General features: G+C 39.6%; 2 protein-coding genes across 2 annotated transcripts; one reads left to right on the forward strand and one right to left on the reverse strand.

Annotated features, from left to right (window-relative positions):
• The first annotated feature begins 843 nt into the window (after positions 1 to 843).
• Positions 844 to 16,018, forward strand: flad1 (flavin adenine dinucleotide synthetase 1). Its single transcript, XM_047362032.1, has 11 exons — positions 844 to 1,145; positions 3,275 to 3,365; positions 4,242 to 4,410; positions 4,820 to 5,197; positions 7,188 to 7,301; positions 7,389 to 7,656; positions 10,501 to 10,648; positions 10,929 to 11,027; positions 12,040 to 12,229; positions 15,513 to 15,586; positions 15,690 to 16,018. Exons 2-11 carry the CDS (start codon positions 3,358 to 3,360, stop codon positions 15,823 to 15,825), a joined length of 1,584 nt encoding a protein of 527 aa, XP_047217988.1. The 5' UTR covers positions 844 to 1,145; positions 3,275 to 3,357; the 3' UTR covers positions 15,826 to 16,018.
• An 11,794-nt stretch (positions 16,019 to 27,812) lies between these two features.
• si:dkey-246i14.3 (ephrin A4) lies at positions 27,813 to 89,047 on the reverse strand. The gene is made up of 5 exons (XM_047362098.1): positions 88,263 to 89,047; positions 49,878 to 50,176; positions 38,964 to 39,032; positions 31,043 to 31,069; positions 27,813 to 29,620 (listed from the first exon to the last, which is right to left on the reverse strand). The coding sequence occupies exons 1-5, from the start codon at positions 88,382 to 88,384 to the stop codon at positions 29,535 to 29,537; spliced, it is 603 nt and encodes a 200-aa protein (XP_047218054.1). The 5' UTR covers positions 88,385 to 89,047; the 3' UTR covers positions 27,813 to 29,534.
• Between the last annotated feature and the right edge of the window lie 22,597 nt (positions 89,048 to 111,644).

The following is a 111,644-nucleotide window of genomic DNA, read 5'->3' on the forward strand; positions in this document are numbered from 1 at the left end:
GACATTGTCTCAACTTGTGGGACAATAGAGTAAGGAAAAATTTATTGTGCATTCCCACACAACGGTGAAAATCTGGTCTCCTTAGTAGTAATAATGAGATAAGAAGCTGATGACCATTCAGTATGGCTGATTCACTATATTCATCTTATAGCTATCTAGCACTTGAATATTGTAAATCTGATAATTCAGGCTTCACTTGGAAGTAATCCTGTTATTTTTGGGTTGTTTCTTTGTGATTGTATGCAAAACTATTTTATCTTTAATAATACTGTGTAATTTTTAATTGCTAACAAATTCATCTCTTCTTTTACAATTTGAATCACACATCTAGCTCAAAACTGTCCAGCTATATTTTCATTTCATTTTTTAGAACAAATATGAGAAAATATTTTTTATATGTTCAATCTCTTGCTTTATTTTTATCAATTAGGTTATGGTATTAGCTACAGACAAACGTTGACAAAAATGTCATATATAAAGACAGGTGAATTTTCCCTATTTGTTCTGATATTGGTGAATGCACCAGTACATCCATCAGCAAAAAAATAAATAAATAAATAGGAAGAGGAAGTTACAAAATATCATTAAAAATAGTGAATGTTTACTAACCGATTGAATGGAGGGAGTGTGCATTTTTTGTGATTTTGTTGTTCCTCTTAAGGCACACATTATTTATTATAGAGTTTGAAAAACAATTGCATTTCTCATTCTCTTGAGTCCAATGAAGTTTGGTTAGACGGTATAGTCATGACTTATCTCGCCACTAGGGGCGCACACGGTAAGGAACTCAGATAGAACTCAAGGAGAAGAAGCAGGTACCCAGCATAGCATCAAGCATCTATAGTATTTTCCTGTCGCCATTATTATTACGGAAAAAGTCGACACTCATCAAGCTTTGATACCGATAATTTACATATCTTAATTTACTTCGTTTAATAACAGTCTACATATCAAGGCTGTACTAATTCAAGCAAGTCAACGGTTTCCGCGTACATGAAAATGCTAACTGCTAAAACCCACCTCCATAAATATCATAGGTTGTTAAGTGACGCCTTCTCGATTGTGATTGGTCGTTTTTCCTTGGAACGGTAACATCGTCACGGCTGTACGGATACATACGCAAAGAGGACATATGCTGTAGAGGAGTAAGTTCGCTTGGTTTTACTGCCAATTAAAGAGTTTAGCTATTAAATCATAACTATACTGCAGCGAGCGTGCCTCTAGAATTAACTAATCGGCGTAAAGACACGTAAATCGATGGAAGGCAGTTTAATATATTTGTGAAACTAGCATGTTAGCATACTTATTGCCTACTGCTTGTCCTGCTCAAAGGAGGAGGTGATGTAATCATCTAACTGCGAGATTTATCTCAGATAGCTCAGATTTGTTATTAAATAATGAAATGATTGATATTCAGACTCCGTGATAGTTTGTTGTTAAACAACGAGCTTTAGCTCAATTTATTGTTTGCATTCAGAAATACAGTAAAATTGGATTAAAAGAACCCGTTTGTACATCCAAATTATAAAGTAGTTCTCGTTTCAAGTTATTGCATCATTACTGAAGTCCCTCCAATATCCTCCAGTAGATTACGTACGGTTTCCTATACGGCAATTTTGCATTAAAATAGTAAAGCAAGTTAAATAGGTAAAATGTACAAATACTTTCTGCAAAAAAAAAAAGTCATTCTCTGACAGCTGACTTTTAATTTAATATTTAATCAAGAAACAGTCCCTTACTAATACTCATATGATTGATTATTTTATCTTTTAAAACACTTTTTGGGTTTGTTCCTGTATTTGGTTTTTATGCCAGGGTATCTTTTTCCCCCAGCAGCCAAACAAAATCCCCAAACTCTGAACATTATTTTGGCAGACGACACAGAAACTAACCCTCAAAAAGGCAAACAATTTGCACTTTTTAATGGCTTGAATTGTGAGCGACAATATCAAAGTAGTTTAACTTTTAGCCAATCCAGCAATCATTATACAACTACTTGTCAGTACAATTAACCTTTTAAAAACCATTATTCAGTATGTCTCAAGATCTGACTAAAACCTTTCACTCGGGTTCACGACCCCAAACACTCAAATGTTATCAGTTCTGGGGGAATAATTAAAAGGAGAGAACGAGAAACTTAATGTTTAGCTAGAAAATTAGACAGACTTACTGGTACTTGATCCTTCACTGTTTTAAGTGTGAGGACCTGAATTTTAAAATTAATTTAGAAATCAAGAGAAAGCCAATGGGATGAATATAAAATAAAAGTTTTTGCCTATTGAAATGAATAAATAACCTGACCACAGCGTTCTTCATGGCTTATCAACGTTTAATAGAAACTTTGCCTCGTTAAATCAACAACACATTGCAATAGTATTTAGAAATTCATAAACAATTTGTTCAAGTTCAGTGGATGGCACAACAGGTTTCAGTTTTGCAATGTTCCCTAACTGAAAGAAGCAAGATTGTAAGATTGTGAGTCCAGCAACTGGTTGGTCTGTGTCTGAGGGGATTTCAGGTTGTATTCATTTTTTTCTGTTTTGTTGGAGTTTAATAAAGATAATTTTCAGCCAGTTAGTCTTTTATGAATCCAGTAGTTGGTCAGTTCAGATAATGTATTGAACTCATGTTCATAAAAAAAAAAAAACAGAACAATACCTACTGGTGTTTATAACATTAAAATAATAATGGATCTAAATACTGAGCCTTGCTAAAGAAGCTTTTACAGAAGACTACACTAAGCTTTTTCAGAGAAGCTCCTATCCTGTAAATAGGAGGAAAACCAAATAAAACAAAAACGTATCAAGTGATGTATTTTAGTGGAATACTTGTAAAAGCAAATGGTTATACTTTAATACCTCTAAAAACTTCAGGTTAGCTGCATTACCTACATAATATATGCTTTCATCGATTTGTGCTACAAACTTTTTACGTGTTTTCACCGTTGTGCCGCAGTCTAATTTGCATGTTTTTAAATTAATTGCAGATCACAATAAATGAATGAAAAAACTTTGAATCCAGTAGAGGTAAATTAAATGCAGTCTTTCACATGATCCCACTCCAGGGTTGATGCTTTACAACAAGATTTGGGAAATTCTCTCTGAAAAAGACGAGAACGCTAAGTGAACTCCAGGCTCTGACAGTAGATTTGTAAAGCTATGCAGCATTTTCTCTGTGGAGCCGAAATCCCTCCTTTAATCACGATATTTCTTTCTCTTTCTTTCTTTGTCTTTTCTCTCTCTCTGCTACATTCCTTTCATGTCTTTCCTTCAAGATACTCATTGGTAGGTGACAATTTATGAAGAACAAGAGGTCCTGGGCTTCATTGGAAGAGTTTCAGATGCTGCATTTAGACCCATGTTGATGTAAGCAGCATTTTCTGTCCTCATGGGGTCATTTTGTGATTATTTGAAAGACTTATTAATATTTATGGAAAGAGTATGTTAACATGACAAACAGTGCTTTGCAAAAGTATTCATACCCCTTTAAACATTTTTACATTTTAGCTTCATCTTCCTTCCTATTAGGAATGTCGTATGCCTTCTTGCTATTTTTCCATATATGACAGATTTGTGAAGTGAACAACTAATGGTTGCCCAGCTGTGGTTCTCTGCAGCTCCTCCAGAGTTACCCCAGGGCACTTGATAATAGACTGAGCAGTGCTCTATGAGATGTTCAAAGCTTGGGATATTGTTTTCTAACCTAACCCTGCTTTAAATATCCCAGCAACTTTGCCACTGACCTTTCTGTTTTGTTCCTTGGTCTTCATGATGTTGTTTGTTCAATAATGTTCTACAACAAACCTCTGAGTCCTTCACAGAACAGCTACATTTATACTGAGGTTCATTTACACACAGGTGGACACTGTTTGCTAAGAATTTGACTTCTAAAAGCAAGTAGTTTGCTGCGCTGGATTTTATTTATGTGTCTCGGAGTAAAGGGGACTGAATATATATGCATATCTCACTTTTCTGATATTTTAAATAAAAATAAAAAAGAAGCAAAATCCATGTATCATTTTCTTTTTGTAGCGACGTATCACATAAAAGTCCAATAAAATAAATAAAAGTTTGTGGTTGTAATGTGATAAAATATGCAAACGCTGAAGAGGTATGAATACCTTCGGATGGAACTGCACATTGTATTTTTCTCCTTAATAGTTTTAGTTGACCTGACAAGTTTTTGACTTTATTTAATGCGGATATTCCCAGACACTGTCCTGTGTTTTCTGTTCTTCCCAGCTTTTCACTACCCAGTCTGAACAGAGCAGTGGTGCGTGTGAGGAGAATGGCAGCACAGCTCACCAAAGCAACCATGTCTACTAACAACCAGCGCTCCAGTCCGTCCTCCGCAGTCAGCGGGGATTCTCCCACTGCCGCCATTCTCATCATAGGAGATGAGATACTCAAGGTAATTTTTATGTTGGGTTTACAGGACTGACAGTAACACTCTTTGAAATATTTTGGATGTTTTCTCTGAATGAATCTATAGGCTGATGTAATTGATATTCTACACATACACTCAGTCAACCGCTGTACTGTTGGCTTGTCATAACTCCAAGAAAACCTTGTGAAACTTGTTTGATGAGCCAGTGATGCTTTGTCTTCAAATGACAAGCTACACCATGATTTCTTGACTTGAAACTGTCATGATTTAAACATGAAGTCTTTGATTCAGTCAGTGTCAGAGCTGAGCCTCCAGATAGACCTACTGCAGGTCCTTGGATTGCATCAGAGAGTGATGACTTACATTTGTTTGAAAAAGTCATTGAATTTGTTGTCTGAGTTGGATTAGAAACTAACTTTTGCATCTCTTTCAGGGTCACACAGTGGACACCAACAGCACCTTCCTAACACAAGCTCTCAGAAAGCTTGGAGTGTCTGTGCAGCGTATAACGGTCATACCAGATATACAGGAGGTCATAGCCAACGAGGTGCTGGTTCTCTCCTCTCAGTACACCCACCTTATAACGTCGGGGGGTGTGGGCCCCACTCATGATGACATAACCTTGGAAAGCATTGCCGCAGCGTTTAAAGAAGAAGTGTACCCCCATCCTGAGCTCGCCCAGCTGGTTGAAGAATTCTTCGGGGTGACGGACAAAGACAGCCCGGCCATGAAATTAGCCATGGTGCCTCGTTCAGCCAAACTTAACTATGGGACTGACCCTCAGACTGGAAAGCGGCAGCGTTACCCAGTGGTAAGTGAACTCAGGATCAAGAAGAATAACATCATGATAATGAAATAAAGAAAACAGACCTGATTAGTATCTTCCCCCTCAATCATCATCCCTCTATTTTTTGTCTGGGACATAATTTAGTCCTTTCTTATAACATTTTACAAGGTTAGAGCTTACGGAGCGAGGAATCTAAAAGTTTCCCTCTTTGTACAATCTCTCTGGAAAGTCCTGGATCCTCTTTCATGCTCTCCATTCTTCAGCTCCGCTCACAGATGTTACGCTTTGTAGGTCTGGGGTTTGAGATTGCCATGGAGGAAAGATGACTTTGTGTCTTGTGAACCATTTCTGTGTTTATTTGGTCATATGTTTTGGATCATTATCCTCCTGAAAGATCCAATGATGGGTCCTGATTTTCAATTGAAAGAGTTTGTATCCAGTGCGCTCTAACAAGTTTCCTAGGACCTTTGAAAAAGTACCAAGCCCACAGCATGACACATCTTCCATTGCACTTTTCAGTGAGCATTATTGTATTTTTCCACATACTCATCCTCTGTTTTACACCAAATGCACTTGGAGTGTGTTAGTGAAGGGATTTGTTTCTATTAAAGACAAAGCTCTGCCAAAATCAGCCTGGTCAAATCCTAAAACCCCAGATCTTTATGATTCCACAGAATATCACTCAAAAAGACCCGTGATTTCAAAGCTGCATTGTTTCTGGACCTTACATGCATATATTTTTATAAGCTGAAGCCACTGATTTGTCCAGCATTTAGGCATCCACAGACTGATGGAATTATAGATAATTAATATCTAGTAGCAACACTCACAGAACCATGGATTTTATTGCCAGGTATAATATAGAGTCATAGACAGGGACAGAATAGAATTAGTTTGAAGTATTTTCCAGGTCTGGATAAGTATGGGAAAAAACCAAAAAAATATAATAAGATTTGTGTTCCCAGACTCTGAATCCATTTTCTGCAAGAAATGATTTAATAAAGATTTATTAACTTTACAGTCTTTATAAATATAGATCCTAAAGTACGAGTTGTTTAAAAAATGTCTTCAAAGCTGGAATTTTAGAACCTTTAAGTCTGGAAATATCTTGAATTTGAAAACATAAACTGTGTAGCTATCCTGCAGCGAGGCAGCCTGCCTGCTCTTCTAACACTAAAATATCTTTTAATGCAACATCTTGACAGAGAAAAGTAAGACAACAGATTCTCCAATGAGAGGCAGACGTTCTTCTACCTTATATGTCTCCAAGCTAGTGTGTTGCCTCGTTACACCGCCTGCAGTTACATTAAGGGAAGCAACAGCCTGAAACACACTGACCTAAAAACTACTAGCTAGAAATGATGAACACATTGAGGGATGAATAATTTTCAATCTATGAGAGTTTTACATTTTCACTTTTTTTTTTTTACAGTGAAAAGTCTCAGGGCTGAAAACATAATTGTGAACTATTTTTATTCATACCATAAAATATTTTGAGAGTTTTCACCTTCATCTCTGCCGTTTTGGCCAAATTGGGCAACACCAGCAGCAGCTCATGTTTTCTTCTTCACACTGCCACTCCTCGTTCAAGCTCTCATCTGTTTAAAGAAAACAGAAAAAATAGTCAAAGTGTCCAAGTTGTGTTTGTCCTTTCTAGGCTGATGGGCGAGTGATTTTTTTTCCATTCAGTTCTATTATTTTTTTTATTGCACAGATGCAAAGAAAAACATTTCCCTCCAAACACCCCTGACATCCAAGTCGATCTTTTCTGGGTCTATTTCAGGTCAGCCAGTCATTTTCTTTTATTTAGCCCTGAAAAAACTTAGAATTGGACTTAAAGTTTGTGGACATCGAAAAAATTATACATTTATATGCAATTTTACAAACATTAATCATAATTATAAAGAAGCCTATATTTTGTTTTAGATGTACATGTTGAGTCTAAATAACTATATCTTTGTAGCTATTGTTGCTTGTATCTTTACTCACATTTTGCCCACCACCTTATTCACAGGTCAGCGTTCGTAATGTCTTCGTGTTTCCTGGGACCCCGTCTTTCATGGAGATGGCCTTCACCGGGCTGGAGCACCTCTTCGCTAGTTCAGGAACCATATTTCATTCCCGCGAGGTAACATGAAAGCTGTTGATTGCAACAAAAAAAAAGGGCTCTTGTTTTTTTAACTGCAGCTCAGCTGACTCAATGTGCCCCTTTCAGGTGTTTGTAGATGCAGAAGAAACTGAGATTGCACCTGTGCTTACCAAACTGCAGGCCAGTTGGGGTCGGAGGGTGGCTCTAGGTTCTTACCCCGACTGGTTGAGCAATTATAGCAAAGTGAGACTCGTCTTGGATTCGGACAGCAAGGAGGAGGTGGACAAGGCCCGAGCGCAGCTGATTGATCGGCTGCCCGAAGGAAGTGTGGTGTCCTTAGTTAAAGACCCGGTGTCTATTGCCCCCGCAGAGGTGTACAAACTTTCCAGCAGCGGTGAGGTTTGCAAAAATATAGATCTGTGAAAGATGGTAGTTTAAACTCTATACCTTTTGAATATGTTTAACAACTTTATTATTATTGTTTGACCTTTTACTTTTATTAATATTTGTTTCAAATTTCGTTTTTCTCTTTGAAGCCCCTACATTTGAAAACTGCCACAGATGTTTGTTGGTACAGCGGGGAGAACAAGTATTTGATACGCTGCTGATTTTGCAGGTTTTCCCACATGCAAAAAAATGTAGAAGTCTTTCATTTCTATCACAGGTATTCTTCAACTGTAATTGATGGCATCTAAAACAAAAATCCATAAAATCACATATGTGATTTTTAAGTAATTAATTAGCATTTTATTGCCTGACATAAGTATTTGATCACCTAACAACCAGTAAGAATCCTGGTTCTCACAGGCCTGTTAGTTCTTCTTTAAAATGCCCGCCTGTTCTCCACTCATTACCTGAACTCGTTATCTGTATAAAAGACACCTGTCTACACACTCAATCAAACAAACTCCAACAATGGCCAAGATCAGAGAGCAGTGTAAGGACATCAGGGATAAAATAGTAGACCTGGACAAGGCTGGGATGGGCTACAGGAAAATAGCCAAGCAGCTTGGCGAGAAGGCAACAATTCTAAGAAAACGGAAGACGTTCCAGATGATAGTCAGGCTCCCTCGGTCTGGGGCTCCATGCAAGATCTCACCTTGTGGGGCATCAATGATCATGAGGAAGGATAGAGATCAGCCCAGAACTACACAGCAGGACCTATGCAGGTCAATGATCTGAAAAGAGCTGGGACCACAGTCTCAAAGAAGACCATTAGTAACATAATACGCCACCATAGAGTAAAATCCTACAGTGCATGCAAGGTCCCCCTGCTCAAGCCAGCACATGTCCAGGTCTGTCTGAGGTTTGCTAGTGACCATCTGGATGATCCAGAGGAAGAATGGGAGAAGGTCATGTGGTCTGATGAGACAAAAGTAGAGTTTTTTGGTCTCAAATCCACTCACCGTGTTTGTAGGAAAAAGAAGGATGAGCACAGTCCCAAGAACACCATCCCTACCATGAAGCATGGAGGTGAAAACATCATTCTTTGAGGATGCTTTTATGCAAAGGGGACAGGATGACTGCAGCATATTGAGGGGAGGATGGATGGGGCCATGTATCTTAGCCAACAAGCTCCTTCCCTCAGTAAGGGCATTGAAGATGAGTCATGGCTGGGTTTTCCAACATGACCCGAACCACACAACCAGGGCAAATAAGGAGTGGCTCCGTAAGAAGCATCTCAAGGTCCTGGAGTGGCCTAGCTAGTCTCCAGACCTGAACCCAATCGAAAATCTTTGGAAGGAGCTGAAAGTCTGCATTGCCCAGCGACAGCCCTGAAACCTGAAGAATCTGGAGGAGATCTGTATGGAGGAGTGGTCCAGAATCCCTGCTGCAGTGTGTGCAAACCTCATCAAGAACTACAGGAAACGTCTGATATCTGTAATTGCAAACAAAGGTTTCTGAACTTAATATTAAACTTTGTTTTTCTGATGTGTCAAATACTTATGCCATTCAAATTAATAACTTAAAATTCACACAATGTGATTTTCTAGATTTTTGTCTCGGATTCATTCACGTATAGTTGAAGAGTACCTATGATTAAAAATTAAAGACTGCTACATGCTTTGCAAGTGGAAAAACCTGCAAAATCAGCAACGTATCAAATACTTGTTCTCCCCACTGTATTCACACTTGATAAAGATGTAAAAGAAGCCTTAAAATCCATTCATCTTTTATTATAATAGTATAAACTCAGATTAAGAAAACTTGTAATAATCCAACGTTGAGTACATGAAATATTTTTGAGCTACTCAGTGGGGGAAAAAAGAACAAAACCTTTTAACACATTGACCTGTTGCACAGTAGGTGGTACCCCTGCTGTTAATAGTTGGTACAACCTGCATTTGCCGAGAACAACACTTGGCCTTCTCCTTTAACATTTTACAAGTCTGCATGCTCTCAAGGCTGCAGCATACAGACTTCTGCAGGATTTAGCAGGACGGAGATCTCTTTAGAACGAAGCTGATTTTGTTTCTAATGAATCATTCTGCGTTTGTTTTGGCCATATGTTCCTGCTGGAACACCCAGTAAAAAACTATTTTTATCTTGTGCCACAATTATTTCTTAACCTGAGACTGATTTACTGAATAAATGCTCTCAAATTAAAGGTTCAATTATTCAGATTGTTTTTCTATTTAAGATTATGACACTGAAATAAGGGCTAAAAGGTTGCAGTTGGTAGCACTGTTGCCTTGCAGCAAGAAGGTCCTGGTTTCGACTACTGGCCTGGGGTCTTTCTGCATGGAGTTTGCATGTTCTCCCCGTGCATGCGTACGGTTCTCTCCGGGTACTCCGGCTTCCTCCCACAGTCCTAAAACATGACTTAGGTTAACTGGTTTCTCTAAATTGCCCTAAGGATGAGTGGGTGCGTGCATGGTTGTTTGTCCTGTGATGAAGATGGAGTCCAGAGAAGATGGATGGATACTGTAATAAAATATGAATTCATTTGAAAGCTTTTTATGCATCCTTACCAAGGGGGCAACAGATTTGACCACATCTGTATAACAACAGAATTAAGGCAATTAGTTTTGGGACCAGTAAATGAAGCATAAAATATAAGTATACATGTAAAAGTTAGAGGGGATTATTAGAAACAGCATATATTATGAGAGCAAATGGTAAGATAGGTTAAACTACCAGCAGTTAGTTTTGAATGAGAGATGACTTAAATGATACCTATTTACATTTGATTGCAGATATTATGAAGCATAATCTCACTGTGGAGTTGTTCCCACAGGCACAGCACTGGGTGAGAAAGTGAAGTGTGCACTGAACACAGTAGAGACGGCACTGGATCAGTATTCAACAGAGCAGATCTGTGTTGGCTTCAATGGAGGCAAAGACTGCACGGCTCTGCTCCATCTATACTACTCTGCTCTAAAACGGTAACCAGAAGGGAGAGGAGGAGGGATTGTTTAACAGATGTATCACCTGGGAGAGGAGAGACAGAGGGGGGAATTAAAATCAACAACATAATGATATCACAGCGGGGTTGAACATGTCACACACATCTACAGGGCCTTGCGAAAGTAAATCTTGCGATTTACTTGCGTGCCTTGCGAAAGACAATCTTGACTGTATTTGACAGATTGTCTTATCTAATCTTTTGCTGTCCTCCTGATGTTTATCTTTAATGTCTGATTTCTCTCTCCCTTTCACTCTCAGGCAGTATCCAGATGGGAAAGACAAGGTTAAAGCTCTGTATATCCGTAACGTCTCCCCATTCCCAGAAATGGAGAGATTCCTCCAAGACACAACAAAAAAGTGAGTAATCAGTTTAGTCAATTCTTTCTTTATGCTCTTTTGGAGATTTACAGTGCCTTGCAAAAAAATTGATCATATCCGTGAACAACCCCTAACGCCAAACTTCATTTTATTTTTTGTGATTTTATTTGACAGCACGACACAAAGTAGCACAAAATTGTGAAGTGCTTTTGTACAAATAAAAAGTGTGCCATACTTATGTAGTTATCCCCCTCTGCTCTAATACACCTAAACAAGATACAGTGCAAGCACTTGCCTTTAAAAGTCCCTGAATTAGGAGTCTGAGCCCATTGGTGTGCAGTTTAATCGCTGTAGAAATATAGCCGCTCTGTGAAACAGTATTCTAAGGTTTAAACATCTCACAGAGCACCTTTCAGTTCATCATCTGAAACTAGACTATGGCACAATAGCCAAAAGGGCCCATAGTAGCTCTGCAGGAACTGCAGAGATCCACAGCTCAGGTGGGAAAATGTGTGTCAAGATTATTGAATTGTTGAAAGAAAGTCCGAAGATGTCCTGTTTGCATTTTGCTGGAGACCATGTAGGCGACCCAGCAAATGTGTGGGAGAAGGTCCTCTGGTCAGATGAGACCAAAGCTGAACTCTTCTGGCTTACATGAAAAACTCCATGTTTGGTGGAGAACTAACACTGTACATCACTCTGAGCACATGGTGGTGGCTGTGTCATGCTGTGGGACGCTTTTTATTAGCAGGACAAGAAACTAGCCAGAGTCATGGCAAGATGATTGGAGCTAAATACGGGGTTAGGGTTAGGGCAACGACCCCAAACATTCACCCTGAACCAAAACAACTTTTTAACCTTGTATCATTTTCCTGCCCCTTCCTGAGTATGCTCTGCTTTGTGCTGGTTTATCACGTAAAAACCTAATAAAATACATTAAAGTTTGTGCTTGTAATATGGCAGAATGTGAAAAAGTTCTAGACTTTTGCAAAGTACCTTGCATTTTTACCAGTTGGTGCTTTTGGTCCATATAGTCATCAATCTCTTACAGATATGACTTGGAGTTGATCTCTGTGGAGGGAAGTATTCGGCAGGCTCTTAACGAGCTGCATGACAAGAGGCCGGAGCTGAAAGCCGTCCTGATGGGAACCAGAAGAAGCGACCCCTATTCCCACACACTCACACCGATGTGCCCCACTGACCCTGGCTGGCCGGAATACATGAGAGTCAACCCGCTACTGGTATGACCAGCGAACGGATGTTAATGTCATGTCGATGGCAGTTACAGATGTTTCATTTCCATTCACTGCATATTTGGCTTTTTGTTTGCAGGTACAGCCTGAAAAAATTAGTATATCGTTAAGAAGTTCACATGTTTTTATTCATTTTATGAAGTGAATCTCATATAGATCCATTACACACAGAGATAAATATTCCAAGCCTTTATTTCCTGTAATTGTTATGGCTTGCAGATAATGAAAACCCAAAATTCAGGGTCTCGAAAAAATCAAATATTGTTAAAAAGTTAAATATTGGAAACTTATGATGTCCCACCCTAATCAGTTATTTACCTCAAAACACCTGCAAAGGTTTGCAGAGCCTCTAAATTACCGTAGCTGTTTTTCTCTCCTAGATGAAGCCATTAAAGGAGCTACTACTGCCATTAACATTTTACTTTTCTTTAACATAGAATCAGTGGTTCTGTATTTTGTGTGGGTTTGCTCTGTCTTCTCAAACTGCTGGAAGTTTCTTCCTGTTGAAGGGGAGTTTTCCTTTCCACTGTCGCTACGTTCATACTTGGTATGAAGCATTGCTGCAAAGTCGGCGACTTGATGCAATCTGCTGAGTTTCCTCAGGGAGAAAACGTTTTAATCAATTTGAGTAATAAACTGAACTTGACTGCATTGTTAGATAACCAGGATCAAGCAACCTGGGCTTCTATTACACCTCAGCAGAACCACAGGCTGATTGCCTCCATGCTACGCCGCATTGATGCAGTAATTGATGCAAAAGGAGTACTGTATGCTTTAGAAATAAGCATACTTTTCAGAAACCTGTCATTTCTGTTTAAAATATCCTTTTTTTATTGATCTTATGTAATACTCAAATTTTTTGGGATTTTGTTATCTGTAAGCCATAATAATCAACATTACAAGACATAAAGGCTTGAATTATTTCATTCTGTGTGCAGTGAATTTATATACGAGTGACTTTCTGAAAGGAATGACAAAAACTATTGAGCTTTTTTACGATATTCTAGTAGATGTACCTGTACTTATTTTTTCTTTCAATTATAACACATTCTGTATAAAAAATTAAAAAAAAGGTAACCTTATGCTTTTTTCCATGAGAAAAATAAAGACTTCCCTCAGTAGGGTTAGTTTTATAACTAGACATTAAAATGGCACTCTGTGGTGAATAATTATTTAGCACCCAGTTAGATCCTTCTTGAAGTTACCAAATTTGTTCCAGTTTAACTGTTTGACGGAAACGTTTGTGGTTCTGTAGACAAATATGTTCCTTATCATCAGCACAATATTATTTTAATGTGGAGTCCAGCCACATTACAGCAGAAATGTATCTGGTTATGGTTTGTACTTCCTGATGATGCACTCAGTGCTCCTTATCACAGAGTGATAATGATGCTCTTACTCTTTGGCGCCCAAAAACTTGAGTTTTTGTCCAAGTCACTAATATTTAATGATTTTGAGTTATTGACAGGAACCCACAAACAGTTGTTCTAATTGAACTATAAAAACAGGCAGCCTCACTTCTGCTTTGACCTCTGGGTCCTCTTAGACCAGAGTTTTTAACTGGACTTGTGGTTCTTAAACTGGGTCCTGTTTAGATGCCAAACAATGTATTAAAGTTCATGTTTTGGGGCTTTTCACACACAAAATACAGATGCCACCGCTTTAAAGAATCTGCATTTACTGTAGGATAACCCAGTCTAGATATGACGATAGATATGATAGATTTTGAAATAAAGCCGATTCATGGTAGTCCAGGTGTCTTTAAAGCATTAAAATAGCTCTTTACTATACCTGCTGAATAAGAACTTACCTGATGAACTTACCTGTTGCTGCATGGAGTCCGGAAATTACAGCTAAAATGTAACTGGAGAAATGTTAAGAATTAAAAAATATTCAGAATTTCATAAAAATAAACAGCAAAATCTAGAACTGGAAAATTAGTTGGAAGGCTGTTTCCAGTGTAGAAGGGCTACAGAACATATCTTACACTGATTGAACACAGAAATGCCCACAGAGTAACAGTTAGTGCATTTATTTTCTGTATGTATTTAAATGGACAACGCTCCTTTATCAGCACGAGTACATGAAGTAAATCTGCAACAGAATGCCGTGTTTTGCACGCTAATAGTGTGAAATTTATTTATTACATGAACAAAGGCGTTTAAAAATAAAATTACATTTAGAGAAAATGAATCAAACACAGTATAAATAACGTTTTATATGTTAGAGCACCCACAGCAGTTGATTAAAGAACCGTCTCGGGTTTTAAACATTTAGAGAGCAAACTGTAGGACGTAGTGTTCCAGTTTATGAGCTGCCTTGTTCCAGAGAAAGTTGACGGCTCAAAGACAGCATTCCTAAATGGGATTTTACTATCCTGTTGATTCAGTATGTCATGTAGACAAGTATTGATTTTGTTCTGTGAATGCAAAATTATTAACACAAGTAAAATATCTCCATTTTTAATAAATGAAGCAATCATTTGCTGTGTGCGTCCCAAATTCTAAAAGTTGTATTAATCTTGCCTTGCCTTGCCTTGCCTTGCCTTGCCTTTCCTTTCCTTTCCTTTCCTTGCCTTGCCTTGCCTTGCCTTGCCTTGCCTTGCCTTGCCTTGCCTTGCCTTGCCTTGCCTTGCCTTGCCTTGCCTTGCCTTGCCTTGCCTTGCCTTGCCTTGCCTTGCCTTGCCTTGCCTTGCCTTGCCTTGCCTTGCCTTGCCTTGCCTTTCCAAGTCATTTTGTGGAATGATATCTTGGATATACTGTATGTTTTCATGACAAATTTGGAATTAGTGTAAAGTAGCTGACATCAACTTCTAGAAATTGTGAAAGGAAAAGGATCCATCTTCCTTTCTGTTTTTTTTTTTTTTTTCAGCTTGAATATTTAAAGTCTGACCTCTGTAAAGATATGTTTGCCTTAAATTAATTGTGAACTTTTGTCATAATTTAAAAATGGACTCACATAGTGACTTAGAACTCTAGAATTTGAGTCTGAACATGTGTGGAAAAAGCTGTATAGCTTCCATTACTTTGTTCCTCTCCATTGTCAGGATGTTCTTGTAAGTAAAAGCTGCATGAATTTGTGGTCCTTTTTGTTGAGTCGTTGTGACAAATGAAAATTTATGTAAAACCGTCCAACCTACTGTGTCATTAATGAGCATCATTTATTATAATTAAAACTGATTTACAGAAGACGATTTACCATAGAATAAACTACACGTGTCATTTATTCAGGTTTGATGCTGTAAAATGAGATGTTTTCCTTCGCTCTACAGGACTGGACCTATCATGACATCTGGTCCTTCTTGAGGATGTTACACGTGCCCTACTGTATCCTGTACGATAAAGGGTAGGAATACTTTCTACCTCTCACTGTGCTCTCTTTAAACGTTCAGGTTTCAGCAATATTTTTGAAGGTTTTATTCAACCTTAACGTTTTTGTCCACCTGCAGGTATACATCACTTGGCAGTATGGACAACACCTACCGAAACAAGGCCCTCCAGGTGGTGGATGAGAGGGGGGTGACGCGATACAAGCCAGCCTACCTCCTGGAGAATGAAGAAGAGGAGCGAAACTCCCGTGCCTGAAGTCGTCCTGTTCTTCGCTGTTTTTATATTATTATTATTTAGACGTCTGATCAGAATTCACATTAATCCCATAAACCCATTTTGGGTTTTCTGAGTATTAGAAAAACCCACACAATGTCTAAATGTGACTGAAAGTGTTTATGATACAGTAATGCGTTTGTGACAGTACTGAATAAAGCATAGTTCAGATGTGTGTGTGTTTTGGCCTTTGTCATATTTCACCCACAGATCTGCAGGATATCCAGAGCACTCTGCAGATTGTTTTATTCATTGATCCATTTGTCTTGTTTCTAAATCAAATAATCTGCTCAGACAGGCAGCTGTAATCGGAGTGCATTTGTGAATAATGTGAAAAGGTGAGGAAAATCAGGTTTTAGGACACTCTGCGTGCAGCAGCTTGGACACAGAGCTGAAGGTCACCCAGCAGGCTCATCATAATCTGTGTTTTATGTCCAGAGACGGGTCAGCAGCTGGGTGATAAACCGAGCGTCCCTCTGGGATCTCCCCCCTCACATGTAGTTCTCCTTGCTGACCTCACGGGTGCGTTGTTCTCACGTTTTCCAATTTAGCCAGCCGTGATTACAATAAATTACCTTCTCTGTTTCGAGACATGATTGAATCCAGGCTCATCGATCTGCTCTCTCACTCCCCTCCCGCCTCGAGATTAGTCAACGCGGCGCGGCGCGGATCGATGCCGGCCGATCTAATAAAGCGGGCCACTTACGAGGCCACCGCGGGGCTGCACACACTGTTACACCAGCAATTACCACTTTTAGGTCGGCCCCCCCCCCCCAACCCTCTGCCTTTTCTGTCCTGGCTTCACGGGCCCGCTTGATTTATTAGTAATAACAGTAATATAAGAGGCAATAAACAGGGGCTTCATAATCACAGCCAATGTCATGGGGTGGCTTTTGGTGGTGCGACAAACACACCGGGACATTGCCTGGGATGATGTGTGGGGCTGAAAATGATGTTACAGCTAGACTTCCAGTATGTCTGCCACCAACCAAACTCGGTTACAATGTAGAAATCAACAATATGAGAACGTCTATGGGAATTAAATTGGTCGTGCACTGCAAAAAATATTCAGATTCCTTGAAATTTACCAATTTTTTTAAGTCTTCTTTCTCCCTACCATGAAGAGACTTTTTGCCCATTGGCCTTTCCAAAATTACTCGAGTTTCTGTCAGCATCAGTTTTCAAAGTTTCTTGACTGGATTTTGGTTTGGACTTTGACTAGACCATTTCAAAACATGAACGCTTTGATCCAAATCAGATTTCTGCAACCTTTTTTCAGCCAATTTTGCCCTCAGTCCAGCTAAATGTTGTTTACAGCCGGAGAAGCTACAGGAACCTTCGAACACTGCTGAAATAATTTTTTTTAAGATATCTGATGGATCATTTTCCTTTCACTTTACAGTTCTGCAAGTATAATGTTTAAGATGCGGACTTCTAGAAGATGATGTCAGCTACTTTACATTGAATCCAAATTTGCTCTGAAAACATGGCATCCGAAATTTCCCTCCAAGATATAACGACTTTGACCATATTTCCAGTAGCGTGCATTCTTTAGTTAGCTTCAACTGTTTTATTACCATGTTTCCATCATGGACTGCTCACATCTTCCTCTTTAATATCCCCTCCCCCCTCCATCAAGCATTATTGCACTTCTGTGTCGTCCTTTGTGAGCTTGTTGCTGCTGTACAGGGCTTTCAAACTGTGGAGTCTGTGCTGTGGCCGAGCTCCATATAAATGAAGAAGTGATTTCTGCTTCATTACCGCCACCTGGCATGTAATTGGCTGATTTAGCAGATGGCATAAAATTTCTACAGAAAGACATTTGTGGAATATGAGAGCATGCCTGGCGGGTTTTGTGAAGGCTCAAACAATGAAAGGATGTTTGAAAAATGTGGAAACTGAAAACTTATCTGGTCGTTACTTGCAGAAAACCGTGCTCATTCTTTTTCATAAAAATGTGCATAATTAAATGCAGTTTGCATGACTGAGTCGCAGAATAACCTACAAAGAAAACAAAATAGCTGTTAAGATGGTTTGAAAGGTTTTGGGTCAGAATTGTTTAATCAGAAATATGCTCTTCCTCTGGTTTGCTTGCATGACCTACAACTATAAAGCCTCTCTCATCCTCTTCCTCCCAGCTGTCGACCTGGGTCATTTCCCCTCCATCACCGGTTTGTCTTCAAAACATTCTCCTTCATTAGAGAAAATCAAAATTTACCTGAGAGCATATCACTGAAGTAGGGCATAAACAAATGGATTGGGTGTGTGCTTAAAAAAAATAAGTGGTTCAACCAATTTGCATGTAATGACATTGTGCGGCAGACTAATTCAGAGATGTTTTGAAGGGTAAATATCAGAGAGAACTAGTGTTATGTTGTCAAATTGAAAAGTCTAAAAAGCATCAGTTTCTCCATAATCATGTGCAAAAATGTTCCTGAATAATTCAAGAAATATTAAAATAGAAAAAAATTATATTTGATTGGTTTCATGATAAATGAATGAAGATTGGACTAATTTAGAGTTTTTTTTAGGAATGGCCCAAGAAGTACAGCAAGGTAATGGTGGCAAATCTCATATTAAACTCATGACATCTGAAATGAACAGCTTCATTGTACAGATCAGTTCAAGTAAGGGCTTTATTGCAGCACCTCTACTTCATGCTTAGTTAAAAAAGCAAAGATAAAAAATGCATTTTAATGTTAACAAGAGATTTCAACCGCTTTTCATTCAAGGTCATTGCAAAAATCTATTTATTGTGATATTAAAGTGCAGATTACATGTTATGTTTAGGTAGTATGGCATTTAGATCAGATAAATCAGCAGCTGAATCATTTTTCATGTTCTCTTCTTGAATATATTTAGCTGCACTGCTCACAGTCCTTTATGGTTAGATGTGACTCTGCTCCAGCACACCTTGTTCAAATGATTGCATTACTCATCATGCCATCAAGTGCTGCATCTAATAATCACTTATTGGTTTAAGTCAGGTGGCAGAAGGGAAACACCTAACATGTCTGATAGTGGGCCCTAAGAAACAGGGTTGAGAAACCCTACTTTACATGACTGGGCTTCTTATGATATTCTATTGCCACTATTCTGTAAAGGTCAGGTTAATGGAGTGCACAACTAATACTTGTCCCTGATAGTTATTCCTAAAATTCAGATTATCATCTAAGAAAACCTGGACCAAGTTGAAATAAAAAGAGTATTTTGTCATCTAATTGGTTCTCCAAAGACAGGCTTTAGGTCGGCAGGTGGAAGTGTGGTAAAAGAAGCCACTTAAAGTGCTGTGAGAACAAGGAGCTAATCTTGCTGCTCTCTCTGTAAACCCCAGACTTTCTCTCTGTATTCCTCCCAGGTGGGACTGACTTTTATAAAAGACTCCACAGAACTAACAGCTCCTGTGATATGGACTCAGCATGACTTAAAATTGCACTTGGCGTGACTTTGTGCCAAAAACATGTGACGAGCTTTGATATCGGAGAAAACTATCCATCAGATGCCGCTGACTGTGAAGCTTTTCTCTGAAGGAATGTGTCCTTAATCCAATTCCTCGGGAGCTTCTGCGGTGTAAAACGAGACTTGAAGCACCATGAGACAGCAATTCAGGCGATGTCCCAGGAGTGATGCTTAACACCGAGGATGAATAGACGCCGCGTTGTCAGAAAGTATCAGGAGAAAAGGGAGACCTTTGAGTCTATGCAAATTAGCAGCCCATCTGCATGTAAAGCCAACAGACCAGAACACGGGAAATAGGATGTTCACTATCAAAGTTTTGCACATTAAAAGTGGATAAAAGTGAGAAAGAAAGAAAAGGGGAAGGACTGGGAGGGGATGTAAGGAACAGAGGCAGCTTTGCTTTCTGCAATGTGAAGTGTGACTGACTTGGTTCATTTGTGTCAGGTTTTGGTGCGTTCAAATAAAAGCCCCGGCTCATAATCCTTAGTTTGTCACAGCTCTCGGGCCAGTACACAAACGCAGGACCCCCTGCTCATTTCCACACACACACACACACACACGGGATGCATTCAGAGATGCCTTTCATTCTGTAGACTGGCTTCAGTGCAAAGGGCCAAGGTCTGTGAAGCTTCAGCCAGCGTGCTGAAAACCTGATGAGAAAATATTTCTGCTCTGCTCAAGTCAGCTGGAGCACATTTGCACTCAACAAGCATAACTTAAACATGGGGTGGAGTGTCAGAAGGATGAAAGATGTCTAACACCACAAAGTCTTACCACTGTCTGCTGAATGCTGTTCTCTTAGATTAAAACTGGATTTTTAACACTTGGTAAAACCTTCCATTCATTTTTACACCCAATTTAGGACAGCATTAAAATTAGTTCATGTCTGCAAAGAAAATAACACTTCTAGCTGTTTACCTGGAGATGATAGGCCTATCTTGTTCTTCTATTAGTAGAAAAATGACTGTGACCAGGCAGCCCACTAAACCTATTGGAAAAATAATGGATGTGAACAAGAAAACACTTGATTATTTTTGAAACAATGTCTAGATATCAACGCGAACGAATCAAACAAAAACAATTATACAACTTATAATTTCAGTGGATATATTTAATGTGTAAAAAAATCTTATGTCATTATAATTGTATTTAAAAGTACTTCAAAATCAGTGCAACTAAAGAATTTGTCTAATTTCTACTTATATTTTTAAGCTGATCAGTCTCTAGGTACGTTTTCTCAGTGCTATGAAAAAGTATTTGCCCCCTTGCAGATTTTTTTCTATTTCTGCTTTTTTGGTCACAAAGAAAAATGTTTCAATTTAAACTAGTTGTTTAGATCAGATAAAGATAACTTGAGTTTATACAAAATGCAGTTTTCAAAGGATGAGTTATTTATTTATTTTTTTTTTACAGAGGAACAGCTATCCAAACCAACCCGACCTTATGTGAAAAAGTAATTGCCCTGTAAACCTAGTAACTGCTTGTGTCTCCCTCGGGGGCTAGCAACAGCAATCAAGTGCTTGCAACAATCGCCACTGCTTATAGGCAAGTTCGAAATAGCCTAAACAGAGAGAGAAATGTGAGATAATTGTTCCAATAACAATCAGACTGTGTGCTTTCCTCAAGGTGAGGATCAGTCTGCTCTTACAAATGAGGACAGGGGTCAACACAGCGCCGCTAAGGTCAGGGTGTCTTTATTATACTTCAACATGAATTTTCTGTCTCACTGGGCATGATGTGATCCATCTAATGGATATAAATACAAGTTTGCTTTGTAAATAGATTGCATAAATAATCTGAAATTAATGCTTTCTGGCTAACATTTTCACTCTTTAATTATAAAAGGATATACAAAACATTTTTGGTTTTGGTTTCAATTAGAAACTTAAATTAACTGCTGCCTTCAGTGGAATTATTGTTACAAGATGTTACAACCACCAAAATGTATGTATTCTATTGCTATTTTGTGGGACAAACCAACATCAAGAAGTGCATAATTTTGAAGCTGAAAGAAAATGATACAATGTTTCGAGGTTTTTAGGTTTTTACTAATTAAAATAGGAAAAGTGTCCCTTATAGATTCATTTTTCATTACAATTACTTCTCTAAATCTTTACTTACATACAGGGGTTGGACAATGAAACTGAAACACCTGGTTTTAGACCACAATAATTTATTAGTATGTTGTAGGGCCTCCTTTTGCGGCCAATACAGCATCAATTCGTCTTGGGAATAACATATACAAGTCCTGCACAGTGGTCAGAGGGATTTTAAGCCATTCTTCTTGCAGGATAGTGGCCAGGTCACTACGTGATACTGGTGGAGGAAAACGTTTCCTGACTCGCTCCTCCAAAACACCCCAAAGTGGCTCAACAATATTTAGATCTGGTGACTGTGCAGCCCATGGGAGATGTTCAACTTCACTTTCATGTTCATCAAACCAATCTTTCACCAGTCTTGCTGTGTGTATTGGTGCATTGTCATCCTGATACACGGCACCACCTTCAGGATACAATGTTTGAACCATTGGATGCACATAGTCCTCAAGAATGGTTTGGTAGTCCTTGGCAGTGACGCGCCCATCTAGCACAAGTATTAGGCCAAGGGAATGCCATGATATGGCAGCCCAAACCATCACTGATCCACCCCCATGCTTCACTCTGGGCATGCAACAGTCTGGGTGGTACGCTTCTTTGGGGCTTCTCCACACCGTAACTCTTCCGGATGTGGGGAAAACAGTAAAGGTGGACTCATCAGAGAACAATACATGTTTCACATTTTCCACAGCCCAAGATTTGCGCTCCTTGCACCATTGAAACCGACGTTGGCATTGGCATGAGTGACCAAAGGTTTGGCTATAGCAGCCCAGCCGTGTATATTGACCCTGTGGAGCTCCTGACGGACAGTTCTGGTGGAAACAGGAGAGTTGAGGTGCACATTTAATTCTGCCGTGATTTGGGCAGCCGTGGTTTTATGTTTTTTGGATACAATCCGGGTTACCACCCGAACATCCGTTTCAGACAGCTTCCTCTTGCGTCCACAGTTAATCAGTTGGAAGTGGTTCGTCCTTCTTGGTGGTATGTTGACATTACCCTGGATACCGTGGCTCTTGATACATCACAAAGACTTGCTGTCTTGGTCACAGATGCGCCAGCAAGACGTGCACCAACAATTTGTCCTCTTTTGAACTCTGGTATGTCACCCATAATGTTGTGTGCATTTCAATATTTTGAGCAAAACTGTGCTCTTACCCTGCTAATTGAACCTTCACACTCTGCTCTTACTGGTGCAATGTGCAATCAATGAAGACTGGCTACCAGGCTGGTCCAATTTAGCCATGAAACCTCCCACACTAAAATGACAGGTGTTTCAGTTTCATTGTCCAACCTCTGTATGTCTTTACTGTTCTTTTCAATGTTCACAGCTTGGATTTAGGCCTGGGCTTTGACTAGGTCATTCTGTCCCATGGATAGATCTAAAGCAAAACATTGCAACTATGGCTGTTCCTTTAGGGCCTACTGGACCTCCACTTCAGCCTCAGGCCTTTTGCAGGCTCCACAGATTTTACCAAAAAGTTTCCAGATTTCATCCTGATCTCCAAAGGTCTCCTTTAAACCTTTTTTCATAAAGACATCTCTGACAGTGGGAACTGTTAGTCTGAAGCACTGTGATGTGTATATTTATAGTAGCCTTCCTTCACTTTGAAGACATAAATTAGTTTAATTTTCATGTCCCCTGTCATTTCCTCAACCATCTTTTCCCGACCTGTCTCACAAACTTTAATGAGTTACTTAAGAATACCGATAGGCTGCATGAGAGTTTGAAGTCTGGCAAGTTTGAAGATGCTTAGAAAGCTTTTAACATGAACAGACTCCCTGGAGTACAAAATAAGGTACCAGCTCAGACTTAGCCAGAGTAAAAATTCAGGTTTTACTAGAAAATAGGTAATCTTGTAATAAAAGGTCCAAAAAAGATTGAATATAGTGTATATGGTGAGTGGTAGACCCTCAATAAGTTAATTAGTCTGCAGCTCAGAGTTAAAATGATTTTTACTTTTTCTAAGTTATAATAAAACTCTTCAATGTGTTATATTCCAAAGCAGATGTGCAGGTGTCTCTAAAGCAAGTTTATTTCTAAGATTTTGTTTTTTGCCAGCGATAAGGGCCAAGACTTGCATAGCTCTGGAACTTTAATTAAATCTCTAATGCTCATCAGAATCATCCCAGTCATTTTCAGCTTTTTCAGTTGTGTTTGGGATTGTAGCTCATGATAGTTATATTCATTTCCATTCTCAATGTCCAGAAAAATGCAAATAAAGCAATGACCTAGATGTCATGGATTTAATGAGAAAATATGAATTCAGTCTTTAAAGACTTGACGTGGATATGGTTGAAAATAAGCTTGCAAAATCCAGATTTAATCTTAAATTATCTGTGAATATTGAATAAAACTGCACATTTATTGTTTCATTGCAGCCAGTTTCATGAATAATCTCAAAAGCTCCAGGAGTTTTAAAGCGCTCCAGAACACCCACTCGATAACTTTTATCATTTGGCCAGGGACTATTCTTGAACCCACATTGTAGTTAGATATAGAAAATTCACTTTTTTTTGCCACAATTACTATTGTTCTACTTTTTATACCAAAATTACAATGCTTCCATTGCTGGCATGAATTTATTTTCAGGTTCATAACAATCTTTGAACAAGGTTTTTCAAAACCCAGAGCAAAATGAACAAATAGAGGCAAAAAGAAAAAATGTATTTACTGCAGACTAGTGTGCTCACCTACTTGTATGTAATTATATATAAGGAGGAGTGTGGTGTTATTATTGGTCAGCCCTGAAGGTCATAATGAGACTCTTTTAAAATGATAAGCTTGTTAAAATAAAAAGGGAGAATATGTTCAAATCGGTTATCTTAAAAAACCAAGTCAATTTTTCAGTGTGACTCAGAGAATTTGTATCTTCATGCTTTTACTCTCTTCTCCATGAAAGACTACTCTGGAAGATGCACACTGCATCATATTACAAAGTACTGAGAGAGGAAACTCAGAAGTTGCACAAGATATGACACTTTTGTGATTTTGGAGATTTGTACTTAATCCCTAAACCTGGGGTAAAAACTTTGCTGGATTATAAATAAATATTTCACAGCTGAGTCTATACATCTCTCTTGACTCTTGCACCAAACAGTAAAACATATTTTCCTCCACACAGAGCTTCTGCTTTTTCAACCTTAAGAAATAAGCTCCACATACTGAAAGATGAAGTCTGGAGCAGTAAGACTGAGAGAACGGAAGGTTTCTAACAGTGATTCATCTCCACTCCCTGATGCAAAATGTGATTTCGTTTGGAAACCTGCAGATGAAAGCGGGTATGACGACTGAAGATGCTCACGGACTGGTGAACTGGAGAAACTGGCGAAGCTTAAGTTTTCACATCCTCTCTAACTGGTTCCACCCATAAGTAATTTTTCTGACCACATCATGCTGAAACTTTTAAAAAGACTGGAAGAAACTGGTCAAAAAAGCAACTTTAAAAGGTTCCCTAAAATTAAAATATCATTCTGACACAGGCATTTGTCACAAATCCCAATACAAGTTCTTATATCCATTATTGTGTAATAATTGATTTGGTTGAAAAAGTTTTTTTTTCCTTCATACTGGATGTTGGATGACTTCTACACAGGTTTTAACAAAAAAAAAAAAGATACTGATACATATAGGAAAGTCTCTAAAAATCCTCATTTTTTTGTAAAAACTGGAAATTGTTTGTGCTGGAGGGTTGGGGCCATATCCAAAGTAGAAGGGAACATCTCCAACCTCAAAAGATTTTATAGCAGGTCTTCCAAAACGCACTTTGCTCCTACACTCACATTCACTGCAGGTGGTTATCTACATACAGGTTTATGGGTTTTTGGTAGACCCATTTGAGACTTTGTCGATCAGTGATCCATCACGATTAATGTGAAACACGTTTTCCAAAATGGAAGATGTTAAACATAACCTGCCAGAGAAGTTATATGAACAATGCCAGACATAACCTGATGTTTCCATCAGACGTTTACTCTGAATATGCTTAAAGGTGACCTATTATAGTTCCTTTTAAACATTTGGGATAAGTCTATGGGCTATATAAAACATATTAATTACATTTGTTTTGCACAAAACCAATCTCAGATAATGAGATTTCACCTCCTCAGTTATTCCTTTTTTGAGCTCCTTTCAGAATGAGCTGTTTTAGGGCTCTGTCACGTTTATGCAAATTAGCTGTATCTGGCCGCGACTCCAACCAACACCAGGAAACTTAGAAGACACAACAATAAGTACTTACATTTCTGTCATCTGCAGATTTTCTACCAACAGCAGGGACTGAATTTTTCTTCAGTCTAAGTCTTTCTGCAAATCCTGACGTGTACTGATGTGAGTTCTCAAAGCAGTCCGTGGTGAAGTGGCAAACAGTACCGTCTTTGGCAATGTGACTGGAACATTGCCCTCAAGAATAAAATGAAGCCAGGAATCTCTGTTATCTGATAGTGGGAGAATGTAGGTCTTTGCAGCCAACAACAGAACATCTGCCTTTGAGGGTAGCCATTGTAAAGCACGTGTACGGTAAAACCAGCCGGCGAGACATGATCCTCTACTGAAATAATAATTGTGATTATGACGTCACAATTTCACAGCTATTTAAACTGTTTGTTTTCTAGAAAAAAAATAAAACATTCATCCATAGCCGAAAAACTGCTAAATGTTTTTTTTTTTTTTACGTTTGGACTGTTTGTAGAAGCATTAGAGTATAAAAACAATCTAAAAAAGTGAATTTTGCATAGTAGGTCCCCTTTAACCTGTTTTATTTTGCAGCTTTTTGCTGTATGTTTTACAAACATTGATGCAAACATAAAGCAGAACAGCAAAGTAAATAACCATAAACCTCTGTGTAATTAATTGAAAGCAGCTTCAAGGCTTTTAAAATAGTATTTGCAAGAACAACTATAGATTTTTTGAGGTTGGAGCTGTTCCAAGATGGTTGAAACAGTCCCACTCTACTAAGGTGTTAGCTTAAGCCTCCAGGGAGAATAATTTCTTTAAATAGAAACTGAAGCCGTTCATGCTACCTGGAATTTTAAACATAGGGAAAAAATAATTAGACGTGATTAAAGTTTTAGTTTTTGACTGAGAAGTTTTATATAGAGTTGTAAAATACACGCTGAAGTGAAATAAAACTGCAGCGATCACTTGCAATGAAAACAAGCCAATTTCTATTGATAGCTGTTTTCAGAATAGAATCAACAACCAAAAACTAAAATAAGTCTAAGTATTAAAACATAATCTGCTGGTTTGACTCCAGTGTAATTGCAATGTGGTTTGTGGAGACTATAGATGGAATGTAGAAGACGTTTTTATTTTATTCAGATGCACAGCAACAACCTATTTGTGTCGTTGCAGAAAAACGTTTGATTCCCGTAATCCCACAAAAACCTCAGAGGAAACTTTGATGCAGGATTTTTATGATTTTCTAAGTTTATCTAATATGGTAGCGTGTGTGTAATTATGAAGTTTATGCTGAGGGTTTGACTTGGGCTCCAGCTCTGGTACATTAACACACAACAGACTTTCCACAGATAGAGAAATATGGCAGATACACATCTTGTGATACGACTGACCCGACGTTTCATGTCTGCAGCAAAGGATAAATACTAAATCCTGCATCAAATGATTGACATTAAACATTCTGAATGGTTCAGCTTAGATAAAAACAGACTCAAAGTTAAACAGGAACATAAAGGAAGATGGAGTGCTCTTGCTTTTAAAGTCCCCCTCTTTATACAGCAGTTTTAAAAGCACCCATCTTTTCATGCATCTTTACAATAGAAGAAGAATGAAAACATGGACTTTAGAAATTTATATGCGAAGGTCAGAACCAAAGCAGCTCAGCGACGGCACGCATCAACAGTGACAAACATGTCATCAGAAGAGATCATAAACCATGAAATAGGAGCAGTAGCCCCATTATCCAGGAAATTGCCTCTGTGGCTTCACAAGACATTCTACATTACAGCCTATATAAATGGAAATACATTTACAGCTTATTTGGATGTACACTTCTATATTTAAGACACAAAGATCTTCTTTTGGAGGGTTATTAATAAACTTCAGTCTGACGTTGACAGAAAAAGAACCACTTTAAGGTCAACTTATTGGGAATGATGTTTGAGAGTCTATTAAAAGCAGGAGTCCACTGGGTGTCCGGGTCTTATCAGTCTTTAGCCACCCATGGATAAAAACGCAGCTCAATATTCCACTGGGTTACTCGCATTACAATGGCCTCCCACACCACAAGGTCATTTTAAGTCCCTGTAGTCCCCTTATCTTCATGCTGCTGTGTAACATTTAATGCGCGTGTTCTGCAAATAAACTCATGTGTGTTTGAGTGCAAAATGTCACCGACACCTGCAGCTGCGTGCCATAAATCGATGCATTTTAGATCTAAGAAAAAACAAAAAACTGACTGAGCTTTTTGAATGCAACCGTATTTATTTGTTGTCCTGCCACAGAAAACGGCTCAGATTGCAGTTGGCTCTTCACAGAAGATGCTACATCCTCCACTAAAATGTGAAAGCAGAAACACAATAAAAAACAACAAATCCATAAAATCCTACCATTACATGACTGTAAAACTCACACTGTACAGCATAGAAACCACATCTTCAGAAGCAGTGTTTCTTTTTGGGAGATAAGCTTGACAAAAAAGGACAAAATAATAGCATTTTTCTAACCCACATATGTTTGAAAGTATAAAAAATTAAAAGAATAAGCATTAAGAAATAAGTGGATTTCACCTGAAAAAAGAAAGAAATACAGTACGTGCTAATAATTAAGTTTTTAATGCAAGAACAAAATTCATGAATATTAGTTACATTTTCTGATAATAAGCCAAATTCAACAGTGTAGGGAGCTGATTATGTAACTTTAGAAATATAAAATTAGCTACCATTATCACTATTTCAATGTAAAAATATAGGGACCCAAAATTTATTTATAAATAAGGCATTCCTGCCAAACTGTTGAACTGTTAAAAATAAATTTAATAATCAAATTATCTGACTTGACAAACTCTATTTCAGCAGAGCCTATAAAATAGTATACCAGTAATCTGTAAGTATGAAAATAAATTATGTTCTGCTTACACAGAAGCCAAGGTTGTGGTATTTTTGTGATTAGTCATACAGACTGATTGTTACTGTAGTAAAGAACTGTTTGTATAGGTCCAACATATTTTTAAATAGGTTTAATATGTTATTTTGCCAACTACCCAGAAATCAAACCGAAAATCATGTGATGATAAAAATAAAATCAGAAAGCTCAGATGTGCACACCGTTTGTCTTTCCAACACCGATCCGTTCACCCTGAAATCCGAGTTTTCCTCAGTTGGTTCTGAAGCAGGAAGGAAAATGTAGAACATGTTGCTCTGGTCAGTCTGAGAGGACCAACTCCCAGGTCCTGTTAATATCAAACAGAACCTCAATCTGGCATGTAGTTTCCTTCTTTATGTCCAGCCCAGTTCAACCAGTAAAACCCAGTTTGATCCCAGCAGGGGGCGCAGGAGCCCAATTTCACTGTTCTACAAGAGTTTCCCTTTCCCCCTTTCAAAATGCCCTTAGTTCGAATTTAAAGTTGAACAGATTTATGTTGCTGTGATTATAAGGTGGCATTAAAGTATGAGTCTGTGTCCATGCCTGGAAAATCAGAGGAGAAATGGAAAAGGTCCAACCTGAGCAACTCCTTACAGTAGTATGTTTATTTGGCCACTTTTTAAACTAGAGGTTGCCACTCAAAAGGAAGTAAACATAACATGATAAGACAAAATATATTTAAAAAAAAACTTCAGTGAAGGTCCTGATTCTCTTTGTTCTTCTGTCATCAAACTGAGATGGAGTCTTATGATGAGTTCCAACTGGGAAACATTTTGTTTGACTTGTTGCACAACAGGCAACAGGTAGGGCAAGAAAACCTGCGCTTCAGAGTCATTTCCCTGAGTCACCATAGTCCCGTGGTGTGGTGAAAACATGCTCTTGCTCGGATTTTGAACCACACTGATTATGTCACCAGCTAAGTATGGCAGAGATTGCATTTTGCCATTTGTTATCTGATTAGAGCAGTTTCCGTTCGTTCTTTAAATGACTGAGAGATTGCTCCCACGGAGCACAGGTCATCTGTGAAGACAGAGGAGTCAGGTGATCAGCGTCAGGAGGATGGAGATGAGGAGTGGAAGAGAAGCGGTCCTCAGTGAGACAACACTGCTGAGAGGTTTCGTTTCTGGAACAGAGGAGAACATTTTGCATCAACGTTTATGTCTATAACAAATACAACCAATAATACCTGGATACAAGTTTCCTTCCTCTGAATCGATCTGGGGATTCAGAGGAAGGAAACTTCTTGTGCCACAGGAGACAATTTAGGGCTCAACAAGGAGAAGGCTAACAGTGGCTTGAACTATTTTTCATTTAGTCATGTTACAACCACAGACATATGTTTTACTGGAACTTCCCAACACAAAGTAGTGCATAATTGTAAACTAAAAGAAAACAGTTACTTCTGTTTGTATGTTTCTGGTCGTTAAGTTGCTGGAAGGTGAACCTCTGCCCCAGTCTAAAATCATTTTTAGCTTCTAACAAGTTTTCTTCCAGAATCGCCCTGTTTTTAGCTTTATCCATCTTTCCATCAACACTGAGCACCTTCTCTGTCCCTGCCGAAGAAAAGCACCCCCACAGCATGATGATCCCCCCATCATGGCACCATGGGAATAGTCAAAAAGTTCAGTTTTGGTCTCATCTGACCAGAGCACCGTCTACTACATGTTTGCTATATCCCCTACATGGGTTGTGGCAAACTGCAAACTACTATTCTTGCTGCTTTTTCATAAAATTTGAAAAGTGTGAAATGATTAGAACTGAATAGATGTACGAATGTGAAACAGGTCAGATTCTCCGACCTGAGCCGTAGAGCTCTGCATCTCCTCCAGAGTTTCTGCTTCTATGATTATTGTTCTCCTTGCCTGGCCTGTCAGTTTAGGTGGAAGACTGTGTCTTGTGAGGTTAGCTGTTGGGCCGAACTCTTTCTGTTTTCAAACGATGGACTAAACAGAGGTCTGTGAGCTGGTTAGGGGACATTGTTTGATAACCTAACCCTGCTTTAAACGTCTCCACAACTGTCTCCTTGACCTGTCTCATGTGTTCATTGGTCTTCATGATGCCGTTTGTTAACTAATATTCACCAACACACCTCTGATACTTTCACAGAACAGCTTTATTTAAAATGAGATTAAATTACACACAGGTGGACTTTCTTTACTATTTCAGTGATCTCTGAATGCACCTGGTTGCACGTATTTAGGGTATAAATCATTTTTCTTCTGAAATTATGCTATACTTTGTGTTGAGGTGTTACAAAAAGCCAAATAAAATAAAGTTTTTGATTCTAAAATTCATAAAATCTTTTAAAATGCAGTGTATAAGACTTTGTAAAGGAGGGGTCCAATTCAGTAAATGGCGTCTGCCAAGCAGGACACTAAAGCTGCACTAAAGAAACTGCAGCAATTACAAAATTGTACACAAATTTGACATTCAGTTTTGCTACTAAACCAGGTTTGAACTTGAGACAGAACAATAAAGTAATTTAGATATGTTAGACTGATCCCTAATCCACAAGAAAAATGTATTAGAAAAATTTGCATCTTACCTTGTATTTGTTTTGAACCCTCTGATGCTGTAACAAGGAAGAAAACAAGACAGCATTTAGATAAAGTTGAGGCATGGAAACAAGATGCTGATTAGTCATTTTGTGCATGTGTAACCTTCTCAATAAAAGTGCTGCTTTGTGGAACAAAAAGAACAAGAAACAGAAAAATGACCAGGGGAAGGTATTTACCATTACTCAAAGACCAACGCCATGAAAAATGGGTACTGACTTGCTGTGCAACCCTAAATATGTCCCCTATGCAAATTTTCTTAAAGGTCGTACAGAAAAAAAGAGCTTGGAAAGCATGGCAACAGGAAAAAGATAAGTGTTATGTAAATTAGAATGAGTAAGAATGATGGAGATTATACAGCAAAGGATACAGGAAATGGAAAAGGATGGAAAATGCAAGAAAATTCAAAATGACAGGCGAAACCAAGAAGTGGACAGAAGATGAAAGGCAGAGTGGTGAAGACTCGAGTGAGAAAATAAGGTGAAAGAAAAAAAGAAGATTGGAAAGACTGAAACAAGGTCAGACAGGAAAACGGGAGGGAAAGAATAAGACGGGATAAGGGGGCATTTGTGTCTGGGCGTCACTTTCCCAGCAGGTGGGTAGGGGGCACTGAAAAGAAATAATGGAGGGAGAAGTGGAGGACAGCTATAATGGAGGAATAGGGAGCTGTTAAGAATGAAAAAGGAAAAAAACAGATAAAAAAAATACAGGTAGCAGGAAAAAAAACTGTAAAATCCCTCTGAAGCAGAAAACGGCCTAATATTCCAAAGAGCAATGACAGAGAGGGGTCAGAAGACAAAGATGAGACTGCACAACTGGTTATTAAATCAATCTGTGGCCTTGAACCCAACTCTGACTAGCCATAAGTCAAACCCAAACACACAACCAAACACACGTACACACACAAAACATGACCTGGAAAATAAGGTGTGTATCACTGACCCTGGAGAACCAACCACTGATCCATAACCCGATATGGCTTCCTTTGCTCAGCCAAACAACCCATGGCGCCGTCCGACATGAAACCAAATTACTCTCAGGTTGAGTGCCAGTAACGGCTATCAAGGGGTTAACGAAGCCTTAAATAGCGTGCCATGTCACGGCTTAGTACTGAGCTTCTGTGTGTGTGCATCCATGTGTGCAAGACTATTTGCAAGGTGAAGCAAATAACTGTTAAAGAGTCACTGTTAAAAAAAAAAACAACCACATCCATCTATACGCACTGAAGGAAAAAAAAGCTAAACGTGGAAAAAATATTTTGTTGTCACAAAGTATATAAACGTTGTACAATTAATGAATGAAATTTAGAAAATGAATACAAATTCTAATTTGTACATTAATTGTATTCACCATATACCACATGAAATTGCAGGAAAAGTATTTAAAATTTTCTTTAGCTGACGATGCATCTAAATAGCATAATTTATAATAGAATATATAAGTGAGACAAAAGACAGAAGCCATCTCTACACTGGAAACAACACATTACCTGTATACCACTTGGAATTAGGGAATAAAATATAAATTTTTGGAAATGTGATTAAAGATGACAATTTATCTGTGCAACTTATAAAGTAAGCCAAAACAAAATACGCAAAAAAGACAGTCAAACAATTTCTACACGAAATACAATACATAATCCTATTCACTTTATCCCACAAACAATTTCCACTAAAAACATTATTCACCATATAAAACAAGTCAAAAAAAGGTAAATTATACATGATCTTTAATTAATGTGACATTTCTGACAAATACGGAAAAAAGAAGGCAAACAGCTAAACAGTTCATAGGTTAAAAAATAAAAAACAAAAATATGTTATAAATATTTGAATTTGTTTTTTAATTCAAAACAGATCTCGAGCTTGCAAATTTTCAACACAATTTGTGGAATATTTACAAAATAAATCTTAATTTGTACTTCAATAAAAAAAAAAAATCTACATGTAAAATTTTATAAGATTTAAAACATGCAACTAAAAACCTAACCTTGAATTAATATACTCAAAATAAACTTTTAATTCCAACAAATTGAAACTGTTTTAAAATTTGTTTTGTAAAAATAAATAAATAAATAAAAATCAAACAAAATTATTTGGAATTTCTTATTAACTTTTAGTTTTTAAATAAATCGCAGTAAAATTAACGACCGTTTAATTCGCTACCGAGTGGAAAGTAAAATTAGTTGTTTTCAGATGCCTCGTGTTTACTTGGCTGTGGTTGATATGCGTGTTTTGATCCAGCTTTAATCACATAATTTGCGCAAAAAAGCTGAACAACGATGGCACTCATTTGTGTGTTAACATCATCATCTTAGTCATGGCAAACTCTCCCACAAAATGGAGTCCGCGGGGGCGTGACTGCAGAAAAAAAGTACCCTCTCCGCAGTGCAGTTGGAGGCATGCTGCATGTGTAACTACACATGCACAACCATGGCAAAGTGCGCATGTGCCTCGGTGTGTGTGTGTGTGTGTGTGTGTGGTGGCGTTTATGTGGGTGTATGCAGAATGCACCACTGCAGAGACAGACAATGTTCCACCATCCCACCTCTCCTCTTGTGCCGCCATTTTACACACACATAGGCACTAATGCTAACTAACGCAAATACATTTTTTTTTTCACAAAAATCGTAAAAAAAAACAAACAAAAAAAACACACTGCAAACTTTAGCCGCGAATCGCTAAAAACCGTAAAAAGTTTGAATTTCTGTCTTGAGGTTAAGGTTTTGTCCACTGGATTTTCAGGTGTCCAGAGAATGATTCGGATGAGAGCAAAGGGCATTAAGGAGGGCAAGGATTCAAGAAATCAAAGGGAACCAAAAAAATATAAACAAAAACGAGAAAGGAAACGAGGAAAATGGTGACGCTCTGTTAACTGAAATAAACGTAATGGACTGCTCACAGCGGGACAATGACTGAAAAAAAAGGGAAGTGAGACGGAGTGGGAAGGGGAATCAATTAGGGAGAGATGGAAGTTGGTCTGTAATGGTTTCTCACAGTGGGACGGCGGGGAAAGAGGAAGCCAGAGAGAGACAGAGCAACTCGAGGAGCGAGAGAGATAAACAAACTGGGAGGGGGTTTTAAGGAGAAGATGCAGTGTAAAAAGGTAAGTATGGACTAGGAGGTGAAGCGAGCTTGAGGACGATGCAATAGAAGGCTGCGGGGTATCCGAAATTTCACGACAGCCATTCAGGGCTTCATTTTTATGATGCAACACAGGCTTAAGCACCTATCAGACACTGTTTTTCTTGTTTTCCAATTGTGAGTCGTGACAGCATTGTGTTGCAAAAAATGAATTCACTCAGATATAACAATAAACAGTCATGCTTTATGTTATTTTAGGAAAAAGACAAAGAAACTTGTTTGACATTTGTGTCACTGAGTAAATTAAATTAAACGCCAGACAGAAAATCGAGGGACCGTTTAGAGCTTGCTGACCTTGGAGCAATGACAACATACCTGATGGACCCTCTCATCGTCACCTCTGTCCTTCACAGTTACTGCTAATTAATTTAAACCCCTCACGACAGGGTTATTCCCATGTGAAAATGCATACAAGCTGGTTTTTGAAGAAGGTGGAAAAAAACAGTGCAGAGAAGGGAGGGAGGAGCACGGTTTGAAGTTTAGATAAGAGACATAGCTGAAGGACATGAGCGGCCATCACCGACGGCCACACAGGCATCTAATGGCATGCCCTGCTGCCATGCTACCTGTCAGATAAAAGGAAGCCAGATCAGGAAGGAGGCAGGGAGTAAGTGAGGGTTTTTACCACAGGGGAACAACACAACAACAGCAGGTGGACAGAATGCAATACACCGCCTCAAACTCTCCTTCATCCCCTCTCTCATCCATCTATTTCACTTTCCTCTCTCCGGCCTCGTGTATGCTCATCCCAACGCGGCTCGCCGCACAGCCGGCGCGTGACAGAGATGGAGGGAAAAGGGAAAAAGGGAGTTGCTGAAAAGCTTTACGGCGGATACAGAGGTTCGACAAAGGGAAGGTGTAACAAGGAAGGTGGCGAGGCGGAGTCTGAGGGCATCGAGGAGGACGTCTAAGAGACTGCTATGGATGGGGCCTAGATTAGTTTTGCTCCAGTAGTGAAAGATCATAAAAAAACGAGGAAGGGAGGAGAGAGTTGAAGACACAGAGAGAAGGGGGGGGATTAGTGCCACTTCAAGAATGACAGAAGTGTGAAGAAAGAACGAAAGCGAGGAGTTTGGAGATGAGGAGGAGGTGGGTGGAGGGGAGGTGGAGAGTTAAAAGACAAGGAGACGCAGATCCTGAAATTTAGTCGGGATTAGTTTTGGTTAAGGAATAGGATGAGAGGCAGAAGGAAGAAAAAATGAGGCAAGGAAACAGAACCCAGATGTGTGCATTTCTTTGTAGGTGGAACTATTTCTACTCTGAAGTCACAGTGATTTTTTTGTGCGAAAATGAAACGCATATGTGCATGCTGCACAAGAAACACAGAGTCCGAGTGATTTCTACAATTTAATTTTTATTTTTGGCACAGATGAGTTGATTGGGGAATACAGTCAGAAGGTCAAGAATACATTAGCATTTCATCAATAAAGTGAGCTATCTGATGTAGTTCTAATTAATGACAGCCAGAGAATGAACAAACAAAAAAGCCATCAGCTTTCACAGTGGTAGTAACACAAAGCAAATTACCTCCTGCCTGACATCGCAGATGTGAGGACATGTAGGGATTAATTCAAGATTATGGGCACAACGAGATCTTGTGGCATGAGATGTTTCTCGTGAACGTCTGTCTTATGCCAAGTTTGAAGAATTAAAGTAAGTACTTCTTGAGTTGCTGCCCTGTTTTCTTGATGTAGTCTGCAAGGTCAAAATTTGTCCAGCTGCCCGATAACACATGGTTATGAAAGCAGAGAACCTTCCAACGTGTTTAAATCGTTATCTGGCAATATTCTGGGTCCTTAGTAGAAAGAAAATGGTAACAAAGTGACAGAAAAGATACCACACAGTAAGCTCAATGAGAGTCAGTAGCTGCTCCCAAAGGTAAAGTTGCAGTTGGGCTCCCTGGCAACACACAGGTAAAATGGCACAGAATAATTGTTCACCACTTTCTTTTTACTTTGTCAAGATGTTGTGCCACCAGTTGCCTTTATTCACAATACCCAGAATGAAATGGCCACAAATATGGGAAGACATGCCGCAAAAGTCCTGATAGTCTGGAACTGAACCCGGGACAGTGTCAAGGACGAATTGCCTCAGAATATGGGGCGATCTCTGCACCACTACTCTACGCACCGTCCCATCAGCATCTTTACATCATATATGTTTATTGGTACTTGGTAGAAGAAAAAACAGTGACAGAGTGAAAGACAAAATGCCAATCCGATATTAACACTAACAATAGCTCTTACTGATGCTAAAGTAGCCATATGCTTTAGAGCTTCATACCTTTGCTAAACTAAATAGCTATTTCACAGCTTCTAAATGACAAAAATCAAACTCTAAAATATTTAAGAGTGGTATGAATGTGAGTGCTTTAGGTTTGGACCTTAAATGCTTATTTTGTATTAGAAAGGAAGCTATTCTTGAATTTCTGCCTCAGCAGCAAATAAAGATGTCGTTCATCTGGCTGACAACTCTCGGTTATGAAAGCCCTCAAGAGCCTTCTACCAAACTTAAATAGTCTATCTGGTAGCATTTTGGTACTTGGCTGAAAAAGGAAAATGTGATAAAGAGACATATAAGATACAATTTGTAAGTACTTTAAGTATTCACAGACTAGCTAACAGTTAGTTGCTAGGGACGCTAAAGTTAGCATGCCTGACAATACTCAGTTACAAAAGCAATGGAGGCCTCTAAAACTTGAATCATTTATCTGGCAGAATATTGGCTATTAAATAGAAAAGAGTGAAATATAAGACACAGTAAGCACAGTCAGAGTACAGCGACTGGTTACCCATTTCTACGCTAAAGCCAACTTGGACTGTTTAAACTTGTGCTAGATAATTCTATCCTGACCAGAGATTTTAGATTTATGAAAATTCAAATTGCTGCATTTTCTAAACTTTTTTGGCATTTGGACCACATTAGAATTAGACAAGGATAAATGCAACAATATATGGACAAGTCAAATCTGAGCAAGAATCTAACATACTGATTACACTTTTTGACACAGTTTGTGACTTCTGAAACCTTAACTATGATAATTAATTGTTTGGCTAGAATCTTAGTCTGGTTCAAGTGAGCAATTCGAGTTAGTATAAGACAAGAATAAATGCCACAATACACAGTTTATATATTCAAAACTAATATAGATTCTTTATAAAAAAAAAAACAAACTTATTTCTATTCTGTTTGTACAAATATATAAGTGGCATTTTGGTTTCTTAAAAATATTGCTAAAATGTCATCTCGTTCTGATTAAACCAAAACCGTCTCATCTCAAGCATCAGTTGTATCATCACACTCATTATTCGAGCTTTATTTTTGTTCTATTTACTTAAGCTGGACCAGTATTTGTTGCACAATTTTCTAGTCAGTTTCACTAAAGAGAGAAAAAAGCGTGTTAGTTCAGTCTGGTACAGCACAACAAGCCCCCCTGCAGATAACGTTTGGATGGGAACTGGGACAGATGTCTCAGACACTCATGTGATGCTACATACACACTTGGATATGAGTCCAACTGACAAAGATCGCACGCAAAGGGCCATAGACTCACACGCACAAAGTGCAACAACAGCAACAGAAAGAAAAATGGTCAACACACTGAGGACCGTACAAGGATTCCCACAGTGACTGGGCAACATTCCCAACCGGAATGGGCAGCCCACTGGACTGGAAGACTAACATTTCTCCAGGCGGGCTCTGGATTAGATCAACTCTGGGAATTTCACACTGAGAAAGAGAGATGAGGAGTGGTTGAATGAGGATGACAAGTAGGTATAAAAAAAAAGACCACTGGTGGGGTAAGATGTGCTTTAGAGGAAAGTGATGCTTAAAAAAATCCCTTTATTTAGTTATTTTCAAAGGCAAACTAGGCATAAGCCGGTATGATGGTTTTATGTTATTTACACAAACATTTTGAACAAAGATGTTTGTTTTTAACTAAAGAAGTACAGATATTCCAGCTGGTGTAAAAACTGCCAACATATTCAGTAATAATATTATCTAAGATGTATATTTATTGGAATTTTCATTGGATACATAGACTTCAGCAAAAATATGGAATAAAAATATTTAAGGATTACTTAAGTAAAGTTATTTATGGCACAGAAAATTATCTCTTTTTTTTGGCATTCTGCTACTCATACAGTAACAAGAAAAACAAGCTGATATTAGCTGGTTAATTACTCACGCTATCTGCTGAGGTAGTCAGCCCACAGTCATGTTCTTAACAGGTGCTCATAGCGCAACAAATGAACATTCAAAACTGGGTTACCTTAATAAGACTATAGTTTTCATGCCAAAGTTGTCGTCGTTGTAAGAAAGGAAAAACAATAGCAGCCCTCTTTCAGCCAGCAGGCCGATGGTGCTCAGCAAAGGTGCTTTAAACAGCTACAGAATCTCTATTTTTCCCAGCCCTTTTTTGGGCAAATTGTTAAAAGGAGTTTTAACTGTAGAGACAGTATGACGGAAAATTGTTTCGGCATTTTAAAATCGCAATATTTTATAAACCGTAACTTGGTATACCTTGATACAAGAACTGGCCCACACTTAGCAGAAAGTTAACTTCATAGCTGTTTATTTTATAGAAAGAAAATACTACAAGGTTAAATATAGAAAGTAACAAAAAGCATAGTAGTGAGTAGCAGTCTGAACATCATTCTACACTCTGAGTATTGATAGGAAAGACGTGAGACGCAGAAAGTAGTCTGTCGGTGTACAAAGTGGAAAGCATAAAAGGAAGAACAGATGAAAAGATGAGTGTACTCACTGGGTTCACAGCATACTGTGACACGCATCTTCATACATGGCAGAGGAGGGCCTTCATCTGTCGGCAAAGCTGCAGAGAACAAGAAAAAAAAAAAAAAGAAGTAAATAAGCTACTTTTCCATCAAACCCAACAAACTGTTTGAATTCATGATGCCAACATGTGGAATATTAAAAGAAATTCTTACGCTGAGCAAAACGATTCCAGAAAGTTTAAGGATTTCTTGCTACAATACATTTCTTGCTAAAAACCTTAAGAGCAGAGGAGTAGTTTTTCCATTTCAACCGCATCAGTGTAAGGATTTACATCATCTTTCTGTTGCAGACCTGATATCGCACTTATCCTCACAGCTAAGTAAAAACAACAAAATGCACTACAGAGATGTGCCACCATTAGAGAGAGGAACTGCTCCCATATCGACACGAATCATGGCTCCTTTGGGAATAAAATGCTCCCACCAGCTATATTACCTGTCACTTCAATGCTGCTTTTGCTAAACAAATTTGTATAGAACCAACAATTAATGTGCCTTAAATTAAAATTGTTCTCAAAAAGCTACTGTACTAACTCAACAGGGACGCATAATAGGAAACTGTACAACTCCAGATAATTTGTATTCCCCTTGCATTCATAATTTCAACTATTAAAAGGACTGCAGAGTAAGGGGATATATAAAGTATCTCAAAATATTAAAAACACTACTAGAATGCACTCTTTGAATGGTAAATTGGCACAATGACACCTTATTTGGTGCTTAAAGTTTAGGAATAGTACATTTTACTAGTAAAAAAAGTGCTTTTTAATAGATTTTGTGTGAGAGTTCAATGTATTCAAACAGGAAATGGGCAGACAAAGAGAAGGTGGAATGACATGCACCAAAGGTCCTAAGATCAGGAATCGAACCCTAGATGGCTGCATTGAGGTCTAACACCCTCTTTAAACAAGCTGCCTGGTCTAATGCTATAGCACTATAGCACCCCAAACTTTGTGCTTTTCTGATAAACAAACTTGTTGTCAAGCTATTATTTATTAGTTGAAATAATTTGTAACTATGCATTACTAAAGGGAACATCTTGAAAAGGATGACTAGTTCTTACCATGTTAATTCTTTTTACAGTAAGAATAAATAACATAATTGCCCAATATTGTTAAATATATTTGGCATGCCTGAGTAGGACAAAATATTTCCATCCATCCATCCATCCATCCATCCATCCATCCATCCATCCATCCACATCAGAAGGTAACTTAGATATCCCCCTCCCCAGCAACACTCTCCATCTGGTTCTGGTGGTATTCCAAGGTGTTCCAATTACAGATGAGATACATAATCCTTTCAGTGTGTTCTGTGTCTGCCCAGGAGTGCCCTCCCTATGGGATGTGCCTGGAAAATCTCAATTGTTGAAGGGCAAATGGGAAGCATCCTCATCAAATGCCTGAACAACCTCACCTGGCTCATTTGAGGTGCAGTATCTACTCTGAGCTCAGGATGATGGAGCTTCTCACCCTATCTCCAAGTCAGAGCGATGCCAATCGACAGAGGAAGCTCATTTGTGCCACTTGTATTTAGGATCTCATTCTTTTGGCTATGATCCATTTCTCATAACAATAGATGAGAGTCAGAAAGTAGACTTATTAGTACATAGTGAGCATTGGTTTTGGTCAGCTCTTTCTTTACCACGACAGACTGGAGTTATGCCCTCATTACTGCAAACCACCGATTCATGTCCTGCTTCTTCCTACCTTTACCCACCATATAGGAGCCAAGGCTTAACCATGGTTGCCGGTGAGTTTCCCTGGTGTCCTCCCTATCTTTCTATTTGGGGCAAGACACAACAATAAATGCGATCTTTCTTAATTGAGGACTTTTAGACTGAACCCTCTCCTAAGACCAATTTGCCATTAGAGACTGCCGGAGCCCGAATCCCCGGATAATATAGTCTGGATCAAAGGGTGTTAAATGACTTGTTGAAATATATAGGCCTACCAAATATTGCATCTAAAGGCTCCCACAGAGTCAGGCATACTTCGCGTGTACTGTGAGCAGCGTGGACTCCACACACAGTGTCCGAGGACATCTGAAATTTCATAGTCAAGCGTACAAATGTTCTAGATTTTCATTTTGCACATTTTCTGCAATGACATCGTCAGACAAGGAGGAAGAGCAGGATTTTCCTTGTAGCTATGGAAAAACAAAAGAAGGTGGTATATAAGGATATTAAACCAGACTAGGGATGGAATACACCTTCCAGTGTGGTGCAGAGACTGGCAATGACACTGTGCGTCCTTGCAACTGGTCTCTCTCTCTCTTGCAGGCAGTTAGACTCATAGGTGACAATACATACCTTTCAGGTTAATGGACTCACACAGAGATAATTCATGGGATGGGTCCTTAGCACTGACACAAGCCACTTAGACAATTTGATTTTATTAAAAAGCGAAGATCTGATCAATTTCACTTGTAAGGTGTGGTAATGTCTTGTCTTTACAGTTTGAAATGCAACTTCTGCCTGAAGTAAAACAGCAGCCATACCTGCTGTGACCTGAAGGATCTACCCCAAGAAATTGCTTTGAAAACTGACTCCTTCTCAGTTACATCAGTTATCAGGAATGAAGCACTACAAGCTATAAACACTTTCGACAGCTCATTGGGAATCACTTGTATGCATGGCAGTAAATATTCAACATTTCTCTATATTATTTAAAGACACACCCAGAGATTTTTGCATTAAAACCGACCATGTGGCAGTCCCCCTCTATGTTTTCTATCTCAAGATACAACATGCAAGATATTACATGTTCAAATCTGAGAGCGTTAACTGAAAACCTTCCGCACCTTTAAAAATCACTTAAGTACCTCTGAAGCCACAGTAAGACTGCAGTCGGCTTAAACGACACTGAAACTGAGCACTTACAGACACTTACAAGACACTTCAAATGTGATAAAAACTAACTATAATCGATGTGTTTTTTTTTTCTAAATGTAGCCACCAGACTGTTTAATTTTGTGTCATAACCGAATAATCCCACACATATGAATCAAAACCTTGTATATACCCGATCTAGAAAAAGGGAATCTTAAAAAGCCGAAACATTTTTTCAGAACTTCACAAATCTTGAGAAAATATGGACATTTTTGAGCTTATGGCCCAAGCAAGGAACTATAAATGCATTAAAAATAGGGGTACAATTATCTTTTATTACATTTTGGATTGTGCATAATACTACAAGGTCAAATAATATTACCAACATTTCTCAAGTAAACTTTTATACTGGAAAAGACACTTTTAGACTTGAAAATGTCATGTTTTTATCAAATTGCTTACTTTTATATTTAGGTGTTCTATACTGGTTTCTTTCTGTTAAAACGAGGTTGTTCTTTACCACTGTCACACCATGTTTGTCCAGGACTAAAGATTACAGTCATATTTAGTAAACTACTAAACTACTATTTTCTGCTTACAGCTAACAGGCTCGTTAGCTGTAAGCAGAAAATCACCAAAGATTCAATGCAATCGACAGAGATTATTAAGATAAAGTTTTACTTAACTGCCATTTTTGTATTCAATTACCTCTGACAGTATTGCATCAAATCTGGACTGAACTGCACTGTATATGGTCCAATCTGAATTTGATTTAATTTTAATGGAATGAAGTGGACATGCAAGTACAGCTCAATAAATTAGAATATCATTGGAAAATAAATGTATTTCAGAAACTCATTATATAGATTCATTACACACATCATATATTTCAGGCATATATGTAAATTCTTTAATTACGGTTTACAGCTAATGTAAGCCTAGAATCTAAATTATCACATAGACCAAAATGAATAAAAACCTAATTAATCTAGGAATGTTATGTTATGCTCTGCTCAATCATGGGTCAGACTGCTGACTTGACAGTTGTCTAGCAATCATTGACCGTCCACAAGTAAGGTGGTCCAGTAGGAGGGAAAAAGAAGAAATCGAAAGCCATCAGAAACAGCGCTACCAACAACATGGAGGAAAACGGCGCTTTGCAGCGACATCGGCCATCCAGGCTGCTGATGAGGGTATAAAACAAAACAAACACATACACACGTACGTACATACGGCCACCAGCTGTAACACCCCCCCCACCCCCCCAAATATAAAACAAATGTCCATCCTGCAACATCCTTACGATAACAAACTCTTGTTTTTATAACTCCTGTCTAGATAAAGCATCAGCCAAAATGTTTACTGAACCCTTTTTGTATCTAATGTCCAGATTAAAGTCTAGAATAATTATAGCCCAACACATGAGTCTTTGATTGTGGTTGTACATACGTGCTAGGAAGACAAGTGGGTTATGGTCAGTGTAGACCACAATTGGAGAAGGACAGGATCCAAGGTATACCTCAAAGTGTTGTAAGGCCAAAAGCAAAGCCATTCCTTCTCAATGATGGAATAGTTAAGCTGGCTTCTGTTAAACTTCCTAGAAAAATAACAAATGGGATGATCAGCTCCATTTTTATCTTCCTGTAGGAGGACAGCACCAGCTCCCACTGCACTCGCATCAACCGCAAGTTTAAAGGGCCTTTCTGTATCTGTAGCAGAGAGTACAGGAGCATGACGTAATAGAGATTTAATGCTATCAAAAGCGTGTTGACATTCTGGGGTCCATACAAAGTTGACTTTTGGACTTAATAGACTGGTTAGAGGATGAACAATAGTGGAAAAGTTGCAACAGAAATTCCTATAGTAACTTGCCATACCGAGAAAACGGCGTAAAGCTTTTCTAGTGCAAGGCACAGGGAACGAAGTAATGGCAGAAACGTTTTCTTTTAAAGGTCGCACTTGTCCTTGGCCTACCTGTCTACCAAGATAGGTCACTGTGGCTTTCCCAAAGTCACATTTGGCGAGGTTTAAGGTCAAAGAAGCTTTAGCAAGGTCTCTTTACGGTTGTTACTGTTCTCTAAATTTGATCCATCCAGCGAGCAGCTGCCCTGCAGAAGATTCCAACCTGTTTCCTGTTTTTGGTGACCCAGACATGAAGAACTTGTGGGTTTCGGTCAGCTCACTAGAACTGTGACATTGGGCTGTAAAAGTAAAAGTGTCAGTCTTTGGTAGAGAAGGGCTGAGCTCAGCTTGGACCGAACAAACTAATGCCATTAGTGTCTAATACCATTGTAATGTCCTCCCAGGCTAACCCCATTATGCAGCTTCCAGTGCTACAGAGCCATTATGAGCAGAAACCCCAGAGCCAGACATTTGGACCAACTTTACGCCTTATCTTTGATGTGGACAAAACACACACAATCGCCCTGAGCCTGCTGTGGCCTGACCGGTGCAGGGGGGGACCCATTGTTGCTTTTCTATGAACTGGCATGAACGCTGACAATGGCCCAGTGTGCATGTATGCGTGTGTGTTTGGGGAACTACTCTCTCATGCCCTCACAATACACCATTGTCCCTTGAAAATTAACAGTAATTTATGTAAAGATTCTCTCTCTTCCTCATCTCATTTGTCCATCTTCTCCAACATGTTTGTTGTACTTTTGTTTCTAACTCTCCAAGGTGGATTTCTCTCATCCCTTTTCCACCCCTCCCTAACTATAACGTCACAACTCTGTCTATATGTTTTGCTTGCTTCTTCTGTCACTCTTCCTCATTTTTTCTCTACCTGCCCTTTTTTCTCTACTGCCATCGTCCCATATTTATCGCCATCTTCCTCCTTCACCCTCCCATCCCTTTACCTCTTTGTTGGTACCCATCCCTGCCATGCATTTGCTTGACTCTTTTAGTGCCTGCCTTGTTGTTTAATGTACTCCTCTTGAACTGACACCAGAACCTGTAGAAACTATGAAGAGGAGAAAAAAAAAGACATTTTGCAGCCACTGGGCCAACTTGTGCATCTCACTTCTTTTTCATACCCCAGAAGATTTAAATAGGAGGGGAGACGAGTAAAGGAGGCCGTTGTGGAGAAACCATGATGTACTACACCCTGCTGGTTTAGGAAAACATCATATTCATGTCAGTTGGAATTTATAGAAAACATAAATGACATAAGCTGCATTTTGCCAGTGCCAGATTTCATAAAAAGCCCAATCACTCCATGCTGGGCTGATGCCAGAATATGCAGGCGGAATGATGTTTTGATGGAAAACATTAAGCAATCTGCATAGAAATCCATCCACTGTTTTAGTGACATTTGCATCACTTTTTTTGAACAGTTGGGCATTAAACCCCCTAACTGGCGTCAGCAGAGCTCTAGCAGCCTGATGTACAGCCATTAGACATTAGGCTGAATATTTTATTTCTGCTAGTTTTTTTGTTTTTTTTAACCGTGTCCTGTCCGGTAGTGTAGCGCTCAGAATTGTTGTCTGAGTGCCAAGAAAAAGCCCAACAGATTTACTTTCACAAGTGGAGCATTATGGCTAACGCTTTAAAGCTCTGCTTGATATTGATAAAAATAAACTTTATTAGAAACTGCTTTGGGATTATTTCAGTTGTTACAGACATGGAGACAGAAATGAAAAGGAAAAAAAGAAGCACGCAAGAGAGAAGGGGGGAGGGGGGGGGGTGCAAAAAAGAAAAGGGGAGAGAAAGGAGGAAAGAACACCTGTGGGTCTGAGTGTGAACGTGCTTGTGTATACAAGGTTTCTCCATTAAAATAGGCAATAGTGAGTGCGAGGAGCCACAGACCTGCCCTCTTCGACCCGGGACAGATATGGAACAGATCTGAGCCACAGACATCCAAAGGCCCCCCAGAGCACAGGAACCCCAGGAGAACCACCGCGGGACTACCGCAACCCCCCCAGAGAAGAGCAGGGGAGAGTCCCAGTGGAACCACCCAGAAGCCCCAGGGAGCTGCAGCTAGGAGCCCACTGGCCCCACCGACAGCCATCTACGCCCGAGCAGATCCAGCCACGGACCCAGAGACCTGAGACCCTGGGACATATCACTCCCCAAGCAGAGGCCCAACAAAGCCCATAGGTCCAGGCCCCGGCAAGCAGCCACGGGGAGTAAGCCAGCACACACCAAAACATCCAGCCCCGGTTACCGAGAACCACAAGTACACCGGCAGGCATCCAACCTGACACAAAAAACAGGCCCACACAGTCACAATCACTTATTCCCACCCTCATGCGTACACATAAAAGCACTCACACCCAACGTAAAGACAAACAACAATGGACGTCGTACCCTCACTCACACTCCCCACACATACTCTATACTCCAGGTCCAAGTGCTGATACCCCATAGAGACAACCAGCCCCCGGACCCAGGAGCTGGTCCCCTTCCCTCCAAGGGAGACAAGCAGACTGTCCCAGCACCAGACCCTGGTCCGGGCTAGTCTGGACTTGTGCCTGAACCTGAGCGACCCCGGCCCGGACCCCGACCAGGCCAAGCACATCCCACCGGCTGCCCAGTGCAGGCACAAGACATGCTCCACCACCCCATCCACCCTGCCAACCCCACGCCCAGCTCTAGCAGCCTGATGTACAACCATTAGACATTAGGCTGAATATTTTATTTCTGCTAGTTTATGATCGACAAATCAAACACTTATACAAATGAAGCAAACTTTACTGCTTAATACTGCTGATCTATGCTAGAAAAAAGGATAGTCAATACACTTTCATATTATTTTGACTGTGGAAATGATCAATAGTTTATACCTTACAAAAGTATTTACACCCTTCAACTGTTTTCCTTTTTCTCACATTATAACCACAAAGTTCTATATGTTTTATTGAGATCTTATGTGATAGACCATCAGTGCAAACAACTGCCTTAAGAAGTCTCCTAATAGGTCATCCAGTGTGTAATTTATTTACAGTAAAACTTTAGCTGTTCTGTGAAGGCCTCAGTGGTTTGTTAGAGAAAATTAGTGAACAAACAACATCATGAAGACCAAGGAATACAGCAGGCAAGTCAGGGATAAAGTTGAGGAAACGTTTAAAGCAGGGTTCAGTTTTAAAATGTGTGAATATAGAAAGAGTATGCCACAAATGCAAACATATCAAGACATGGCTGTCCACTTAAACTGACAGGCTGAGGAAGGACGGCATTAATCAGCGAAACAATCAAAAAGGGAATGTCATTTTTCCACCCTTGATCAAATAGGGAACACTGAACAAAAAAAGAAAAAAAAAAAGAAATTAAAGACAGCAATAAGAAATACAGCATTAAAATCTAAATACAACAATCAGAATGATTAGGTAATTAAAATACAGTAGGAAAAGACAGCAAAAACTAAACAAGTGCATAAAAGGTGAAGTTTAATTAAACTCTAATGTAAAAGTTGACTAATGTGTATTTGAAATCCTAGGAAAGGCCAAATTCAGTTTACCTTTAAATATAATAACACTCTCAGTCTTCCACAATGTGTGTGTGAGAAAACCAGAACTGCACATCAACCTAAACCCCTATCCCACAGTGCAGCAGAGTGGTAGCAGCATAATGCTGTGGGGATGCTTTTCTTCAACAGGTATAGGGAAGTTGATCAGAGCTGGATAGAGCACAACGCAGGGTAAAAGAAGCTTATTTGTATGACACCATTCATGCACAGGATAATTTAAAGTGCTTAACACAAAAACAAAGTTGAGAAAATAAACAAACAAACAAACATACATACATTAAAAACAAGAAGCAAGACACACAAAAGCAGAAAAACAAATGTTAAATGACACATTTAAGGAAATAAAGACCTAAGCCTGTGGGACAGGGATGGTTTAAATGAAAGCATATTCATTTTGCATGGCATAGTCAAAGTCCAGACTAAACTTGAAAAGACTTGCAGCAAAGACACGCCACACTTTTTAGAAGTTTTATTTGTAAAACCATTAAAAATCCTGAACCATTTAACCATTTATAAATTACCTTGTGTTGGTCTATGACTTAAAATTCCAAAAAATACACTTGAAGTTGTTGGGACCCAGCCATGGAAACAACATTAAAACTCCGGTACGGACTTTTCTGGAACTTTCAAAATAAATTGCATTAACTTACTTCTGGCACAACTTAGGAATTGGGGGTAACAGCGGACTTACCATGACGCCACTGGCTGTATAAAAGCACCCCCTTTCCAATGGCCCGATCTCTCCACGCCCAGTGATCATCGGGACAGGAGCAGACAAAGCGCGCTGATGTCTCTTTGCTGGCAAACAGACAAACTCTTCAACTGGATCCAAGGGTGTCATAAGATCATGCGATCATATGCACAAGATAAGTAGAAATAAATTAGTCTTCGTATCCGGTGATTTTCATTCATGAATGGGGTAATCAAGGTACAAGCATTGCTTGACTGTTCTCTCTGAGATCTGCAGAAGCGAACTGTTTCCAGAGAGTTCCCAGCACGACGCCGAGTGCAGCTGTTCCCCAAGGAGGACAACGGAGGCCGCATCACCGTGTTAACGTGCAGTTTGGTGGGTGGACACAACAAGCCATCTTTCATCCACAGCTACGGAGGTTTTCTGGAAGCTAACCCCTTTTGTTCACACAGCGGCCGCACCTTCAACCCTTCCGCAGCTAAGGAAGTTAGCTGTAGCTAACCATTGTTCACTGTGGATGCTTTCTTCAAACTTTGCCGCCCCGGACAGCTTTTCCTCAGCATAGTCAGATGTTAGGTTTGGGCAGAACAATAATAGAAAGATTTAGATTGAAATGACGTTTTTCATTTTATGAAGTTTGGTTTTGTTTGTGTTGAACTCAGCTATCTGGGTGCTAGCAGAATATCTGCAGCACACATGTTCAGGTTGTGTTCTTTGTGTGTTTTTAAAGTTAAGACAAACTTTATTTAAAGGGTGATTTTTAAACAGAAGGTTGATCATAATGCGTCGTCCGCGCTCATGCATTTTAACCCTTTTATTAAGCCTGGTATTTTAAAGGTATGTGTTTGATTCTGGTGCTAAGCCATCAGCTTCTTTTGTTAGCTCAACTGCTAACCGGTAAAAACACGTGCTTGCTACTAAAGAGTATTTAACAGAAAGGTTGTTAGTTTTCAAGCTAGTGAATAATAGTTCCTAAACATTATTTTACTAAATTTGATAACTAAGTAAACACCATTAAGCCCCATTTCTCCAGAAAGATTTGGCTCTTTTCCAATATACTCCCTTAATAATATTTCTTTAAATATTATTTTAATAAATAAAGGCAGCTAATTAGACACCGTTGACAAATGGTCATCTAGATGGTTGGTTTTATTCAGCAGATTACTTAAAACATTTTATTAAAATCATATTTTATCTGATCTTGCATTGTGAATGGTTGTCTAAACGTTTGCTGATTATTGCCTAAGTTGGTTCCAAGACTAACTTAACTTCATTTCCAGATTCTTCAAGATAATCCTTGGTTCTCAAACATAAACATTGCTTGGTAATGTTGCATCACTCTTTTGGTCATGATTTCCAATCATCTTTAATCAACTTGTTTATATTGAACATAGCCCATTAGTCTCCGTTATTCTTTAATTCTGCTTGGTAGTTTAGTTGGATTGTTTTAGCATAGTAAAGAGTTTGTTGATTGAAATATGTTTGACTTTGAGTTGACTTATTTTTGTTAATAAATTCTTGTATTTTAAGAAATTGTGTGAATTCATTCCATGTGTGTGCAGAGTTTATGCTGTTCAATAATGTCAGAGCTCATCTCACACCTTTCTATTTTGTCCTAATACCATCACCTTACTGGGCTGGTATTCACAGGACAACCCTTAACATACCGAAATATTATTTGATATAACATTAAAATATTAATATTACATATTAAATAATATTCTCAGATTCATAATCCCAACAATGTTGTGGGACAAAATGGGAAAAAATTAAATGGGGAACAAATATTTTCAGGCAGTGTATTTTCCACAGTTCCCTGCTAGAAATGTGAACCTTTTAAATCAACCTGATACTAAATGACTCACTTCCTGCCACCAACCCACCCATCTACTCACAGCTGTAGTAGTAGTGTCTCCCTGGCAGAAACTCGAAGCCCAGCGAGAACGGGGTGAACCTTTGGATCTTCTCAGAGAAGCGGATGGGTCCAAATGGAGCAAATGGGGTGTTACATTCCCACCTCTTCACAGCCTTTTTGGTCTCCACACAGCCTTTGAATGCCTCTTCCTCCACCAGGTAGAGGACCAGGGTCTCTAGCTGCTCTGGAACCGGAGTCATCGATTCGGGATAGTGGGGGCAGTAGATGTCCAGGTAATCATTGAGATTCAACTGGATGGACATATCTCCTGCTGTTAACCTAGAAGAAAGAATGACAGGGACATTAATATTTCACAGAACAATTACAGAGTGATTGGAAAGAGAGGTGGTGATTAAACACGAGCGATGCCTGGAGGAATATGGGTTCTTCCAAAAGACCGGTAATTCATCAATAACGTAATTACTGCAGATGCTAAAGCCATGTATTATGTGTATATATATATATATATATGTGTGTATATATATATATGTGTATATATGTGTATATATATATATATATATATATATATATATATATATATATATATGTATATATATATATATATATATATAAAACTGCTTGAGATAGTAGGAGAAACAATTCTCCTTATGCTAATTAACACCACTGAAGACGAGTGTGAAATAAACTCCACTCGCTCTGCTTTCCTCCTCCTACAATGCAGCACACACTGTCGGCTGTGCACAGGCATAAACAAGCAGGCACGTGCATTGACAGTAGAGTCAGTCAAGGCTGACTAGCTTTTGGCACAACAACTTTGGACAAGACAGCATCATTAGAACAGAGGAGCTGTATAATGTATGTTTCTTCAGACTGAGGGTTCTGACTTCCTGTCAGCTTGAGTATAAAGAGCTACCCATGTACAAAGTAATATAAGAAACAGAGGAAGGAGGGAGTTAAATATGTTAAAAAAAAATACTGTGACCAGCTGGAGAGAAAAACAGTTCCTGCATGGTTTTCATGTAAAAAGTCCAGAAATTTTCAGACAAATTTCCAGGGATGCTTGTCCATTTCACAAATTTTAAAATATTGTATCATTACAAACAGCCCATTGTGTCAACACAACGGTGAAAAAAGAAGAATTAAGAAGAAATAAAGTTAAAATAGAAATAAGGGAAGGAAGAACACAGGGACAAAGTAGTTAAAGGACACAGGGATGGAAGGGGGACAAAGAAGGCAGAATACAGTGGAAAAGTGTGGAAGGACACAAGTAACAAAGGATGAAAGGAAGAATGTAACAAGTTTTGGACACTGACAAGGGGGATAAAGTCTGGAAAAACAAATCTTTTTTGACTTAACAAGTCTTTTTCTGACTTATCCAGATTTCAAACATTTTTGATTACAATTCCAGGCTTTTCCAGACTGCAAAGCAGCCTTGAAAAAATAAATTTGTGAGATGTAACAGGAGACAGATAAAGAGTTGTAAAGAGAAAAACTATGGCAAAAGAAAAAGTTGGATGAATAGGTGAATAAAGTGGAGTAAAGAGAAAAGAAAATGTTTTAATTAGTGACCCCAGAGAGTCTGAGTGCAGACACTCAGAGCAGAGAACAACGGCATTGAGGAGGAGAGGAGACAGACTTTAATTGGCCTCCTCTTCTCATGGAGCAGCAAGAGAGAAGCATGAGGGGCACAATGTGGCTCGAGCAGAAGGTTCAGGTCCGTCAGTGGGAGTCTTTATAGAGGGGTGACAGACCGGAGGAGAGAGGAAGAGGGGTGCTGGGGCTCACTGAAGAGGAACATGGGAGGGAAGAGGGTTGTAGAGTTAGGGCAAAGATAGGTGGAGGTGGTGGAGCATGGTAAATCACTCTCAAGTTAAGTAGGTGAACAAAGAAGAGAGCAAAAGAATAAATAGCCAATAAAAACGAGTGCAGAGCAGGAGCAGGAAGAGGTATGGGGAGAAACTGATGAAAGCAGAAATGGAGCAGATAGACGTGAAAGGAAGCGGGAGTCTTGAGATGGTCCAGCAAATTTACAGTGTATCAAAGATGGATGGAGCAATGTGAGGAGAAATGACATAAGACTTTCTGAGACAATGGGGCCATGACAAAAAAACTGAAACAGATCTCAAGATTTTCCACTACTGAAATTTGAGTGAATATCTCAGTAGAATCATGGAGCAGAAAGGCTATAATTTAGAATCAGAGATCAGAGAAGTCATTTTTCTCAAGTCAAAGTGAAGCTTTGAGACTGACTTGGTTTCTGAAAATGAAATAACCATTCTTGCATTAAAAAGGCATGGCATCTAATTTTCTTTCAACACTGCATTGCTGCAGGTTACGAATACAAATCATTATGCTGTGACCTAATTTAAGTCATTAACATTTATTAACGTTATCTTTTTACAACATTTAATGTCAAAAGTTTTACATTTTTTACTTATTACATTTTTTATTTACTTTTAATAAAACATAGTAGAACCAGTAACTGTGTTTCTTAGTAATAAATCAAACAGCCAGTACTTTTATTTTTTTTTAAATCAGAAGCTGGTGTAAAAACACCAGTTATCAAATATCTCAGGTATGTTACGTTTATTCTGTTCTGAAACCACTCAAAATTATTTATTGAAGAGTTTAGTTTTCCCACGGTTTGTGGGATATTAAAGTTTCATAAAGTCAATGGCTAATAGGTCAAATGCAGCCACTGATAGATGAATATGTGCATCTCCGTCAGAGGGTTGGTTCCTTGCTGTAAATACTCGGTTGATCTGCAATAAATGAAAACAAAAAAACAACCCATTAAGCTGAAGTTAATTCCGTTACTGATATATACTGTAACGTTCTGTCACATCTCTGGTTAAGTTACGGCTGTTTGCATTATCTGCAAACATTTGTATCAACTCAAAACATTCCCAAACCGACTAGATTGCATTTGTTGGGCAGATCATTGATATGTAGGGAAATATGGGTCCAAGTGTTGGCCCTTGAAGGACCCCCACTTTATTTTCCAAACAAGGCAATTTGGCCCCATTGACTGTTACACGTTTTCTGTTTGCCAGGTATGAATCTATCCTCTTTGCTGCTTGCACAGAGAAGTAATAATTACTCGATGTAGCTAATAAAATACTGTGGTTAACAACATCAACCCCCTTTCTCAAGTCAAGAAATAGAGCTCCTATACTTTTCCCTATTACCCAATAGGCCTTTTTTTCTTCTAGGAACACTACGATAACCAAGTTCCTGGAACTGCAGAATCGCAAATGATGAAGATATTAATGACCTGTTTTCAGATGATCATTTATGCTCATTTTCCATGGCCTCTACATTGGTCAGCTCCACTCCACCCGTTTGGCAACTATGTCCATCACTGACTTTTCCATCCCTATACTGGCTTTCTTGATACCCGAGTAGGGCTGTAATGTGACATGAACAGACTGCTGTTCACTGATTGGCCATTAGAGTTGTCAACCATGTCAGCAAGCATGAGAAAGTGTTCGCCGAGGTAGTGGACAGAATGACAAGCTATGAATTTAACCACACACCGCAGTGTCAGGAAAAACTCAAACTCACGAGCAATTACAAAAAATAAGGACCTCTTTGGCTGGACTGGGTCAAACCAAAAGCAATGGCGGTGGTTTGAAATCATGGACGCTATATATAGCCATCGTCCTGTGAGTTGTGGACGGAAGGGTGGTCTGGACTCTGCAACCTCACTGTTTTAGGAGGACATGATATGCCGTGATGAGTGTTTATTTTACTTTGCACAATATATAGCGCTGACAGCTGGAGGTGGGGCTTCAAACCACGCCTCCAGCCCTCAATGTCAACACAACAGGTTACGTGCCAAGTAGAACGAGGTAGAGTGGAGTTGTGCAGTGCTGGAACCATGAATGTAAAACAGGCATTAGTTATTTAACTATCTGTTTTTCTATAATTTTAGAGATGACAGGTAGAATATAGACTGAAAATAGTTATTCAAACCAGTTTTACTTCTGAATTTAAAAATAGGCAGGGCTGCTGTCACTTTTCAAGCTGCTGGCACAACAGAGTGTCTGACAGATAAGTCAAAAGCTTTTTCTCAGCACTAAAACATTAACCTTTTTCATTTTTGACAACATTCTTTTCTTTACTATAACTGTTTGCAGTTAAATAATATTACATTTTAGCCCTCCCCTGGTCTTGATGGTATTCAAAACAATACGTTTCCCACTTTTTAATACCCCTACATATAGCATCACCAGTGTACCAGCAGCAAAGTGACAGGCAAATGGTTAAACAAAGGTAAAAATATAAAAACAGAAAATAAGAACAAGAGACTGTACAGTGAGTACAAATTTACAGCATAAGTGTATTGAGGATGTCTGAGATCCTGGAGACGATCTATCAAAGACAGAACCAAATCGATCAGGATTCCTCGCTCAGGACCCACATGAGCAGTGTCGTCTGATCAATACCCCTCCTGTCACTGTGTGTGTGTGTGTGTGTGTGTGTGGATACCGAGCCCTGTCCAATAGCTCTATTACCTGTGTGCAGTAATTACAGTCAAAAATGGGGTTGATTTTTGGTTACACAAAGAGTGAAGCATGTAAGCCCAAGAACACACACTCTGGTACATAAATACAGAGAAACACAACAATCCTTTTCTACTCTTACCACCTGTGGTGCTTTTTAAGACACCTCAGGCAGAGAAAGGTTTCCTACCGAACTGTGTGTGTGTGTACATTCAATAATAGACTTGTGCTGTGTCAATATACTGCACTCCCCGCTATACATGTCACTCACCTCAAGATTTCCTCTTCAGGAACCGCTCTCTGAATCCCCCCCCCCCACTCTTCTTCCACCCTGCTCCATCTCCTCACTTGTCTTTCCCCCTCTTCGGGTAACATGCACTCATTTTCCATCTGTTCCTCTAAGAGACTGCACATCCTTATATTACCTGACCCCCTACCTCCCACAAGCCTCCACCTTCAGCCTGCGCCATATGCACGCCAGCAATTACAGAGTCGGTGTGTGCTGTACTCATGTCAAACTGTCATCTCTGTTTCCTCCCTCTTCTCTTCCCTTCCCATCCCATCACGTCCCTTCCCTTTCCTTCCTTCCTTTCCGTTCTTCCTCTCTGGACCTGGTGGGCCTGGTTACACCCCAATTACACTCAGCATCCTCCTCGTTCTGGCAGACACCAAGAGGCAGAGTGGTGACAGCAGAGGGAGCAACATGGGAGAAGCTTAGAGAGGCTGTGGGTGTCGGGGAGGAGCATGTCGGTGCAGCCTGGCAGAGGGAGAATCCTCTGGATGTGGCAAAGAGGACTGGTTAGGTTCAGTTTGCCAGAGCAGAGGCAGAGGGGGAATAACAGTAAGTCACACATACACAGCAGGGCACGGTCCATCCCATCTGCCCTAGAGTGATCTGTGACACCAATCTGAAGACTGTTGTGAGATCATGGTTGATAAAGAGCTGAATCCAAGATAACAAGCTTGGCCCTTCAGTAGAAATGCCAACATTTATCCCTCAATAATCACTGAGCACTGCAATACAAATCCAGGAACTCAGCATAGCTGATATCCTGCAGATGTGTCCACGTTACTGTGTAGCACACACACCCGCACCAACACACACACACACACATGCACATACATGGCCATGCACGTGTGTGCAGTTTTAATGAAATGCAGGGGGATGACTGTGGCAGAGACCTTTGATCCTTTAATATGAGAGAATAATTAAAGGAGCAACAATCTTGCAACACAGCCTCGGGAATACTGAACAGATTCTCTTCTGTGCTCAGCAGCCGCATATGTCCCAGTACACTGGGGCACCTAACAAATGTACTGCACCATAAATATCTGGGAGATCAATATCATACTACAATAAAAATGCTAAAAACACAATAAAACTTCCTGCTATTGCAAGTGAAAGCACACAATAGTTTTAACACATTTCCTGTTAGATATGGTAATGGTTTCTGGTTCCTTTCAGTAATGGTGAGAGGCAAAAATGCTTGGCTGAGCCTCTGTTCGTCCATGGTCAGTCGCAGCAGGGCGACCACTAACTCTGGTTACTACGCTGACTGGGCACAGCACTCTGTGGTCGCACTGCCTTGTCTGGATGAACTACTAACTCTGTGGTGGGTCCTAAAAAAACAAGTTTGATCACATGGGTGGATCTGTGTGCTCTGTTTCACAAGTAGAATTGGGTTTAATTTCTACACTCCTTCACAGTAAACAAGTGGAGATCAACAGCTAAAAGAAGAATTAAAAAAAGGTGAGGCATTAATCCCAAAGAACAAAACAAGACTATTATTAACAGCATCAGCATTTTTGACGTGATGCTGATTAAGCCCACATGTCATCATAAGAAATGCTCAAACCTACATAAAAAGTAACACCTCAACTTATTCAAAAGAGAGTTTGCTTAGAGAGCTCTTGGCAAGCCACACTGGAAACCAGTGGAACCAGTGGCAAATTGTTTCTGTGTTTAATTAGCCTTGAAAGTCAGAACGAGATTCTCACGACATGACAACCTTGAGTTCAAATAAAAACAAAACATGCTAATGGTATATTTGCTCAAAAATGTAAAATTAAAAATGTAGAACAAGATCCAGCATTTTTTTTAATTCAAAAACAGAAAAGCAATAATAATTATCCCCACTGTTACAAAATTTACGTTGAATATTAGAGTTACAATAGTGTTAGATATACCACAATTATTTTTGATCTTTCTACATACAATTAAGCAGAAATTTAGATCAAACACCAGGGTCTTTCGTGAAATTTAGAAACATCTGGAAAAGTTTCATGGGTTCGGATAAGCATGGAAAACTAAAAAATAGAGTGTTAAAAATAGTTTGCATTTCCAGACTTTATTCTGTTTCCTGGTTTTTAAAACATAAATCGGTCCGTTTGCCCATATCTCCACCTATCATTCCCCCCATCTATGACCATTGTAGAAGCATTTGTTATGAATTCATTGCAAAGTTGCCTGAATTTTGACATTTTGAAAATGTGACGCAATCCTGTATCAACCATTGGATTTATTAGTAGTTTTCAACAGATTATGACACAAAATATACGTTTTGCTGTTCCACCCTGATAGTGTTTAACCAGTATGACTATATAAAAAGGTGCCAGTGCTGTGTGCTCAGTGGATAATCTGATTTACTAAGGAAGATAAAGTGAAACACAAACACTCGAAGTGTACAAATTAACAGAAATAATTGGTACTATAATGTTTGATTTTTTATTTTTTTAAATCTATAATTTACTTAGTTTACTGTAAGTTAAAGGGGCTGTGTGACTAGAATAATTTTTACATGGAAGGAGCCACCTATAAATATTTGGTTTGATCAGAAGTCTTAACCATTCTTATTTCACTAGAGCCAGCTGATCCAACCAGGTGTCAGAATTACAAGGAATAGAAATAAAGGGTAATATAAAGTCTCCAGAAAGAAAAATGTACAATTACATTTTATAATCCCAGATATTTTAGCGGTGCAAAGAGGATTGGGTGGTGGACGAAGGTGGAGACCTCAGCGGCCCGATCCCCGGATGCTTAGGCTGGCTCTAGGGACGTGGAATGTCACCTCGCTGGTGACCCCAGCGAGGTCGAGAGATATTGACTAGAAATAGTTGGGCTCGCCTCCACGCACAGCGTGGGCTCTGGAACCCATCTCCTTGAGAGGGGTTGGACTCTCTTCTACTCTGGAGTGGCCCACGGGGTGAGGTGGCGGGCTGGTGTGGGTTTGCTTGTTGCCCCCCAGCTCAGCCGTCTCATGTTGGGGTTTACCCCAGTGGATGAGAGGGTCGTATCCCTGCGCCTTCGGGTTGGGGAGAGGTCTCTGACTATCATTTCAGCCTACGGGCCGAGTGGTAGTGCAGAGTACCCGGCCTTCTTGGCGTCCCTGTCGGGGGTGCTGGATAATGCCTCTCCCGGGGACTCCATTATTCTGCTGGGGGACTTCAACGCCCACGTGGGGAACGACAGTGACACCTGGAGGGGCGTGATCGGGAGGAATGGCCTCCCCGATCTGAATCCGAGTGGTGTTTTGTTATTGGACTTCTGTGCTAGTCACGGATTGTCCATAATGAACACCATGTTCAAACATAAGGGTGTCCATCAGTGCACTTGGCACCAGGACACCCTAGGCAGGAGGTCGATGATCGACTTTGTTGTCGTATCATCAGACCTTCGGCCGCATATTTTGGACACTCGGGTGAAGAGAGGGGCTGAGCTGTCCACTGATCACCACCTGGTGGTGAGTTGGATCCGCTGGAGGAGGAGATAGCCGGACAGACTTGGCAGGCCCAAGCGCATAGTGAGGGCCTGCTGGGAACGCCTGGCGGAGCCCTCGGCCAGGGATGCATTCAACTCCCACCTCCGGGAGAGCTTCGACCAGATCCCGGGGGATGTTGGAGACATAGAGTCCGAGTGGACCATGTTCTCCGCATCTATTGTCGATGCTGCTGCCCGTAGCTGCGGCCGTAAGGTCTGTGGTGCCTGTCGCGGCGGTAATCCCAGAACCCGGTGGTGGACACCGGCAGTAAGGGATGCTGTCAAGCTGAAGAAGGAGTCCTATCGGCTGTGGTTGGCTTGTGGGACTCCTGAGGCGGCTGACTGGTACTGTGAGGCCAAGCGTGCCATGGCCCAGGCTGTGGCAGAGGCAAAAACTCGGGCCTGGGAAGAGTTCGGTGAGACCATGGAGAAGGACTACCGGTTGGCCTCAAAGCAATTCTGGCAAACCGTCCGGCGCCTCAGGAGGGGGAAGCAGTGCTTCGCCAACACTGTTTATAGTGGGGTTGGGAGACTGCTGACCTTGACTGAGGACATTATCGGGCGGTGGAAGGAGTACTTCGAGGATCTCCTCAATCCTGCCATCATGCATTCCCTGGTGGAAACAGAGGCTGGGGACTCGGGGTTGGACTCTTTCATCACCCAGGCTGAAGTCACCGAGGTGGTTAAAAAGCTCCGTGGTGGCAAGGCTTCGGGGGTGGATGAGATCCGCCCTGAGTACCTCAAGTCTCTGGATGTTGTAGGGCTGTCATGGTTGACACGCCTCTTCAACATTGCGTGGCGGTCGGGGACAGTGCCTCTGGATTGGCAGACTGGGGTGGTGGTCCCCCTTCATAAGAAGGGGGACCGGAGGGTGTGTTCCAACTACAGGGGGATCACACTCCTCAGCCTCCCTGGTAAGGCCTACGCCAGGGTATTGGAGAGGAGAGTCCGACCGATAGTCGAATCTCGGCTTCAGGAGGATCAGTGTGGTTTTCGTCCCGGTCGTTGAACACTGGACCAGCTCTATACCCTCTACAGGGTGCTCGAGGGTTCATGGGAGTTTGCCCAACCGGTTCACATGTGTTTTGTGGACCTGGAGAAGGCATTCAACTGTGTCCCTCGTGATGCCCTGTGGGGGGTGCTCCAGGAGTATGGAATCGGGGGCCCTTTATTAGGGGCCATCCGGTCCCAGTACGAGCGGAGCAGGAGTATGGTCCGCATTGCCGGCACTAAGTCGGACCTGTTCCCGGTGCATGTTGAACTCCGGCAGGGCTACCCTTTGTCACCGGTCCTGTTCATAACTTTTATGGACAGGATTTCTAGACGCAGCCAAGGGCCGGAGGTGGTCTGGTTTGGGGACCAGTGGATTTAATCTCTTCTTTTTGCGGATGACGTGGTCCTGCTGGCCCCTGTTGACTCTTTTGCAGCGGGTCTCTCATTATTTACCCTTGGAGATACAGAGTCTTCCCCATCATCTCCAGCTTGTGTAGACATCTTCTCAGGTGTCTAACTTACTCCGATACATAAGACACAGGAGACATTTTCTGTTGTTGAAATGGTAGCCACACTGCCCCGTTCTGGTTCGAACACGCACTGACACTCGAACGCCGGGGAGGCTCCGCCTTTATTACCTTTGACAATAGTGTGTAACCTTCCATTCTACAAAGTAGTGCCAACTCAAAAGAATACAACAGTGACATACATTGTTCTCAACAGCCCCCTCTAGCCAAGACCTACAGCATGCGCTGTGGCGGTTCGCAGCCGAGTGTGAAGCGGCTGGGATGGGGATCAGCTCCTCCAAGTCCGAGGCCATGGTACTCGTCCGGAAAAGGGTGGCTTGTCCTCTTCAGGTTGGAGGGGAGTTCCTGCCTCAAGTGGAGGAGTTTAAGTATCTCGGGGTCTTGTTCACGAGTGAGGGAAGAATGGAGCGGGAGATCGACAGACGGATCGGTGCGGCTGCCACAGTAATGGGGGCACTGTGCCGGTCCGTTGTGGTGAAGAGAGAGCTGAGCCGAAAAGCAAAGCTCTCAATTTACCGGTCGGTCTACGTTCCTACGTTCGTCTCTCGGCTGGCCTGGGAACGCCTTGGGCTCCCCCTGGAGGAGCTGGAGGAGGTGTCTGGGCATCTCTGCTGAGTCTGCTGCCCCCGCCACCCAGTCCCGGATAAGCGGAAGACAACGAGTATGAGTAGTACGAGTACGAGATATTTTAGCATTTGTACAATTATTCATCTTCATAAGTTATGTAAATAACTACTAACAAAAAAAGTGACCTTATGTTTTAAAACATGGGTATGGAGTGGAAGTTAATTAAGATAAAAATAGTAATATGTGGGTATAAAATGTTGGTTAAATTGGTTAAGAAGCAAATACACATGGACCTGCTTAATTGCCTTATTAGCAGTGTTTGTATACTTTAATCAGCAAGCTTACTTGGGGTCACATGTTTGTGCAGCAGCCATTTCATAGTTTCAATGCTGAAAAGTTTGGAAACTATTACTAAATTCTGCCAGAGCATAAACAATCATTTGAGCCAAATTGTTAGCAGTCAAGTGTGGTGATGAGCTGACGGTAAAAGGATCCATCTGAATAAACCATTTTACTTAGTTAGCAACTCATTTGGATAGCAGGGTGGTTTTTACTGGCTGAACTATCAACATGTTCTCCCATGACTCATGGCTTTCCAATTAGCGCTGCTCATTATTTTTATCCCCATCATCGTGATAGTTGCAGCGCAGACACGCTCACATTTCAGAAAGTTTGAGAAACAACGTGATGCAGCAACAGTGTGGTAGTTTGACTTGAATGTCACTGAGGCATCTTAAAAAAAAAGAAAAAAAAAAGAGTAGTAGCAGAGTTTTGAGGCAACCATTACCAGTCATCCAATTAAAAAGGGAAACATTGATAACACACAAATATATAAATTCTGAATGTTTATGTTGACTTCTATGATTGTGGCTTACAGCCAATGAAAGTCCAAAGTTACAATATTATATAAGACAGGCAAAAATGGATTTTCAATAAAAGGAAATGTGTTATTGTCATGTTAGGGCCTACATAATCATGACGAAGACTGCCAACTTGACTGTTGTCCAGCAGTCGCTGACATCCTTCTCAAGGGGGGTAAACCACAAAAAGTCATGGCTAATGAAACTGGCTGTTCGCAGCATAATGCATCCAAGCATGTTAATGGAAGGTTTATTGGAAGGAAGAAGTGAGGTAGGAAAAAAACACATTTAAGGAGCTGCTTCAGTAATTTTTGAGCCCTTTATATTTCTCTCCGCTGAGAAACTTTAAAAAGAGTTTATGGGGTAATAAGATGAGACACACCAGACCCAACAATGCAGATGAGCCGAAGGAACCTGGACTTCCCCAACACTTGAGCAGAGCCACAGGATGATGTCCTTCATGATGTGCCACACTGATGCAATTCATTCAAGTCTCCCCTGAGCTAGTATTAAGTTCATTTACTGTACAGTGTATGGACACAGTTTTATCAGGCCAACATTTCTGTATACATTTTTGTGACTTGATTTTCATTTATAATCTAAACCAGATAGTCAGCTTTTAGTATCATCAAGATTAATTCTTTGAGCAATGAATCTGTATAATATAAAAGGTTTATTTTAGTGTTTAAAATTAAAAAATAGAAATCAACCATTTACTGATACTCTAAATTATTAAAATACACCCATTAAAATCTTTAATCAGCCCTTTCTCTGGTGACTTCTCAGTGGTTTTACCAGTCAAAATGACCAAACCTTAACACCTTTTTGTGACTGAAAAGAAGAACAGACATGGCAACATTGTGCTGATAATAATTCCAGACTTGGGAAGCCTTTTGTGGGAACAGCAGAATTTGTACAATCAGAAATAAGTCAGGGAGGTGTAACAGAACTCCTGATAAAATGAGCCTAAAGATAGAGGCAAAAGAAGAAAGTCAGGCAGTTCATTAAAGAGAAAACATTGTTTCCTTCAGGTTGGCAAGACGTCCTCTTACTCCACAGGCAATCCTAAGTTCAGAGCCAAAAAAGACAAGAGGAATTGAACAAGTCAGAAAAAGTGGAAAAACAGGCTTCCTTTGCTTTAAACTCAAGGAGATTGTAGGGCTGGAAAAAAAAATTTTCTCACGTTTCCTCCTTACACACACCGTCTCTCTCCACATGGATGAAAAACACAGCAAAATGAGGACAAGCCCACCCCCCAAAACCCACTAGCTGTGCTCCCCTCCCTTCCCACACAAAGCTATGCTGTGCCCAGAGCCCAGAACTAAGTGTTGTCTTTATCGTGATTCTTACTCCCCTCAACGAACACAAACAAGGATGTCGCCCCCCAATCCACGACCATCTGTGGCCCCCCTACTATCTCGCCTTTCCAGCTGGCTCCAAAAAGAATCCTTTTGTAAGCCCCTCTTTCCACCTAACATCCTCAACAGTGCACAGGCTCCACCTCTTTGGACGCAGACTGAGGACAAACACATGATCAACACCTCATTACAGAAAGGAATGAGGAAAAGTGCTCATCTACTCGTTCCTGTTTGGTATGTGACGGCAGAAATATGTGTGTGTGTGTGTGCTTCTTTGGTTCCTTCAGGGTCAGCAGGATGTGCATTACACCAGCCCTTTTGCTTTTAATTTTCTTGACTCTTTAAACGAATGGTATGCGAACTGTGTCCTGTTCTATCTGTATGTTGTTTCCTTTCTGCCTTGATTGTAGGTATACAATGCCTTGCAAAAGGCTTTGTCATGTTACAAAACACACATTTCGATGTATTTTAATGGGTCTTTATATGATAGACCAATACAAAGCAGTGCATCACTGTGAAGTGGCAGGAAATTGAAACTTGGTGTTTTCACAAACAAGAAAATGAAAAGTGTGGGGTCCATTTCTGTCCAGCCCCCCTGAATCAATGCTTGGTAGAACCTCCTTTCCCTCAGTGGTCTGTCATGTCTTTACCAACCTCTAGATACTACAGTGGATAGAAAGTGTCAACATCAGTTTACACTGGACTTAGGTCTGGACTTTGGGTGACTCAAACCAATGAATATGCTTTGATCTAAACTATTTCAGTGTAGCTCTGGCTGTATGTTTAGGGCCCATGTTCTTTTGGAAGCTGTACTTCCACTCCAGTCTCAAGTGATTTGCCACCTTGAACCTGTTTTCTTTACAGTTTGCCCTGTTTTTTAGTTCCATCCATCTTGCCACCGACCATGACAACCTCCCTGCTTCTGTTGCGGAAATGCATCCCTACAGCATGATGCTGCCACCACTATGCTTCCCTGGAGGGTGGACAATGTATATGGAATGAGGCATTGCAGGTGATCCTCCACAGGTTTTGCATGTCGGCAGAAAATCTAAGTTTTGGTCTTATCTGAAGAGAGCACCTTGTGCATATTTAACATGTCCCCTACGTTGCTGGTAGCTGGTAACTTTGAATGTTACCTTCCATCAACAATGGCTTTCTTCTTGCCATGTATTAAAAAAGTTCAGGTTTGTAAAGTGCACTACTGATAATTGATCTGTTTACAGATTATCCCACCTGAGCCGTGGATCTCTACAGCTTCTCCAGAGTTTCTCTGATTATCGCTCTCCTTGCCTGACCTGTTAGTTTAGGTGGACGACCATGTCTTGGTAGGTTTGGAGTTGTGCCATATTCATTCCACTTTCAGATGACATACTGAAATGTAAGAAACTTGGCATAATGTTTTATAACCTAAAACCGCTTTAAAACGTCTCCACAATTTTCTCACTGACTTGTCTGCGGTGTTCCTTGGATTTCAGAATCAGAAAAGCTTTATTGCCAAGTACGTTTTTGGACATACAAGGAATTTTTTTTGGTGTAGTCGGTGCAATACAATACAAATTAAACAGTATAAACATATCAACAATATAATATAAATATATGTGCACAGTTTTAAGTGAGTGAGAGTAAATGTAGAGCAGTATAGGATGCAAGAGCAATACAACAGTGCAGGTGATCATTGTGCAAGTATGGCAGTGCAAGTAAAGCAGGAGTCCAAGCTGAGCGTTAATGTAACGCATAGAGTTACAGGTTACAAGTGTCCTGTCAGCAAAAAAAAAGGGGGGGGGGGGGGGAAGGGAGAGTGTCAGGGTGGTTTCCGGGCTTTGTTAACCAGGCTGGTGGCAGATGGGAAAAAACTGTTCTTGTGGCGTGAGGTTTTGGTCCGGATGGACCGCAGCCTCCTGCCAGAGGGGAGAGTCTCAAAGAGTCTGTGACCGGGGTGGGAGGGATCAGCCAGAATCTTCCCTGCCTGCTTCAGGGTCCTGGAGGTGTACAGTTCCTGGAGCGACAGTAGACTGCAGCCAATTGCCTTCTCAGCTGACCGAATGACACGCTGCAGCCTGCCCTTATCCTTGGCTGTAGCAGCGGCGTACCAGATGGTGATGGAGGAGGTGAGGATAGACTCAATGATGGCTGTGTAGAAGTGCACCATCATAGTCTTTGGCAGGTTGAATTTCTTCAGCTGCCGCAGGAAGAACATCCTCTGCTGGGCTTTCTTGATGAGGGAGCTGATGTTTGGCTCCCACTTGAGATCCTGGGAGATGATGGTTCCCAGGAAGCGGAAAGATTCCACAGTGTCAATTGTGGAGTCACAGAAGGTGATGGGGGCAGGTGGGGCTGGGTTCTGCCTGAAGTCCACAACCATCTCCGCTGTCTTTAGAGCGTTGAGCTCAAGGTTGTTCTGGCTGCACCAGTCCAACAGATGGTCCACCTCCCATCTATACGCGGACTCGTCACCATCAGAGATGAGTCCGATCAGGGTGGTGTCGTCCGCAAACTTCAGAAGCTTGACAGACTGGTGACTGGAGGTGCAGCTGTTGGTGTACAGGGAGAAGAGCAGAGGAGAGAGAACACAGCCTTGGGGGGAACCGGTGCTGATGGTCAGGGAGTCAGAGATGTGCTTCCCCAGCCTCACGCGCTGCTTCCTGTCAGACAGGAAGTCAGTGATCCACCTGCAGGTGGAGTCGGGCACACTCAGCTGGGAGAGCTTCTCCTGTAGCAGAACTGGGACGATGGTGTTGAAGGCAGAGCTGAAATCCACAAACAGGATCCTGGCATAGGTTCCTGTGGAGTCCAGGTGCCGGAGGATGAAGTGATGCTGCTTGTTCACTAATGCTCTCTAACAAACATTTGAGGCTTTCATAGAACAGCTGGATTTACACTGAGGTTAAATTACACATTGATGTAATCCATTTACTAATTGGGGGACTTCTGAAGACAACTGGTTGCACTGATTTTATTTTGCGGTAATGGAGTGCAGTAAATTATGAAGTAATCGTTTCTAAATTATCCAGCAGCATCTCTAACAGTCCCTATAACAAATGTATCTTAAGCCCCTTCTTGAGGACGTTTCAAAGGATTTTTTCTTCGTAATGCATAATTTCCGTTTTCCTTAGTGTATAGATATAATGTGACACAGAGTCACTGTTCAAAATATGAAAAACAAGAGGACATGTCGTTCAAGTAAAACTGACTCGTTGATCTTCCCAAGTCAGGAAACAAAAAAATAGCTGCTGACCGAATGTTGGTAATATCAAACACACAGAGCAACAACTGGAACCCTGAGTGGTTCCAGTTGTTTATCAATCCACCATGCAGTGCAATGATGGTCAAAAAGGTAAAAAAAAAAAAAACATCTATCTGGAAAAAAAGGTTAATTTTTACTGATTTTATGTCGCTGCAATAAAAAATTTGTATTTCAAGACTATTTGTACATTGTTACCAGGTGTGCCGATGAATGTGGAGGACGGGGTACACATAACTCAATGAAATGACTGGTTGCATTTTCCGATCCCTGCAGGCTCAATTAAATGACCAAAAGACAGCAGCCAGTCACACCATTCCTCATTCAAACTGTGTGGATCAGCAGGCTGTTTCCACCTGCATTCCCCACCAATTTACAGAAACAGATGAAGATAAAAGCACACAAATATATAGATGCACTTTCTCCTTGAGGCCTAAAGAAATCTCAGCCCTAAGTAAAGACAGACCCTATTTTCTGCCTGTTACAGCGAAGGCCCGCTTTGTGGGCATGTGTGTGGATTCTGTTGGACTCAGCAGCACCACCACAGGACGGATAGTTACGGCCGGCAGAGCTGAGGAAAATTGCTCGATTTAGGCCCAGAGGACCGATGTGTATGGAAACCAATTCATCTGAGCCATTTTGATGCAGCTTTAGGTCTGCAGAAGCCATCATCCCATCCTGTGGCAGAGCTCCGTCATGCATAGGCACTACTCTTCCTGTGTGGCCTAGTCTAATCTTAAAAAAAAAAAAGCTTTCCTGTAACTTTTCAAGGAGGTATGAAATTACTACCCACAACACACAGTGAATGGACCAGACTGCAAGAGAATTTTGTATTTTCTCTGGCAAGAAGCAGAGCATGGCGAAATATTGCCTCAACATGCTCGTCAGGACTGCGGCAGAGTGGAGCATACATCTGCTTGGAGGTGGCCACACTTTTAACAAGGCAGAGAAGAGTGATGGGTAAGTCGTGAGGGGCACAAGAATTGTGCAAGGGCGAAAGCAAAGTGCTCATTCGGCAAGGAGTGTACAAGGGGCTAAATAAGGTCAGACATGCCGTTACCAGGACAACGACCAATCCGGCGCTGGGACTGGTGCCAAGCCATTGCCCCACCCATCCATCGTTTGCTCCTTTCGTCTCTTTCCCCTGCATCACGTCTGTTAGACCGCCTAAACCTCAGAGTAATGAGTGCTCTCCATGTTTTTAGCGGTCTAAATGGAGCCGCTATGTAAATACAGGGCTGATTTGTACAGGTGCCAGGCTCTTATACATAAACTTGAACACAGCGCCGGTACATCACTGCTCAGACTCTGACAGGACCAACCTATAAGATGGGAAGGGGAGCTAACAGCGACAGCTAATATAGGTGGTCCAAAGCAGGAATTCAAACTATTTATAAAACCCATCAAACATCTTTGCTGCAAAGTGACAGCCGAAGTGATCCATTGTGTCAACATCATTTGTCTTATGGGTATGTACTAACATGCTGCAGGACCCCACAGATTTATGTAGATCTCGACAGGGCGTTCAGACAAATTAATGGTAACTTTCAAAAGGAGAGCAATCATTTCGATTTCCACTTGTATGAGTGGTCAAAGAAATAAATACAGGGGAAAGTTTAACACATTACAGATTACTTGTTTAAACAAAAGGAAACAAAAACAGTGTTTTCAGGAGTATTTAAACTGTCCCAGGAGAGCAGAAACATGATGGTTACAGTTTCTGCTATTATTGTAAACATAATTTAATCACACATAAAAGGTAGAAGTACACATAATTGAAATTAGGGCATTAGGATTTTAAAAAAGTTTCAAATGCAAACTACAACCAAAAAATATAAAGCCATTTTCTAACTTTTTGTATATGCACTGATAACGTGTGCTAAAAAAGCATCTTTGTTTTTGTTTCTGTAGAACATAAATGTGTTTAATGCAGTTTTCTAAGTGATGATCTAATTCATTAGGGCAAAATGCTATCCAAATCAACCCAACCCCATGGGAGAAAGTAATCACCATCAAGTGTTTGTGATCACTGGCAATGAGTCTTTTACATTGCCATGGAAGTGGTTTGGCCCACTGTTCTTTGCAGAATTGTTGCTTTTCAACCACATTGGAGGGTTTCCAAACAATCTGAATATCACTAAAAAACATTTCTTAACCCATTCAGAAATGGAGTTGCTGGTTTGCTATGGGTTATTGTCCCACTGTGTGACCCAAACGTTCTTAATCTTAGGGTCAGAAATAGTGACCAAATATTTTCCTTCACAGTTTTTTGCAAGAGAGCAGAAGTCATGGTTCCATCAAATACAGCAAGTCAAACAAGGCCCTTAAGAAGCTGCAGACCATCACACTACCACCATGTTTGGCTATTGGTACGATGCTCATTTTCTAAAACACTGTTAGTTTTATGCCACACATAATAGGGTGTAGACCTTTGATAAAGTCTCATCACTCCCCTTTCCAAAATCAGATCATCAATATGCTTTAAGGTAAATGTGAGATTTTCCTTAGTGTTTTCTTTTATTCAAAAAAGCTGTAACACTTCTGACTAATGCTTGAGTTGATAATATATATAGTCCTGATACATTTGTTTTCCACAGCCCCAGGCTAAGTGAAAATATATATTTACAACACCTGCAAAACAAAAAGAAATGGATCAATGTCTCAGAACTCTAAAATAAATATGGGTAGTGAAATGTCTTTTCTAACAACAGACCCATCAGCCTTAATTTGTTAAAGTCTATAAAGTAATGGAGGAAATGCAACCTTGGAGAGTCTGAGATTGATAGAGTTGTTTATACATAAATCTCTTTTCAGGTTAGATGTGCTTCTAGTTTACAGTAACATTCAACCATGACCTTTTCAACCTGATACTGAATTGCTCAAGGTTGATAATGATTTGTCAATGTTGCCAACTATCATATTTAATTCTATAAACGTCTAATCTACAAATCCGTCTTTTTTTTTTGGCTTATTGAGCAGTCACACTGTTTAGTAAATGCGTTAAATTCAATTTAGGATCGTTGGTCTTTGTTTACCTCGAATGTGATATACAGGGGTTGGACAATGAAACTGAAACACCTGGTTTTAGACCACAATAATTTATTAATATGGTGTAGGGCCTCCTTTTGCGGCCAATACAGCGTAAATTTGTCTTGGGAATGACATATACAAGTCCTGCACAGTGGTCAGAGGGATTTTAAGCCATTCTTCTTGCAGGATAGTGGCCAGGTCACTACGTGATACTGGTGGAGGAAAACGTTTCCTGACTCGCTCCTCCAAAACACCCCAAAGTGGCTCAATATTATTTAGATCTGGTGACTGTGCAGGCCATGGGAGATGTTCAACTTCATTTTCATGTTCATCAAACCAATCTTTCACCAGTCTTGCTGTGTGTATTGGTGCATTGTCATCCTGATACACGGCACTGCTTTCAGGATACAATGTTTGAACCATTGGATGCACATGGTCCTCAAGAATGGTTCGGTAGTCCTTGGCAGTGACGGGCCCAAGTATTGGGCCAAGGGAATGCCATGGTATGGCAGCCCAAACCATCACTGATCCACCCCCATGCTTCACTCTGGGCATGCAACAGTCTGGGTGGTACGCTTCTTTGGGGCTTCTCCACACCGTAACTCTTCCGGATGTGGGGAAAACAGTAAAGGTGGACTCATCAGAGAACAATACATGTTTCACATTGTCCACAGCCCAAGATTTGCGCTCCTTGCACCATTGAAACCGACGTTTGGCATTGGCATGAGTGACCAAAGGTGTGGCTATAGCAGCCCGGCCGTGTATATTGACCCTGTGGAGCTCCTGACGGACAGTTCTGGTGGAAACAGGAGAGTTGAGGTGCACATTTAATTCTGCCGTGATTTGGGCAGCCGTGGTTTTATGTTTTTTGGATACAATCCGGGTTAGCACCCGAACATCCCTTTCAGACAGTTTCCTCTTGCGTCCACAGTTAATCCTGTTGGATGTGGTTCGTCCTTCTTGGTGGTATGCTGACCTTACCCTGGATACCATGGCTCTTGATACATCACAAAGACTTGCTGTCTTGGTCACAGATGCGCCAGCAAGACGTGCACCGACAATTTGTCCTCTTTTGAAATCTGGTATGTCACCCATAATGTTGTGTGCATTTCAATATTTTGAGCTAAACTGTGCTCTTACCCTGCTAATTGAACCTTCACACTCTGCTCTTACTGGTGCAATGTGCAATCAATGAAGACTGGCTACCAGGCTGGTCCAATTTAGCCATGAAACCTCCCACACTAAAATGACAGGTGTTTCAGTTCCATTGTCCAACCCCTGTAGATTTTCCCTTCTGACCTGAAAACATTTTTCAGCATGGCGAAAGTCACCTTTTCGGAGGTGATATATGCTTTAAAAATATTAAAGGTTTTTAGGCTGGGTTCACACCATGGTGTGGTTCAGAGTGTTGTCTGACGTTCTCCAGTTTAAATCTAAACCAGTGTTCTGTTTTAAAGTTTTCCATGTTCTCCTTGTGCACTTTTTTATAATCCACACCCTAGTTGTCAGCAAACTCCTGTAAGGATGTAAATTACTAATTTAGAAGTGTTTTTAAGGAGATGTGCACCAGAGATGCACCAATCAGAATTTTGTGGCCAATTTCCACTGGAGTTCTTTTTTTTTTTTTCATCTTTTATTAACAATAATCACTGTTAGTGCACTTAGTAAAACAGCTGTCTCTGTGTGTATTGCCTACAAATTGTAGAAATTTCCAAAAGGGTGGCAACGATGCCAAAACCAGCATGTTACATGAAAGGTTGAAAGCTCAAAAGGACAAAACAGAGCAGCCTTGCTATATTCCATTAGGCCTTTCTGTTATCTGCTGAATCTCTTGCTCTCTCACAGAATGAAGCATTGATGCATCTTAACAGATTGCAGAAAAAACTGTTTACTTTTAAATATATTCTTAGAGCTCTGTGCTTCCTCTGACTTCTTGAAAACCTTTTACCGACACGGATAATGCTCAGTTTAAGTCTTTTTCACTCAGTAAGTGTCCATAGCAAAAAAGGTTGTTCGCAGGACATAGTAGCCCCCAAGTAAGATCCATTCACAGATCAATTACAAAGAAAGAATTTGCTTTTCACTTTTTGACCAGCTGGTCACCAGTTAGGGCCAGTCACACTTAAAAAAAAAGTCGTGTAACCTGCTAATTTCGCTGCAGATTTAATTTTAGCATCATATAATTTTTACTTTTTTGCAACGTTTATACTATTAATTATCTTGTCTCCTCCTTCTGAAGCTCACTTTTTAAAGGCATGTATTCTACACTTTTTTAATGTAACTGCACTAACCTATGCTGATCAGTAGCCCAAGTCTATCAGCCCACCTGTTTAAGTAGGTTAAGGAGGACATAACCCCTTCAAACACATGAACACATACACACATTTACCCAGGCAGAGCCACTACACTGAAAAGGGCACTTGCAAAGCATATACACTCAGCCAATAAATCAGACATGGCTTTGTGAAAATCCATCATTTTCAAAGTAGGTCAGCCTTCTGACGGTGAAGCCTCTGTCCAATTTGTATACACCATTTTTTTGTCTTGTTAACCATGATGTTAAGGTCAATGCTGGATAGGCAGAGTAGAGTTCTCTTTTGAATCTCAGGTGAGCAATCCCCCTGGCTTTCCCCAACTCTGATTTTGCTGTGGTTGTTCACCAAGGACTGGTTGGTTGGTGGGCTAGAAATGTCCTGCAGTTTGTCTGTCAAACGTACAAGTACAGAAAATGTCTAGGAGACATGCTCAAACACATCCAACTGTCCTGAATAATTTAAAGTGTGGGAGGGAGAGGAAAAGGAGAGGGGAAGAGACCGGCAAAGAAGAGTTAAGGAGTAAATAGGGTAAGATTGCCACTCTTAGTGGTTCTGAGGGTTGGTCAGCTTACTTAAAAACTTCTATTCTTGGTTTTACTCCCCTTTTTCATCTTTTAGACCCATCTACTGCAGGTCTCATTTCCTTCTCTAGTCTGTGGGCCTGCACCTTACCACCCTCTCTTTCCACCACAATTTTACTCACTTTGCCCTCCCTTCCCTCAGTCTCTCTCTCTCTGTTTATCTAAGCACTTTCACGGTCACTGCTTCAGAATCCCAGGAGTCTAAACTGCCTGCTTCCCTTCTCCCACCCTCCTCACAGCCGATCCATGCTCTCCATCTTTCGCCGTCACATCGGTTGAGATTCATATCGCTCTGTGTGTCTGGTGTATGGAAGGTCCACTTTATTCCCCTTCAAGGCATGCAGCTTTGGTCTGTTCTAGTCACGCAGAGCTACCCGCCTGTACAGCCCCGCACCTCATGAAAAAATACAGCAATCAAAAAGGAGAGACATAAACTTTAAATTGTTCTCAAATATGTTTAATTGCTTTGTTACAGAAAAGCTGTTGACTTTACGCAAATATATTCAGCACAACAACTTTGGCTTTAGTTTGTATGGCTTTAGTTTGGCCTTCCAGTCGCTGGTTTTCTTGGAAAGGCCAGTTGAGGTCAAAGTTCTACAACACGGATGAAAGGTTCAGACACAATAAGACGGGAAGCAGGAGGGGGGCTGTGGGATGGATTTAGGAGTAGAAAGGAAGGAAGTGGCGAGGGTCATGAGGAGAGGTGCAGACGGGATTAACTGATTAATTTGGGATTAGAGATGACTGCTTGCCGTTTTAGGTAATGAACCACAATGACCCAAAAAAATTGCAAGATTAGCACACAGGAGGTAAGGCATGTGGGACTGTTTTTCTCCCCAATTAATGGCAAAAGGTCTGTTGTAAATCTGATGCAAACAGACACAAATATGCAGTAAGTATATACTGTTCATTTTTTGTAATGTGGTTAATAACAAATCCATAAGGACACCTTTAAAAACAAAACAATGAGTGCTGGATTTTATGAGAAGACATTTGTCACTGAGTATTTTAGGTGAAAGCACATATTTCCATAGTCACAAACAATGAACCTTTGCTGCAGGTTTTTGAGAAGAGCACCGCTAACAAGAACTCTATTTGCAGCTGAATACAGGAGCAATGAGATTCATGGGTTCTCCTGATACAAGGTCATATCTATGGAGATTGGCTCTTTCTTCTATTTCAAGAATAAAAAACAAATAATAAAAACTAACCCCTGCTCTGGATTCTGTCACACGATAAATTACAGTTATCTGATTAGGTGTGATTAACCAAAAAATAGGGGAGTAATATTACAACCAGCTGACAAGATAAGACAATATCTAGTTCACGCGGACAAGGTTATTTTATTTGTAGGAAACTTTTTTGGTTTTAAAAATAGAGTAAAAGGTTTTATCAATCACAAACTGTTTTAAACAATCTTTATTCAGTGAGTAACATTCCACTCCAAGTTAAACTATTACATATATTTCTGGTTAGATTCTAAATTGGTCCTACAACCAATAAACATTAAAAAGGCTCCCATTTTTTGTGCTTTCACAAGTAGAATAATGGTTTCTCAACTGTTTTAAATAATCCCTGTTAATGCACAACATGTTTGATAAGTGTAAGCACTGTAAATTGTACCAAGAGTTTAGTGCTGGCTGAAAGCTACAAAGCAGAAGCTAACATTAGCATCGTTATCAGCTAATGTTTAGCCAGTCGCAGTAATCTCACAGTTCTTAGCATTGGTACCGTTTATATCATTTTCCCTGTAGAGTACCCAAAATGTAAAAAGTCAGTTAATTTGATATCAATCCACCTTCATTTTTCTTTGTAAGTCTCGGCTAAAAACTAACCTACATTAGACTTCTAATAAATGTCTAAAAATCCAAATAGACGACAACAAAAACATTCACTTTTAAACTAAATTTATAATAGTTTCAGCCTAGATGTCTATGGACCATTTAAACAATGTTCAGATGCAAACATTTTTAAATATCATGTGATCGTTAGTCAAAAGATCTGATTACACGCTTCATTTATTTTAAAAAAACTTTAACCATTGCACCAAAAATATAATAAAATAAAAATTGTCAGATTGCATCAAAGTTGTAAATAAGAATAGTTCATTTGAACTATTTCCTTGTAAAACTGTTTTATATGGTTGCAACAATGACATCAGGGAAAGTAGCAGGTGAAAACAGCACAGCTAGAGCAGTCAATTTCCACACAGAAAGGCTTCTTTATATTCAGAGATGGGACATTTATTTATTACATAGGCGCTGAGTGCAATCTACACAGTAACTGTGAGTAAAAGTAGAGTTTAGAAAAAAGATGAACACAGGCAAATACAAAAAAAAAAAACAAGGCCATCAAGAGATAAGGATCAAATTGTACATTTCCTTTTAGTAAAAAAAAAGGACTCTTTATATATCTTGACATATAAAAGCACCAACTGAGTCTCAGAGAACCAGAGCTTTTGCGAACTTAAATGGGCTTCTGATAAAAGTCCCTTGTTCTTTTTAATTCAGGTGACTCCACCACTTTACAAACCAGGAAAGCACCGTCAGCTCTAAATGTAGTGTGATTCCTCCTCAGTCTCTCCCCAGAGTCGGAGGAGCCACGTGTGTTTGCAGGCAGGCCAATGGTACTATCTGTATCACGTGCATCCATCTCTACAACACCTGTACACCCGCCTGCATCATGAAGTAGGGGGTGGAGGAAAGGTTCACCCCTCACTCCCTTACTCTGACTGTTAGTGTAATGCTTTCTGACACCCTTTCTTCTGTCCTCTCAGCCTCTCCCTTCCTCCTCATCCCTGGGGGCTTCCTGAGCTGTTTTGGGAGTTGAAATCTGTTGACTCTTTCCCCATCATCCTCTCCTTAACACGTTCTTCATCCCTCACTTCCTCCACTGTGGGTCTGATGTTTCTACCTTCTCTAGGGTCTTAAAAAATGAAGCAGTGACACAGTATGTATGTTCATTTGTGTTGTGTGTGTGGTACGGGTGTGTCGGTGCAAACCCAAAATGAGGCAGAAATCAGTTTGCTTCAAGTCAGTGTGGGCTGAAAGTAGGTTGTGCTGTGCCATACGTCTGGAAGACAGAACCAAAATAAGTACAGTAGTACATGACCCATGAATTTGTGAACCCACACAATTTTTACAGTGAACTTAGGCGCGGTGCTGTTGCTGATGGATGGATGGATGGATGGATGGATACAACATTTAGACAATTGTAGAAGTCTTAACATTTCAAAATTCAAATATTGTTTAATACACCTTAATGTTTTTCCATATTTTTCAGACCTTGAAAATCCTTAAATTTCTTACCATTTCAGACTCTATATATACCCTGCCCATCCAAGATTTTCCTATCACTCATTGTCTCTGCTGAGATAGACAGTAAATAAGCTACACTTTACAGGAGAACAACGTTGTAGACCACTAAACCTGTAATGAAGTTTACCACCACCATTGCTTTTACCGTAAACTCAAAGACTCGGTAGTGCAAAGTGTACAAAACATGTTGAAACAGATTTATGGCCAACAGCCGATATAATTAGATCTAAATCAATAAATGAAATAAAAAGTGATGAGCACTGCAGTTCAAAGAAAAACAGCCTTCATGCAGATCTGTTATTTTATTGTTTAAGCATTTTTTTCTTCTTTAGGGAGTGCGGACGTTTTCTAAAGTTGACTTTATTCAAAAGTATCTTTAAATGTAACATCCCAGGCAGAATGCCTCATCATGTTTTATTATTATTGTCTGATAAAGCACAGGCCAGTATAAACCTGCTATAACTTTCCATCATGCTGTTCTTTTTAATAAGATGCCAGAGAAAGTGCTATAGTTCTCCTGGCTGAAAGGATTATGAATATAAAGTATAAGAGTGTTTCACTACCACACCTGCCCTGCAACTGTTGGTCAGCTGGCTGCAAAAGAATGGCTCTTACACTTTTTCCTCACAAGAAAAACAAATGTGGCTGTTAAGAAATATTTCCAACAGTCAAAAGCATAGGCATTGTGTCAAAATTAAAGGAGCCTGCACCATTTAAAATGTAGCTCCTTTTTCTACTACGCAATGAAACACTATAAGCACATTCAAGACACAAATAAAATTTACATAAACAAAACTCCTAATCTGTGCAAAACAATTAAGACATGTGGCTGATTATGGTCCATGCAGAAAGACTCAGTTACTTGGAGGCCACAAAGAGTAATCTAATGCACTATATTTTTAGAAAACATGGGTATCCTAATCAGGGATAGTTGCAGAGGAGTCTGTTTGCAGAAGCAGTTTCACTGTGAAAAAAACCTGATTTGAACACACATTTCCGAGTAGCTGCCCCTAAGCACCTATTATCAGTGGAGGTATGATGTCTCTGTGTCCTTCTGGCAGTCAGGACCTTGTCTTGTACAATAATCCAGGCTCCTGCCACAGCCTTTTGCTCTGCCTGGCTCAATACTAATTCAATTTCTGTCTCTGGGAATTCCCAGGCTGCCTTTTTGGTAGGATTTCTGAGCTGAGTGGAAGAGCATTTTGCAGGGTTATGTGTACTTGAAAACATTTGATTCTCCGTGCACACATGTGAGAGAAACTCTACAATCCTTCTGTTGGCTAAACAAGCATCACATTGTTTTGTTTTATCCAGGATTAGATTGACAGTGTTTCCCACATTTCGTGTCTACGCGTTCTTTACCTCCCCTGCCAGTTTAATTGCTGTTGTACATTAAATGAGTACACAGCTCGTTTGACACTACTAACAGTGACAGGTCATTGTGAGCCATGAATGAATAAATGCACTCACGCTTGCTGTTCACCAGCAGCCTTTTAGCCACCATAACCGCCCTCTTCACACGCACACGGCACAGCAGCCATTTTGTGCCAAAGCAGGCTGCACTGTGCCAACAGTGCACCTCATTTCATTTCGCAGCTGTTCCAGCTCACTAGGAGACATTCACACAGTGCAACTTATTACACCTTAATGCAATGTAATATTGATGTATGTGTGCACACAGAGAAACAGGCGGACGTGGAGAGAGAAATTGGGAATGCAATGGGTCCATATGCAGTCTTGTGATAATGCTAGAAGGTGACGATAATATCTGGCTGGTAAATTGGTATCGATTGACTATATATCCTGACCAGGAGAGAGGCGGCCATCCTTTCATGCCTGTACACCATGTCTGCTCCAACGGCTTCGAGCTGCACTGTGACTATCTGATCCATTTTAATATAGACCTCCTCACTACTGTTAGGCCTCTGCCTCAATCCTCATTTTCAACACAGTATGCCCGAGTCTCAGTGTTACCTTCAGCTGGAAAGATTATTATTGTTGTGCAACCATTATATTTATGTTGCATGCATTCTGGGGTGTAATATATCACTTAACAGCTGAATTAAGGATTACAGGTTACGCATTGATGCACACCACAGCAACCAACATAAACAATATCAGGCAGTAATAGACTGATATCAAGTTATACCCGGGTTTTACAAAGTTCGATGTCACGGTTTGAAGTCTAAAGAGATGCCAGAAGAGTTTTTGCCGGATGTATGAAACAGAGTAATGCAACTACAAGAACCTTGAATATTTGTTGCTTAAAAAACAGCAACAAGAAAGTTATAAATTTTTATTTCAAGCGTCATGTAAACAAAATAAATTGGGAAATTTTTACTCCAGTATATCATACAGTGAGAATCTTATACAAGTCCATACTTAATCAGTACTAACTTGTAAATGGTTCTTTAAAACATTGGTTGCACCTTGCTCTGGTTGTTTTAAATGCCCCACATTTGAAACAAACAGAAATAGAGGCATTCAAAGGCAACAATTCACCCTTTCTTTAAACACCTTAGTCACACCTAAAATCAGCTAACAAGTGGAAGCAAAACAATAACCCATTTAGATGAGAGGCTATCACAGACGTTGGTAAATGTTCCCACAGCCACACACCACTAGCTGGAAATGAGGATTTTTCTCAGTATAAAGACCCTTTCACAGCTTGCTTTGGGAAGGAGAGAAGTCTGAAAAGTTGAGAAAAAGAAATGAGGAAAAAGATTACAGCAAAATTTGTAATTTGAATATTTTTGATGTCTTGGCAGGTTTGTTTCTAGGTTGTGAAAATGATTACAGCTCTATGAATTTGTCAAGGAAACAAAGACTAACCCATTTACCCAAACGAGCAAGTCCAAAACACGCACACACGCACGCACACACCCCTCTGCCGGAGCTATTGCTCCTCTTGAAACAAACTTCAGCCGACAACAATAGCACCGAATGTCAATTCTGAAGTTTTACAAACTGCTAAAAATCACTGCCCTGCATTGTTTTCTGACAGAGACGAAGCAGCTCAAGGGTGCATACAAAGCAAACTCACTTCGATACAACACACTCAAATCCACAAGCAGACAAGGCTCGCTTACAAAAGACAGACAAGGTACACAAATGCATCTCTGAATCTACACAGGTCGCAGCGCAGCAGTTACTGAGACAATGGAGAGAAACAAGGTAAAAAGAAAGAGAGACACTGATACAGCTACATGACAGATGAGGAGAAGAGGGGGAGGGAGAGGAGGACGAGGAGAGAGAAATTGCTTTGTTAGCAGGACAGGGAATAAAGTGTAATTACCTCACTGTGGGTTTGTTGATTATAGTTCAGCCAGGTTCTCCATGTTAATCATTTACCAGGGGAAGACAGAGATTAGTAGAGACAGACACAGGGAGGGGAGATGGCAGACAGTATGAGAAATACTTTCATTTAAGCCCACACATGCAGCAGAGAAGCAATGGATACTCAATGACTGCTACATGATTAAACAAAAATATAAAAATAAAAGAATCCCCCTCTACCAAGACATGACTACAAACACTATCTGCTGCTTTTACTTCAGCGTAAGGCATGTTTATCTGCTGCTTGTAATGCCACACAGATCAGATCTGTATATGTGTGAGAGAGATGAATGTGTGATATGCACAATGTGATTTACTTTGGTATTTAAAGCAGATGATTCATGGGCGCACGCAGAGAGAAATGACGCATAAACAGAGCAGAGATTACACGGGAGACTTACAAGGGCAGCTTTCAATAGAGATACAGAAAAACCAATACAAAAATTCACCTCCTCACACACTGTTTAAACACGTTCCTCTGGCCCGGAGCCCAAGCTCAGAGTTTGTCTAAGGGATGACGGATATACGCAGAAAGAAAGAAGGGGCTCAAAGGGAGCTGCTGTTTTTTTTTTTTGCTTTAAGGACTATTTCCAAACTTAAAAAGTGGGTTCAAGTTGGAAAACTGCTGGGAAAAACATGTTATGTTATTCTTACTGTCTGTAAATGCTAAATAATCCTTTTCATTCTATTTCACTACTACTTGTTTCCTCATCCAATGGTTTGCGGATTTACAACAGTGAATGCGGGTTCCGGTGCTTTTTGTAATACTATGGGAGTATTCAGACTGTGATTTTGCATATTTTAAATAGAGACTAAATGTTGGTAAGTACTTTTACTGCCCTAGAAGTGCTGACAATTTCAACGATGATGTATAATGCTGGGCATCACTAGAGATGTAAGTCATGGTTTGATATATATACACCACAGTTTTCGAGTTACAGAACGGTAGTACTACAGCAACTTCTTTAAAACAGAAGAAAACACCTTCACAAAAACAAGGACAGAAAAATAAATAAGTACTAATGAGGGGGCTCCAATGTAGCAAGCTATGTACACCAGGCAAAGTTACTTGAAAATTAAAATAAGACATTTTTTATGAAGTTTTAATTAACCAGTACCTCAATGTAAGGTAATATGCGTAACTAAACTGTGCGAAACCCTTCTTCTACTTATGAAAATAGAACAAATAAAAGAACATGCAAAACTATTTTAAATTGTAACTTAAGTATTACAACACAAGCACTTTTTAAGAAACTCATGGTGTTAACAGTCTAGTGGTTCCTGGTGGTTTATTCATTATGAAGGATTAAAAATTTTACAAATGCACAAACGACTTGCCATAACTGTGGTATTTTTATGGCTATTGAGCATGCCCCATATCCACCGCTTAAATTCCACTACTGCCGAATTGTTGAAAACTTGAACTCTGCATACTGTTAATAAAAAAAACAAGCAAGTGGGTCTTTATCCTCCTGCATGTCATTATCAAATCAGCCAATCTGCATTAATTAGGTGTGGAGACCTTTAATTGTTAACCAAATTTGCAAATTTTCTCTTTTAATAAAAAGTTTTAAGAGCACATGTTCACTTCCCTTTCTTAAAGACAGCACAGATCACTTGTGATTGGTCTCTTTCTAAAAGCGTGAACCCTTGACTGACGACTATACCGTGGCATTTTAGTAGATATACATGTGCCCCTCCAATACCACTGTTGTAATGTAAATAAACATTACAAAATGAGGCAAGTGTCATATTTATCCATTAAAATATTATACCCTAAAAACAACCTTTAAAAAGTCTAATTTGAAGTATTCAAGTGGTGTCAGATATAAGCATCTGAAATTAGCTTTCCTCTGTGTTGGCTGGAGTTTGCCTTGGACACAGGTTAAGAGGCTATTAGCAGAATTGCTGCCCCTCTTCATCAAAAAGAGGTGGTTTGGACATCTAATGGAAAGTCTCCAAGGCACCTTCCTTTGGAGGTTTTCTTGGTACATCTTACTGGAAAGACACAATCTCGGGCAGAAGACTGGGGGACTATATATCCCTTCTGACCTGGGAACCTCTTGAGACCCCACAGAATGAGCTTGAGGGTTTTGCCGGTGACAGGAAGGGTTTCCTTTCTAGACCTGTGTACCAACATGAAACCATCTTGGAAAAGCAACAGACAGAAAGACAGATGGACGGACAGAGCTTACATCTGATTTCATTGTCAGATTATATAGCAAGCAGAAAAAAACTAAACTATACCCCAAAATGTGTAACAGGTTGCTTTTAAATTCAAACTGATTTTGAGTAGGTTGGTGAAAGAATTAGATGATAACTGAACACGTATTGATGCTTTGTAGTCATTTCCAATTTTAATGCTAGATATTAAAACCATGCCTCTTTGTGACTTCAGTTAGGAGGAGCCTCGGAAAAGAGATAAAGTCACCTTTCAAGAAAAGAAACAAACATTCAAAGACCAACAGCGAAGAATAAAACTAAGCAACTGAAACCAGAAACTAGTTTAAGTGGCTGCTGCAAAAAGTTTGCCTGTTTTTGCAGAATCCAAGAATGGAAAGAAAAAAAACAGGAACAAGGATAGGCAGAGGAATGAGGAAATTAAATGGCTTATTTCAGGTTTAGGTACGGGTAACATTTGTTCTTGTTATAGATGTATGAGCAGCTGATACAGCTCATACACCATTTCTAAAATCATCTCTCGCTAGATTGATTTAATATGTGAAGTTTTGTTGCTTTGAGTAAACTTCCCAACAGATTCCTGAGTGAATTTTATGAGTATGAATGCAGCACCAAAAATAAAATAAAAAAAGACATCACTGCATCAGCAAAACGGCTGTTCGAAGTGTTTGACTCAACAGGTTTTAAAGGACACTGAGGTGCAACAAAAAAAGTATGAATACACCAATAAAAGAGTTAGAGTTTCCTGCTCAGGGGAGGGGTAACAAATATTGCCAGCACTCACAAGTGCACACTCTAAGAAGTAAGGTTATATAATTTTACTGACCTTTAAGTGGTCCAGGAAGTATCTAACAATTTCTCATCTAATAAGAGACTATCGTTTTAAAGGAGGCACAGCTGTAAAACCGAGCGCGATCGTAAACTCTCTCCATAAACTCTCTCTCATACAAGAGGGCGACCACTTGAGCACCACAAAGACAGAGGCCAGGGTATCTGATCCCACAGCATTCGCTGCTGACCCCCATCACTTCCATTTCAGAGCTCCATTTTTCAATCAGGAGGGTGCTAAATGTGTGCCTGTTAAAAGTGTTTCACTGAGCCTTTGTTACAGGCATATTAGCAAGCAAAGGGCAGAGCGACGAGGCTCTTCTGTCTCCACTCCATTGCCCCCGCTTCATTAAAACCATAAATCTAGATGTTGAAGGAAACGTGGCGGCCAGAGACCGTCTCCTGTCAACCATGCTAAAGAGAGCCTGTCCTCCAACAAGCTACAGTCACATAAAACCTTTTTTGTAACCTCTGTGAATTCAGCCAGGTTTTTTTACTCCTTGTGCCAGTGCCATCCAAAACAAGTTTTATCAATTAGTAGGTGCAAACAAAATCTTGTGATATTAAAATCACATATTTCTCATCAAATTAAAGTCTATCTCGTAAAGTGCCATCTAGTACCTTTATCGATCTCAGCTGTTCTAGCTATTATGAGCAACAGATACCACAATAAGTGCTTTACGCTTGACATGTTGCATTTGTGTTTGAAACTCCTGAAGTATTGCTTTAAAAAGTAAACTAATAAAGTCAAGTAATAAAGACTGATTATATCAGCTCTTAAAAGGCCATCCCCCATCATTGTTAAATTGTTGATCTGGCAGCATTTTGGGTACTCAGTAGAATAAAACATTAACAGGGTGACAGAAAAGATACAAATAATTTGGAAACACTGTGAGACTACTACACCTACCTGTTAGCTGCTGGTGCTGCTAAAGTTACCATTAACGTCCTAATGGTGATAAACTAAGGGACCATTTCTAAGGGTACAAAGAGATGTTGTGGCACAACATGTTCCAGTATTAGCACGATATTCCTCATCAAAAATTTCGCAAACGGCCATCTAGTTTCTGTATGTTCAGGTATTAAACATGACCACTTTATGCTTAAAACCCTTTATGTATGTTAGAGACTATTGTTTTGAAGTAAATAGTTCTTGAATTGCTAGCTGCTAATAAAGGTAAAGTTGGCTTCTGCTTGTTGCTTCTTATAACTGCTACACTAGTGGGCAATTTCACAGTTTTTTAATAATCTCGCATTTTTAAATAAATCTGATATTGATGGTTAAGTTAAACACGGTATCATGAAGAACTATATAGTTGCTTTATGAAAATAAGCTATTATATGAACCAAAAATATGACACCTCCTGATACGCTGTATCTACTGTGTGCAGGACTCAAAGTCAATCTTGAGTTGCAATGTTATTTTGACAGATTTAAGCAACAATATATGAGCATTAAATAGGTCCCCATCATTTTAATTTTTGACATTGCTGAAAAATAGAAACTGTGAGAGTCAAGATACAAACAATTTTTATAAAGAAATTGTTTTTGTGTACGTCAAAAATACTTTAACTGGCGAACTGCTAATGCTGCTGACGTTAGCATTCTTGAGAGATAAAAATGTCCAGGTTTTCTTGTTAAAAAGAACTCTTTATAGTGTACCACTTATACATTTTTCGTGGTTGCACTATATAGTAGGAGCTCCATGAAAAAAGAAGCATTAACATGAGTTACATGCAAGATGCAAATAATTTCCAAGCACAATGAGGAAACCCGAGCTGGCTAACTGTTTGCTGCTAACATCGCAAAGGCTGGCATCTGCTTCGTAGTTTACAAACAGTGCTAAACTAAGCAGCTTTTTCTGGGGTGTAACAAGATCCCATGGTATGAGATCTTGCAAAATATTAAATGCTACGATATGTTCGAGTATTTTTGGTCAAACTAAAGTCTATATTGTGTAGCTCTAAGTAGTTTTTGTATCAGTCTTAATTATTACTATGGGTCAGGGCTGTACATACAAGCCATCCTTTGTGACTGCAATATTGCACACATCGATATTGCAAAGTGTGATTCAATATTTTGTCAAATTCTACTTCCCATCTGGACACCAAACAGGCAAGACAGATCTTATATATTTCAAATCATGTCTGAGACCGACACACGCATGCAAATCTTAAACTACTCTCTTCTGAATCAATATTTGGCTTATTGTTTCCTCCACTAACTCCTCAGGGAAATAAGACTGTAAACTAACTAAATGCTCCCCTACAGTCACCCTAACAGGCTTGTGTTGACCAGATAATGTACTAACTGAATTAAACAATAAGGGGTCAAGTTGTTCAAACAAATCTTAGCTGAGAAATACTAAGAAAAGGCTCCAAATAATTACACAGAAAATGCTTATATTATTATTACTACCAATATTGTTATATAAAAATATTGAAACAACATCAAGGATATTCTATTATTCTAACTAAAGTGCAAAAAGTTAATCCTTTGCAGCTTTAAGTCCTGCAGTACAACACAGAACCAGCAAAAAGCAAGGCACCACTGTCCCTGTGCTCCTCTCCCCTCTGCTTGACTGCATTTATAATCCTCAAGACAACCTGGCTGGCTGGCAGGCAGCTAATAGAAAATATGGGATGGGAAAATGACTGAAGCTCAACTAATCAAACTGCCAATAACCATCACAGGACAGAAGGGAGTCATGAGATATAAAGGAGGGAAGCACAGACAAAAAAATGAAATGGAGAGCAGGATGTAACAAGGGAGCTAATGAAGAAGAAGAGGGGAGGAGAGGGAGTCCAGGGGATTCTGGACATCAGTGCTCCACTGATAGCTTTGTGATTGGGGGGTGTTGCTGATGAGAGTGATTCTCTGCTACAGTGGGTCACCCTCCACCTGATGGCATTGTGATTGTGAGTTGTGCAGCAGCGTGTGTGCGACCCCACTGCCGGCTGTGACCATTCGTCCCCAAATCTCTGGGGGACATGAAGGTGCTTCCTAATCCTTGCAGAGTTCCTCCCGGACCACGTTTCTGTTGAATCCTAATTTATAGTTTCGGGATTTACTCGTGTGAATAGAAACAATGGCTGGATCTAATATACAAGAAGAGAAGAGCGGTCATGACCAAAATGGCTCCCGGGAGAAAATTATTGGTCTTAAGAGTCATGATCAGATTCTTCAGAAATACGTGGACAGAAAAAAAAAAATCCTTTACATGGAATTCAGTTAGAGATGCAAAAAAAAAAAAAAAAAAAAAATAACCCAATCTTCCCATTATCAGCTCTTATAGTTAACAGGTCTGAATGTTTCAAAGTCAAAACTTACAGCACAATATTTTTGGTCTATAAACGTCAACCAACAGAATGTACATTGATGCCATTTGTTTTTAGGTAAATAAAAATCAGATAACAGTTACAGAGATTTGCTTTGATGCCTAAAAGGGGATAATATTTTTATTTTTATTTTAATTATGTTTTATCCATAAAATGCACCATAGTTGTTGTATTTATTTACCTTTTTTATTGTATATTTTACTACTGAAGTATATTTTTTAGTTTTTACCTGGCTTGACTGTAAGTCATTTTGCTTAAAGTGTGCAAAATTGGTACGGTGGACATTAACATTGTGGTCCAGTTGTCTAATATTTATGATACATATTTATGCAATATTACACCTATTATCTGCTGTTTTGTGTCCTGTGTTGATTTTTTTTATTTTGTTTCATTTTGGCCTTGTTGCTGCTTTGATTTAGATTATCTTTTGCACTTCTGTACACATTTTTCATGTAATGTAGTTTTGTACAGTAATAGGTTGTTGCAGAACTCCGCATGGCTCCTACAGCAGGGTTGAACAAATTAAACCAGAGAGTTACCTACACTGTAAAAACATAAACAACATTTTTGTCATAAATACGTGGACAGAAAAAAAAATCATTTACATGGAATTCAGTTAGAGATGCAAAAAAAATAAAAATATCACCCAATCTTCCCATTATCAGCTCTGATTGAAACATTCAGACCTGTTAACTAAGTCAAAACTTACAGCACAATATTTTTGGTCTATAAACGTCAACCAACAGAATGTACATTGATGCCATTTGTTTTTAGGTAAATAAAAATCAGATAATAGTTACAGAGATTTGCTTTGATGCCTAAAAGGGGATAATATTTTAATTTCTTCATTTTCTGTTGGACTCAAAATTACCACCTCTATAAATGTAAACTTTATTTACATAGCCCTTTATTTATTTAGCACAAACACTTTGCACTGAAGTACTACACAGCAAGAACCATCAAGAGTTTGGAAAATATATTTTTTACTATTTTATGCAATATGTTCCTTGGGGAAAAAAACAAAAACTAAAGTTGGTCAAAATCTGGATTGGCTAATCAAATCTCAAAGAAAACCAAAAATCAGGAGAACCCTGATGGATGCATCACTAACATTAATTTTATTATAACCTTAACCTTGTGCAATACAACATTTAAGAAATTAAGATTTTTTTTTTTTGGAGCCGTAGAAAAAAGATTGCATTTATAGTCCAGTTTTGTGCATTTTGTGAACATTTGATCAAAAATATGAAGAAGAAATCTGCATACATAACTCAGCTACTCTGCAAGCGCCTTTCGAGTTAAAAGGGCAAATTTTGGCACAATCTTTACTCCCTGAAACTGATGGGTTAGTGACCGGTCAATCTGGCCAATCAAAACAGAGATGGTCTTATAAACACTCTCTAATGTGGATTTAATTGCCTGGAAAACATTCTTGGCTGCATGACTGTTTTTTCTTTTTACAATTACAATATATAAAGATGGAGAAAATAGGATATGAGAATAGATTCAGAATATAAATTAAGTAGGACTCCTCTAAAAGGGAAATTAGACAGTTTTCTGGACTGAACAATATTTTCAAAAGTAATTTTGCATGGCCCAGTTGTCTGTATCAAGGCATACCAAGGTGTCAAAATGCTAAAGGCTTCTGTCATAACATTCATAGTTTAAAGTCATTTTAATTAGAGGTCAGGAAAAGTTTAGGAGTAGCACAATTTTTCTTTGGCTGTCACATAGAGCAATGCTGCACTGTCCCTCTCTCATATGTTGCTGCTCACTGCCGGTCAGCTTCCTAAAGATAGGCTGCTGCAATTACTGCACGTTTGACTTGGTCTACAAGAACGAAATATTCATCGGTTTGGAAATATTTTTGGTTGTAGAAAATATGGACGGTCATGGTTTGAAAATTAAACAAGAACGACCAAAGAACCTCTACAGGGAACAGCTTTAAAACTACATTTAAAACTACACTAGTCCCATGTCTGTTTAGATGAATGGATGGTTATCTAAGCAGATTGCTTCGATAATAAACCAGCTAATATCCGTCAAGAGGAAAACAGGAAAAATGGTATAATATTCTATGCAATTAGTTTGGCAAGAAGTTCTATACTTCTGCTTAGGTTTGTGGATCAGAACTCAAGTAACAATACATTGATGTTATTGATAACATTATGTATTAACAATACATATTTTATAGTTTAATTTTGGTGTAAACACCGTAAGACTGTTATATGGTGGAATTATTGCTTTTTAACTGTTGTGAAATGATCACAAACTACAAAAACTGAATCGCATAAATCTCTTGGTCTGGCCTGACTCCAGCCGCAGGTCACACTTTTCGAATCCCCCTCTTCTTGAACAGGCTCTGCTTCACAATCCTCTCACGGCTGCTGGTGCTTCTATTTCCACCACAGTTTTTCCTTTGTCTAAATTTTCCAATAATATGCTTGTATACATCCCTCTGAATAGCTGTGTTTTTTAGCATTTACCTTGCTTGGCTCAGCCTCCTTGTGGAAACTATCAGTAACCGTCGGCTTGACAAGAGTCTTCCTCAACATTGTCTTAGTTAGAAGATTGTATTTATTAACTTATTGTTTATTTTAATGGCAAACAAATTCCAAATGTTTTACAAATCTTAGACATGCATAAAAAACCAAGACTGTGGTTATTTGCATGTCTTGTGCACCTTTTTCTATCACACTTTTTCCTTCCACTCAATTTTACATTAATATGCTTTCATATGGCACTCTGAACAGCAATCCTCTTTAGCTGGAACTTTTCTCACTTGTGGGAAGTGTCCATGACCTTCTGCAAGATTTCACAGGACAATTTCTGTTTTAAAAATCCTGATAGTTATTAGGCTTCACTGGCAAAAGTTATGTTCATCCAAATGGAAAAAATCTTTTTTGCAATATGGCACCTTGTGTCCAATGGATCTACGTAGAACACGAGTTTCTTTTAAGCACCTGTATGACGAGTCTCTAAACAAGCCTTTAAGACAATGGTTAATGTGTTCACACCTCAACCCATTAATTAGACCACCTGGATGAGCAGGTGAGTCTCACTCTGCCAACCTAATGGCCTCAATCAACCCAATTACACACATAGCTTTCTATTATTTTAACCAATGCACAAAAGCACTTAAGACTTAAATGAACACCTGTGCCATGAGAATGTTATCTGTGTCATTAATGACATCAAACATTTAAAGAGAAACCCATATTTCGGACTCTCTTTAACGCATAATAAGCAACTGAAATATGGTCATTATGAGGAAGTTAAGAGGTTGCATGAAGAATGTGTGAGCAGGTAACTGGGTCTTAGGTGAATCCAGTTTGCCACTGTATCAACATGGCTTTTTTAGCTCCAGCAGCTTTATAGCCTTTAGGCTTTCGGCAAACATACCTGCTCTGCACCCTCTTTAATTAAGTCCACAAGGACACGATCTGCTGCATAGCTGAGATTCTTTAAAACAAACCGAACTCTGAGTCATGCTGAAGGAGCTCAGATTGTAGTGCAACAACAAGGCAGGGCACGTTTAGACCGGCTCAGTTTGTTTTACACACAGGTCGCAAGACTGAATCAGCCTGACCAGCCTCAGCTCTACTCTGCTGCTGCTCACTTCTGTCCTGAGGGGAAGCATCCCTGAGTGACCAGTAAGGAGGTTTCTCACCTTGTGTTGGTAGAGTTCCAGTAAACCACGTGTCTTTTCGTTACAACAGAGGAGATGATGTTGAGGAGGAAAACTGTTGCTTTCCAGGCGCCCGCAAGTCCCGGTGCGCGGAGGCAGACCATCCTGGAGAGGTTGTTCTGCAACCCGCTGAGCAGTAGGAAGTCAGGTTGGGAGACCTGACAGAGACGCGCGGTGATCAGCTGGTCACCAAGCACGGTACCGCACTTCCACTAGACCAGTTGCTGCTCTAGTTTGGTATGATGCACCAGGCCGGACTCACTCAAATCGCGCAGAAAAAAACACAATAAAAATCACAACATCAGAGGTGGAAGAAGGTGCGCATTTTTCTTTCCAAAAACGAAAATTGCTCCTGAGAATTTAAACACATCCGAAATGTTAGTTTAAAGCAGACATCTCTTAAAACGAAGACATCACCTGAGTTTAAAAGGCTTTCTAATCAATAAATGACATATTTAGCCTGCAAACTGATTTGGCAGCAACAGGCTGCGGAGGGGGCGGATGCACCGAGCTGAGGGCGGTGCCGGGAAAACTTCTGGCCAATAGGTACATAAGGGTGTGGTTATGTTTGACACTAGAGAGCAACAGTTAAATCCTTGAGAGGTGCGCCCACTGGTGTGGGGGTTCCGTCTGCGGCAGTTTCGGTTTTACAGGAAAACCCAGAGAGATCATCTGGTTTTACGTTTTTACCTGAAGTGGCCATAGACTGAGTCAGAAAAACCAGGTCCCCGGGCAGAAGCATGATAAAGTGTCCCCTAGGCACTATATGGAGACATATTAAATCTAATGGGAAGATATTTGAGATTGTTTTGGGTCTCCATGTGAGTGTCTTGTAGCTTCTTTTTTACTTTACTTATTTTTGAAAATACTGTAAGCATTTTTATGGTAACCCGATTGAAATTATACATTAGCATTTTCAGGGGTTAACCATACTTTAATCTTTGTTTCCTATCATTCATATCTTGATGTGCTGCAGGGTTTCTACATCTCTAGCTTCTACAACACTGTGCAGTGTTTTCTTGTTTCTTTCTTTTTTTAAAGTGCATTTCTTAATACTTTTGTCTGGCACTATTTGTAAAAAATTTTATTCATTATTTTTTCTTGTTTATTTTAATTATGTTCTATCCATAAAATGCAACATAATTGTTGTATTTATTTACCTTTTTTATTGTATATTTTACTACTGAAGTATATTTTTTAGTTTCTACCTGGCTTGACTGTAAGTCATTTTGCTCAACTTTAGTTGCTTTAAAGTGTGCAAAATTGGTACAGTGGACATTAACATTGTGGTCCAGTTGTCTAATATTTATGATACATATTTATGCAATATTACACCTATTCTCTGCTGTTTTGTGTCCTGTGTTGATTTTTTTAAATTGTGTTTCACTTTGGCCTTGTTGCTGCTTTGATTTAATTATCTTTTGCACTTCTGTACACATTTTTCATGTAATGTAGTTTTGTACAGTAATAGGTTGTTGCAGAACTCCGCATGGCTCCTACAGCAGGGTTGAACAAATTAAACCAGAGAGTTACCTACACTGTAAAAACATAAACAACATTTTTGTCATTGTCAGATTTTTACATAAATTAGGATTACAATGCCTTCAAGCAATTTGAAAAAGCACAGGGGATGCCATGATTCTGTATGGACAGGTTAATTCACAAAATTAGGTAAAATTTTCCAAGTATAAACAGCACCGGAATGCAATTACTATATAATTCAGAAACATGACGGGTAAAGTGTCCCAGAGAATAGTGTGTTTTGAATCAAAATGTGCACATTTATACAAGAACAAAAGCAAAGAGCATGTGAACATGCTGGTTGAAGCTGTAAGTGAGTATCATTATTCACAATCAAACAAGTTGTAGCCATATGGACTGAAATGCCACTCAGAGAAGACAAAATCAATAATCATAAAAAGATTACAGATTGTAAATGCACTGAGGGACAAATGCATGTATGTTTTGCAGCCATACACTGTGGTCTGATGAAACCATAATGACTGTTGTTAGGTTTAGAGAGAAAAGGGAGAAGCCTACAAGGCTGAGACACCAGCTGTGAAGTACAGGGATGCCAGCATCATGCTGTTTGGGTGTTTTGCAGCAGGGGTAACTGCACCTTACAAAATAGATGGCATCATGAGGAAATCTCAAGACATAAGCCAGAAAGTTAAAGCTTGGGTAAAAATCGGTCTTTCAAGTGGACAATGACCTTAAGCATACTGCTCAATCAGTTCAGTTACAGAGTGTCTCGAGTATGTTGATGAAAATGTCAGTGCCTTGGATAAGAGCCTTTGTCATAACCTGATACCCTGCATGACCTAAAATAGTAATCACCCCATCTCCCTTTTCACTTAATATATGGCCTAACTTACAATCAGGGCCCAGAGCAATGGATCTACACATGGCTCCGGTTCCAGGGACAAAGACTCCCAGATAAGCATGCCACTGTATCAGGGCTTCAGTTCCAAGAATTACTGTGTCCTGAACCTGTTATAAAGGGATGTTCTTAGTTTGTCTAGTTAGAAGAGTTTTGGCAGGGCTCTTGAATACATGTATGACTGGTGTAAAATACTTTGCATGGTGACCAATAAAGCTGACTTGAGTGACAATCACCAATCTCTTCCCTTGGCAAATGCAAATTCTTCCACAACAAGTACAACAAAGTCAATGTTTTGGTGTGGCCATTACAAAGGCCTGATGTAATTCCTATAGAAAATTTGCAGGCAGAGCTATATAGGAAAGTGTGAGCACAGAGGCCTACAAATGTGGCTCAGTCCAAACCAATTCTGTCGGGAAGAATGGGTTAAAATCCCAGCAAGTTATTGTGAAAGCTTGTTGAAGGATACCCTAAACAGTTATGCTAAGTAATACTGTTTAAACGTCAGTTTTGTCAATCTCGAAATCGTTTAGTTTGCTTTAATATCAGACAATGATAAAAAATGTTATTTGTCTTCTTCTGCTGTTCATGTAAACTTTTTTCTACAGTAAAAAGGATACTGTGGACACTCCAACTGATGACAACATTTATGGCATGCCCAGATGTACCTCATATAATGTTCTTGACAGGCTCATCAAAAAACACAGTTTTGCACTTCATAGAACATGCAGACTGTCTATGAGCAGCTCATCTACTTTAAACAAGGTACACCTTCTTTATCTTGAACGTTTAGCCTCACTACTCCTTGCATACCCCTAACAATCACCACTCTATTGAAGAAAGATGCAAACAAGTATATTTCTCAAAAGGAAATGGCAGTGACATGCCACTTCCATGACTGATTTTGTTTCAATAGTGACATTTAATCCAGAGGACTTGGTTTGTGTGTGTTCTGCTATGCATTAATTCTGTGGTTATCGTCAGCCGCCCCAGGGGAGGGTGTAGCCACGGTAATCACTATGCCTCCATGGGTAAAAGCAGCTGGTGGTCTTCTCTAATTATCTGATTTCATAACATATGTACATCTGTGAGATCACTAACCCTGCCATTTCTCTGCTGCTATCACTCATCCCCACAAAGTTACACGAAAGGATTTGAGTTATTAGCAGCTGCGACTGGGTATTAGGCTTCTACTTCTCCACAGGACCTCCTCCTTATCTTTCTTTCTCCGTCTTTTATTTCTTGAGTGTGTGGCTTGCCTTGTTTGTGTGTGTGGGACAAGGACTCATTAGCTTACTTCCTGGAGGTCCTGATCATTAATTTCCCATGATGCCTCAGTGCTCCTGTGTGGCTAATTCGTCCCTGGTGAGTTGGTGCTCCCTCTGCAAACATGGAGTGGGCTGTGGAGAAGTCTCTTCCTTGGCAGGGGTCTCTTTTTTAATCATTTTGATGAATCTATAAGACTAGACACCTTCTTACAAATTTGCAAAAAGAAAATCTATTTTGCTAAACTCATTTTTATTCTCCCTCTCTGAAAAACCTTTTTTTTTTTACTCTGGGACTGTCTTGAGAATATAGCAGTTAAACTATTCAGTAACCCTGCAGCTAACTCCTTATAAACTGACCCGATTTCCCTCTCGACTCAGATTAAATTGGAGAGAATAGGGTTCTCATTTACCTCAAGGGAATGGCAATTGATATGTAGTCATGATGCACAAAAGTGAGCGCAAAGCTGATGAATTTTGTAAATTCAAATGTTGTTTTTAGCTCAACATTGAAAGAAAAATATCTTAGCAGCAGTTTGAAAGCATTAAATAATCTCTCCCAAATCTTTGTTGCCTCTCTTTTCTCTTTAATATTTGCTCCATCTTTTCTATGTCTATTCATCATTATCAGCAGTCTGTCCAAAATATCTTCCCTCAGTCTCGATTCATCATCCATCCCAATCTTCACTCTCATTGATCTACTCACTGCCGGTCAGATGTTTTTTGTCCCTTTACGGTCCCTTGAAAAAGTTTATTACAACAAAACTCTCTAGTACTTCACAGTTCTGGTCAGAACTTTACATGCACCCATCACAGGCATGAATGGGGCATTACATTTTACCATGTTATGATGTGTTTCAGCCGTTTTCAAGAGTGTAATTATTATACAACTTCAATTAGTTTTGGAAACAAGAATTGAGTAAACAAGTTTGAAATTATCACGAATTGTCTCTGTTCCACAAGGTTTAAGGTTTAGCGTTGTGTTTCAGAGAATGCTTCACCAGTCTTCCGGAATCACATTTGTGAGGTCAGACACTGATGTTGGACAAGAAGGCCTGGCTTTCATCTCTGTTGTTATTCATCCCAAAGGCCTTCTATGTGGTTTAGCTCAGGGGTCGGAGAAGACACCAAATTTACTCACCCATGTCTGAACCTTGTTTTGGTCTCTGCTTAAATGTTGGAAGTGAAGGGGCCATCCCAAGACTGTTTACTCAAAGTAGGGAGCATGACATTTTCCAAAATATTTTGGTATGCTACAGTTCTCTTCACTGGAACTACAGAGCTGAGTTCAACTCCTGCAGAACAGCCCCACACCAGAATACCCTCTCCATCAAACTTTATGCTTGACACAAATCAGTTAGGAAAATACTGTTTTCTTGGCTACAGCCAAACCCATACTTCTCCATCTGATTGCCAGACAGAGAGGTTTGATTCATCAGTCCAGTAAAAAACAATTGCTTGGCAATGGAGACCCATTCTATGAAGATCTGTCGTTTGAGTTTTCTGTAGCTATCAACAAGCTTTTACATAACTTCGCCAGGGATGTGATGGAGATAATGTACCTCACCTTAAAACAAATAGTAATGGAGAATTGGACGATGCCACTCGTATTTGCCAATTTCCAATGGTAAGATTTGTTTGACCTTCTTTACCACCCCACTCTCTGTTCGTGGTGGCAAGATAAACATGAGTTCTCATCCAGCCTCGTTGGTCACAGTTCTAGTTGGTTTAAACATTTAAATGTTGTTATCAAATACAGTTTAACTCAATCCAAAATTACAATACAATGAAGTCAAATTCAGTTAATCATATAATCCCAACTGTTGTAAAGTTGTCAAGTTATTATCTTTGTGTCATATTGTGTGTGTTGAGTGACACCAAACATAAAGAATAAGGTGAGAACTAATTGACACTAATTAACACAGACAAATAAATAGAATAAAGCAGGAATTATGGAACATAAATAAACAACAAGGAAATGGTGAGAACAAAAACACAAATGAAAACCAAAACCTGAAATCCAAGGACCAAGACTTTGCAGCAATCTCTTGTTCTGAGCAATCGTGGTGACAGTGGAGAGGAGCCACATGCGGTATGGACTATGTGCACACATTCAGGTCTGTCCCATGAGACCGACCAATTTGTATGAACTTTACCAATTGTACCAGGAAAAGTGGTCAAATATCATACCAGACTGATCCCAGCAGAGCCAGACTCAGAATTAACAGCTGTCTGGCTTCACCGGCTTGGGGTTAACTGGACAGGAGGAAATGCAGAAAAGCACAGAAGTTCTGGTCCCGGAGTACCTTTGATGGAAAAAAACAAGGAGAAAACACGTAATATATTGTACATATTGACATTATCAGATGTTATACAGTACTACATATGTGATGTTTTATTCACACTATAAGTGTCAGATGTGCAACCACACAGCTTATTATTGCAGTCATCACTGTAATGAAGGCACACTTCAGCCACAAAGTATCTTGAAATCAGCATTGGTAAGAACGCTTTAAATTTTCAAGTTGGACTTCTAGCAATGGAGGGTATTCCAGTGATTTATTTTAACAGGAACATACAAACAATCAATTGAAAATATATTGCATCTACCTTGGTGTAGCTCCTAACACAGTTCACATTAAGACACTCCCAGAAAAGAGTTTAGCTGCAGCATTCTTTTTATTTCTCACTCTTTCTATTTCTAACATATCAAGCATCAACATGTGCCCCACCAGTTAACATTATCAGAGATTATGTACATATTTATTTGCCTTAAATTATCTGCATCTGACCTCAGCTTTTGTTTGAATTTTTGCATACAGAGGAATTAATTTTCCAACATTAAGCTGCTACATATGTTTCAAAGGAACATTTCATGTTTGATGGAGTTCTTTTTTTTTGTCTGTTCGACCAGTTTTTGTGAAACTGGACTACTACTTAGTGTCACTCTTCTGTCCCTTGCTGTTTCTTTCAACAGGAGTGTCAGTAGTGAGCCATTCTTATTATCTACACCTCAAAAGACACACAAGGACACAGAGGAGCTGACACTGTTCTCCATCTCTGCCACTTTACATTCAAACTATTTATACCATGTTTACGTTTTCATGTTTCATCCATATCTTGGACACTAAATTACAATGAAAAGCTCAATTTCCTCTCTGACATGGCCAGTTAATCAACCAGCCTTTATTTATTGAGCACTTTTGATTTATAAAGTGCTGTATATAAGACAAGAAGCAATAAGCAAAACAACCAAAGAAAATACATAATGCACTAAACGAGGCTTAACATGGAAAAGAAAAAAGAACTGACATTTAGAGACTTTAGAGGTAGACAAAGTTTCAACATAGGTTTAAGCATAGTTGCTGAAATCCTGATACAAGTGTTTAAGCAGAGATAATAATAATAATAATAATAATAATAATACCAGTCTGGGTCAAAGAGGCAGCATACTATTTTCTAATTGCAACATAGTGTGAAACCCACAGCTGCATTCAAATACAACCAAGTTTGTTTACATAGAAACTTTGCAAATTTAGATTTTCTGTAAACAGAAGCCACACTTAAATTATTACTGCAATGGTGCTGAAAATGTTCTTGATCTGATGGGTGGTTGGTGTGATGTGACCCTAGGTGGTCTTACGTACAACACTAGCCACTGGTCTTTGCTGTTTACAGGTCTTCAGGATGGTTGAAGATTATAGTCAGCGTTTGCCTTTGTGTACATGTACCTCCACATCTTCCTCTTTAATCCTTTCTATTTCTACAGAATTGTTTTTGGTCGTTTCATCTGGACTTTTGCCTTCACTTTATTATTAGAATTTTTTCTATTTGATTTAGTGATCAGACTATACTCGTACTCGTCGTCTTCCTCTTATCCGGGACCGGGTCGCGGGGGCAGCAGACTCAGCAGAGACGCCCAGACGTCCCTCTCTCCAGACACCTCTTCCAGCTCCTCCGGGTGGAGCCCAAGGCGTTCCCAGGCCTGTGGCAGCCTCACTGATCCGTCTGTCGATCTCCCTCTCCATTCTTCCCTCACTCGTGAACAAGACCCCGAGATACTTAAACTCCTCCACTTGAGCCAGACTATACTTTTAACCTTTTTTTTCTTTGAACAAATGAACACAAATTCAGTCCCACATGCACAAAAGAAGCCCTTTTTGTCTTTATCTTTGCCATTTTGTTCTCCCCTGAGCCAATTCCCCCCCCCCCCCCCCCCCCCCCCCCCCCCCCCCCCAGCCTTTATTCTGCACACCCACATCACTTATTTGCACCGGAGCCAATCTTATGGGGTTGCCACTTTGGTTGTGTGTGTTTTTTCCCTTGTCACCTTTTTTTTCCCTTTTGTTAATGGCACATTGTGTGCTGCTCTTATACTTTTGCTGTGTACCTCCGCTCTTTTCCTCCCCTTTCTGCCGCTGCTTCTCAGTTCCGTAATTACAGTTCTGGACTCAAACCGTGATGGTAAATGCTTTTCTATTCCCCTCTCTCCATCACTCACCCTCAATCTCCGTCGTTCTCTTTTTCCCACCAAGCAAATTACATCTTGGTTACTATAGAGACGTGTTTATTAAATGGTTTTTACCACAGTTTCTTAGTTCCCCTAAAGGCCCCATCACACCCCCCAGCATTTGTCCTCATCCCAACCTGCTTTTCTCCGTGTTTATTCTTTTCTTGCACTCCCGTGTATCGATGGCCGTTACTTCTTTTTGTTGTCTGGAGAGCCTCTTCAGCATCTTCTTCTGTGACTAATAGCTGCTATTTGTAAAGAAAATATGAAAACTGAGTGTGTTGGATAGATTTTCAATGGAGTAGTTGTGCCCATTGTTACTGCCGGTACAATATGTAAGCAGATAAAGAGGTAAGGTCTCGTGTTATACTGATTTGGGATGTGCTATCCATTACTATTGACATTATAAGTGGCCCCCACTGAATACAGCACTCTGAGACCTTAGCAATTGCTGTTCTCTTGTCTTCTCATCAGCCCGGATGGACTGTCCAATCTGCTTTTCTCAGTTTCTATTTGTTTCAACTCTGATTGTGGACATAAAGCTTCTTTCTGCATCCATACCAAATAAAGACAGGGAAGCTGCTTCTAAACCATGTACCAGAGTTCATCAAACTGAGAGTCAACTATCCGAATGGACTTAGTGTTATGGACATTTGGAGTATTTACAGGGTTCCTTCACAATCTGGAAAATGATGGAGTTGACTGAGCGAAGGAATGCACTACCACCTCCTGATCTGTTAAATCTCCCTGATGGTGTGGTGTAAGGTTGTGTGTTGTTTGTGCAAAATGCCATGCCATGACATTTAACATGGCTAAAGGGGATTTTGGGCGCCTGGCATTTAAAAAGAAAACAATAAACAGACAAACAAATGTTTTATATCATTTACTTATATGTTTTGAAAATAATCTATTTGTCTACTTATCTTTTTGTTTGCATGAAGGTGCAGGTCCTGTCTTAACAGCATGTACATACAGATAATAGCTCATGTGTGTTTCCATAGTTGATGGTTTTTACCTGACAGTATTTCTGTAGGTCAACTGGACCCAAACTGAAAATTGCAGCTGCAATTCCGAGATTAAATTGAATTTTTGCATTATCATATTTTTACTGCTGTCAAAATTTCTTCTGTCTAAAGGTCATACTTCTAGAACATTTTTGTAATTTGTACAACCCTACCTCATCCTTTTCTCGTGCTGTTCTCATTCCCACTGCCTTCATTTTATATCTGCCACTTGCCTCCTTTCTTGCATGTCTTGCCCTCCTTTTTGTCCTGGATTCTTGAACTGTTAATAGAGTCAACTGGAAGGAAGACACAAAGCCTACTCTGCATATTCATCTGTTCTTCCGTTGCTGCTGTTGGCTCATCCACTAAATGCAGCTCCCCTTTTCAGGTCCATGCTCCAATCACTTTGACCTAACACCTACATGGTTCATCCTGTAATATCCTTCCTTTTCCCAAATGGTGAAGCATCTCTCCAAGCTCCTGCTCTCCACCTTCTGCAGAAAAAAGTTAACTTTGAGATGAATGACACGATGTTACTTTGTTGCACTCAGTTTAACACTCTGCCAAATAAAATAAAACAATTATGAGAGTTATGTCTTGTTCTGTTTACTGCCAACACACACGGTTTCGGCTCTGGTATCTGAAAACAAACACACCTCCTCACTGCCAAAAAGATACTACATTTATTGACAATGGAATAAAATGGTTTTATTGTTTCAATGCCAGCCTTGAGCATCTTTTAGGTTTCTTAAAGCTGCACAAAATTTCTCTACATAACATGACTAATTTTACAATGATGTCAAAAGGTTTTAATGCCATTTTATACAACTCTGCATTCAGCTGCAGCTCATTTTAACCCATGTGCCCACTCATTTCATACTATTTTCCTGTGGTTTGCTTGTGATTACTTCCTTCATTAAAGCAGCAGAAAAGATGTTTTCCAGTTTCTGTCCTAATGTACACGTGCGTATATGTGTGTAATCTCCGAGTGTCTGCAAGTGTTTTTTTGTGGGCAGCGATTTGATGGGGGATTTGGCAGACATGCTTATGTGGTAGAAACTAAAAGTAAGATAATTGTTCCTGGGGGAAATATTAAAAACAGAGAGAACTACTTGAAATTAGTCTGAAGACCAAAATTTATTTTTAAATGCAATATTAGTGACTCGTCACTGATGATTAAAGTTTTGTTTCTTGTAAGTTGTTATATAATCAGGATCACACATGGGCTGAAACCATCCATCCAGCTGTGCAGGATAATATGATCTTTTGCTGCTGCAGGTCAAATTTTTGAGAGAGGAAACATCAAATTCTGAAAAAGATTCAAATAACTGCCAAGAGCAGATCAGGTATAATCTAAGGCTACAGCAAGATTAGTATGCTGAGGCCATGTCTTCAGGTCATCCTCTCAATCTCTGGAAGCAGAAGGTGTGACTCTGATGAAGTTATTCTGTTTAAGGTGTAAAAGATTACACTTCTATGTTTGAATCCATGTTTGCTCTGCAAAGAAAATGTTTACATGCTGCTCTGGAAGTCACATACACAATTCATGCAAAGCATCATCACTTACAGGAATTAGGTGGATAAAGTGCAGCAGACGGAGAAGAGCTCTTGCACAACAAGATGGCAAATGGAATAAATAACTCCCTGTGGCGTTCTTTGTGGCAGTGGAAGCTGAGTAAATGTATGTGACTCTACAGACACAAAAGACTCATTCTGATGCTCATCATGCAAATATCAGACTCGCAAACCTAAAAACAGTCGAAGATATGTGTAAAAATCTGCAGATGTACAATTGATAGGTTTATTGTTGTTAGCGCATACAACACCACGACCAAACACAAGATTAAATGTTTGAGTATGAACCTTCTGGATATGAGAATGCTGGCACTGGCAGATATTCCAATCAGAAAGCATTGCATGAGTAGATTTACATGTTGTTAAAATGCCCCTCCTTTTGTAAATGTTTATTTCATGAAAAATTGACCAAATGTTTGACATGTTTTTTCCAAGAATTCCACTTCTAATTAACTTTTCATAATGTAACTTAATTGTTCTTTGGGGAGACATGCTGTATCTGTATACTACTACTACTGAAATTAATAATACTAATAATAAATATATCTGAGAAGGCAGAACACCCTAAACTAAATGAACAAAAGACAGGAGAACAGATTTTTTTTTTTTTTTATCTGTTACTCCTGTTCTACTGGCTGTTGGATTGTGATTTGAATTATTAATTGCTAGTTATTGTCTTATTGCTCTAAGATGTGGATTCTGGGGACTGCGGCTGTCTGCTGTGCTACTTATCCCCCCTCATCAGAACAAGGGTGAAAGTGATATCATCTAATGATTGGCCTCTTGTTCTCCCCTCGCCTCCGCTCCCTCGCTGTCTTTCAGTAAATGTGGGAAAGTGATACGGTTCTCTAATGACCAGTGTGAATAATTACCATCTAAATAAAGGTTCTGTTTGCTGCTAGAAATCTTTAACTCTGTCTCTTGCAGTCTTTTTAATTTTCCAATGGACTTTTTTTCATTTTTCAAGTCAAGTCAAGTCAAATCAAGTTTATTTATATAGCGCTTTTCAGCAACAAGGCACTTAAGGTGCTGTACATAAGGAAAAACATTACAATGATTCAGAAAATCAAACAACAGAGGTAATTAAAAACTTAACTAATAATGTTTAGATGGCACAGTCAAAGGCCACTCTGAACAAATAAGTTTTTAATCTTGATTTAAAGCAATTTAGGGTTTCGGCACTTTTACAGTTTTCTGGGAGTTTATTCCAGATTAGTGGAGCATAAGAACTAAAAGCTGCTTCTCCATGTTTGGTTCTGGTTCTGGGTATGCAGAGTAGATTTGAGCCAGAAGACCTGAGAGGTCTGGGTGGTTGATACACTGACTGTAATGTATTTTGGTGCTAAGTTAGTGATTTATAGACTGAACAGAAGTATTTTAAAGTCTATTCTTTGTGCTACAGGGATCCAGGGTAGGGACTTTAGAACCGGGGTGATGTGCTCCACTTTCTTAGTTCTAGTGAGGACGTGGGCAGCAGCGTTCTGGATCAACTGCAGCTGTCTGATCCACTTTTAGGCAGACCTGTGAAGACACCGTTGCAGTAATCAATTCTACTAAAGATGAACGCATGAATTAGTTTTTTAAGGTCCTGCAGAGACATTAGTCCTTTAAACCTGGAGATGTTCTTTAGGTGATTGAAGGCCTACCTTGTTACTGTCTTTAGGTTCAGGTCTGAGTCCATCACTACACCCAGGTTTTGAGCCTGACTGGTGGTTTCTAGCTGTATTAACTGAAGCTGTGTGCTAACTTTTAAACGCTCTTCCTTTGGTCCAAAGATTATTACTTCAGTTTTGTTTTGATTCAGCTGAAGAACATTTTGGCCCATCCATGCATTGATTTCTTCTATGCATTTACCCAGCGCTTGAATGGGTTTATGGTCACCTGGTGACATTGTAACGTATAGCTGTGTGTCGTCTGCATAGTTATGATAACTTATGTTGTTGTTTATTAAAATCTGAGTTAGGGGGAGCATGTAGATATTGAATAGGAGGGGCCCTAAGATCCTTGGGGAACACCACATGTGATTTTGTGGTCTCTGATGTAAAGTTACCTACTGACACCAAACAGTCCCTGTCCTTCAAGTAGGATTTAAACCAACTGAGTGCTGTAGCAGAAAGGCCGACCCAGTTTTCCAGGCGCTCTAATAAAATGGAGTGATCAACAGTGTCGAATGCTGCACTAAGGTCCAATAATACCAGCACTGTGGTTCTTCCGCAGTCTGCATTTATACGGATGTCATTGAACACCTTGACAAGAGCAGTCTCTGTACTGTGGTGAGCAGGAAGCCTGACTGGAAGACATCGAAGCGGTTGGTCGTTGTTAGGAAGTTGTTTAACTGCTGAAACACAGATTTTTCAATAGTCTTACTGATGAAGGGGAGGTTTGATATAGGCCTGTAGTTCTGTAGTAGCAGCTTGTCCAAGTTACTCTTTTTCAATAGAGGTTTGATAAGTTGTTTTTAGGGCCTGGGGGAAAACACCTGACAAAAGGGACGTGTTTATTATTTGAGTTAAATCTGATGTTATTACAGGCAAAGCTTTCTTAAGGAAAGCTGTGGGTAAAACATTGAGACAGCAGGAAGAAGAGCTTAGTTGCTGTACGATTTCTTCTAAGATTTTGTAGTTTATTTGGTGAAATTGGGAAATTTTGTCAAAATCAGTTCTAGTTGGAGACAACATTGGTACTGGAGTTGATGTGGATGTTCTGACTGCCACTCTGATCTTTTGGGTTTTTTCAGTAAAGAATTTAGCAAATTCATTGCAAGCCCTGGTAGAGTGGAGTTCAGATGCTACAGTTACAGGAGGGTTTGTTAACCTGTCGACCGTGGCAAATAATGCACGAGCATTGTTAATGTTTTTAATGATGATCTCAGAAAAGAAGGATTCCCTTGCATTTTTCAGTTGTAGGTTATATCTGTATAGTCTCTCTTTATAGATAATATAGTGAACCTGGAGTCCAGTCTTTCTCCATCTGCGTTCAGCTTTTCGACACTCCTTTTTTTCACTTCTGACTGGTGGAGCACTTCTCCACAGAGACATTTTCTTCCCAGAAACGACTTCCACTTTAATTGGAGCAATTGAATCAATGATGTCTGAGATTTTAGAATGAAAGTTATGTACCAGCTCATCTACAGTGTTACAGGGCAAAGTGGAGGTAGAAGAGTAAATTTGGTTAAAGGTTTCAGCAGCACCGTCCTTAAAGATGCGCTTTCTTATAATGTCTCTTTGGCAAACTGAGTCATTGCAGATGATGCTCTCAAAAATAACAGAAAAGTGGTCAGATAGAGCAACATCAGTTACAGACACCTTGGAAATGTTTAGACCCTTAGTGATGATCAAGTCCAAAATATGTCCCTGTTTGTACGTTTGCTGTTTAACATGTTGAGTCAAACCACAATTTCTAAGAGTGTCACATAGATCTATTGCATTCTGTCTTCAGGATTGTCCATGTGAATGTTGAAGTCTCTCACAATTATTAAACAGTCATAATCAACACATATCACAGATAAAAGCTCATTAAAATCACTGATAAAGTTTGTTTTGGACTTAGGAGGCCTGCAAATATTCAAGAACTTGGTTCGGACCGGGCTCTTCAAAGTTGCTTCTTTGCATTGATATTGTTTTTTCTGTCTATTCTTCAAGCCAGATGATCCCGTTTATGCTATTGTCAGTTTTTCTCATCACATTTTCTTTACAGTTTGCTATATTTATCTTCACAGATCAGAGAGGAGCTCAAACTGACACCCATTCGAGTTGCACATTTAGCCTTTATATCCTCAGCCGGAGTCAACAGACGGAGAACCTGGAAGACTGGAAAACGTCGGTGAGAGCCAGGGAGATACAAAGGAAAAGCAAAAACAAAAAAAACTTGCTGTCTGTTCGCACGTTTATTTTGTGCTTACGAAAGTTCTTCTTCTTGCATGTTCTCCCTTTCTTCGTTGGGGCGAGGAGGAGCTGACTTATTAAAACGCCAACCTTTCCAACAAGAGGCAATAAATCAAACTAAACATCCAGGGGAGAGAGAGAAAATGAGAGAGACAGAAAACGAAGTGAAGGAAATGAAAAATTGAGAATGTACAAGTCAAGGAAGAGGGATTTTGACAAGCAGAAGGTTTAGAAAAGTGGGAGAGAAGAAGCAATGAATGAAAGCAGAGGGCTGAATAAAGAGAGTTTCATCCAGCTGGCCGTAACTCATCCACTTTTGATTAGAGACAGACAGGTCGGCCAATCAGGGTTACTACTGCATCAATATAAATCGGTCAGCTGGTGAGCAACTCTTTTCAAGGCATTTTGCAGGAACTTTATTGGGCAGATTGATGCCAGAGTGCTATTTATTTAAATCTTGGTAGCTGCAGTTTTATGAAGGTCCAAAGCTGCCACAGTTTAATACATAATCAAATCATTGCTTAAATTCATAGTGTGAAATACAGGGCAGTGAATGCTGCAAGTCAATGGCACAATCCAATCTGCTGGGTTTCCTTAGATTGAAAACTTTTTTAACCAATTTGAATAAAAAACGTAACTTGACTGCATTGCTTGGTAACTAGGATCAATTTGGAATGAATGTAATTGACTTGGAATCTGTCTGTATGATTCGATTAAGCTAACTTTTTTTTCTTGTGAAGTACATTGAGATGACCTGTGTTGTGATTTGGTGCCATTCAATAAACAGAATTGAATTGAAACAGCTTTAGCACACTGATCTGAAGCACACCTGAAGTCCACCTCTGAATGACTAAAAAAATAAATTAAAGTTTTGGGATGGCCAAGTCAAAGCCTGGACTTAAATCAGATTGAGATCTTGTGGCGAGACCTTAAACATTCATGGTCAAAAACCCCTCCAATGTGGCCGAATTAAAACAATTCTGCAACGAAGAGTGGGCTAAAATTCATCCACAAAGATTCATTGACCGTTATTGTAAATGAGCGATGGTGGTTTCTGTCACTAGTTCTTAGGTTAGGAAATTACTTTTTCACATATAGGGGACTTCTACCATTAAAAATTAAATCATCATTTCAACATTGTTTTTTGTATTTACTTGTGTCTGTTATTTTTGTCTGATCTGAAGGAAGATGGAATATCATAAAAAATGTGTTCCAAATATAAAATACATATGTACAAAATAAATACATATGTTTTACTGTTCCCCAGGTGAACCAACACGTTTTCCTAAGCTGCTCTCACTATTACCGTCATTATTATTACTTCTTTGGACACAAGTACATGGCAGAGGGATAAAAAAAAAAACTCCAGACATCAGATAAACATTTTAAATGAGCTGAAAGTCCGCTATTTCATACCTGTGCTGCATAATGTGTTAAAAATCTTTACTCCAGGCTTGGAGGTCTCACACACAGAGTGACACAGTTCACACTTTTTCCACACACTTGCATGCTACAAATCAATTTCCCCATGAAGTGAAAAACAAATTCACAAGTAATGACAGGCTTGACCTAGACTGTGCAGTAAGAGTATAGTGTTTGATAGTCCAATTAGGGTAAAAGTGAGAAATGGCCACTGGAGGTTGTCACACGTACTGCATAAATCAGATCCAGAAAAACCAGCCCTGTTTGGTGGATCAAACAACAAGCGCCTGTTGGAAGTTCTATCCCAGATTATGTCTGGACACAAACATAAAAGCAAAGAGAAAACAAAAGTTACATGCATCAATAAATCTGACCCAAAATTCCTCAAAGGAAGGCTTGAATCAGGAAACATTGGTAATTTTTTCATGGCAGAAACTAAAAACTACATCTATACTTCGAGAACATTGAAGTGGTCACCAACAATAACAGAACAGGTGAAATGAAATAAAATAAAAATAAATGAAAAAAAAAAAAAATGCAGTTGATAAAAGACAAATACTTAGTCTACTAAGTCTTTTCCATTTCAGGGAGATTTTAAGATGTTAGTGTCTTTTCTGGAAGGCCTGGGATAAGGAAAAGTCTGGGGTCGCACCTAATATCATTGCATTTCACAATGTTGGATTTATGAGAGCAGGACTGACAAGAAACATCTGACTTTCCAAGTTAGATTTTAACCTCAGGTGACATTCTTGTCAACTTTTTGAGGTGGAACAGCAGAACTCCAATCTCCAAATAAAGAAAAGGCTAAAGGCTTCGTAGTTTTTTGAATGCAAAACAATTGTAATACTGTATATTGGGATACTAGTTGAGGTTTAATGGATGGAAATAGCTGAAAGTGTTGTACGAGCAGTCTGTCCCAATGGTTAATGTTATTGTAACACCTGCAACTTTTAGTTAACTGTTATTTATTTTGGGATTAATAATTAATATAATATTGTTTTGAATTGAAGAACATAAACTGGGTTTAAAAATTGATGTAGAATTGATGTAAAAATGAAACAAATGGGCAAATATAGAAAACAGATAAACTATGATTGATTTGTAACAATTTTCTTTAATCAACATGATTTCAGGATTTTGTAGAAAGAAGGAAAGAAAGAACAGTGATATGAATAAAAACTACATATATACAAAACTATATATATGTGTGTGTCTAAACATAGACACACACACACACATATATATATATATATATATATATATATATATATATATATATATATATATATAACAGACAAAAAGTTTATATCTTTAGCTAGACAGCAAATAACTGAACTTAGCGTTAAGTTGAAATGAGACTCACCTCTTGTCATTTTTTATTTTAATTTATTATAATTTACAATGTGATTTTCATGTATCTTTTAAATAATTGAAAAAAATCTTTTTATTTTTATTTTGTATTAATTGTAGAAACTAAACTATTAATTCAATCCTGTAGAGACTCACAATAAGAAACACAAAATGCGATTAGAGAAGTTACACAACAGATGTTTATTTGTTTGGCGCTCAGACCCCAGAGGAAGACATGAATGCTGATAATGCATGAACTTGATTGAACGTCTTAGAATTAGAATTAGAATTGTCTTCCCCCGGATCTGATACTGGTGATGGAGAGGAGGCCTGATGGTAATGGAAGTGAGAATCCGATGAAGGCGATGGGGTGGAGGAGGGTCGAAGCTTGGCTGACAGCTGGGAGATCCATGAATGGGAGACTTTAAATGCGGAGCCTTGAAGGATCATTGGCTGAGGATTATACTTGATGCTGATTGGTTGGAGCGGAGATGCACGGAGAAGCCATTGGATGAAGCTGGAGGAGTGGGTGGGTCTCCCAGATTGAATTTTTGTCATTACTCCATGTCAACAGACACATTCATATTTGCACACTTTGGTTTCTTAAGTGAGAGTACATGAAAGTTTCCTTTTCTGAACAGAATTAGCTTGAACCCAATTCTGTCACAATTTAAAATCTAATTTAAAGTAGTTCATTTTTATTTCAATCTGAACACTCACTGAAAACATGCTTTGACAATGCTCCATAATAACTAACCTAATTAAGTAAGTTAGAATTAGGCTTTTTGGAGTCCAGCGATGGCAACAGAGGAGACAGTCAGAGCATGATGTTGGGAGGTTAAATAGTTCAGGTTCTAAGCGCTGATGTTTTCTTTTTTTCACAACCCTCTCAGGCTCCCTTCCTTCATCCCACTAATCTTAAAAAGGCCTAATACACTGAGAGATTAGTCATTGCTATGTCAAAAAACATGCTCACAAATACACTAATTATTCTTATCCATGTATTTGATGTCCAGGTTTTATAAGACCTGTCCTCAGGGTAATACTCAGAAAGAGAAATAGGGCAACAAAAAACACACTTGCTCCATCTCCTACATTTCTTCTCCACTGAACTAAAACATGTATGCAATATCCCACTACATGTTTTTTCTGATGAAGTAAAAAATCAATTTTTTTTTTAGATATGAGAATAAATTTCTGCAATTTCTAGCAAGCTTCCTCTCAGGTCTAATGTTTATCAGATTGTATTCTGGTCCTGTTTTATTTGCTGAAGGTCTGACTTTCTTACGTATTAAAATAGAATGCAGGAATCACCCCGCTGCGATCTAATTCAGGAAACAACAAACAGAAAAAACAAGCTGATCACAGACAGATCAAGACAATGCTTGAGAGCTCAGCCGGGGGTCTGTGTGAGAACTGTCAGCACTCACACAAGTGACATCTCGTTGTCTCATTTAATTAACAGAAAATATAATGTCATCTTGAAAATCTGGTGCTCTATGGATTCACACCCATCAAACTTTTTCACATTTTATCATGCAAAAGCCACAAACGTCACAACATTTTGTCAGGATTTTGTGTCACAGACGAACACAAAGTAGTGTATAATTGTGACGAAAACTGTGTTTTAATTATCCAACTTTTTTTCATATTTGTTTGTATTTAGTCCATATGAGTCAATACTTTGTAGACCCATGTTTTGATGCACTTACAGCTAAACGTTATTTTGTAGAATGTCAACTTTGCACAATACCTCAGGTTTAATCATATTGGATAAAGATCGTCTGTGAACATCAGTTTTAACTTCGCAGTCCCTGCCATCACTGTGTTTCATGGTGGGGTTGGTGTGTTCAGGATATTAGCCCTCCTCCACATTTAATGTTTTGCATCATTTGATGCCATTTGCATCAAATCAACAAAGCCAAAGTTATGCAAAAGTAACATTCAACAAATATTTTCTTTGACTTTGTTGGCAATTGTTTGCTTGGATTTTATTGAGGAGTGTCCATTTTCTATTTGTAGAAAAATGTTTAAAACCATCTTTTAAATTCCTTCCCAATTATTCTCTAATTTGTGCTAATCTATCAGATTAAATCCCCATAAAATACACTGAAGTTTGTGGTTGAAACAGGAGAAAATACGATACAGTAGCTGATATGTGATTATTATTTTACTGTAATTGTTATGATTCTGGCACGTATGCTCTACCCTGTCTCCCTGGATGCAATCAGCAGATTAGATTCACCTGGTGGTTGCTGCAGTGCAGTGCAATCTGTGGAATGCCAAGCACCTGTGTCTTCCCTGATATATACTGACTGACAAGCAGACGGTGCCAGATTTTTGAAAGCCATTGTGTGAGTAGATATCCAGCGTTCCTTCCTGTCTGATCATTGTTCTTGACCTTGCCTTGCCTTTTGGATTTATGCCTCTGCCTGCTCCCTGTCGGACTATTTGGATTCTGGTTGTCGACCTTGTTTACTGCATCTGGTTTATGCCTCTGCTTGCCCCTTGCCTGCCGCCTCTTGTTCCGATCGTTGACCCTGTTTCTGTCCTTGGATTATTGAGCCAGCCTAGCCCTCGGATTATTCAGCCTCGAGTCACTTCTTACCTGTGCTGTGGAGATCACCGCCTGCCGCCCAATGAGGTTTCCCCTCAGGGTTTCAAGTTCCACTCAAGACAAAAGCAGGTTAGTGACTTTTCTGATCCCTGCAATATCTGGAGAGACTACAAGTCACTAATCCCTCTTTCTGCCTCAGTGATTCCTGGAAGCTGTGAGGAGTGTTACCTGTGTGACGTTTTCTTGTGGCCGAATAAACCTTTTGAACTTTCAGTACTGTTTCTGGCTGAATCTTGGGTCCACCTTTTTCTGATTCATAGCAGTAATTTGCTCCAACCTGCTTATTTTGTAACACTTAGTTTATAAGAATGTGTTCAGTGTTGATCAAACGTTAATACTTTTGCCTTCAGTCAACGAGGCTTTTCAAACAAAGAGCAATTAAAATCTTGAAGTCAGATCTGGATGAACCAATTGCCTTTGGTTTGTTTGTTGAGACTGCGGGTTTGGGGTCAGCCGCTGACCCTCACAAACAGACCTGAAGCACGCATTGCTGGGAGCGCTCGTGGCCGACAACTGTTCATGCATGAAAACAAGACGATGAATAACAGAAAAGCAAAGAAGAATTGTTTGGAGAGAACATTAGCCTGCTGTCATGGCTGCGTGGTTGTTTATTCCTGCAGCTTCTGAGGATGAATTCTTCTTGTCATAAACAAGAAATGAAAAACATATTCTACTAAATTTACTAAACAGCCTGTTTGTTAGCACTTTTAGTGTTTAGTGTGCTTCTGTTATTTCTTCTCAGTATATGAGTCTGTGGGGCTTAGGGTTTGAAGGAGATGTGGGATTGCACCTAACATTAATAACAGGTTTCACTTTGACAAATTGACTTAATTCAGCTCTGTATCTAAAGTGCCCACACATGCGCAAACATGACACACACACCACCGTTTCATAAACAAAGGCTACAGCTGGCATTGTGCGCTGCTACTAACTGAATCAAGGATTACATTATCTGGAGGGATAGTTTAGCCTGGAATACTGGTGGCTCTTAGACGGTTAGTGTTTGAGCTTCGCTATGTTTCATAGGGATGGAGAACCCACATATCAATTATTCATCCTGCGTGCTGCTCAGTCAGATACTCAGAAATCCGTCACTCCCTGTCTTTCTCACCTGCAGGGATTACAGAAGGAGCAACAATGGGACACGCTATACTTGTTTCACAGGGAATTAGCATGTTGCTGTTGTGTTTGCCCAACACAATGAGGGTTACTGTAGAGGAAGAGCAGGCGGGTGATGCTCACAGTGCTGGTCGTACTGGACACTAGTGTAGAAAAAGTCCAGCTAAGGGTTCAGGGAGAAGACCTTGTGGGGGGCACATAAATTATAGAAACATGCACCTGAAGGGCATGAAAAGTTTTCATTCCTTGCTTTATAAAGGAATGAAAGACAAAGATCTAGGATAAACCTTTGATAAGATTTTGGTTTCAGAAAAGATTTCTGAATATGGCAATGTATGAAAAAGGGATGAAGGATATAGCACTGCTGTCTCAGCCAAATTCATCCAGAATTTTATGCTGAGGAGCTCTAGAAAGTTCTCCCCTAATCAAATTGCAACTTTAAATGATGTAAAAATGAGATCAGAATGAATGAGTTTAAAACCTTTTCAACAAATTATGTAAAATGTATCCTCTACAATTCAATTGAAAAACAAACAACTCTGTTTGAAAGAAATAAATTAAAAAGAAGAAATAATCCAGCTGTATAAGTGTGCACACCCTTAAACTAACACTTTTGTTAACCAATTTTTGATCCAAATATGGATTCACTGCAATACTGAAAATAAAATCGCTCCTTATTTTCAGCTTTCTAGAGGACACCCGAAGGTTTGGGTCAAAACTGACTAATACATGGACCTGTTCATACCTTCCACCTTAGTTCTATCTGAAGAATAGTAACCCCATATCATGATGGTGCCTTCACCTTGTTTTACTGAGTTCATGGTGTTATTTTGGTGATGCTCAATGCTTGATGTTGATTTTGGGTCAAAATTGTTGCCCAACACTTGCAGTTTAGTTTTCTCAGACCAATGTTCATTCTGCCACACGGTTTTGGGAGACTTTAGCCAGAACAGAATGTTTTCTCTGAAAGAAAAAGCTTTTGTCTTTTAACTTCCCTCATTACCCAAGAGGTATGGTAAATAAAGTATATTTCTGTCACTGAAAGAAAGAAAACACTCCTTGTTGGAAATTCATGTGGCTTCATGGCAGCTTCCCTGACCAGTTTCCATCTAGTCTTTTCAATAATTTTGGAGGAATTTCCAGCTATTATATTGTCACATATTTTTAGATGATCAGATCTGATATAATTGTTGACGGGTTTGAACTCAACAAGAATGAATGCCCCTTCATTTAGTATATTTCCCGGTCTAACATATTTATGTGTTTTTTTAGCTGAATTGTACATAAAACTCACAATTCAGCTTCTCATAAAATTTGAATTTGAAGGCCCTAAAAGTTATTGCGAAAGACGCTGGCTGTTCAGAATGCTATTAAGAGAAGATTGAGTGGAAGGATGAAAGTGGAAAAAAAATGTGCACAACCAACTTTTATTCAGGACATGGACTACAACAGATGCAAATATTGTATGAAGCCACCGCTGAACCAGAGACGACATCAAAAATACCTTACCTGTGCTAAGGAGAAAAAAGTTTCTTGAGGTCCAGTGATGATTTGGGCTGCTATGACATCTGCTAGTGTTAGTCAATATTGTTTTATCAGGTCCAACATTTAGAGCAGGTATCTACCATGACATTTAACAGCACTTCATGGTTCCCTCTGTTGAAAAATTTTATGAAGATGCCAATTAAATTTTTAAGCAAAACTTGGCACCTGCCTATATTACCAGAAGTATTAATACCTGCTTTAATGACCTTGGTATCGCTGTGCTTGATTGACCAGCAAGCCGACCTGACCAAAATCTTACGTAGAATCTATAGAGTATTGTTAGGGAGAAGATGAGAGACACCACACCCAACAATTCAGATGACATAAAGGCTGCTATTGTAGCAAATCTATCATTCTGTGTGGAGTGAATCTGTATAATGAGTTTAAATGTTTTAGTTAAATTACCAAAATAAACGTACGTTTGGACTATATTTTAATTTATTCAGATGCACCTGTTTTGTATTACGACCTGACAGTTGGTGGACTATAGAGATCTACAATAATATACTGTATATAAATGGCAGACATTATGCTAATATCCTTGAAAGACTTTATGAAACCAGTAAACTGAAGCACATTTATGTAACTGCTTTCACGCCAAGAAAAGTTGACCTTCATGATTGTCGCTGTATAATTTGCATCTCACCACTCTTGTTTTGTGTATGAAAGTGCATTCGGCTCATTTCTTTGCTG

The sequence above is a fragment of the Girardinichthys multiradiatus genome, chromosome 3, assembly GCF_021462225.1.
Source record: "Girardinichthys multiradiatus isolate DD_20200921_A chromosome 3, DD_fGirMul_XY1, whole genome shotgun sequence".
Classification (NCBI taxonomy): Eukaryota; Metazoa; Chordata; class Actinopteri; order Cyprinodontiformes; family Goodeidae; genus Girardinichthys; species Girardinichthys multiradiatus.

Bases quoted from the DNA above. Each gene is read 5' to 3' on its own strand.
- flad1 (XM_047362032.1), top strand. The intron at 5,198-7,187 runs GTAAGTGAACTC...CCTTATTCACAG, and splicing joins AGCGGCAGCGTTACCCAGTG to GTCAGCGTTCGTAATGTCTT. The intron at 15,587-15,689 runs GTAGGAATACTT...GTCCACCTGCAG, and splicing joins TGTATCCTGTACGATAAAGG to GTATACATCACTTGGCAGTA.
- si:dkey-246i14.3 (XM_047362098.1), bottom strand. From the start codon at position 88,384: ATGGTCTGCCTCCGCGCACCGGGACTTGCGGGCGCCTGGAAAGCAACA. The intron at 39,033-49,877 runs GTGAGTAGATGG...TGTTCTCTGCAG, and splicing joins GAGACACTACTACTACAGCT to CTTTGCCGACAGATGAAGGC. The intron at 29,621-31,042 runs GTAAGATGCAAA...CCTCTGTTCCAG, and splicing joins GGGTTCAAAACAAATACAAG to AAACGAAACCTCTCAGCAGT.